Source organism: Lacerta agilis, chromosome 12 (genome assembly GCF_009819535.1).
Source record: "Lacerta agilis isolate rLacAgi1 chromosome 12, rLacAgi1.pri, whole genome shotgun sequence".
Classification (NCBI taxonomy): domain Eukaryota; kingdom Metazoa; phylum Chordata; class Lepidosauria; order Squamata; family Lacertidae; genus Lacerta; species Lacerta agilis.
The window spans coordinates 47,829,627-47,931,045 of NC_046323.1; the positions used below are offsets into that span (position 1 = coordinate 47,829,627).

The window sequence follows — 101,419 nt, forward strand, 5'->3', positions numbered from 1 at the left end:
TTTTGATACTGACAAAAGAAAGCGCATCCTTCCTTCAAGGCACCTCTGCAGAGTTTTGAGGAAATTTACTTAAGCTTTATTCAGTTAATTAAAACCCAGCAGATTAATCCCTAGACTCTCATCATGAGATTGCAGAGTACGGGGCCATACCGCTGGCAAGTGCGGCGGATCAGTGCCGCCATGTACTCAGTCTGTGCGTGTGTGTGTGTCGAGTTTTGGGACTGGCACAGAACCGTCATGCGCTCCGTTATTGCAGTCCTTGCAGGATGAAGTCCCAGAGGCAGCTGACCTGAACCAGGCCGCATTCATGCACTATGATACCACTTTAAACAGTCATGGCTTCGCACAGAGAATTCTAGGAGCTGTGCTTTGCTAAAGGTGCTGGGAGCTGTCAGAAGACCTCCTGTGCACCTTCTGGAGCTACAATTCTCAGAGTGGTTTAACCAGAGCTATTAAAAAAAAAAAAAAAAAAGAGGCGCTGGAACTCTTCGCTCTTATAGTTCTGTGAAGGGAATAGGGGTCACCTAACAACCCTCGGCACTCTTATCAAACCACAGCTCCCAGAATTCTTTGGAAAGAAAGAAAGAGCTGAACTTTTTGGATAACCTTCCAGATATATTTGCTGAACAGCAAACGACTAGAATATCATTGCGTAATCTTCACAGTTTAGGCAACACCCCCCTCTGCTGGTCGAAGGGGATATTGCAGCGAGTAGGTTGGTGGACAGTGACATTCCATTTGATTTAAAAAAAAATTCCTTCCAGTAGCACCTTAGAGACCAACTAAGTTTGTTCTTGGTATGAGCTTTCGTGTGCATGCACACGAAAGCTCATACCAAGAACAAACTTAGCTGGTCTCTAAGGTGCTACTGGAAGGAATTTTTTTATTTTTTTATTTTGTTTTGACTATGGCCGACCAACACGGCTACCTACCTGTAACATTTTATTTGATGTTTCATAGGCTAATTACTAGTAATTCCTGGGACCTATGCACCTGAGAGCACTTGTTCCAATTACATTACTCCTTCCCTTGTTTTTTTCTTTATAATGGATTCCTCACACACACACCCTTTATACCGTTTCAACTCAGAATTCATTGCAAGTTCTTTCAAGTGTTCTGTACACATATAAACCCTATGGCTCCATTGCAGCTTTCTGACATTTATCTCCCAGACTTCCTTTGAGTCCCCAGTCCTGCCTTATCCCCCACTGGAGAGGGTTGTGGCGAAGGCTGGATTCGACTGGCCTATGGAGACTTGGCTGCCTTGTGAGCTTGAACCTGGGTCTCCCCAGGACTCATCAGACACTTTAACCACTACACCCCACTGCCCGTTATAGCTTATTCCAGAGGACCTTCCTGAACTGCAGCTCCCATCTCTGGGACACTGTGCCAAAAAATGCATGAAATGCTCGTTGTGACCACATGCTTTCAGAATTTGAGCGGAAATACCTTGTCTTCAAGAAAATGTTTCTAATGCGAGCATTAGCCTTTGCTAATGATTGTACCGTAAACCCTACATCTTATGGGATCATAGAATTGTAGAGTTGAGAGGGACCCCGAGGGTCATCTAGTCCAACCCCCTGCAATGCAGGAATCTTAACTTAGGCATCCATGGCATGTGGCCATCCAACCTGATGGGACGACTGCAGCCTTCTTTCCCAAGGCCTGGGGCGGGGGGGGGATAAGGTAACTGGGGTCCAGACTGGACTCAATATGCGGGTTGAAGTTGTTCTTGGGGAAACAGTTGAGCAAACCCTGACACGGGATTCCTCAGGCTCCCAAGTCTTCAGCTGCAGCAGGGCTCTCCACAGCCCCCCCCCCAAGCCTCTTCCCTCCAGGGCTGGAGTCAGACAGAATCTTGACAACATTATTTGGGGGTGCAAGGGCACCCATAACTGCTAGAGTTAGTGAACATTAGAAAATCAGTAAAATGGTAGAATTTAGATCATATTTGGGATATTGAAGGGGAAATGCAGGCTGCAGCATGGGAATTCCTAGGTTTAGCCTATGCCAACTAGCCTGTCTGGTGGGCCAGTTGAGTACAAGCCATTATGAAACGATGGTGAGTTATCAACACATCAAGGAAAGATCCATGGATCTGTGCAAAATAGGGTTGCCAAGGTTACCAGGGGGTGGGCATGGTGTCCTGCAGGGAAAATGCATCCCCTAGCAAATGTTCTTGGGGAGGAAAAAGGAGGTGCCAGAATTGGAGGCAGAGGCCATGTGGCGCAGAACCATCTTGGCAGGCTGGGACAGAGGCACGGACATGGTGTGCGGGATCTTGGACTCCAGTGCTGCACTACTTTGGGGAACAAGCCCCCCTCAGGATGTAATGCTGTGAACTTTCTTCCTCCACCTAGATCCAGGTGTATATAGTTGTAAAATAAACCATATATCTTAAAACACTACACTCTCTGATGTGCCTGAATTCCCAACTGAAATGCCCCTGGAATCTCGCTACCGATCAGCAGAGGTTGGGGGGTGGTGTGCGACCTTTGTAAGAATATCTCCATATTTACAAGGCTAGTTCCACCCACGTTTTACAGGCAGGGAGGGGTCTTCTTCCCCACAGAGGGGAGATGAAAGCGAAAGAGGGTCCCGTGCTGCAGCCATTTATCCCTTCCTTTACCCCAGCGAAACCAAATATTGGAAGATTCGAGATTTATTTGCACGGTACATAGCTAAACTGTGGAACTCGCTGCAACAGGAGGTAATGCTAGCCACCAACAAAGAAAGCTTTAAAAGAAGATCCGACAAACTCAAAGAGGAGACAGCTATCTATGGCTAGCTACAGAGCTGGAGGCAGCGATGCTTCTGAGTGCTGGTTGCTAAAAAGCACCGGAAGGGAGTGCTCTTGTGTTCAAATCCTGCTTGGTGGTTTCCCACAGGCGCCATCTGGTTGGCCACTGAGAAAAGGATGCTGGACTGGATGGGTCATTGGCCTGATCCAGCAGGCTGTTCTTATGTTCTTAAGTGCTGATTCCACTCTAGCCCTCATCCTCCAGCTCCAATCTGGCTGCTAGACTTGGAGTGGGATGAAGGAGCCACCTCTACGTTGACCTCCTTCCTGCTTTCTGTAAGGAAATCATTGCAAGAAACAGCTAAGCACCAAAGGCCTCCAAGCCCTTGAAATAAATCTTTGTCGTCCCAGAGTGGTAGCTGCATCTCTGCTGCCATAGAGATTAAGCCATGCATGTCCATGTTATCAGGTTGGCCATTGCCCCTCTCAAGAGGCTTCTCGTGCATCTCCAGTAGGGGGTCATTACAGTGAGAGGTAGGGGTTTTCACTCCTCAGACAACACATTGCGGCACACCTAGATGGAGTCAGTTCAACGTTTGGGGGTGTGTCAGCAAGGCGTCCCCTCAGGTCTCTTTCACATGTAGAATGAGTGGGTGTGAGGTTGCAGCATTGCGTGCACAGGGTTCCCCCCGTGAAACAGCGCACAGAGAGACCAGCACACATACAACTGTGCACATTTGGAAACCATGTGCAAAGCAAGTGTACAGAAACCAAGTGCATGTGAATCAGGCCTTGGTAGGGCAATAGCTGAGTGGTATGGGAAGGGTTAGTCTTCTGAGCAACTGCAAAAAGATTACGGGTTTAAAAGGAATTAGATCTTCTCCAAGTCAGTTCACAATAAAAACACGGAAAGCTAAGCACGCAACAAGAACAGATTCAGCTACGGTGAAGCCATTTGCAACTGCTGACTCAAAGCAGTGATCAGCTCTTTAATGTATAAAAGCTCTGAGAATTGCAACAGCAAAGTCTACCTTGAGCAGGGGTCTCTAGGGTGAGAGTGGGCACAGCCACCTGCATTTATTCTGGAGGAGCCCTATTAAATTCCACACGACTTCTACAGTGTAATTGATTTGTGGAAAGCATCCTTGGCGTTCTCCTCCCCAGGGTCTGCTAAAGCAATACATCGTCTGTATATCAGCCCTTGATACATTTGGGGTGGGTACAATTAGGATTAAATTACTGTTACATCATCAGACTTCACAAAGAGTAATCTCTCCATCAGCTTCTAGGAAATCATGGCTAGAAAAATTGCCCAGGCAAATTAAACAGAAGAGAAATGCCACCTTAATTCCCTGGTTCAAAGCATCTTCCTTGTTCCTTAAAAAAAATTCTTGCAACTCTGACTAAGGGCCATTTCACACATTACAAGCAATCTAGGGTTGCCCTATTCCTTTAGGTATTCATTTTCACCTTTAGCACCCTAAACAATTTGAGAGCAGGTCATCTTAAGGACCTGCTGCATCCATATGAACCTGCCTAGGTTGTAAAATGGATTTTCAGCGACCCTGTTCTCTAGACCACCACTAAACTATCTTTGATGGGCAGCAACCAGAGACAGGGCTTTTTAGTGGTGACTCCACATCTTCGGAATTCCATCCCCAGGGAAATATGCATTAACCCATCAATGCTGTAAACATAATCCATGCTCTTTCCTCATTACATCCATATTTCTGGATTGGTTCTTGGTCTGTTTATTGTATTATAGCAATGGCAGCAACATGGCTACAATAATATATACACATCATGGTGATTCTTGATATGTTCATCATATTCCAGAAGATGCTGTATCAACAAAACATGCAGTGGCTATATTGGTCAGACAGGGAGGTCGAAAGTGTTAAGTTCCTGTCTGGGCAGCAACCAGTGGTTTTATGTGTTATTCTGCAATGTGCCATGTACATGAAATATGTTACATAAAGAATAACAATGGTGAATAGAACAGCTTTCTATCCAGTTGTTTCTGCTTTTTCATGAATTGTTTCCAGATGAGCAATTGAGTTATGACTTTGTATAAGCATTCTTTCTGCCTGTAGGTAAGCTATGAGCTAGGGTGGCCATGATTCAAAAGGTGGAAATCCGGACACAAAAGTTTTTGAGCTTTTTTAAGTTTTGCCCAAAGTTCTTGAGCTGCTTTTGCAAAATAAAAAAATTAAGGAATCAAGTTTTTGAGCTATTTTTAAGGAGGTTCGCCAAAATGTAGACTTCAGATTTCCCTAGACATTTTAGTGATTTCCACCCAGACACTGTTTCCGGCTGCCATATTCCAGCTATGTCTGGGAAATTCAGGGCATACAGCAACCTTAGATGAGCAAGTAGCTCCCTACCCTTCTACCTCAATTTAGAACAGGCCTACCTCAAATTGGGATAACTGGGATCCATTGGGACTGGGCTCGAATCAAACAATTTAAACTCAGACCCACTGAACACAGCTGCGGCCCAATCAGCAGCAGGGTGGGGCCTAAAGGCCTTCCAGGCCCCAATTCCACTCCCCCATAGACTCTCACTTTCCAGACTTAATTGGACGGGAAGGAAGTCTTCTGGCAGCAGAGGGCTCAGCCTTAAAGTCTGGATACTCTTCCATTGCAGACAGGAAGAATGCAGTTCTTAATTTTCACTGGCTCAATCCACTAACCCAGAATGCACTGGTAAGTGCAGTTCTCATGCTTCCTGCTGGCAATGAGCACTCCCTGCCCTCGCTTGCATCCCCAGGTTCCATGTGAGACGTATAGAAGACTCCCCACCAAATTAGAAATCTGAAATAAGAACCAATAAGAACCTGCATGAACCAACAACACAGGGGAAAGGTAAACGCTTGCCAAACTTCTTGGCCGGTGCATCAAAGGAGCCCTCTATTTCCAGACCAGAAAGAGCCATACTCTGGTCCCATAGGGGCCAGCAAGTTATATTCTCTGTGGGCTTAAGATCACGTCAATGCAGCAAGAGAGCCAGTGTGGTGTGGTGGTTAAGACTTGTAATCTGGTGAACCGGGTTCGTGTCTCCGCTCCTCCACCTGCAGCTGCTGGGTGACCTTGGGCTAGTCACACTTCTTTGAAGTCTCTCAGCCCCACTCACCTCACAGAGTGTTTGTTGTGGGGGAGGAAGGGAAAGGAGAATGTGAGCCGCTTTGAGACTCCTTCAGGTAGTGATAAAGCAGGATATCAAATCCAAACTCTTCTCTTCATCAAGAAAAAAAATCACAGTCATCACAGCAATGAGAGATGATTCTAACATAAAGATTATGATAACCTTTCACAGATCCTTTCCTTTTCATGCAGCTAGAAAAAAAATGAGCAGTGCTAAAGGTAGTATGGTAAAAAAATGGCAGGTGTTCATAATGTGAGGGGGGTGGGGTCTTCTTGGATTCCTCAATAAGAGAACCATTGCTTGGTGTCTGAGTGGCACTGTGTCTGCTTAAAGGTGTGCTTGACGAGCGTCTACACATTAGACCTCTTGCCTTTGTCTGTAAACAGCTGGCCATCTCTAGCTTTGTCACTTTTAGGAGACACTGCCGCTTCCCCCTCAAAGGCATCATCAAGTTCTCCAGTAACACTGCGGTAGGATGGAGGAATAGATTCCAAGGATGTTGTGTGGGACTTGTCTGTGTCTGTGATATAGTTTTCATTCATTAGCTGTGCAAGGAGACCTTCTTGTTCCGGAGCATCTTCGTCAAGGATATCTCCGTCGCTGGTTTTGTGTCGGTGTAAGAAAGAGGCCTGCTTCATGGAACGCTGCAGCAAATGACTCCGGAAGGCCTTCTGTATAACAGTGGCAGATGCCTCCTCATATTTCCACCTGAGCGTGGTGGTGATTGGTTCGTAAGAAGCCTTGGATGGGTTTGCTGCCATGAATTTCTCCTCCATTTGTTGCTTAAGGGTGTCCATCTCTCCAGAGTCTCCGAGAACCCTTTTGGTAAAAGCAAAGAGGATGTCCAAGCAGTGGATCCTATCCCCAGTTGCCATGGGAAGATCCATAGCCATCAGCTCACGCACATTTGGCTTCCGTATGCGCAAGGGCTCTGCCAGAGTATGAGCAAAGTTAGAAAGTTCAGAGAATGAAATAAACTGGGTAGCTTTAGGGTCAAACTTCTCCCACACTTCATAAAACATTTCGAAGTCATCGTCACCTAAAGGTTCAGTGCTCTCTTCTGTGGCAACATTGAAGTTCTCCAGAATAACTGCAATGTACATATTTACAACTATGAGAAAGGATATAATTATGTAAGTGACAAAGAACAGGATGCCTACAGCTGGGCTCCCACAGTCACCCTTGGAGAAAGTTGACGTCATGCCGAGGTTCGGGTCACAGAATGGAGGCCCAGTGTTCAATATGGGGCTGAGGAGTCCATCCCAGCCGGCAGACGTGGTGATTTGGAAGAGGCACAGCATACTGTTGGGAAAGGTCTCAAAGTTGAACATGTCATCAATCCCAGCCTCCCTTCTGACGTAGGCAAAGTTGGCCATGCCAAAAACGGCGTAAATGAACATGACTAGGAAAAGCAGGAGGCCAATGTTGAACAATGCAGGGAGGGACATCATCAGGGCAAAGAGAAGAGTCCTGATCCCTCTGGCGGATCGGATCAAGCGGAGTATGCGCCCTATTCGCACCAGACGTATCACCCGGAAAAGTGTAGGTGAAAATGAAACCACAATGCCGGAAAGCAGGCTGCCTGAAGGGGAGAAATAAGCAACGGAAATCTTGAATGAACTAGATGGCTGCTCAGCAGGCTAATCCTTAATTGTTTAAAGTTAAAAGAAGTCACTTCTGCATTTTCTATTGTATTCCTAATAAAATGTTGTTGCTGGTTCCTTCTGATTCCTTCCTGGGGGCTTTTAAAACATAGTTTTGGAAGTGGAAGTCATAGTTCTAAAATGCCATGTAATTAATTTTGGGCACAGTTCACCTAGAGTTGAGCACTTTAAAAATCCAATTTCTCAGGGTTCCCTCTCTGGTGGACTCCACATGGCAACCTCAGGGGACACAATCCCTCTTTGACCACAGCTCCCAGGTTTTCCTGGGACACCATACATTTACATCATATTTGACGTATGTGGCTGTCCCTAAAGAATGATCAGAACTGTTGTTTGCCCCCTGGCAAAGCTACAATTCCAGCACCCTTAACAAATTACCATTTATTGGATTCTTCGGAGGACGTCGCGTGCTTGAAATGCAATTCAAATGTGTGGTGTATGTGATGAGGTTTAAAATGCTTCAACTCTGGTTGAGTTGCTAAGAGCTAGGCAAGAGCGCATTGTTCTGTACCGACTTACCGACAATTGACATGATCACGACCACAAGGTCAAAAATGTTCCATCCGTTGGTGAAATAGTAGTATCTCAGAGCCACCAGCTTCATGACACACTCTATTGTGAAGATGACGATAAAGAGGGTGTTTATTTTGTTAAGAACGAATGTCTTTCCTTCAGACTGGTCATCTGTCTCCACCATCATCGTGACCATATTAAGGCAGATGAGGGCCATGATGGCAACATCGAAAGCTTGGCGAGTTACGATGTCGAAGAGGAATCCTTGGTATTTGTTCTAGAGGCAAGGGGAGAAAGATTCTCCAGGATTTGATGTAGAATCAATACTTAACTACATGTTATCCTTCAATAATTTAGTCAGACAACAACTTATATCAAAATTTGCTTAAACCTCCTCCCCCCCCAAGAAAAGGAAGGAAGGAAGGAAGGAAGGATCACATATCCCTTTCAGGTGGAAAGAGTTGTCTTTCATTTGTTATTGGGGGCTTTTCCACAGCAAGTGGAATTTCGAGTTAAATGTAAAAAAAGAGAGGACATTCTGGCATTTCGATGAGAATGATGCTGTGCTGACGCCATGAAAATCCTTGCATGCCTGAGCTGCATTGATTCCACAATAAACTCACATCCAGAAGCACCCTGAGTCCCGTCACTGCTTCCAATATACTGAAGGAAATGTGAGATTACTTACAATTTATCCAATGGAAGCATTCCCTCACTGCCTTTAACATTTCCATTTAATTCCCTATTGCAATAACATACCAGAGTGCTCTTAATTCTCAATCCCAAGATTAAACTTTGTATTCACCAATTAAGTTTGCTCTGCATCAATCAGTCTATTAATCGTACATTAGCAGCCTTATTCCTTTTTACACTTCTGTTTGCCTATTGGAAGTCTTTTATCTAGAACAGTTGGCGTGTACTCACCAGTGGCCGTGGGATGGGTTTTTGAGGTTTCTTGGACCCCAGTTTTTTCATGGCATTATAATATTTTTTTTGTTCCTCCGTCATGAAGATGTCTTCTCCACCAAACTGCAAGGAGATAACACAACTAACATTATTGGGTGCAGAGTATATATTGTTTGGCCACAAGAGGGGCCTGAGCGCCAGAGCACTCTCCCCTCCTGCAGTTTCCTGCACAACTGGTGTTCAGAAGCATGCACCTCCTGTTCTAATACTGCCTTTTGCCACCAAAGAGCAAGCACAAGGCTGATTTCCCATTTGGGATAACAGATGCTTTAGGGATGTTGGAGAATTCCAGCAAAAAAGGAAGAAGAAATGTAAACGGCTTCGTTTCATGCATTCACCTGGGATCAGAAACGGAAATTAGTCAACGAATTCAATTGGTATCTGTTTGCATTTTTGTCAATAATAAGAATAAGAATAGTAATTTATTTATACCCCAGCCACTCTGGGCAGCTCCTAACAGAATTAAAAGCACAAAATAACCTCAGACATTAAAAACTTCCCTAAACATTGTTTCATTTCCTCTACATTGAAATGACCGTGAGTGGGCAGCAAGAGGAATAACATAGAATTTGAAAGAAACTGAACTGCAGTTGAACAGAAATGGCACAGATTGTGATGGATGTAAATTGGAATGGAAATCACTGCCTTCTTACATCCCTAATCCTTCTGCTATCTTTTTTCCTCAAAGAGGTTTATATCTTATCTTAATGCTTCAGTGCATAGGTTAGAGATAAAGGATCTTTTTAGCTGTTATATGATGTCAGGTGACTGGCAGGTGGGCGTGGTTCTCCAGATACAGCCTGTGGGCCCAACAGAAAGGCCTGCTGAGTCTAATTGTCTGATGGGTGTGGAAAACCTGTGGACGACTGTTAACGACTGCAATTGGTCTTACAGGAAAAAGCAAGGAGTGAGATGGCCTATCTGCCAATCACCCATTCCCACCACCCTTCTGAGTAATACCCCTCCCCACTCTCTCACTATATATAGGGGTCTGGTGACTTCTGTTTCAGTGTATCTGAAGAAGTGTGCATGCACACGAAAGCTCATACCAAGAACAAACTTAGTTGGTCTCTAAGGTGCTACTGGAAGGAATTTTTTATTTATTTATTTTGTTTTGACTATGGCAGACCAACACGGCTACCTACCTGTAACTCTAATTAAGCCTAATTAAGGTCAGAGTTTCCCCATCAGAAGCATGAATTTTCTTTCACTAATGGAGGCTGGTCCAGTAGAGGGTACCCATCTAACCAGTCTGATTCTTCACGGGTTCATTAACAAGCGTTAAGGAAACAGAAACACTTTCTATATACTTGCCTTTTTCTTCTGTTGATTAAAATTATCAATAATGACACCAACGAAAAGGTTCAGAGTGAAGAAGGAGCCACAGATGATGAAAATCACAAAATAGATGTACATGTATTTGTTAGCTTCCCATTTGGGCTGGTATTCCACCTGCAAATACGAAAAGCACATTGAAACGTGACTGAGAAAAGGAAAGGGGGGGGGAGAAGGCGAGAAAGGCAATTAAAGTGGGTAGGTTTGTGGCGACCCCTTGTTAACATTTTCCTCATTGGTTGCTGTACCAAGAGGTGGTGGCTGCCTTTGGAGCTAAGCAGCTACAGCGCTGTCTCTGAGCAATTATTCGGAGAGGTTTGCAAGAGGGAAGTAGACATTTATCATGGGATCACTGAAGTTGCCCTCTGGCTCATTTATAAATCTCTTCCCATTGCCACAGTAAGTCACTTATGATGAATCTGCTTATAGCTCATTCTTTCACTAAGACAGTCAGAGCAGTTTATATATGGAGAGGCCCAGAGAGGCTGCCATCCAGACTGCTTACAGGAGCAAACCTCTTTTGCTGCAGCAGTAGAACTGTGCCATGTACCTTTCATGGGGGAAGGGAAGCTTAACATGTTATTGCGGATGGGGGGGAAAGGTTGGCTCAGTTTGCATTTAAAGGCAAACCTTTGTAATTTGCACTTTCCAAAACAATATGCAAACTGAAACACAGCCATCCTTCAAAATTCACACTTCTCCAAATTTGGCAATACAGATCTCCAACACGTGTTAAAAAAAATAATATGCACATGCTAGGTTAAACTGCGAATATAAAAATGCTTATATTCATTAAAATAACATACAAACGTGCATTATATTGAGGGAAATTGCTTTGCAAAAATGTATATCTTAGGCAAACTTGCACACAAACGTGTGTACATTAGGAGAAATTTGCTGGTGAATTTTCAGGAGGATTTTGCAAAAAAATGGAAACTTATGTGGAAATATGAAGAACAGGACTTAAGATTGGAAAACTGAGGAACTGAGAGAAACTGCAACTTACATTTTCAGCCCTGGCTACCCATTACCCTCCTAATATATATGTGTGTCATATTCCCCTTCCGGACCTATTTTTTTTTCCTGTGGAGGAAATGTTATATATATATATTTCCCAGTTTCCCCACTACAGATGGGAAATCTGTGGGGAGGAGCTTTAAGATGTTGCTGCCACTCTCAGTCACAACTTCCAAGAGAGACTGTTCACAGAGCTCCTGTGCAATGCCTAGTTTGGTTCCCTGCCTTCACACAACACATTTTTTGGAAAGCCCACCCCTGTATAAAACTGATCACTGTGGGAAAGCCTAACCATATTATACTGGAATTTAGGGAAACAGCAGTGCCTCACATAAATGTACAACCCCTGTGTGATAATTTTACAGCTCCATTGCGCTGGTTTTGAATTGGCCCTTCAGGATCTCATACTGTGTGATGCAAAATTGCTTTGTCTCCTGTTTGGGTTTTCCTTAACAATACTTGAAAGACTGTTTTGGGGGGGGGGTTTGCCTGTGCTGAAGGCAGGCTAAATCACCCAGGGTGACTTAGCGAGACCTTTTGCTGGTTATTGAAAAGGCAAGTGTTTGATAATTACAGTTAATTGGCACTGCAGGAGCAAGACTGCTATGTACAAAGCTGACCTCCCAGGCTGTCTGCCCAATTTAACCCCTTTATTTACAGCTTTAGTTCTATGAAAATGATCACACTTAGGCACTCTGAGGGCCACATTAGATCATGTTGTGCTAAATGTTACCCTGCCTTGCTCCAAATCACTGGCTGCCATGGTGGGTGGTTCTGGGAAATAAAGAACACTGGCAAAACAAGGATGAATTCTACTAGATGTTACTGAGAGAAATGGAGGACATTAGACTGGATAAGCCTGAGCTAGACACACAACTGTCATTTTCAGTGGCAGCAATAATAATAATAATAATAATAATAATAATAATAATATTTTTATTGTTTGTACCCCACTCATCTGACTGGGTTGCCCATCTGACTGGGTTGTATATGCTTCCAGCATATACAAAAACAAAACATGAAACATTAAAAAGCTTCCCTATACAGGGCTGCCTTCAGATGTCTTCTAAAAGTTGTATAGTTATTTATCTCCTTGACATCTGACGGGAGGGCGTTCCACAGGGTGGGCGCCACCACCAAGAAGGCCCTCTGCCTGGTTCCCTGTAACTTCGCTTCTCACTGTAAGGGAACCGCCAGAAGGCCTCTCAGAGCAACATGCCACACATTAACATTAATTTAGTTTGATTCTTCAGCGAGTTCCCTTACATTACTATTACACCACTGAGCAGGTGAAAAGAAGAGAAGAGTGAGCATGTGCATTTCTGTGACTTACATCAGTTGAATCTGCTGCTGCATACATTATGTCCATCCAACCTTTGAAAGTTGCCTAGAGGAAAAAAACAGACTAATATAAATATGATTAAGGTACGTCAATAGGTGTGCTGAAAGAGGGTGGGGGAAAACATAGTGAATCTTTTTGAATTCTTTGCATCAGTCTTCACTCAGAATATATTGTGCAGATATCTACACCTGCCTTTGAGTAAATTTAGGCCAGTGACCCAAAGGGTGCTGGTTTCTTGGATATGACGCCAGTCCCGCTCGGCTCAAGCTGTGAGGCACCAGCACTGATGAGCTAGCCAAACCTCAGTGGTAGAAAGCATGCTTTGCACACAAGACTCTTTGATTCAGTCCCTGACATCTTCGGTTGATAAACTTAAGTAGCAAAACTTAGAAAGACCCTCACCTGAGACCTTGGAGAGCCACTGCCAATCAGAGTAGGCAGTGCTGTTCCAAATGGGTTTGGCTAAATCAAGCAGAGTTGGCAAAAGGTGGTGTTTGAGAGGTAACAGGCAAAGTAACAAGCCACCAGGTCCAAAGGGCATTCATAGAATCATAGAATCATAGAGTTGGAAGAGACCACAAGGGCCATCCAGTCCAACCCCCTGCCAAGCAGGAAACACCATCAAAGCATTCCTGACAGATGGCTGTCAAGCCTCTGCTTAAAGACCTCCAAAGAAGGAGACTCCACCACACTCCTTGGTAGCAAATTCCACTGCCGAACAGCTCTCACTGTCAGGAAGTTCTTCCTAATGTCTAGGTGGAATCTTCTTTCTTGTACTTTGAATCCATTGCTCCGTGTCCGCTTCTCTGGAGCAGCAGAAAACAACCTTTCTCCCTCCTCTATATGACATCCTTTTATATATTTGAACATGGCTATCATATCACCCCTTAACCTTCTCTTCTCCAGGCTAAACATACCCAGCTCCCTAAGCCATTCCTCATAAGGCATCGTTTCCAGGCCTTTGGCCATTTTGGTTTCCCGGAGTCCTTAGAGGATATTACTAATGTTCTGAGCACAGTATGTTCAATATTTAACAAGTATTTTTAAACAACTTGACACAAAACAAAGGATTAGAAAGTAGCTGTTTGTTTGTTCGTAGCCATTATTATTATTATTATTATTATTATTATTATTATTATTATATATACCCCACCCATCTGGCTGGGTTTTCCCAGCCACTCTGGGCAGCTTCCAACAGAATATTAAAATGCAATAATATATTAAACATTAAAAGCTTCCCTAAACAGAGCCAGTGTGGTGTAGTGGTTAAGAGCAGTAGACTCGTAATCTGGGGAACCGGGTTTGCGTCTCCGCTCCTCCACATGCAGCTGCTGGGTGACCTTGGGCTAGTCACACTTCTCTGAAGTCTCTCAGCCCCACTCACCTCACAGAGTGTTTGTTGTGGGGGAGGAAGGGAAAGGAGAATGTTAGCCGCTTTGAGACTCCTTCGGGTAGTGAAAAGCGGGGTATCAAATCCAAACTCTTCTTCTTCTTCTAAAAGTCTGGTAGTTGTTTTTTTCTTTGACATCTGATGGGAGGGTGTGACGAACCTCCACCTCAAACTCTCCCCTTGTTACTAAGTTACGTTTTTACTCAGGTGTTCTGGGTTAAATTAACTCTCCCCCACCTGTCCCTTTGAGGTCCGTCTGTTACTGTCTTTCCCTTTATTTAATAAACTGGGAATCTCTTAGTAACAGGGGTTTTACTGTCCAGCGGACATGGCCGGTTATTTCCACTGCTCTGGGCTTTGGGGTTAAACCTCTCTTTTGCCTATAGTTCAGGGCCTCTCTTTATTAAATCCCCTCACTATACCAGTTGACTAAGCCCTCTTAGCAACTTTGTGGCAAACCCAGGTTTCTCGCCCACTAGCCCCTCCTGAGGGAACTCTAAGACACAAACTATCTTCTTTCAGATTAGTTTTACCCTTTACCTGAACTCCCCTCCTCAAGATCTTAGATAACCTGCTGGACCAAAAGAACGACTTGGCTCAAAAACAAGAGATCTTTATTTAGTACAAAGCATAGCGGTTTCAGTATAGGTTCATAAGCTTAGTTGGTTAACAGTGTATATTCTTTGTTTCATCAACATAAACATAAACACATCTTTAATGTTCCTAACCTAACCTAAACCTAACTTCTCCCCACACCCTCCTTCTTCAGTCACCGCTCTCCAACCCCCCAATCAACCACCCTAACGGCTGCTCCCTCCTTTTAAATAGTGGAATGTCCCGCCTCCCAAGGGTGTCTGTCACTCTAACTGGGGATTCCATTAACCCTTAAAACTCCCTGGGTCTCTAAACAGCCCCTAACTATAACCTGATTCATCACAGAGGGCGTTCTACAGGGTGGGTGCCACTACCGAGAAGGCCCTCTGCCTGGTTCCCTGTAACTTGGCTTCTCGTAACGAGGGAACCGCCAGAAGGCCCTCAGAGCTGGACCTCGGTGAACGATGGGGGTGGAGACGCTCCTTCCGGATTTATAGACCATTCAGTCACAAAATTCTCTATGTGATGCACATAATTAACTTATGGCTATAGGTCATTATACACACAGAAGAACAAGTGTTACTTAGAAAGAAAGAGAATGGCTTTTGAAAGAAGGAACTAAGGGAGTTATTCCAGCAACAGCAGCTATCGTAAAAGTCTTGCTTTTAGGTATCACTGAAGGCAACAGCACCAGCAGTGGAGGTAGAAAGGAAAGAGAGAATGGGTATCATAGAATGCGGAGACAGATGCATTGTGCTGTAAGACCTACCACTTGGAGAAGAGCCAGGTAGCCAGAGCCAACGTTGTCAAAATTCACTTTAACTGTAGTCCAATATAATATCCCATCGGTACTGTTGTGCTCCTTACAGTCACTCAAGTTAGTAATTATGGTCTCATTTATGCTGGCATTTTCTTCAGTCATGTTAACGCATTTTCCAAACTTTCCTGCAAACAAGTTGACTCCCACAATGCTGAAGATGAGCCAGAAAATGAGGCAGACCAGAAGAACATTCATAATAGATGGGATGGCGCCTACCAAAGCATTCACCACCACCTTTGGGGGAAGAGAAAGTGAATGAAACGATTTTTTTTAAAAAAAAATCATAATAAAAACATAACTTTATAAAAACAACTTACCTCAAATAAATTAATATTCAATAACCCACCAGAATATAATAGTACACAATGAAATTAAATATCAGCAAACAATATTTAAACAGAGATTCACTCTTAACAATTATAATAAATAACTACCAAATTACAATCCATAAAAATATCAGTCACAATGCATAAAATACCACAATACATACAAAAACAAAATACCACAATACATACAAAAACAAAATACCACAATACATACAAAACAAAGACACACAACTTATAATTTTTTAAAAAAAATAATAATAATAATCCATGAACTTCACCATAATATATCTAAATAACAAGAAGGAGAAAAGATTCCAGGGCAATAAACTGTCCCTTTCAACCTCTCTCCTCCCACACGTGCCCCCAAATATAAATTGTGGATTCAGACTGCATACTGAATGCCCCTACTCAAACCCATTCATAGGAAAGCTACGTCAGATCAGATCAGCAGAAGTATATTTAATCTCGACAAAGCATGTTCATGTTGAAACTGCACCTTAATAAGTTTACTAGTCCTTGCTACTAGTCCATCTAGACTCAGTCCAAGCATGACAGATTCAAGTCGGTGTTCTCATGCAGTGTTAGGGATCATGATGGGGCATAGAGAAGGGGGTCGTCTCTTAGGCATATTTGAACCAAGCGGTAAAGTGCTTTAGAGATGAGAAATAGCACCCTGTGTTGCACACAGAACACAGTAGGGAGCCATTGGAGGCAGTGGGACACCTCAGTAAAGAGGTGGCTTATTTCAAGAACGTGATGGCGCTACATTCCATGGAGATAACCTGGTGCCATTTTGAAATTTTGGATGTCTTCTGTATAACAGCAACAGGCTGCTCTTCCCCTTGGAGTAAATCTGATTTTCAAAGTAATTTGAAGAACATGATTTGATCTCTGCAGCCTTAAATCCACTCCCATGGTCCCCATACTCTAATGTTTCCATACTATTTACCGTCAAAGTTAACTACTGTGTTGTGGGTAACAAAGATGTCTCCTGGACGTCTATTGCCACTGCTATCTTTCTAGAGAAAGAGGCGCTGGAACGCACCATGAGCGCCTCCCTTGTTCTCTTAGAATGGCAATAGCACCCACCTGAGAAGGGCTGGAACTGAGTTTCGGTGAGTTCTGGCTGGAAAAAAAGGCCTGTCTATTGCCAACAATACAGAACAGGTTCATAAACATCTCATGACTCCCAGAAATCTTTGATGTGCCAAATGGGAATCCCTGTTCCAATTTCCTTTACCACCACCACCCCATCACAATAACCTTCAAAAGAAACAATTTACAAACCAAAAGCCTTTTCATAGGGCTAATGTTCAGTGGTGGCGCTCAATCAACTTACCCTCATCCCTTCAAATCGTGACAGGGCTCTTAATGGCCTCAAAGCTCTTAGGGTCCGGAGAGACTTTATGGGACCCATGTCAGATTCTCCGGCCAAAGTTGCTACGAGGGTTACTAAGGAGACCTGCAAAAAAAAAGTAGCGAGGGGAGATGTTAAGTAGCAAAAACACAAAGGAACAATTTCACTATGTATCTTAATCTGCCTCCTTGCCATGCACAAACATTTTTCATACATGCTAAAGAAACCGCTTCAAAACGAAAGCATAAAACCGTTTTACACAAATTGCAGGGCTTCCCTTTAGGCAAGGGGAGTGCAAGAAAGCCCAGTTGCTATACCTTGGAAGCTAACGGCACCCATTCCACAGAATGGTTCAAAGGCAACACTTACATCTACAATTATGAAATCAAGCCAGCACCAAACATTTGTGAAATATTTGTGGAATCCATAAGCCACCCACTTCAACAGCATCTCCAGGATAAAGATGTAAGTGAACAATTTGTCGGCATAATCCAGCATGATTTTAACATTTGGTCTCTCACTCAAGTGTATATCTTCAAATGCCTGTAATAAGAAAGTTAAGATGTATCTTGCTACTGGTCAAGCAGAATTTTTAATTTGCAGACTTCTTTACAATCTTTCTTTAATTGTGTGAATGCACTGCAATTTTCCAATCCTACTACATAACCATGATACTGTAGCTGTGCCAAACACACACACACACACACACACACACACACACACACACACACACATATATATATATATATATATATATATATATAATCTCCATGAGAACGGGGGGGCACAGGACATGGCAAATGAATGATCTCAGGCAATCATGTACTAAATGCAGTGATGTTACAATACTGGCAGCTCATAACATGAAATACTCAGGGTGGCTTACAATAAAGTAGGGATGCTTAAAATTCTCCACACCTGAATTTTTCCTGGATTTTGTTTGTTCCAAACTATCTTACCCAGGTTGTGGAACAATACCAATCTATTAGCAAAAACTTGCTATTCTTCCATGCTGATTTCCAGATTTCGCCTGGACCACTGCCAGTGTGACATTTTGTGGTGGTTTTCAGTTTGCCATGCTGGTAAAAGAATAATGGGTCCACCATAATCTCAGAGAAATTTGGCCTTCCAAACGGTGTTCGCAGACTAATAAGATTAAATAAATATCCAATGGTGGTGGTGATAGAGGTGCCTGAGTATTTCCCCAAACTGAAAACCTGATCCGAGCACCCAGTCAGGCTTCAGTCACACTGCAATCCTATGCACTCTTACCTGGAAGTGAGTTCCCATTGAACTCAATGGGATTTATATCAGAGCAGACATGCATAGGATTGCTTAATACCATCTGGCTACAGCTCCAATCGCCAAATCAGCAAAATGTGCCCCCTGTGTTTGCCAGCATTATTTCATCTTGGAATGGGGTGATGTTTTAGAAATATAATCTTTCTTTTCTCTGCTCTGTCCCAGTGTGGCACTTAAGCCACAGAGTTTCGCGTGTGAGAATCAGATTAACATACCAGAGCTCCACTGCTCAGCAGAATCATGAACACAATGAAGCTTTCAAACCAGTTGTGCTCTACAATTCGGTAACATGTCTTTCTTAGGTTCCACCATAATCTGCCTGGAAACTTTTCAGTGTTCACCATACACCAAGGATAACGCTGAGCAAATTCTGAAAGAGACACACAATAAATAATAATCCACATTATGGGGTTGGTACAACTCTTGTACAAGTTAACAGTACTGTACTGGCGAGGGGACTGACAGAGCTGGACCTTTTAGCATGCATCCTGCAATCAATGAAAGTTGGTGATTCCCCCCTCCCATCACTGCTCTCGCTTACACCATTGTCAGCAAGTGGAAGCATACAAGAAATGTCAAGAAGCACAGGCTGGCCATTTTGGGTTGCAGTCCTGTGATTCTGAAATTATGTAGCCCTGCCTAGAATAAATTGATGAAGTGCATCCTTACTTTCGGGAAAACAATTATCTGGCTCCGAGTCCTCAGCTAGTTCAGGGATCTGCTTCAGGAATTCTTCTGAGTTTGCTAGGTCCACGGTGCTGCCTTCTGAACAGCTGATGCCATCTCTCTGCAAAAGAAAAATATAGCCTTGAATTTTATTTTTTTACCAGGCATTGTCTGTGGGTTTTGCCTAACAGGAGTGCAGCTAGAATTTTATATTAATGTAGTTAGCAGCCACATGTGGATTTTAAGAAATTTAATGCTAGGCATATTGGGAGGAGTGATTTTCATATCAGGACCACAGTGCATGGGAATGGGAGATTTAACCTTTCAATTCCTAGCTGAAATCCTGACAAAATCCATCCTCTCTGCACCACAGTGCAACAATTAGCCACCAGAGTCAATAGGAGGATTTTTTTCCTATGGCTAATTTTTGCACTAGGAGGGATGTATTTTTGCCATAAGGGTTAAAGGGTTAAACCTCATCTCCCCACATGGTATGGTTTTGGTACCTGGTATTAAATTTAAAAAGAAACACTGACACGCTTGCTGTGTGATTAATGTAACACATATAAATTTCTGATCTACAATATCTATTTTAGCACCAAAAGAGGGGTTCAGAGGCTCTGAATCAGCATGCCTTACCCCTCAAAACAAGCAGGCAGGCAGGCAAGCAAGCAAACTAACTAACCAAACATGAGAGGCACACAGTCAAAGGAAGATACTCAAAACAACCTGCTTGGGTTTCAATTCAACACATTGAATGGTGACGTTTCAATTAGAATTTAGTGGGAGGGGAGAATTTAGTGGGAGAGCCAGTGTGGTGTAGTGGGAGGGGAGAATTTAGTGGGAGAGCCAGTGTGGTGTAGTGGTTAAGAGCGGTAGACTCGTTATCTGGGGAACCGGGTTCGCGTCTCTGCTCCTCCACATGCAGCTGCTGGGTGACCTTGGGCTAGTCACACTTCTCTGAAGTCTCTCAGCCCCACTCACCTCACAGAGTGTTTGTTGTGGGGGAGGAAGGGAAAGGAGAATGTTAGCCGCTTTGAGACTCCTTCGGGTAGTGAAAAGCGGGATATCAAATCCAAACTCTTCTTCTCTTCTTAGAGGTGCGACTTTGTTTGTTTGTTTTGTCCCGATTTCAATGCAACCTCTTTTTTTTTTTACCCAAATTCTGCAATCAGGGCATTTTATCATCTGGATTATCATTATCTGCTTTTGCCTTTCGTATTGGTGAATCAACTTTTACCTCTTTTTGTTTTGGTGATGAGGACCCAGCTTTCCAATGCATACTTATTTCCCCAGGAGAGGAGATTTCAGATGTTCGGCTCCAGGCATCGGAACTCTTGCTCCGCTCTCCTCTCAAACGCAGCTGGTTTTCCTGCTGAAGATAAGCCACATTCATCTGCACTCAAGACCACAACGCTTGTATTTTGGGGGGGGGGGAACCTTTCTCTCCCACTTTTAGTAAAAGCCATGGGAGCTAAAGAGAGATGTATTTCTGTGACTCAAACAAAATTAATGTCAGCCTGCGGCAGAATTCCTCCCTGCACCATTTCCCAGTGAAAATCTGTTGCCCAAGCTGGTATTTGCCTCGCAGAGGGAAACATACAGGTATCCATAATGTAGTTGTATGTTGTGCCTCGCAGGGCAAATAGCACTGGAAGAGGGCATTTTCATGCAAGCATTCAGGGAAAAGATAAGGCCTCTTCCCCTCCCACTAAATTCCTTATCAAAATCCCCACAGCCCCTGATCTCCCAACATCACATATAGTTTGGCCTTCCGGCAGGAAGCGAAACCAACAACTTTATCCTGAACCACGGTTCATTGTTGGTGAGCTGTGGTGGTGGGCCTGTTGGGTCACATTGTGTATGAGTGGCCTGTACCAGGTCTCTAGGTAGAGTAACTACAGCACACAAGGAAAACGCACTTTTGTTTCCCTGGTTATTGCTTCTTTTCGGTGCCATTTCCCATCTCCACCCTGATCCTCAGCCTCACTTGCCTCTTAATCTGATTGGCTGCAGCCGTCCATGTGGTTTTGTTTACAAAAGTTACCAGGTAAGATTAGCGTCATGATGTTTCATGATGTGATCAGTCAAATTTCATGGGAATGGGCGGGGGGTGGAGGGAAGCTGTGCTAGGAAATGAGGTGAACAATTAAGAGCAAAAAAGGGTGTGCTCCATATTGAGCTTATTGAAGGAAATATGGGGATGGTGGTGATGATGAGAGGAGGAGGAGGAGGAGGAGGAAAATGGCACACAGGACTGTCCTGAAACAGCCTACGAACAAAGGTGAGGGAATACAGCTGGTAACACTGTTAGGGCAGAAGCTAAACCAGCTTCTTGTTCCTCAGGAGGTGACCTTCTATCAGCACAATCACATCATTGGTTCTGCTTCTCATTAATTCTACAATGTGACAGAATGTTCAGAAAGTGGGGCAGAATATTGAGGACTGACATTAATATTGCTGTCTCCGCTGCAAGATTTGTCTGCCTTTCCTTGAACATGGAAATGTGGCCTTCAGCTGACTCCTTACCTTCTCAGTGTATTCTGTCTCCATGGCTGCCCCCTGCTTCTCACCAGCATCTTCAGAACCCTCGCTATCGGACTCAGGGGCAGCAATAGGAACACAGACAAACACATTGGGGTTGCTGATGAAATCATCCGGGATATTAACTGAGCACCTCTCCCCATTCTTCTCAATCTCTCTGTTACCACGACTCTCCTTGAAGTTCGGGAGATCTTTTCTAAGCTCCAGCCCGTTCTTCTCAGATTCACATTTTATTTTCTTCTGAGCTGCCTTCCGCTTGTACCCAAGTGCTTTGAAACAAAAAGCCAACATTGCCTGTTTTGCTGCATGCAGCCCTCGGTGGATCCGAGCGAAGGCAATTTTAAGGTTGTTCGTTTCTCGGTCGTCTTCCGGGAGTTGGAGGAGGTTGTCAGTGCTGAACGAGTTCAGCAGCAGGGCAATGAACAAGTTGAGCACCTCAAAGCAACGGGAAGAGCAAATGTTTAACAACATTTCTAGCATAAATTATTATTTATTATTACTATTACCAATAAATTATTATTCTATTCTATTATTATTCTATTCTATTCTAATTGTTTTGTTTTGTTTTTTCTGAAGAGAGATGGAAACACCCAATTCTGGCGTGGCCATGACAAGGAAACCAACAGCCAGGGGTGGGGGAAATTTGTCAATTTTGGTTTCTCCCAGTTTCTCATTTCGTCAACCTTAAGTTCAGTTCTCCACATTTCCACATCAATTGACGTGTGTGTGTGTGGGGGGGGGGTTATTTTAAAAAATCCCCATGAAAATTCACCAGCAATTTAATGCAAATTTATCGTGATATACAAACTTTGTATGCAATTTTGCCTAATATATACATTTCTGGAAATTGATTTTCTGTAATATAATGCATCTTTATGTTAGCTTAATTAATATATGCTTTTCAATGCACATTTTACCCTAGTTGTATACATTGTCTACTCTTAAAATGATACGTCTGTATTCATCCTTATTAATTCTTTGCAAACTAGTTTTAGAGCGTAGGTGGAATGAACCAATATCGACAAATTGGAGCAAAAAAATCTCCCTACAAAGCCAGGTTAAGAGTGAGAGGCAGGTAAGATGCTTTACTTCCTTCTCCTGTCTCCTTATTATGAAATTTCATTTCATTTCCCAATGGCTTGAGAAAAGACTGAAAGATGTGAGAGCATAAGAACAGTAGAAGGGCCCTCCTAGATCAGGTCAATGGCCCATCTAGTTTAGCCTCCTGTTCACACAGTAACCAACCAGATGCCCATGGGAAACCTGCAAGCAGGACCTGGGTACAACAGCACCCTTCCCACTTGTGATTCCAAGAACCTGGCAGAAGAAGCCAAGGACAGGTTTTCTAGAATACTACCATTCCACCTACTTGTCTTGTCTTATTTTAAAGATACAGCATGAGGATGGACTTTTCAAACACATTTCCCCCATTTCATTAATAGCAAAGCAAAATTTTGATAAAAGGGGGAGGGAAACGAAAAGGTATCTGTAAACTCACCACTAAATTTCCAATCACCATGACCAGCAAGAAGACAAGTAAGCACATTGATGGCTCATTGACCACCATGCAACCCCACATGGTTTCAATCCATTCTCCACACAAAATTCGGAATATAACAAGGAAGGAGTGGAAAAAATCTTGCATATGCCATCGTAGTTTGCAGTCATCGGCCAATTTCTTACAATGAATCTTATAGTTGCCCCCAAATAGCTGCATTCCAAATACAGCGAAGATAAAGACAATAATGGCCAAAACGAGGGTGAGGTTGCCCAGAGCATCCACTGAGTTTAAAATTATCTTAATAAGGGTGTTTAAGGTTGGCCAAGACTTCGCCAACTTGAAGACTCGCATCTGTTGGGGAGGAAAGTATTGTACTGTTAGATAACCAAAGAACAGAACTAACTCTGTTTATCCTTCTATTCAGCTTCATCTTGACTTTTTGTTCTCTTTTGAAAATATTGTTATTTACTATGTCCAACCCCTAAAAACAATTGTTTTTAAAAAGCCATCTCCAAAACCCATCATTTGAAGTAGGCTTGTTTCAAACAGACCATAGTTATGATTAACCACAGTTAAGGTTCAAACAGGATGACAAGCTGTGGTTGATCAAGAACAGAAGCAGAAGCTTCTAAGGTCCTTGCAGTTGACCATGAGACTTGCTGCAGCTTACTCATATTACAATAAACCATAGTTTACCATGACATCCAAATACAGCCACTGTGTTTCACTAATTCAAACCACAGGTCCATCTGATCCATTGTCCTCTATTCTACTTGTATGTAGCTCTGCTAAGTGTCAATTGAAAAAACCAACAACTAGAGATGCTGAGGATTGAATCTGGACCTTCTGAATGCAAAAAATAAATCTGCTTTTCTTGGGCACAATTTCAGTGTGTTCTGGCTCTTCAGAATCGCAGCAGAGAGTTTCCCTAACCCTAATACCCATTTCTTTCTGTGACTGAACACAAGACTTCCATGCACAAAACATGAACTCTACCACTGAGTTGTAGTTCTTACCTAAAACTTTGTTTATAAATTGCATCAACATGTGAAGCTGCCTTATACTGGATTAGACAGCTTAGCTGACAGTGACTCTGAAGTTTCTATCACAGCAGTTGTTCACTGCCCTCAGACTGGAGAATGATTTAACTGGAGATTTGAGCCCACGACTTTTAGTTGCAAAGGGTGAGTTTGAGTGCAAAGGTATGGGCACCCTAACCTAATAAGATTGCTGGGTTGCAGCCATAGCAATGGGGCCAGGAGGTACAGAACATTCTCTGGAATTTAGGTTTCCTCCAGCTAATTTTTTTTAAAACAACAATCAGGCTTTAGAGCTTGTTGCATGACAGCTTTAATTTTTTACAAAACCAAGAGCTTGCTCTTAAAAATTCTGGTAATAGAATCAGTGGTGGATGATTCCATCTCAACTCCTGAGGCCTCCCCTCACCTTCTCATTCCAAGTTGGGTGCCTAGTGAAGAAGAAAAAGTAGCAATTTGTGCCACTCAATGTGAGGTATTGGGGTGGTGGAGGAAGAGGATTATCACCTTCGCGGGCAGTTTGTACTTGCTGGAGGCACCTGGTTGGCCGTTGAAGAGAGAAGGATGTTGGATTAGATGAACTTTAAGTCTGATCCAGTAGGGCTCCTCTTATGTTCTGAAGCAGCAGCCATGCTGCATAAATAAAGGAACATAGGAAGAGTCTTGGTGGATCAAAGCAAAAGTCCTTTTAGTGCAGCATCCTGTTCCCACAGCAGCCAAACAGGTGCCAATGGGAAGCCCCAAAGCAGAACATGAATGCAGTAACACACTCCCACTCATTTTCCCCTAGCAACCGGTATTTAGAGGCATGTTGTCTGCAATGCTGGAAGTAATATTTGGCCATCGTGTCTAGTGGCCACTGATAGCTTGTCTCCTTCATGTCTCTCCCAAGCAGCACAGCATAGGAGCTGGCCTTGAACAAGTATTTTCAACTCCCTTCCTGGTCCTGAATGCACCGGGTGGCCTTGGGGAAGTTGCTGCTTCTTGCCCTCAGTTTCCTCTATCTGAAAATAACATCCCTCACAGGGCACATCTGGAGATTAGCAAGTTAATTCTTTCACAGTGCTCCACAGATGTATAATCAATAGTGATCTTCTGCAAGAGATGTAGCTCATGGGAAATCCTGTCCTATATGTCCACGAATAAAGGAAGGAGGGAAGAGAAAAAGAGAGAGAGCGAGGAATTACCAGCCTCAAGGTCCGTAAAACTGTAAAGTTTCCTTTCCTGCTGCCTTTTTTCCCCGATGCCTTATTCTCTTTGGGTTCACTGCTCAGCTCAATGATGCTTATGAAGACAATCACACTGTCAAAGATATTTGAGCGCTGCTGAAAATAATAATAGGGATCCAGTGCAATGATTTTCAGGATCACTTCTGCAGTGAAAATTCCGGTGAAAATCTGCAAAATAGAAGTGGAGACATCAAATCTGTATGTTCCAGAATCCTCCCTCCTCATGCTGGGGTTAGGGACAGTTCACATGACAAACAGGCATGTTGCGAAGTCCGCAAACCCTTCCTGGTGGGCGCCATTGCGGTCTGGCACTCCCTCTACCACCCTTCACAATCATACGAGGGAGGCCCCTTGGGCTGCGTCCCAGGCAGCAAAGGAGGTCCCTGGGCTGAGCTTGCTGCCCAGGTAACAGATACTGCCAGCTCGCTCAATCAGCCAATTGTGAGTGGGCAAGGGGGCGGGCCACTCCTGGGGGCGGGCTCAGCCCGCTCCCTGGACATATAAGAAGAGCATGTGGCTTGTCCTGGCAGCCATTCTTAGAGTCACAGTGAATGGCAGTATGCCTGCCACCTTTCCTTTGGCTTGCGCTATTAGACAACATTGTGAGATTTATAATACTGAATATAAATTAGTTTTATTTGCAGACGATATTCTTTTGTTTATTTTGTACTATTCGGGCTAATATTCCGATCTTGATGCAAACAACAGGTGCTTTTGGTAAAGTATCTGGTTGCTCTATTAATTGCTCCAAATCAGAACTGATGCCATTAAGTCAAAACCTGATTACACATTCATCCAAGGAATATAAATTCTGGATTTGTTCCGAATCTATTAAATACCTAGGTATGCTAATACCAAGAGATATAACACAGTTTGCCATAGTTAACAGAAATAAATTAATAAAAGAATTTTCTTCAGATAGTGATAGCAGTCATTGAACCTTATACCCTTTGGGGAAGGGTGAATGTTCTCAAAAATCAGTATGATAATAATAACAAGCGCACAAAAGCTTATTACATGCTGATGCAGAGCATCCTGCTTGCCAGAATTCGCTTACCTTGTTACCTATCCCAAGCATAGTCTCAAAATCAGGGGACATTTTATAGTGTTCTAGTGCCATAAATAGAGTATTCATCACAATGCAAACTGTGATTGTGAGGTCCGTAAATGGATCCATAACAAAAACACCCACATTCTTCTTTATCTTCAACCACAGTGGGCAAAAGTTCCACACAAGATACTTTGCAGCCAAGTTCTTCAAGTAGCGGGGGCATTTCTGATTGGATTCTTCAAGTTCTAAACATTAAACACAATAAAGTAAGGTAACCCCCCCATAAAAAAAAGATTTAAAAACGCACGCCTATGGTCAGGAAGTAGAGTCAATAAGTACTTGTGAGAACAACTCCTATTGAATCTGTTGATGCTCCAGCAGAATTCTTTTTTAAAATGTATGATCATGGACTATTGTGTAATTGATATCTCATGGGCCAATTCTTTGTAAGACCATAGGAAACTATTTTATAATGGTCAGAAGCTTTGTCCAACCGGCTCAGTGGCTTTCAGGAATCTTGCCTAGCTCTTCATGAAGACACCTGGGACAAACCTGGGGCTCTCCACATAGAGGGCATCTTTCTTTGACCACTGAGCTACAGCTCATGTGACTGTATTGCTATTCCAATTTCACTAGCTTCCTATCTGTTCCTGATCCCAAAGTGCTAGCTAGTTACCTTGAAAACCGCTAAATGGCACCTCCCGCCCTACCGGGAAAAGGGGTGAGAGAAGATCTACATTTATTTTATTATTTTTTATTTATTAAATTTGTATACTGCCCTTTATCTGAAAAACTCAGGGTGGTTTACAGAATAAACATACAAGGTAAAAACACAAAATTCATATGAAAAACCAGAACCAGAACAAAACAAACCCTTGGCAATAAAGGTCGACATTGGGATCGGCTACCCCTGTGATTCCTGCCACCTGAAGCAGTTGTCTCATCTTGGCTCAATGGTGGGCCAGCCCTGAATCCCTATTTAAAGGTGATATGCAACACAGAAACAATACATAGACCCAAGCGCAAGTGCTAAATCCACCCATTTATGGCATTTAAAGCATGACCTTAACCTTGGTGACCAACCACTATATTGGCACCCATGAATATGCAACAACATACCTTCCAGCGCACTGGTAATGATGCTGACTGCACTTGCTGCCCTTTGTCTTTGAAGTGGGTTATTATAATAATCTACTGAGAGACGCTGAGTTTGGAACCTCTTGTTGGCTTCATCACAAGAAGTAGTCTGTTTAAAGATGTAAACAACATGTCTAGTTATGGAACCTTTGTGTGCTTTGATCTCAGGCAGGAAGAGAAACAGATATGAACGTGAATATGCTTATTGCAAAATTCAGTGGACCACACAGTCTTAATACATTCGGAGAAAATGTCAAGTGACAATGAATATTATTGTTCAGTTGTACTAACTTTCATTTTCCTCTCACTTCACTATATATTAGTTCCTTTCTCAAGCATATTACAATTACATGCAACTCAGGACAATACTTCATTCATTCGATGAAGCAGACTGTAGTCCATGAAAGCTTCTGTCATAATGCATTTGTTAGTCTTCAATATGTGTGTGCCAATATCCCTTTGGAATCTTAGCTTTAGAGCTGCACAGCAGTCCTTAGCTAAAAGAGAATGCACGCACCATGGCACTGCAGAAAGAAAATATTTGCTATTTATTCATACCACAGGGCTCTCAGCTCTTACTACTCTTTCTTCTTTAGGTCTTCCCCTGCCCCCAAACTTTTTGATAACACTCCCCACTCTCCATGCCCACTATTCACAAATACATTTACAGTGAGATTCTATGAATGCCTACATGGAAGCAAATCCCATTGAGTTCAATGGGGTTTACTCCCAGAGAAGTGGTTAGAGGATAATAATCTTAATTGTTGTTGTTGTTGTTGTTGTTGTTGTTGTTGTGTGTGTGCGTGTTGCAAATTGCCCTGGGACTAATGATGAAGGCTGGGGAATAAATTTAAATCATCATCATCTGTAGGGAAGTAATTTGAGGATACTTTTTAGGGGTGGAATCATTTTTCCTCTACGTACAGAAAACATATACAGTGGTACCTCGACTTACGAATTTAATCCATTCCGAATGCACATTCGTAAGTCGAAAAAAGCGATTTCCCCATAGGAATGCATTGGAAACGAAAAATTCAGAAAAATTCGTAAGTCGAGTAAACCACATCTAAAATTCGTAAGTCGAGTAAACCCCATCTAAAAATGCCAACGCATGTCCTTCCGATGTCGAAAAATTCATAGGCGTGCGGGCACTTTTTTCGTTCGTAAGTTGAAAAATTCGTATGTCGAGTAATTCGTAAGTCGAGGTACCACTGTATAGCAAAAAGTGATTATTGCAGCCTAGACAACTGGAGGGAAGCCACCAATCAGAAAATTGCATCTGTCTGATCACATTCTCAACTTACCAGATCTCCTTTCCCAGGATTTTCCATAACCGGAGGAAGTAATGACCCTTCGCTGGAAATGGGATCCATGTTAAATGGCCTTGTTCCACTGCCCCCCATCAATGGAACCACCCCATTGCAATCGTCTCCAGTGGCCCATCTGCTGGGCTGCACGCAGTTTGGAGCTGTCAGCCGAGGACTGTAGCTGATTTGACTTTGGATGCTTGGACGCCTTCCCATTCGTGCAGCCAGCAGTGTGCTGTGCTGGATCTCCATCTCCCCAATGCTGCTAGATTCATCCTCCCCAAACTCAGCCCTTGAACCAGCATCTCGGCCAGATACATGGAAATTGAATACACTTCCATGACTTGGTCGGCGTTTAGATGGGTTTGAACTAGGACCGTAACTGTGGCTAATGAGAGACTGCAGGGATCAAAAGAAGGAAAAAAATAGCAAGAGTGACGCAGACTTTGACATACTCTGTACTAAATACATTTAATGTTGGGTGTAAGAGTCACTTACAGAAATCCTACCAATTGCAGTAGAAAACTTTATGATTGGCCTTGTGCCTTCCTGTTAATAAAGAGCACTCTGCGTTCAGAAGTGGCAGCTTGTTAGGAGTGATAGTCTGGTTCTCATTAACTCAGTCTTGCACATACACGCCCGTCTCCCAGTTAACTACTCCACAAAATTTTCCACTAGTACATAAGTCTGTTAATCACTTATGGCTTCCTTACCAGTCACAGGAACCAAGGAACTTGCTATTTATAAGCCTCTGTTAATTCTTATACCGCCATGTGAACCTACTAGGACCACCAGGGAGGATTACCATTTTGTAACACCTTTATTCAGACAGATGACAATGCAGCTGATTTATTCTATGGCTGTTAGTGGATTTATGAACAGGGTTTGCTATTTTTTTTATTGTTGTGACCTACTAGTGACCTATTACTGAGAACTGCTAAGAGTAGAAGAAAACAAATACATCACATATAAAGCTTTATGCATAGATTGGTTTCCTACTGTTGTAGAATATATATACTTTCTAAAATGTAAATTTTCAAAAACATTCATGTAGATTTGGGGTTAGCAAATGCAGATTTAAAATTAAGTGTCTTAGTTAAAACCTTTTTTCTTCCTTCATTTAAACTCCTCCATCTATGAGGACAAGTTAGAGTGCAATTAAAAGTGAAAAGAAATAATGGTTAGTTAAAGCTATGGTTTTCCCAGTAGTGATGTATGGAAGTGAGAGCTGGACCATTAAGAAGGCTGATCGGCGAAGAATTTATGCTTTTGAATTATGGTGCTGGAGGAGACTCTTGAGAGTCCCATGGACTGCAAAAAGACCAAACCTATCCATTCTGAAGGAAATCAGCCCTGAGTGCTCACTGGAAGGACAGATCCTGAAGCTGAGGCTCCAATACTTTGGCCACCTCATGAGAAGAGAAGACTCCCTGGAAAAGACCCTGATGTTGGGAAAGATTGGGGGCACAAGGAGAAGGGCCGACAGAGGACAAGATGATTGGGCAGTGTTCTCAAAGCTACCAACATGAGCTTGACCAAACTGCGGGAGGCAGTGGAAGACAGGAGTGCCTGGCGTGCTCTGGTTCATGGGGTCACGAAGAGTTGGACACGACTAAACGACAAAACAACATCAAAAGCCTTATGAAATAATTACCTGTTTCCGATAGCTGTCACTAGACTGTGACTTTGGGGTTTTGGGGTCTTCCCCATAATCTTCCATCCCCAAAGACAACTTTTTCATTCTGTTGCTTCTTTCTTTGACCTCTTTAGAACCTATAGGTGACACTTCAAATGAGCTATGAGACATGCTGTCGTTTTCTTTCGCAGTTAATTCCTAGAATGAAGAAAAAGAGAAGTGGGCATTGTACCATTATGTCTTCATATGAGATAATAATTATAATGAATACTTTTTTTGTATGACAACTTCCCATTCACAGATAACAGTTTGCATTGGATATCCAAATTACTCACAACCTTCATGATTTTAAGGTTAATCACGGTGTTTTTCTAAAAGGATTTTTGTCTTGATGGATTTTTCTTGCCCAGCAGGTGTTAACTATGTTTCAAATCTGAGTTCCTAGTTTTTGGACACATGAAACATGGAAGCTGGTGCTTAATCTCCTATGGAAGCATCATAATTAAGTGGCAAGTTCTTGCTTTGACCATGTTAGATCCCATCCCATGTTCAATTTATGTTTTCCCCATTGTAAAGACCTTTTTTGCCAGCAGACCTATGCAGCTGTTAAAAAAAAAAACATTTAAATAGTCGGTCATTTTAATTATCATTTTGTATTGTTTTAATTGTGTTTTATGTTTTATTGTATACATACTATATATAACTACTGCTATAAACTATGTTTCTGGGGAAATGGAGGTAGTTGTAGATTAGCAATGGGGCAATATATGAACCTCCTGTTCTCTCTTCAGCATCTCCATGGCTTCACGAAATTTCCTTTCTTTTGCTTCTGTTTCAGCAATAGTGGCTGTGCTCTGTTCTTCATAGGCCATCGTGACCACGGCCAAGATCAAGTTGACCAGGTAGAATGATCCCAGAAATATGACCAACATGAAAAACAGCATATAGATCTTCCCAGTAGCTCTGAGAGTCTGTAGTCAGAAAGAATATAGTAATCATTCTTTTGGTTGTGATGTTTACAAAATGTTAAGGTTTTCATCACCAGTTTTCCATATGTTAAAGGGCGAAACCATATAGAAAACATGAACCACACTAAAAAAAAATTACATTAATTCATTAACCAAAATAAAGATGACAAAAGAAACAACATTAAATCTAAAAATGACACATGAAATTCTATGCTACGCATGATCCAAGCTCTGCTTAAAACACCTCCAAGGAACGAGAGTCCAGAACCTCCCAAGGTGGTCTGTTCCACTGTTGAACAGCTCTTACTGTCGGAAAGTTCTTCCTGATGTTCATTCGGAATCTCCTTTCTTGTAAATTTAATCCCCTGGTTCGGGTCCTACCCTCCAGAGCAAGACAAAACAAACTTGCTCCATCTTCAGTGGCAGCCCTTGAGATATCTGAAGTTGGCTATCATATCTCCTCTCAGTCTCCTGCCTTTTGGACCAAAGAGAACCCTTAGATGGCTAACAATATTTTTACATGTTTTTACATGAAGGAACATTCATAACTGTGATCCCCCTTCTGTGCTCTGAGGTGGCACAGTTTATTCTACCAGCTCAGGACTCTATGACAACATTTCCATCTCATATTATCACCCCTGGATTCCACTTGGTAAACTCTAGCATATCATTCTGCTACTTATATAGCTAAGAAGGGAGCTGTAAAAGGTAGGCAGACCAAGTCACTTCAAACAACTATGGCAGTTTCCCCATGCAATTTGTTTCAAAATAATTGAAGCATATACCTGTTGATAGAGGCGTTCCCAGTAATCCTGCGTCATGAGGCGGAACAGGGAAAGGAAGGCCCAACCAAACGTATCAAAGCTTGTGTACCCAAAGTCAGGATTTTCACCAACCTTCAGACATACGTATTTTGGCGGGCAGGAACTGCAAATAACAACTTTGTCTCAGTGATAAAATTCTCCAGCATTTAAGTACAAAGAGAAAGTTCCACCAATATACGGAGAGACTTGAAAATATGTGAATATTTTTTTCTTTCAAAAACATGGCTCCTACATTCAACAGAGCTGTGGCTTCCAGTAGGTTGGCAGGAGTGGAATTTGTGGCCCTCGGGCTGGAAATCGTTCCCCAACCCTTGCAACACAACTGCAGCTTCAAACTGAAAATGGTAAGTCTCAGATCTCACCACACGGAGGCACATTCACAATGTCCCACATGCAAAAATGATGAGAAGGTCACATTTGACTTTGAACACACACAAAATTGAATTTGAGAATGTGGGCCACAGTTTTGGAAGGAGGGGCGATAAGTAAGCAGGAAGTAAATAAATATACAGAGTGAATAACAGATATTAAGCACACTCATAACAGATATTTTGTAAACTTACCCACCATCTGAAGCATTGCTGCACAATAAATACTCCTCAGTGCCACTCTTATTTATGTAATTCACTGCAACAAAAGAGTCCAGGATAAATATGAATCCAGATAAGAAGAGGTTCTAACACAGCCAGTTGTTTTATCAAAACCCATGATTATCGTCCTGGCTCATCAATGGTTTAAACTAATCACTATTCCTCCAGTTCTGATATAATGTGAAACGGTTTAGTTTAAAACCAGAAGTGGGTGCTTCTAATCACATCTGTGCTAAAGGGGGGGGGGAGAGTGCATGAGCCCAAGGTTTCCTGTTGCCATATTTCAAAAATGAAAATCTGAACACAAAAGTTGTTGAGCTTTTTTGGCCAAAGTTGAGCTTTGGCAAAATCACAAGGACGTTTTGGAGTTAATTTTAAGGAAAATTGGCAACAACACTGCCTCCATGCAATATTGTCAGAACTTGGAAGCTGCAGCCATGCAACCCTAGTAAGTGAGGCTTCAGTGGGGGCAACAAGGGGGACGGCATCATTTGTGCACAATATGGTTACCGGTGTGGTCACGCCATAGATTTGAATAATGGCATTATGATACTGGATTTTGCCTTTTACACAACTGCTGCACATTTGGATGACTAGCATCCTGTCCAGTGAAGCTGAACATTGGGAGATTCTAGGCAGGGCAAAACAAATACTTCTTCACACATATCTGAAGAAGTGTGCATGCACACGAAAGCTCATACCAAGAACAAACTCAGTTGGTCTCTAAGGTGCTACTGGAAAGAATTTTCTATTTTGTTTCTTCACACATAGTTAACTTACGGTATTCCCGCCCACTAGATACAGTGATGACCACCAACTTGGATGACTTTAACAGAGAATTAGATCAATTCATGGAGGTTAAGGCTTTAGATGGCTACTAGCCATGAGGTTATGTTCTATCTCCACTGTTGGAGGCACACTGTGCCTGTAAATACTTGTTGCTGGGTATCAGAGTTACACTTATTGAGCCACTTACAGTTACACAGTAAGTCACTGTGAGAACGGAGTGTTGGACTTGATGGCCCTTTTGCCTGATCCAGCATGGCAGCGGCAAATTTAAGGGGAGCATGGCAGGTTCACCCACACTGGCTACTGAGCCGAGAGGGTGCTGCAATAATGATTTAGAACAGAAGGCAAGAGGTGGGGCTGCTGAATTTCAGCATCGTACAGGGCGCCACTGAAATTTGAAAGCCCAACGTTCTCCAATGACCAGGGGCCTCCTTCTTATGTTCTTGTTTTTGTTAGACAATATCAATTTTCGTAGGAATTGTTAAAGAACTCTTCGGTGGATGCAACCAGGACTTGGTGATTTGTTCGTTTTTAATTTGTCAGTATGACTTAGTACTTGATCAGTTATCACCTCGATTCCTTGGACTCCCATCCTGTGCAAGTTCAGGCATGGGGTTCAGTTACAATCGCAACACTCATGGAGTGTTGCGATTGTAACTGAACCCCATGCCTGAACACTTGGGAGTTTGAAAGTAAGATTGCAATAATCCAAAAATGATTTATCCCAATGCCACCCACATGGCAAACCTACCAAAGCAGATACTGTACCTGATACTTATAAATCTTACTATTCTTAGGAGTAACAATCTGGAGACAGAAAATGGAATAAATCCATTATTTTGCAAAGATCTGAGGACAGTATTTACCTGGGCTATTGGTAAAATTCTCATACGGAGTCAAGTTCTGTTTAGATGAAAAGGATGTTTCATTGGATATACTCTGGCTGATATATTCCGTGTAGTTCTTGACACATTTGTGTCTCAAATGTCCTTTAAAGAGTTGAAGACCAATGAGGGCAAACACACTCAGGCAGAAAACAGTCAGGATCATAACATCTGCGAGTTTCTTAACAGACTGGATAAGGGCACCTACAATGACTTTCAGACCTGCAGAGGGGGAAAATGAATGACATATGAATTCCAAAATCAAAGTACCTACAAAACAATTTGGTCTGTCCAAATGGACCTAGAGTTAGTTTTGCCCCTCATTCATCTATGTGATGAACTATTTTTGGTAGCTTTAATAAAAATAAATAGAAAGAAAATGTATTATGGATACCGCTTGAGTGGGGGGAGGTAGGGTTGTCTGAGCAAATTTCAAGCAGCTCAGTTTCAAAACATGTATGTTTTGAGGAGACAGAGAGGTATCTTTTAAGGGAATAAAGTAACAGCAAGTATGCTTCTCAAAAACACCACATAAACCCTTGAATTGAAAAAGAAGCTGCTAGTAATAGTAAAATATAATACACTTCCATGGCCATCTTTATTGTCTGAAATATGCCTATATATGTTGACATGTACCCAATGTTGTTCATTCACTGTCTACTATATATTTTGGAAAGTTGCTTTGTCTGTTCACTATGCATTTGGAAACCTCTAAAAATATTGAAACCAGTTTTTGCATGGTAGTTTCTGAGATCAAGAAGCACATTTTCATCTATCTTTGGATATAGTTGGTGGCCATTTTGAATCAAGATGGCAGACTGAACTTTTCAAAATTGCACTGATTTTACCCAATGATTTCAAAACTACTCTTTTGTTTCTTAGAATTCCTAAGCAACAGCTGAGTACAAAACTGCTAGTTTTTAAAAAAATAAAAAATAAACACAGATTTGGTGTGTCATATCCACTCTGAAAGCAGAAATTGCTGTGCAGGGTAGTAAGAGATCTATAGGCATTAGCGGGCTGTTTTTAATAACTAAAATAATTAAGTAATGTAATTAGATGCCCAAGATTGCGCCATGACATTCATAGCAAAAAGTCCATTCATGTCCTTGTTTTCTCCCACTGATGGGACGAATGACTAGACCGCTTATAATTTGCCACATTATAGGTGTCATTATTTAATTTTCTCCAACCAAAATTCCTCACTGTGCATTAACAAATTGTCATCCTTTCATTTCTGAACTCTGGATATTGTTCAGATTGCTACAAATACACAATTTGCTACGATTTACAGTTTGCATCCATTAAGCCCTGCCCCTGTTGTACTCATAAGGGGTTTGGATTGCCCCCTAAATTGCAGCAATATATTTGATTCAGATTGTGCTGATATAATCAATATGCATATATGTTGCATTTAATCAATGCACATTCATTGCTAAGTGAAAACTGTGTCAAACAGCAATGCAGGATACAAGCATACACCAGTTCTGATATTAATTTTAGAACTTATCTGAGGTAAACTCAAAGTGAAATATAGTGGAATGCAGTGCAAATAAACCCATGCTTTCTAAATATTCTGTGTACAGTACTTAGTAAATTGTTTTATGTGCTCCATTTAATAAATAAAAACAACAGATGGATGGAACAGAGAAAAATCTGTTCATTGTTGGTAGCAAACCTATACAGCATCCAGATCTGTAATCAGTGGGTTTGAATTTTCAGCACAGTTTGTATGATTTATAAATGGGCAGCCAGCCATCATGTTTTGCTTTGTATAAGAATAATATCAAATGAACAATCACTAACCATAACTGTTTGCAACAGGACATGAAGCAATTGATTTTCTCTACAGGTGGTACAGCAAGCTAACATTAAAAAAAAACCACCTCCAAATGATGAAGGTATTTCATCTGCAAGAAGTTTTCAAAACAACATTTTAGGGGTGTTTTCAAAATCGGCTCCCTCACCCACTCACATTGAGGTGAACAGAAAAATACGATAGGTTTTTTTTTTGTCTTTTGTTTTGCCCTCATGGAAGTTGCAGATTCCTCCCCGTCCCCACCATGCTCCTCATGCACGCAGGGGTGTTTTTCCCCCCCAGTGTCTGCATAATGTCATTGGCTAACCCATGATTCTCCTATTTATTCCAGATTTTCCCTTTCCAGGAAAAATCCAGTAAGTAAAAACAACAACAACCCAACAACAAACAGTTGCCAATATCCCATTTGCAAATTAAGCCCCTGTTTGGAAGCATCTCAGTTTACCAGCAACTTGCAACACATTACAGGATACATGTATATTTATATATTCTAGTATTTCACAGATAAAAATAGGTACACTTGTGAGCATATTACATGTCTATTATACAAAGAATCATGTCAAGTCCAGTTTTGTCCCCCCACTATTACACAATGCTTCCTGTATTCAGATTGCCTCTCTTGCTACGCTAATTTAAAACTAAAGAGAGTGGTGTTTTTTCCTTTTCATTATTGATATTCTAGGGTCACAGGGTGCATTACAAGATTATTATCTTGGGCTGGGTGTTCATCAGTATGCGGATGATACCCAGCTCTACCTCTCTTTCAAATCAGAACCAGTGAAGGCGGTGAAGGTCCTGTGTGAGTGCCTGGAGGCAGTTGGAGGATGGATGGCAGCTAACAGATTGAGGTTGAATCCTGACAAGACAGAAGTACTGTTTTGGGGGAACAGGGGGCGGGTGGGTGTGGGGGACTCCCTGGTCCTGAATGGAGTAACTGTGCCCCTGAAGACCAGGTACGCAGCGCCGAGGGCCTTCTGTCGGTTCCCTCACTGCAAGAAGCAAAGCTACAGGGAACCAGGCAGAGGGCCTTCTTGGTAGTGGCGCCCGCCCTGTGGAACGCCCTCCCATCAGAAGTCAAGGGAATAAACAACTACCTGACATTCAGAAAATACCTGAAGGCAGCCCTGTTTAGGGAAGTTTTTAATCCATGATATTTTAAATGTATTTTAATATTTGATGGAAGCCGCCCAGATGGGCGGGGTACAAAAATTATTATTATTATTATTATTACAAAATTATTATTATATTATTATACTGTATAATATTTAGTCATCCTTCAACCTTAGGTCACCGGGCAGGTTACATCCATTTAAAACACAACATTAAAAACAGTTAAAAATGCATTACAATAACAAAAATGCATCTAGGTGCATTGATGCAAATGCATGAGACTCGAGATGCATCATCCCTCACCTAGAGATTCACTTCTAGAGAAATGAGCATGGGGTGAGGCTCAAGCCTGGAAAATGACACCTATATGGGTAAAAAAGCCAGCAAGCCTTCTTATATGTGCCCCCCAAAGGAACAGCTGCAACACGATTGTCTCTGATAAATGAATACCATTGAAATATATGCATCTGATGTGCCACTGACGCATAGATTTGAACTTTGCAAGGTCAAATGCAACCTGATTGCTGTCAGAAATAATTCAGAGATTTTTCATACCTGGGATAATGGAAACGGTTTTCAAAGCTCTCAGCACCCGGAACATCCGAAGAACGGAAACACCACCCATGTCAATAAACTCTCCCAAAAGTCTGTAAAATCAAAATGTGAAATAAGTATTTAAAAAATAATACAAACTTTTGGGAGGGGTTACAGCAGCAACACTGGTCCCCTAACCAGCCTGACCCAACTGTCGCTCTGCTCAACATACTCCTCGCTGTGCCCATGAAGGGCATTTTAGTGGCGGGCGGACAGCCATGCTGCTCTTGAATGGAAGCAGAGCCAGGCTTCCATTTTGCAGCGGCTGCTTGGCATCTTACATTTACCCCCAAATTCATGCCCTGGCCTATAGGTGTATAACTTGGGGAGGCCTTACGTTATGGGTAAATGAACATCACAGTCAATCACGCGGCCACCGCAGTTACAATTTGCTGCCATTCAGAAGTGGCGCTGCCACCTGCCAAGGGCTAAAATGCCCTCTAAAGATCTAGAGTCCGATGCAGCCATGGCATCAGCAAGCGGCGTGGGGGGGGTGGCATTAAGTTCTTTCTTGCTGGCCAGAAAACCAATGGCCTGGCAGAAGCAGAGGGACAGCCCTTAGAATCATGGAACTGTAGTGTTGGAAAGGGCTCTCAGGGTCATCTAGTCCAACCCCCTGCAACACAGGCTTAAAATTCAGGAGCTTGTCTACAGCCTTAGCGGCTCTACCATGCAAAGTATTGTATATGCAATTAATATGTAAATTAATATTAATTTAAAATTATTATCAATTTTAATTTAAAATCAATTAGCAACAATCAGTTTGGAGGTGCAAATATAGTGAGAAGGGTGGTAGGAAAGATTTGACTCGGCCTAGCGAGGGCTAGTTTCATTTCTGCTAAATGTTTGCAAATACAGTGGTACCTTGGTTTACAACCGTAATTATTAAGTAGTAGGTGGACATAGCAGATGACACAGTTATTCTCCAAGCAGCTCTCTTTATTCTCAGGCTGGAACAGAACTGAACTGAAGGGCTGAGCCAGCCTGCTTAGTAACATGCCACAGTAACAGCTCTCTCTCTAGCTATCCAATCCGTGAACGGCACTCTCAATCCTTCATTTCCATGTTGTGGACCTGAGTGAGAACTGCAGTCACGGTGGGCAGAGCGAAACTATATACACAACAACCCTAGTGGCCTGGGGTGAGAACTTCAATGCATAACAATAATCTGTTCCGGAGATACGTTTGTAAACCAAAACAGGTTGTAACCCAAGGTGCGCTTTCGCCAATGGGGCCTCCAATTTTTTTTTGTTCATAATAAAAAAGGGGGGGTTGTAATCCAAAAAAAGGTTGCAAACTGGGACACGCACTTCCGGGTTTGATGTTTTCATAATCCAAAACGTATGCAAACCAAGACGTATGCAAACCAAGGTACCACTGTAATCATTACATGAGTCTTTTTTTGAGGAGCTCTTACTTCAGGCTGAGGCCTATAGCAGGAGGTAGTCTTTGGGGCCTGATTTTGTTTTAGCTTTCGTTTCATATTTCTCTCTCTCCATGGCCACCTCTTCCTTCAAAAGGCAATCTTCCGTGTATGTATTAGTCAAGAGCAGAACTTTGGTTTTCCTTCAGGCCTACACAGATGCCTAACCATAGACACTGGCCTTTATCTCAGTGTATTCAAGTGACATGTGACTATTTTACTGGTGTATTTTTTACTTTTCTACCCCAGCGTTCCTATCAAGAGCTTGGGACATTTCCTAGGCAGTCTTCTATTTTAGGTATTAGGCTCAGATGGTGGCCTTTTACCTCAGATTTATAAAGGAATGGTGCTTTCTGGGCACTTCCTGGCCAATCATGGCTCCGTCTCGGTATTAGTCAGGCTCAGAACTTAAGTTCTACCTCAGGCTGAGGGACTATGAGCAGATTTTGCTGAGGCCTGTAAATTGCTCGTGCTCCCTTTTATTCCCCTCAGCAGAGCTTCTCGGCTTAACCTACAATATAGTTCTACAGTCAGAAGTCCAAATATGAAACCGTTTCTCAGCACAAAAGTATAGCTGTGGGGAAAGTTATCAATATCCTGGCATTTTGAGAGAAGCTAAAATGGACAGATTCGCCAGTCCCCTACTGCAGGGTAGCGTGGTCACCTGTACCACCTCAGCAAGGCAATGGTGAGGAGGATAATTTTACCACACATTTTGGGGCCAACGATTGCAAAATATGTGGTAGAACGACCAGTTCTAACACCTCAAGCAACATGGGAGTCAAAAACCCTCAGCAAGGAAGTATCTATCCTCAGAGGAGAGTGGACCAGGGGATTGGATCAGCTCTCTGCCTGCTAAGTCCCAAACAGGATGGAAGCGAGACACACGCTTCCTCCAGGGAGCTGCAATCCTCTATTAGGAACCATTTGCAATTAACGGTGTGTTAGTGCTGCCTAAAGGCAAGGCTCTCAAAGCACTGTCCTTTTAGTACCGGAGCTGCATGGAGAGACACCGGGCATAATATACAGAGAGTGCAGAATGTGGTACTGGGGAACAGAATTCAACTTCCTGAGAAAGCCAATCTCTGGTCCTAATGCCTGCAAAAATATTAGGCTGGAGAACCTGATGAACAAAGATTACAGTGGTTGGGGGAATCCCAAGTTTTACAGCAGCGCAACAAATCTTTGTGAGCGAAATCTAGAGGACTAGAAAGCATTTCGTGATGGTATGAATGGCAGCTGCATGGATAAGAGCTTTCTCTCCTTCCTCTAATCCAGTGTTTTTCAACCACTGTTCCGTGGCACACTAGTGTGCCGCGAGATGTTGCCTGGTGTGCCGTGGGAAAAAATGAAAAATTCAAGAGAATTACTTTATATATAGTCAATATAGGCACAGAGTTAAATTTTTTAACATTTTCTAATGGTGGTGTGCCTCGTGATTTTTTTCATGAAACAAGTGTGCCGTTGCCCAAAAAAGGTTGAAAAACACTGCTCTAATCGCTTTTATATGTGCTTTTTACCCATAAATTAATTCAAACTTCTTTTAGGCTCAGAGACCAGAGTCAAGACTAACATTACCGTATTTTTTCGTGTATAAGACGCCCCCATGTATATGACGACCCCTATTTTTTGAGCTCGAAATTAAGAAATAATTAATTGCAACATTCCATGTATAAGACAACCTCCCATTTTAAACTTAAAAAATTTGGGGGGAAATATAGTCTTATACATGGAAAAATACAGTAAGTACTCTAAACATGGAAGGGGAATAAATGCATGCTATGTTTTTGGGTTTTTTTAATGTTCCTTTTAGCCACCACTGTCCAATTTTTTTGAAAGGAAATGATTTAATTGCAGCAAAACACTGATTCTTACGCCATCACGATAACGCTGAAATCCAGCCAGTTCCATGGGTCTCGGAGGAAGGTGAATTCATTCAAGCAAAACCCTCTTGCCAATATCTTGATTAGACATTCGAAGGAATAAATGGCCGTGAAAGTATACCTAGGGAGTGAAAGTATACAGGGAAACAAGGTCAACACAGGAAGTAAGGTAACAATCATAAGGCATATTCCTCTGACTTACCGCAATGTTTTCAGTTTTAAATCTATGCCGATTTGCCAACTCCCCATAGAGTAATGGAAAGTGAGCATCCATGTGATATTTAGTCCTTTTCTGTCTAATAAACTGTAATAACTCTTTTTTAAAAAGTATTGAAAAAGACTGTGGGTTGACCTTAACAAAGGCATACTAAGAGTAAACCGATTTGCTACCAAAAAAGCGATAGCGGCTTGGTTAAAGGGAATTCTGAATATTACTTTGTTGGATACATGATCTTAGATTATGAATTTAAAATCAGTGTTGAAGTTGCTCTTCCATTACATATTGTTTGTGGACTGAAAACAGCAACAGTACTCAATACTGACCATATTCACTGCATTGAATAAGCGAACACTAGCCATTTCTGCTCCTGTTTCCATTTTCTTCAATTTTCTTCAGAATTCTCTGACATATCTAGCTGTGTGTAATAGTCCCTAGATAAAGGCATCCAAGCTCGAAATAAACTCAAACGAGGAGCATATGAATTAATCCTTGCATGAGACACATTTCCCCACAGTGTGTTCTGCATTTTTAGGTCCTGTATTAAGAGAATATAGTAGAAATAGAGGGAACGATATCACCAAAGTTACTTACTCAACATACTTCGTCGAGGAAGTCTCGCTGCTATTTGACTGCACGTCCGCAAGAGCCATGAAGACACAATTGGTGAAAATAGTGACCATAATAAACATAGTGAACAATGTAAGTAACAGGAGTTAAGGAAAATGACAATTGAAAAACTTTACACCAGCATTTGCTGCGGATTCTCAGCTTTAAATGTGGGGTGGGGCACTGGCGGAGGAACGGAAGTGCAGAGGGAGTGGACTACCCCAGCACAACTACTCCAGCAGGGTGTCATCGCAGTGGCCCCCTGGACACATGCCCTGCACCCCCGCACACTGGGCACCACGCCCCTGCCTGCTCTCTGCCCCCGGTAGCGGTACATGCAGCTTCGCCACGGGGGTGGGTTCCCCACCCTTCCCTTGATATAATGTTGAGCACCCATAGACTGCTAATATTATCCCCATAAAAATATTAGGTTTGTAGAAGTAGCACAACTTTTCACACACCCTATGGCAGCCTTCCACAACATGGTATCATCCAGATGTTTTCATCAGCCCCACCAGCGTAGCCAAGGCCCTGGGGATTAAGTTGTAGTCTAAAGCAGTGTTTCCCATCCTTGGGTCTCCAGCTGGTTTTGGACTACAATTCCCATCATCCCTGACCACTGGTCTTGCTAGCTAGGGATGGTGGGAGTTGTAGTCCAAAAACAGCTAGAGACCCAAGGTTGGGAAACACTGGTCTAAAGAATCTGGAGGGTACTATGCTAGGGAAGACTGCCTTACAATGAGTTGTATTCCAGGTGTGGATACACCTCGTATCTCTCTTCCTGAATTACAGCAGAATTTGACTGAATGGCAGCAGTGTGACATTGGGAGAAAATATATTTCTCCCAATACTGGAACTCAATGCCATCCAGTGAAATTGGTTAGATGCACATTTGTCCTGAACAACAACAACAAAGAGGGATTCTTTACACAAACACCAAAAACCACCATCAACTTAATGCAGGATTAGCCAATGTTATGCACTCCAGATGTTGTTGGATTACAGTACCCATCAATCTTGATCATTAGCCATGCTCTCTGAGACTGATGGGACCTGAAGTCCAAAACATCTGGAGGCCACCTTGTTGGTTAACCCTACCATAATGGAATCCATTGCCACATGATGTGCAGGTTGCCTTTGGATCAGAAGGCTATAAAAGAGATAAATGAATGGAGGATTGGTTCATGAACAGCCAGTAGCCATGAGAGATAAATGGATGTTTCCTGGTCAGAGGCTGCATACTCTGAATTGCACTTGCTGAGGGACAATGAACAGGAGAGGTCTGTTGCTCTTGCACTTCTTCTTCACGTAAAGGATATGAATGTACCAAAACCTTAATTACCATTCGTCTGATTGGATGAAAAGGGCTAAAGATGTACAAAGCACGAGTGGCTGTAAATCGGAAGATGGCTTTCCCTTTGTTCAACACCATAAATGTCTGTGGGTGGAAATACATTAACTGGAAACATTGTTCTATGACAATTAATGCTAATCTCACATGATGCTCTCTGTCCCTAAGTATATCAATTAAGGGTGATGAATTTGGGAGGTTTTTTTAAAAGTAGGCTACAAAAAAAATGTTCGGAGATTGGTCATGAAAGGCAGGAGAGAGACTGAAAGCTGCTGGAGGAACAGGTTCCCCTGTCTTCCTAACTTGTTCACCTTGAAGGGCTGGCAGGATTCTAGGGGCTGATATGTGACAATCGATCATATATTTGTATGCCTTCTTTCCAAAGTTCAAACCATGTGCAAGGCGGCTTACCTCATATAAAAAAATGACTGGGTGGAACTGTCAAAAAGCACAGGCAAGAGAATGAAAACCTAGTAGAATAACTGCAAATTGATCAGTGCTAACTGGAGAAGCTAAATTGTGATACTACAGTCCTGTCAACCAATAGGGGGTTCTTCTCAGTCTCTCTCCAGGATTGTAGTTATCAGCTAAGGCTAAAGTCTGCTCAACGCTGTGCTAGAAATCTAGGAGAATACACTGTCAGAAGGAAATCTGCAAGGTTAATGAAGCTCTATTACAGGCACGTCCAACAGGTAGATTGTGATCTACTAGTAGATCACTGAACGTCGTTCTGTGGTAGATCACTGGTAGATCACTGGCTCCCCCCAAAGAAGCTCAACAACTTTGCCCCCCCCCTAAAAAAGCTCAACATTTTAGCCCTGCTTCCCCCCCAAAAAAACAGGGCCTTTCTTCCTAAAAAAGAAAAGCTCAACAACTTTGACCTGAACCCCCAAAAAGTGGGTAGATCACTGCCAGTTTTTAACTCTGAGTAGATTGCAGTCTCTTGGGAGTTGGCCACCCCTGCTCTATTAGAATTATTTAAAAAGCACACAACTCTCCACCTTCCTACGATCACCTTGTTTCTTTCAAGTAAATCCAATCAATAATGCAGTCCCCCCCCTTCTCATTATATTACCAAAGCCTATGGACCACTAAACATTTCTTCACCTTATGATCATGATAGTAGGGGTCAAGATCCTCAAGAGGTTCTCCAATGAGCTCCAGAGGTGGGTTTCCATACAGGGCAGGCAGCTTCTGGAATACCTGTAGGTCAAGCTGAGGGCGTTGCTTCTCTGCAGGGGGTGGGTCTCCGCATGCTTTCTTGGCCGCGATGCGTTTCTCAATGGCAACCAAGGATTCAGGAGTGAAGCGGCGAAAGTTGTTAGCTCCCAGCAATGTTAAGTCAGCCATTTTTGCATTCTTCTCATAAGCAGAACTTACTCCTCGTTGCGAAATTCACTGTGGAGCTATGTCTGTGTTTGGCCACACGGTTGGGAAACACTTTCTGAACAGCAAAGCAAAGCAGGAGATGACTAGATAAGGACACCAACTGAAATCTTAAAAGTCATAAAAAGTGGTTCAGTGTTGCTAATGTGGCACAGGAAGGAATTGTTTATCGTTAAGTGCACATTTGCTTACAATTTAGTAAAACAAAGGAAACTTTTCATTGCAGAAAGAGGGAGCCTCGAATATTATCCAGGCTATAGACAATTCCCGTAAAGTGTAAAAAGATCAGAAAGAAAAAAATGGCCACACAAATTAACTTTCAAACCCCAGAGGTATTCTTGGAAGATTCCCATTGATCTCAATAAAAGACAATGACTCAGTTGCATATAATGCAGCCTCAACTGCACAGATTCAGAACAGATAAAGTGAGGTATTTCTCCACACAACGGATAATTAAGGGTGCAACCACTGTGCACACTTAGGTGCAAATAAGTCCCATTGAACACACTGCCAAAAGTGTTATCCAGTGACTTAGGTAGCTTTAAAAAGAGGTTAAACAAATTCATTGTAGTTCTATCAAGAGCTCTCAATGGGATTTCCCTCTTTAGAGGTGGTATACTGTACTTCTGAATCCCAGCATTATACTGATTGAAGAAGATTGCCCTCATTTTTGACTGACATGTCATGGATTAAAAGCTAACCATGACATCATGTTCACTATGGAATTTCTGATTGGCTAGGAATAAAGTTCCTAAGATATTGACCAATTAAAAATGGTATCAAAGCAACTACCAGTCAGGAAACAAAAAGGAAAAGAATTGTGGAAGTTTGGGAAATAATTGCACACTTTTAAGTCATCCACAACTACACTTTCCTAGAGATGATGTTCTCCGGATGCAGAATTTGGGTTTCCTAGGCATGTTGTTTTGATATTTCTTCAAGTGCATAGTACATCAGCCCTGAATATATCCTCTTCCAAATACAAGCACCAAGGAAATCTGTTGAGATTTACAGTACTGCTGCTCCCATTGTTCGCGACAAATGATATGGGGGCAAAGGAAAGCTAGTTTGAATTATGTATGGATTGATAGCACTCCTCCGCAGAGCACAGAGGGAATACTATAATTGCTGCTCTGCACCCTTTGCCAAATGTTGCAGGCACCTGCCCAATAGTAGCTTGTTAGCAGCTGTGGTGCTTCTGTAAAAGCATGCCCAGCATAAAAAAGGGTCACAATTTGGTTTCGAAAACCTAACCATATGCACAACTATGTCATTTTGCTCTGAGAGTCCTCACAGTTGCCACACGGATCTAGACATTTAATACTGGATGCAGAATTTAGCACCCTGAGAACCTTAGTGTGCATTTTTGTCTAATTCAAAGAGCCCTGTCAGGCAACATGTTATACACTATTTTAACATACACTAGCAGCCTTGTACCCAGCATTGCTCAGGATTTCTAAGAAACCAAATAACCAGGGCAGTTTTGAAAGGTTCCGTCCACCATCTTAATTCAAAATGGTATCCAGCTGTATCCAAACACAGGTGGAAAACCTGCTCCTTGATATCAGGAACCTTCATGTAAAATTAGGTTACAATATCTTGAGCAGTGTCCAAATATATAGCGAACAAACAACTTTCCAAAATATATAGCAAACTAACAGCCTCATGCCCAGTGCTGCGAAGTGATGTAGGGTTGTGTATAATGCCAGTCCTAGTCATTTTTATAGTCGGACTAGATCCACTGATCTGACCAGGTTTATAGCTTTAAAAGCTCTTAACCTTCCCCAACATACCTGGGTGTTACCTGGAATGGGAGCCTTTTGAAGTTCCCATGGAAGGAACCAATAGCTGTGCTGATCTCAAGAGTATGTGCGTAGCATAATCTCTTGCGGAGCATGAGTAGCCTCTGTACTGAGTGCTGGATCACTTAAAAGCTGCTAGAATTGCCTATGGGATGTGTGGAACAGCATCTCATTTCAGCCAAGTGACCATATGCACTCAAAGGCTATACAGGAAGAGCAGGGCTGCTATTTAAGTTATCTGGGGGATTTCTCCTTTTATGCCAAGCAGGACCACTGAAAGGTAGATACAGGGGGTACTAATGTGCCAGGCCCACTGCCAGCAGAGGCCCAGACTCTCAGTCTTCTTGTTTGTTTGTTTGTTTGTTTGTTTGTGTGTGTGTGTTTTAAGTATGCCTTTAGCTCTCCTACAAAGGAAGCTATGAAGCAAAATGTGCAGATCTCTGTGAGATGAGCCATCTTTTAAGTGTTTTAGCCAATGAGTGAAGCTGTGATTGACAGACGAGTTGTTTAGAGTTAGACACGCAGTGATAGGAACCTCTGTGACTCTAAAGAGCTTCTGTTTTCTAATCTCCTTTAGTGCACTTTTCCTGCATCTTTCTCATTTTCTAGTCATTGGAATCTCCATAGTTTGCCCTTCCTTTTTTCATAGTAACCAGGATGCATCTTTCCGGTGGTGGATTAGTCTGAGATCAGGTACTCCCTAGAAGTACCGGTACTTGATCTGCAAATACTGCTACACAATGAATGTGGGTGGATGTTATCCTCACCACCACCACCACAACTGCCACTGGCATGAAAGGTTGCTCAGATGGAAATGTGGCCCTTGGTCTGAAAAAGTAACGGAGACAATGATAGCTTCTAGTCAAGTGGGGGAAGAAGACAATGAATGCCTATTTAAAAAATAGGAAACATTTGGCCCTTGATCCTGCCGTTAGAGATGGGGGGTGGGAATAGGTTTCTACACACATAATATTCTCTGCTAAATATACAAGAGGGTCTAAGAGAGGGAATTCTCTCTGTATGCCACAGGAGAAGTGAGGAACCATCTTTTCCTTCTGGGCAGCTTTCCAGAGGAGGTGGAGGCACATGCCCTATCCCATAATACGAGAACTTAGGGTGGAAGGGATCATCCACTGAAACTGACTGGTAGGCAATTCTTGACAGATAAAAGGAAGTGCTTCTTAATCCATCACATAATCAGTTTACTGTCGCATGATGTGGTAATGGCCAGTCGCTTAAATTACTTGAAAGAGGAAGTTAGAATGTCATGGAGGAGGAGAGGTCTACTAAGCCTCATGGATCTATGGTAAGGTTACCAGATTTGTTTTCAATGAATCCGGGGACACCTTTCAACTTCAATGGATTTTGTACGGAGACTGATTTGTAAATCCGGGGACTGTCCCTAGGAAACGGGGACATCTGGTAACCTTATTCTACGGTACTTCCATGTTCATCAGCAATGTACCTTTAAAGAAAAATTTAGTTTTTGAGAAGCAACTCAACACCAAGTTAGGGCTGCCAGCTTCATGGCCTGGGGGTGGGCTTCCTTGAACTTTCTGGCCACTAAAGGGAAGACATTGCTGGGCTAAAGGTCTGTTCCAGCTTCCTGCATTTTCATGTTTCAGGATCTCTTCCCAACCCTCACCAATAATTTATTAATTTCCTTGCTTCATTTATGCAGCCACCCAATAACAGGTTCTCTGGGAGGCACACAAAAATAAAATACAGTATAATTTTTTTATAACTGAAAACATAATTTCAATGCAATTTAAAAATGAATTCAGTGATTTGTAGACAAGTGGAAGGAAGTGCTCTGAAGATACTCTTCTCCTTAAATCTGTAGACTGGGGCACCTGGGTTCAGTACAAAACACGATGATCATGTTTTTTGACATGATATAAATTCACTCCCTGACATTTCTCCTATGTTAAATGTTTTCTAGATATCCTCCGAGAGATTGAATATTTGCTGCATATGCTCCAAGTAGTTGATATCTACATTGGATCTTCTGTTGTATTTGAATTCCTTATTTCATGTCTGACAGTAATTGATAGTGGGTATGTAATCCTTTACATTATTTGACAGCAGTTAATAACTCACGTGCAGCAGTATTTAGTGTCTGCCAGCATTAGATAGTCCTTATACAGTGGGATTTATTATATGACAGTATTTGGCAGCTCAGAGACTTAATGTTTCATGCCTGCCAAAATAATCAAGAAAAAGTCCATAAGGCTAAAAGCACTCGTACTTGAAACATTGCAGTAAAACCTCACTTACAAGATACAAATTCTGCACAATTTTTGAGTAGCAAAATGAGGAAATTCACTAGATTTTTGATACTTGGACACTGTTGTTTTCGCTCTATCCCATGTGAAATCTGAATGGTTTAATCCATACAGTTAAGCACTTCTTGAAGTCTTCAATGTTAATACAATTGTTTAATTGTCTCGAGATAGCACTCAATCTTCTCTGTCCATTGGAGGGCTGTTTCACTTGTGAAGTTTCTTTCCAACTCCAGCCTGGGCACTCTCTTCCATATTTCCTATCTCCTACCATATCTCCCTCCCAACCCCTTCCAGTGCTGATCAGCACTTATCTGCTCAGAACCAAAAGTAGAGGAAGGGAGAGAAGGGTGTGCAGTTCCCTGAGGGCCCCCATGCATACAGAGTTCTGTGAAGTGTGCTGGGGTACTATTACAGTAACTAAAAAAACAATTTTATCTGTCTATATTTAGATAGCGGGAGAGGGTGCAACAGGGAAATGCAAAGGAAGTACGGTAGGTGAAATCATCATTAACAAAACAGCAGGAGGAGGAATGGAATGGAGGTGGCAAGGATTATGAGTGAGCAATACAGTTTTTTTAAAAAACTTTGTTTTGGTTGAAGTTGAGAACTAAAGGAATTAAAGGATAAAGTTTGAAAATAATGGGTGGGTTTTCAGTATGAAAGAGGTGGTTCCATGTAAGAGTGCTTGCGGTGGCGGGAGTATTTTAAATATGGAAGGCAATGGAGTTTACACTAAAAAAGCACACATCAGCAGTCATTCTTGCCATACCTAATTTATGCAGGGTGCAGAAACCAGGTTTTCTTGATAGGTATATTCTCAATCTGTACCTCCCAAACTAATGTGCAGCTCAGAACTCAATTACCCACCAGCTTTCATACTTCCTGAATGTCCTAAATTAGTTCTCAACTCAAAAGATACAATGTTCAAAAATGCATATTTTGGGAGAAAATCATTTTAAAATGTGTTTTTATAAATGAATTTTCATGAATATTTTTTTAAATCACAAATTAATGTAGAAAACTGCGGTGGAACATACTTATTCATGAACACATGCAAAAATAACATGGACCAGAAATAGACTGAGTTGCCTATCTCCATTTACACCCTTAAAACCACGTGCTCCCGACAAGCCAGAAAAATAGCAGTGAACATCAGCATTATAACATTCGAAAGCCAAACCCCAAGACGCAACCATAAAACCAAATAGCCTAATCTCAAATAGCCTCCAAAACATTTCATAAATGTTTTGACAAGTTAGAAGGGAAGTATGGTATGGAATGTCTTCTGGAACATCATCCCATAGCCTTATCAGAAAAAAAGAGAAGACCCTGCTTTCCCTATCCAGCTGCAATCACTTTAATTGAAATTGCTTTTGTTTGTTTTTTGTTTTTTTAAAGAATTTATTAGCATTTTCATAATATGACACAAACCCAAACCCACACCTACAAATACAAAACAAATACAAATACACATAATGTCAGGATTCTTCTTCTTGTTTGTATACCTTACAAAGAAAAAAAAAATTTCTATTTCTGAATCTTGACGTTTGACTTCCCCCGCCTTTTCACCTTCGGTTTTAAATCCATATTCTGTTTTCTTAACAACTTTTCTCTATATATAAAAAATTTAACTTCAATTAAAAATAACACAATTATCTTAGTCCTCCTATTATAACATAAATCTTAACCAAATATTCTTGTAAAAGCTAAACTTGTTTCTTCTGTCCTTTATCATGCTGCTTTTAACTTAAAATTCAATATCTCCCTGCTTATTTAAAATAAACTTATAATTAACAGACTTCACTCTCCGATTTCAGATACCATGACAGACCATTTGGGTTATACATTTAATATTTCAACCCACGCCCCGTTAATTGAAATTGCTTTTGAGCAAGGCCCAAAGAATTCCAGTAGGCCCTCCAGATGGTGTTGGACTCCAACTCCCATAAGCCACAGTCAGCCTGCCCCATGGTGAGGGATGACGGGAGAGTTCAGCAACATCTGAAGGGCCATAGGCTCCCCACCTGTGCTGTAGGGGAACCCACTCTGTAGTACTTCTTGGAGGAAGGATGGGTGAAATACAAATGCAATTGCTTATTCCATGCTGATTCACCATAACAAAATTAGATTGCCATCTCCAAGAGCCACCACCAGCACAGAAACCTTTCGGGAAACCTGATGCTAAATTATGAAGCAATCATCTCGGTCTGCCAGCCTCTTCTAAGAGCTTTTCCCTCTGAAAACCCATCGCAGGCTAAGCATTTGTCATCCTCTAAAGTGAACCATAGACACAGAAGATGAAATTGTGTGGCTGTTCGGGACTTTCGGATTCTAAAGTGGAATGTTTAGAATATTTACTAATGAATGATTTGGCAGCTCAGGAGAATAAACCAGAGATCAGAACAAAGTTGACTGTCTAAAAAAATATGTGATAACATGGCATAGAACAGCTGATCTACCATCATCTCTAGCTTCCTCAACTTTTAGCAGTTGAAATTTGAACAATTCTTGTTCTACCATTCATGTGGCGATTGCACATTGTTTCACAACTATCTTGCTGATAAATAACGTTATGAAGAAGGTGTTAGGGCTGATAAGCCAAGAGCCCCAAACTCAAATTCTCACAGTGAAATGTGCTGGCAATGCCCTTCCGCGAGTACATTTTACACCTATAATTCCTTTGCCCCTCTCTTGCTGCCTGATTCGTGCAAAAGGTCAAGGAGAAAAGGGAACATAAGTTAACAGTTGTTGGACTTGGTACTGTCTGCAGGCTAAATTTGAACCAGAAGGCATTAGACCAGGGGTAGTCAACCTTTTTGTACCTACCGCCCACTAATGCATCTTTCTTGATGGTAAAATTTCCTTACCACCCACCAGTGCTCGATGGAAGGAGGATTCACTTGTGCCGTAGAACCCCCGACCTCCCACCTAGAATCCTGAAACGCCCACTAGTGGGTGGTAGGGACCAGGTTGACAACCCCTGCATTAGATGCTGACTCCCTGAAATTTAAGAATGTCTTGTTGTCATTAGGTAAACAGATCATGAACTTTGATGCCTTATTCTTATTTCCTCTTTGCTGTTAAGATGAATGGCTTTTCTGGTATTATTATTTTTGACTACAGACACCTCTTTATCAAGTTTATATTTCTCACCAACATTCTCATTTACAAAAGCCCTGGTTAAGCCATTGTGCTCAAACAGTATATCCAAAGTTCACAGCCAATTGTGCATTATCTCAAACCAATAGGAAGCATTGTTAAGGCTGTAACGAGCAGTGGCTTTGGGAGGGGGTGGGTAGAGGCAGTGGCATCCTCCCAGCAGGGCTGGTAGTGGTGACCTGGGGGCCGTCACCCCAGAGCTCCTATGCCACCATCTCACCTGACACCATACCTTTCCAGATAAACTCAGAGCTGCCATTGCCAGGCTGTCTCATGTGCCACTGCTCATAACACATATCAAAAAATGTGTTAATTAAATCCTTGCCAAAAAGGATCAATGGGGCATCGGCAAACAGCTGCATTGCTGTTTCATTCTGCTGGTTATGTGTTCTGCTGGTATAGTCTCCTTCCAGTTTGTTTTTAAGTAAATGAAAAGGAAATCCTGCCTCATCAACCTCCTAGAATTCTATGTGTGCTCCAACAGACAGCATACACTTTGATTTTGGGGAGGGAAAAGTAAAAAAAAAAAAAAAAAAACCCTTGCAAAAATTCTTAAGAAGATTTAACAGTCATAGCATAAGAGGTCCTGTTCTCTTAGAGATCAATAACTGGTTACAAAACTTGAAGCAGAAAGTGTGGTTAAACAGACAGTGTTCACAGTGGAGAGAAGCAAAAGTTTTTATATGAGGTGTCGTGATATAAAACATATTCCTAAACAATATGGAGTTGAGAGTTCACCCGTGAGTTAGCCAGTTTTACAGATAATACCATTCAGTTTGGTGTAATCCCAAGAACACTATGAAGAGTCCCAAAACAATCTCTCCAAACAGTGTGATCGTACAACAGAACAGCAAAGAAAATTCAATGAAAGAGATTGCATAACTCTGGAAGAGAGTATCTAAGTTCACGCATACATCAGTTAGGTTGGAACTGATTGTAGCCATCTACGATCAATACATTGGGTTCATAGTAAAGGCTCACAGATAATGTCACCCAATAAATACTGGCAATAGAAAAACCATACTCTATGCTAGGAATTATTAGACAACTGAAGAAAATGTAAGTGCAATTGTCATAATAGCTTATGGTGCACCTACACAGGGAACACTATGAAGTTGTGGTTGTTTCATTTCTTTTTTAAAAGAAAAGATGCTTTGAAGAGCTGGAGAGCATGCAAAAATTCATTCTGACTCTTGTTAATACTAGAACCACATCCAATTAAATTCACAGTATACTTTATGAGTTACACATTTAAATAAGATTCTAACCTTTCACCCCGCCTTTCAATGTCATTGTCTCCTGAAATAAACCCATTTTAATAATAATAATAATGATAATCATCATCATCATCATCATCTACTGCTTGATAGGTATGTATAATGAACATTTTCTGGGTTGCTTAGATCAATCCATTTATTGACCCAGTGGTATCAGATTTCCAAATTCTAGCGATAAGTCAATTAATTTAGTTGATTAACTCTCACTCATAAAAGAAATTACATGTCATTTCAATCCTTAATTCAACCCCAAGGAACTGGAAATCAACAACACTATATTCAAAAGCAAATTATGATTGTCTTTCTTTTCCTCCATGAAAAAAAGAAGTTTTTACAGTTGGTGTTGTTGTTTTTTTAAGAAAATAAAGAATTCACCCCAGATGAATCTAAAAAGAGCTTTGGTTATCGAAAATGCGCCAAGATGCCAAAAGGTTCTTGGTGCTACACATCCCCTCTCCCTCTTGGGGAAAGGAGGGAAATTATAAACCACAAAAGAGACTTACATGTTTTTCCTGGCTTTCTAAATGAGGTCTCTAGGCTTTACTTAAGTCCAAATGGACACCAATTTCATCCCAGTGTCTCCCAACGATGAGAAAAATCCCATTCATTGTTGCTGCAACCCTTTTACCATTTTTTCTTTGAGCAATTTCTTCTCCACTGTGTCAGAGCTCAGTTTGAGAGAGAGAGAGTGAGAGTCATTTGTCTGTGGGGTGTGTGTTGAGAAAGGGAGGGAAGAGTGAGTGTTTGTTTAGATGCTGAAAGTGGCTAATGCAGTTTTGCATGTTCTCCTGGGGAAAACTGTAACCTGAGTAAGCAGAGTTGGGAAGGCTCCTCTTTGGCTCTTCCTTGGAGACATTACCATTTTAGACCTGCAGAGAGTGAGGCTCTTTTTTGATGGAGCTATACACCATCGCCTTGCACCAATGGATCTTTTTAAAACAGTTTATTTTAAAAGGATAGGCAAGCTCATTAGAAAGCATGCTTTTGGAATTTTTGAAATGTTTCAAAATTCTACACCCTGGATACAAGGGGATAAGCAATGAGCTTCAACACAGTTGGGCTCTTTGAGTCTCTCACCAGCTTCAGATTCCTGCACCATTCAACAAATCATTCCCAAAGCTCAGGGCAAATTAAACAGGTAACAAAAGAAAGTGAAGAAAGTCATGCAGGCATGCACAAGAGCCACACAAAAAAATCTCTTTATATCGCCCACCTACCATGTTAAATGAATTTAACAAAGCAAATTCACACTAGGTAATTCACAATATCTTGTACTGGACTCCCTTCCATTGGATGCAAGAAGAGGAAAGAAGACAGCGCGAGGTGTCAACGTTCAAGAAAAGGAGAACTGAAGATCAGAAAGATGATGTGCTTTAGAAAGTTTGTTCTTGCTAACTCCTTACATCTCCACTGTACTCTCTCCCCTAAAGAAAACTAAGCATGGCAGTGTGGACCATGGAACATCTAGCGGATAAGGGGAAAACACTCACCAGTTTTGCGAATTGGCCATTTGGCAAAGTTGAACAAAATTTCATAGCAAGTACACAGTAATCTGGGGATGTGAGGAATAGAAATCGGATAACAGAGACTTGGGATTCATTATTCAGGTCAGCAAACACTCAAGGAAGGATGGTTGGACTGGGATACTAAACTGCATCATCAACCACTTTAGATAAGACTCTAGCATCCCTGACTGGGCAAATGAATCTTCACCATCACTATGGATGGCACTTTATGGGATAATGTGGGTCTAAATTCTAATAATATGGGGTAAAGAGGAAAAATGAGAATGAAAATATTGAACTGGCTGCATTTGCTTAGGTTCATTGTGGTTGAAGATGAAGACCAGTCTCTTGGGGAGGGTCAATGGGGGCAGTTCCTCTGGGCACCATGCATGCATGGGGCCACCCCACTATCAATAATGATAAATGGTACTATGAAGAAATACTTCTGGATATATTTTTCACATTTGACTCCTGGCTTTCCAAAGAGGTGAGAGGTGCCCAAACTTGTCTCATCGTATTTTCATGACTGCCTTGTGAAGGAGGTGAAGCTGAGAGACAGTGGGTTATTCAAGGTTAGCCAGCTTCAAAGACTAGCAGAAATTTGAACTCAGTTTGCTCCCTTTCAAGGTGTAGTTCTAGCTACCCAAATTTTTAATCTGACTTCTGGGTGGCTACAGAAGAATGGTTCCAAGCAGTAACGTCCTACAGCAGAGGTCAGCAACCTTTTTTAGCCGTAGGCCTGTCCACTGTCCCTCAGACCATGTGGTGGGCCGGACTATGGGAAAAAATGAACGAATTCCTATGCCCCACAAATAACCCAGAAATGCATTTTAAATAAAAGCACATTCTATCCATGTAAAAACACGCTGATTCCTGGACCTTTCACGGGCCGGATTGAGAAGGTGATTGGGCCGGATCCAGCCCACAGGCCTTAGGTTGCCTACCCCTGTTCTACAGTGTGCCTGGACATAAGAAGCTTTCTTATCTGGGCCAGCCCTAATTAGGTGTAGGGGGAAGGTTTCTCGATACAGTTGTGTTTGTGGTGTAATGAAAAGGATAGTAAATTATTGGTTGCTTCACTTATGATTGTCATACATTTTGTGTCAGGAAGGGGAGAGGTACTTGTGGGATTTTCTGCCTTAGGTGTCAAAATAACTTGACTGGCCTTTGAATCTGTGCATCTATTCCATAATTTAGCTATGTCCTGTGTGTAAGATGTACTTCTTTTGTCTGTCCTGAATCCTTTATCATTCAGTTTCATCAGATGGCCCCAAGTTCTAGCATTATGAGAGAGGAAGATACACTTTTTCCTATCTAGTTTCTCTTCCACACCATTTTATACACCGTACCACTGTCACATCCCTTTACTAATCTTGTTTTCCTAAACTAGAAAGCTGCAAATGAACTCAAGCATTTTTCATTGCAGATTGTGTGTTAGATGACCAAGATCTCAGTTCTAGGCACATTGGTGGGGCTTGAGCCCACCAATCTAACTAATCTGAACATGTTTTTAGTAGGCAATTGCTGATTTGAACTGACCCCTGAAATTCTGGCAGTCTTAGGTTAAAGAATCCAGCCTGAAAGATTAACAACAGAATGAAGCATGTAGACTGATGCTGTTCTCATGAGTGCACAGCCAGCTTGCTATGGCTTATGTTGCTACCAGAAGAAGAGGTACTTCATGGGACTATTTTTGTCTGCATGTTTGGGAATTGAGACTTTGGAACTGAAGAAAACTGGCTGTTAATTGTTCCTGCATCCATACTTGGAAAGTGATTATAATCAGGTAATGACAAACTGGGCAATTGCCTGATGGTGCATTGATTGCATGATTGGCTGGATAATTATCTCTGCAAGTGTTTTTGACTTGAGGAAAAGGAACAATGAATATAGGACTTTGAATAAGGGACAGGTCTAAAGGCTTCTTCGGAGAAGTTCTCTGCGGATTTTTCACTCCTGCATAAAATTGGCTCCTCATTGGAATTATCCCACGAGTTTGCAGCTCAGTACAAAGATGGGAGAAAACTATGGTTCAGAGGGGTGTGTGGCTCAGCACTCTTTGGGTGACTCCTCCTCTAATTCAGTCCCTGCAGAAAAACACTACCCAGTGTTGCAAATGGGTAGCAACAATGCAGAGAACTTGATGACTGGATAGCCAATACAGTGGTACCTTGGGTTAAGAACTTAATTCGTTCTGAAGGTCCGTTCTTAACCTGAAACTGTTCTTAACCTGAAGCACCACTTTAGCTAATGGGGCCTCCCACTGCCGCTGTGCCACCAGAGCATGATTTCTGTTCTTATCCTGAAGCAAAGTTCTTAACCTAAAGAGTTATTTCTGGGTTAGCAGAGTCTGTAACCTGAAGCGTCTGTAACCTGAGGTACCACTGTATAGTGGTTAGATTTGGACTAGGGTAGCCCAGGTTGAAATCCCCAATCAAAAATGATGTAGTTACCTTCACAGGGCTGTTATTATAAGGTAAAATAGAACAATCCCTGTATGTTGTGCTGAGTTCTTTGGGAGGAAGAACAAGGTGCACGTGTAATAGTCAATGGAAGAAACATTAAGGGTCCCTCTATACATCCTTTTTATTATGCTTTCATGATTATTTGTGCTGTTGGTGCTATTAGGGTGCTAATATGTGATCCTACATTCAGGACTGTCTCGCCCATGAGGCAACGTGGGACGACCCCCTCAAACAGCAGAAGCCACAGAGGAAGCAGATCCCAATGTAGTTCTTTATTCTTCCCCTGTTCCCTGACGTAGATCTTCACTCACCCTTCCCTGGCAGAGAGGGGGGGGGGCACTTTGTGGTTTGCCTCAGGTGCCAAAACGTATTGGGCTGGCCCTGCCTGCATTCAATACTTGCAAAAGTTTCAGGGCAGTCATATTGCTTCATTAGCAATTGGTGCCAAGAGTTGGGTGGTGATGGGTTTTTTTTGGTCCTGCTTTTGTTGCACTCTAGTGCTGGGGTGCCCTGGCAATGTGCTCAATTAGATTTGCTTCTTTGTGATGTAACCATCCCCTCCATACTTCCAATTGATGCCAGATACTGGTATTCTTATGGGGGTTTTGTGTATGGAATTGAGTGAAGGTTTAGCACAGCAACCACAGTCTGAACAGAATAACTTTCAAAATGTAAAAATGAAGGTATGGTTGCATGGTGTCATATTGCAATGAGAGTATTGAAGAACCACAGTAATAAGGTGGCGAGCAGGAAAAACAACAACAACAACAACAACAACAACAACAACAGGCTGTATAGTTTTTCCAATTTACAATAATTTCCCAAAAGCCTTGCACATTTTCACAATTCACAAGTCAAACAGTGATAGAGCCAAGTGAGCCTCAGAGGCAGTGCATTCCACAATTGAGGTGCCACTGCCCAAAAAGTCCTGTCTTGCATGCTCTGTGCCAAATGTTAGATGGCAGAATTTACAGAGCAGGGAGTCCGCTGATGAAATGAGAGTACAAGTAGACACATATTGCAGGAGGCAATCTGGGTAAACCTGAGGAGCATATATCTGAGAACAGGGAAGTACAAATATTAATAATGCTGATCTTTGGAGAATGGAGATGAGCCAACTGTTGTCCTCCACCACTCCAACAAAAAGAGAGAGTAAGACATTTTGGGTTGAGTTTGCAGAATGCAGGAACAGAGAAATGACTCTAAAAGGCTAAGCAATCCCCTTTGGGGGTAGATATGGCACAGAGAGCAGCTTAAACGAAATGGACAAAGTAAATACTGAATGGATGGTAATGGACATTTGATAGAGGAATTAATTCTTAAACATGGGAAGCCTTTCAGTATTGTATATATGCTTACTGCTTGCAAAGAGCAATGCTCATTAAAACTAATGCACGGCTATTTACAGCAAAACCTGCACGAAGGAAGCTATGGAGTTCTATCAGAGATAAAGCCTTTCCAGATGTTTCTGAAAGTGCAGGGTTTCTCAAATGCAAACACAAGAAAAGTAAGAGCATAAGAAAAGGCCTTCTAGATCAGATCAAGGTGTTTATGGGGATCACACCAACAAGGCACAAAAGGCAACAGTCCTCTCCTGCTGCCAGATTGCAAAAATGACTTTGGGAAAAGATTGAAGACACATCTTCCTTAGCTTTGCTGCTGCCAGCTAATTAAGGGTTTGCTAAGCACTGGGGCATCCAAATTACATCTCTGCTATGTAATGTGTGGTGTGGACTATGTAGCAGTGCAGACAGAAGTTCCTGAGCTAAATTTCTTACATCCTTGGTTTAATTATAATGTCTGGGTTGTTCCTGAGATTATCTATGGCTCTCCTTTCAGCATGGTTTAGATTTTGTTGTAGGTGGTGTTTTCTGGTCACATCCGTTTGGATTCTGCGGCGGAAGCAATCAATGTACAGATCTAGTGTGGTATTGCGTCCATCAGGAGGGGTCCATATACAGTATAACAATTTATCAGGTTCTTCATCCAGTAAGGGAGTGGAGGATGGGGGTCCTATTTCCTCTCCAACGATGAGGAAGGTAAAGGAGAAACAATAACAGCAATAACCAATTGTACTGGTGTGGAATATTTTTTTTTTAAACAAAGCTAACTGGTTGGAAGTGACTTTCATCAGAAACTGACCAGCTACCTTCAGTAATAAACTCCCTAAAATAAGACACCTTATGAATTGTGGTACATATTTTGCTCTCCATTACCATCCGTTGAAAATAGTACCCTTCTTTATTCTGCTCAACTTGGTGATTTAATTGAATTGTGTTAAGAGCTCTGAGAATCAAAAATAAGAAAGCAATAATATCAAGCTGACTTGACAAAAAAGCAATCTGATTGCAAAAAAGGATAATAGATCTTAAATGGAAATTGTTCTTAGTATTACTAATGTACAGAAAGTGATTTGATCACATATTATTATTATTACCCCAATGAATTGATTTAGACACGCATTATGTTCATTCGCAGAAGTTTTTGTTGTTCAGTCATTCAGTCGTGTCCGACTCTTCGTGACCCCATGGACCAGAGCACACCAAGCACGCCTATCTTTCCCTGCCTCCCGCAGTTTGGCCACATCTGCATATAAACCATTTTAAGTGCAGGATAACAGGAACTCACTTTAAAGAGTAACAGGAAATGGCAAATACAAACACATGGTGAAATCATTTGGTTACAAAAGGAATGTTCAGCTCTTTAATGGCCTAATGCATGCTAAAATAGTGTGGGGTAATTTGCTCAACACCTACTTAAGCAGAAAGCAGCAATGAGGGATGAGTCTTTCCTTCTCTTAAAGAAGGAAAGCAATCTATTGCATGTCAGAAAAGCATCAGGGACCCTTTAGAGATACGGTAGGCAATGTGAGTGGCTGGGTGCAGATTAAAGAGAAGCATCAAGCAACCCTTTGAAGCATATTTCTAAAATCACATTTAAAATCATCAGGTGTCACTTAAAACATTTATATCCTGCCTCTCCTGCTCATTTGTGATGGTTTACGCCCCCCCCAAACCCGCAAAGAACAAAAGTACCACTGAAACAATGTGAGTTCAGAACAATCAAACATGCACCAATGAAATGCTCAGGTTACTGGAAAGGCTGTGGGAGAGGATCTTAGGATCTGGCTTGATTTTTTTGTGCAAATGGCTTCCAGGAGAGAAAGATGTGTTTCCTGTTCATACAGAAGCTAATTAATAATAATACAGTACTAGTAGTAGGGGAAGCAGGAGTTCAAAGAACAAGAGATCACATGAACATATGTGTGTAAAACAGGCCACAGCTATGATACATTGAAAGAGAGCTTCCAATTATTTTGTGTAAAACCGCCCATTGACACCTTCGCTGTACTTTTTTCAGTGCCTGCTAAAAACATTTTTGTTTAGGCAAGCCTATCCAGATATGTTGAATGCTGACATTTCAACCTGCTTTTTAGTGTATCATTGATTTGAATTTTGGGGGGAAAGTTTTAGATAGCTTTTTAAACTTTTTTTACTGGTAATTTCATTGCTTAGTTCTTTTTCTAAACTGCTTTGAGTTTGTTTGTTTTTTACAATTAAGTGCTACATAAATGCGATGAAATAAATTAAAAGGGCAGGGGGAAGGCAGATGTTCTATGCCTGTGCCAAAATGGGAGTCCCGTTTTCAATAAATGGTTTAGAAACACACACACCCCTTTCTCCCCTTTGAGTAATCTTTCAGGGAAGGGCAGAAACAAATGTTCAGCTCATTTCTGTGCAGCACAATCCTCTTGGCAAGAGATGGAGAGATGGGGAAAAGGACTACATTCTGCATATTGCTTCTGATTGCCTCCTTTAAAGTAGACATTGTATCCATAGTGTAATATTATGCATGATCTCCGCATCCACTCTAAAGTAGGCAAGCCACAGTAAAGTGCCCGGCCTGAACCCATCCCCCTCATTTGGCAAATGTTTTGCCAAGAAGAGAAGATGGGTTAGGGATTTTGTGGCAAAAGAGAGATTTTATTTTTCAAAAAGAGACCACTTTTCAAACAAAACTTTCCACTCTGAAAAAAGTGTTGGTTCACTAGGCTGGTGCAGGCTGGCATAAAATATTGTCAAGATGTATCTCCCAGCCTGACTCCTGGGTACGTTTAAAAGGCACAGGCAACATGGATTGATGCCATAGCATCAAGGGGGGGGGGGGCTTCTGGGATCTCACTCCACTTAAGCCCAAGGCATTGCACACAATGTTACAAACACAAGTTGCAACAAGTTAGTGAGTCAAACAGGGGTTACTCATAAGGAAATGGGGGGAATGGCAGACCTTGGGGTTTCAGATTTTAGTGGCACCCTGTGCAATGCCAAAATTCGGCACCACCACCCCTCTCCCCGCTTCTCGCGCTCCATTCTAAATGGAATTCTGGCACCGAGGGCCTTCTCAGTGGTGGCGCCCACCCTGTGGAACGCCTTCCCATCATATGTCAAGGGGGAAAAAGCAACTATCTGACATTTAGAAGACATCTGAAGGCAGTCCTGTTTAGGGAAGTTTTTAATGTTTTACTCTGTTTTTAGTCTGTTGGAAACCACCCAGAGTGGCTGGGGAAACCCAGCCGGATGGGCGGGATAGAAATAATAAATTATTATTATTATATTATGGGCACCCAGTGAGACCAAACTGGTCGCACAACCCTAAATCCACCTCTGTGGTGGGGAGCTTATCTTTAAGAAGGGCAGATAGTGCTTGGCTGATGGCATCTTAAGATAAACTAGAAAGTATACTTGGGGGGAAGAGGGAGAGCAATAAATAATAAAATTCCATCTCTAATTGCTGCATTTAGCTGTAGCTGAATAACAATCTTCACAATGAATAATCCCTGTCATAAACCATAGTATGAGTTATGGTAAAGTTCCCTGTATATTTTATTAATCACGTGCTGCAAATTTCATTAGCTCTTCAAGGGTCTGCGGCCCTTTGAGTTTTGATAAAGACAGGCACAAGTAACTAATATGGCATCTTTATATAAAATAATTGATGCCATTTCCTAGAGAGGCGTTATGAAGAATAAATGCCTTTCGAATGCACAATGCACGCTCTTCTACAAGATTCCTCCTTCTCGCTACACAACTTTGAAGAATTAACCATTTTACACTCTTGATCTAAACTCTAAAGAAAGGTATCTTAGAAACCAAGGAAGATAATGCAAGGTTGTTTCCCCAGGACTTGTATCCCTGATCTGCCTGCCCACATGGTTTCAGGTTTCCTAATATTATAGTGGGATATGAAGGCAGTCGTTTTTTCTTGACTACAGTTTTCCTGCTTCAAATCATCCAGAAGCACCTTCCTGCTCACCACACATGCCCCATGAAACGAATTGTCAGACTGCCATGACATACATTTACAGATAACATGCTGTTTGGGGTACAGATGACCATAACTAAAGAAAGGAATTTAGCAGGTTGCACTCGTGGATCAGGGCCTGCTTTTAGAAGGCTGTAACTAGCATTAAATTCCACCCTGTATAGTGCATTAGAAGGGTAGAATGTAAATTCTTAGATAGACAGACAGACTAGCTTTGGAAGGTGTGAATTATGGATTTCCTGTGTCACATGTAGATGCTATAGGCCAGGAAGTTCTCAGTTCATAACTTATCCATGAACTCTACTATGTTTACTAGTTATCCCCTCTTTCCACCGAAATTTTGGTACTATGGAACCAGCAAATAATTTTCAACCTTTTGTCAACTACATTTCCCAGGATTCATTGAGAGAAGCAATTAAAATGCAAGTGATAATAAAATTTGCATAATTTTGTAGTGAAGATATGTCTTATTTTTTAAATGATGGGTGTAGCTAGTGCAGGATGGAAGTAGGGACATTTGCCTCTTGGGGACTTTTCAAGTTTAATAAATAAATGCAGAGACCACTACCAAAATCAGCAGTGGAGCAAAAAGTTTCACAAATCATTTCAGCAATTGGGAAATTGTGGGGTGTGCTGCGCACTAAAAGTTTTTAATGTTTTAAAATATTAGAAGATACTGCCACCTAAAGGTGTTTTGACTGTTGTGCAGCTGTCACTTTTTACAACATATTTCACACCAAGTGCTCAACAACCACTTTTGCAAGGTGGAAAAAAGCATATGGCCACATATAGCAGGTCTGGAGCATCCCAAAGTCCATGGAAGGGTCGGTGGGGACTGTGCTTTGAAAACTGTTGCGATTCAGACACAGAAGTGATCCAGGCAGTGTCTACTTGCTGGTGGAGAAAGATCAGAGTTGGAGTATTTTGCTTCATTTTGCTTCCAAAACCAGTGCAGTTAGTTAATAAGGGACTTCGGAAGTAAATGAAGGACATGAACATGCTGTAAGAGGGAGCCACTCTATGGATGTCATTTTCCCCAGGCAATAGACTTTTCCCCACTGTCAGGACTTGCCAGCTGATACAACAGCAAAGCTCAGGCTGCAAAGTCTAACTACAAGAGCCTTCAGTTGTTGCCTCACTGGTGCAACATCTGTCTTATCCAGCTCCTTGTTTCTTGCCTTATTTTCTGTATGGAAAGCTTCTCCAATGGTTTCAGCAATTGTGTTCCAGAATTAGTGCTAGTCTTCCCTAAACAGCTCCCTCATATCCCTTGTAAGTCTGTGTCTCCAGACCAACTAGTTCATGTACACCCAGGGCTCTGTAGAAATCTGACTCTGTAACCTTGCTATTCTCCTGCCCCTTGCCCCAGACAATGTTGCGTGAATCCGTATATGAACAGAAGTTTCCAGCACCTACATTTCCCACCAAGAACAGCCAACAAATCTGAAAACCCAACTGTTTTTATTTAATTGCTATAGTTTGTGGAATATCATTTTATAATATAAACAGGCAGGTACATTTGTTTGCTTACTTGTGCAATATGCGTACATACGTATCACATTGATGTAAGTAATCCCACTTATTTTAAAACATTGTGTGAACACATGCAGCCAGACTCATACAAGTAGAAATATGTGATTGCTGTAGTGTTTTTCAGGAATTATAATTTCCCCCACACAGTTTAACAGTTGCTTAGTATAAAAATTACTTCCATGTGTGGGCATGTAATGGGAGGGGCAGCCATGATATATTCAATAAGAATTAATTTAGACTCAAAAGGATTGACTCACCATGCCTTCTCCTGATACTTCTTTAAAACAAATCTCAGTCTTAAACAACCACAACTTATCTTGAACTGGCTACCTGAAGGATGTCATTCAGGAATGGAATCTGTGCACTACCAGCAAGCTCTGGCCAAATAATGAACAGGAGAGACCAGTAACAAAATAGAGCAAGTCAGGTGATGCTCCTTGAGCTATACAAAAAAAAACCAGGTATGGTTTTCTAGCCAGTCTGTACAATTAAAAGACCAGCTTTTACTGGCTACAGGTCACCTTTGCTTTATCTTTCTCTGCAAAAGAGCTGAATCGGACAGTTTGTTGTAGCCATGTTGCACTACTAGGCCCATGTCTCATGCTGAACTATTCTGGGCAACTGGACTCTTTCCTGGTCCCAAAATGTATCTTTGAATGGGGGGGGGTTAACCACATAGCATTCATAAATAAAAAGGAGTCCATGGCTCATGTTTTTTGATGGTGCCCCTAACAGCTACCAAAATAACATGCTAACTAATCAGTTAATAAAGCTAAGCAGTAAACATACAAATCTTTTCTCCTTTAACTATTATTATTGAAGACTTTCCAGTTGCAATATTTATTCCGGCTAAGAGCATCAAGAGGATACACAAATGGGAAAACTTCATAGTTAAATGTGTTAAATAAAGTTGGCTATAGCGATGGAAATATTTTTGTAGTATTACACTTCCTGGAAAATTATATTGTGACAAGAAAAATAGCGAACTGTAAATCACTTGGGTTCACTAGTGTCTGTGATCTTCACTATAAGAATGTCATTAGTAGTGCCTGTGACATTACTGTAAGATGGAGGAATAGATACGGGAGATGGACTGTGGGAGTTACTTGACTGACTGTCTTCGTTTTCACTAAGTGTGAATGCAGAGGCACCTTCCTCCTCATGTATGCATTCCAAGGGGGTGCTGTTGCAGGTTTCCTGACAGACTTCTTTCACTGCACGGTGAAGGAGATACATCCTGAAAGCCCTCTGGATAATAGCAGCAGATTCCTCCTCTTTCCGCTTGGGAGTTGTTACAATGGGTTCATTGGCAATCTTCTCTGGATACTTTTCTTCTATCTGGGTCTCAAGTGGACCCATGTCCCCATATTCTCCCAATACTCTTTTGGTAAAAGCAAACAAAATATCCAAGCAGTGGATTTTATTTCCGTTTACCATAGGGAGGTCCATTAACATCAGCTGTTGCCTGTTTGGTTTGGGTATGCGTAAAGGTTCTGCTAGAGCATCAGCAAAGTCTGAAAGTGCGAAGTAAGAAATAAATTGGGTTGCGCGAGGATCAAATTTTGCCCAAATCTCATAAAAAATTTCAAAATCATCATCACCTAGAGGTTCTGTGCTTTCCTCCGTGGCAACATTCAAGTTCTCTATGATGACAGCAATGTACATGTTAACTACAATGAGGAATGATATAATGATGTAGCTTACAAAATAGGCAATTGCCACACTCCTGTTTACGCAGGGAGCATTTCCACCTAAATTGGGAGCACAAGTGATGTTGTCAGTGTTCAGCATTGGGTTGAGAAGGTCATGCCAGCCAGCAGATGTTGTTATTTGGAAGAGACAAAGCATACTGCTGCCAAAGGTTTGGAAGTTGAAAATGTTGTCAATCCCACCTTGCCAACTTGCACAGGCAAAGTTAGACATACCAAAAATAGCATAAATAAACATGATCAGAAAAAGGAGAAGCCCAATGTTGGTGAGAGAGGGAAGGGACATCAGTAATGCAAAAAGGAGGGTCCGAAGCCCTCTGGCTCCTCTGATAAGTCTCAGTAGTCGACTAACACGGGCTACTCGAATTATTCTCAGGATTGTAGGAGGGAAATCAAGTGCTTCTCGAAGTTGTCCAGCTGCAGAACCTATTAAAATAATTCAATTTTTTTAAAAAAAATCCAGCAACAATGCATTTTTATTTCCAGTTTAAGCTAAGCAAAACTTAAATATTTAGGTCTATATTAGGCTGTGCTAAAATAATTGTTATTTGAATGCCTGTTTAGAGGAAAACAATGGCTGGCTCCAGCGAGATGTGATGGAGCTCTTGCAAGATCTCACAGAGTCCACAAGACCTCCTGCCACTAACACTACAAGTGGCATCTGGGATGCTGTAGGGGCAACATCTCTTGGTGTTCCGCCACCTGCATTAGCCCATCTCATGAGGAGGCAGGCCCTGCATCTATGAGCAAGCATGAGGATTAGGCAAATGGAGCATGTCTATTTACTCAATCTGGACATCCATCTCTCAGACCATATTCTACACTGCATGACATTCTTGCAACAACACAGATTCCTTGATCTCCATAATTTAATACAATTGGCAACTTCTTAGGTATGCAGACATGGTCCAAGCTCACATTTTTGCATTTGCTTATTGTTGACAAGAAATAACCCTGTTGTACATGAACATTATTTTTTTTTTTACTTACTAAGTATTGAAAGAATCACAACCATAAAATCAAATATATTCCAACCGTCTTTGAAGAAATACAGTCTCAAAGCCAACATTTTGATGATGCACTCTCCAGTAAAGATGGCGACAAATATAAGATTTATATTTTCAAGAAGGTTCTTAACAGCATCCCCTTCATCTTCATGTTCTGCTGCCATGATCACCACATTCAATAAAATTAGACTTATAATGAAAATATCAAATGCTTTCTTGTTTACAATGTCAAAAAGAAGTCCTTGGTACATGTTCTGTGGCAAAAGGGGAAAAAAGCAAGAAGCATTGGCACCACTGACTCACTAATGATTTCCCCTTTTCTTTGAGGCAAATGACATAACTCTGTACTTTTTGGCTGTTTCTCACTGGGGTTTATTTTTAAATTTTGCTTTAACTTGTATTTGCTTGTATTATAAATTAATTGATAGGTATGAATGAAAGAAGAAGAGAGGAGGAATCTTTTGCAAGAGAACCAGGAAATTGTCTTTTAAGAGGCTATAGGGACAGATTTTTGCTTGAGCACAGTATTTAGGATAGGAAAGTAATTTTCTTGTAGTTAGATAAAGATATGTAGATACATGTTTTACATGTAGAATATAGTTCCCCAGTTTGCATTATTTCACTATTTATTGAATTGCACAAGCTAGAATTCTGGACTCAACACCTTGTTCGGTCCTTTTGTCTTTTTGTGACTCTCATATCTGGATCATGTGAGTTAATATTAAAAGGGGCTATTGCAGGAATCAACAACCTTTTCAGACGAGCAGGCACATTTTGGGCACCAGTCACAAAATGGTTGCCATAAGAATGTGGCATAACACAACAGAGAGCACTCCCCAGTAGCAGGAAAAATACAAGCTGACACCCACATCCCACAAGTACATTTCTCCCACTTTTTTCAGGGGGTGGGGGTGTGAGGAAGCAAAACACTGAAAAGGTGTATCAGTCAAATTGCTAATAAAAATTGAGGAGAATAGTGTCTGAACATTGTGGCTCATATCTCAGATTCTAAAAATCCTAGAAACTTCCTCAAAAAATAATAGAATCTGGGTATTGCTTGCCAAGCAGACAAACGTAATGATAAAATTGATGTGATTTTCCTGTTTATATTTTGATCATGGCGTTAATTATCTGGTTGCATAACACATTTTTAAACAAAACAGAACTGGTAGCAATCACTGATATAATGCTTGTTACAAGAGCAAGTGAAGTTATTTACTTTGTTTAAAAATGCATTTCCAAAACCAAACAAGGAAATGCACTTATAGTTAGTGGCTGTCTTACCTGCGGCCGTGGAACAGGCTTATGTGGTTTCTTGCTACCAAGTTTTTTTAATGCGTTATAATATTTCTTCTGTTCATCTGACATAAAAATGAGTTCTCCACCTAGGTATAAGGAAATAAATACAAAATGCATCTTTCTGCCTGAAGGTATCAAGCTTTTATGCAAATCCAACTAAGTACTTTCTAGCACTATGAGAAATTTAACTGGTAAAGCTATTTACTGCATTACCATCTGTAGTCACAGTTATGGAGGCTCATGGTGAAGGCTATGACTGGATATCCTTCAAAATCAGTGGTGGTTCATGGGGCTTCCACCACCACCACCAACTATGAGCACCACTGTCTAAAATATAAGGTCTAGATAAAATGAAAACAGTTCCACAAGTTTTCTATGCCATGAATTGTAGGGCCTCACAATTGTGGCAAAACAATGAGAGAACCAGAAGTTTCAATGTTCTAGAGGGATAACCTTTGCGTGGACAGACGGAGTCCCCCAAACCCCAGGCAACCCCTGAGTGGAATAATGACACGACAATGGGATTAAAATTGGCCACAACTTCATTAAGATTCAGATGTAGGGAGACCTTGGTTCAGGCATTGGGCATTTATCTTTCCCAGCCCCCAGCCAGGGATCTGGGAAACTTCAGGGTTATCCAGAATGTGTGGGGATTGGGCTGGCTCTGGAGAACACATGTTCAAGCAGAGAGCCCACCCCCCCCACCCCCGTTCGCAGTCACTGAAGGGAGGGCAGTGACAACCTCTCGGCATATGGTCAATGCCTCCCCCTAGACGCCTTTAACGGGGAACCCTGGTATCGCCGCTGCACTGAAGGTGTGGGGTCACCGCCCCACGCCCTCCCCTCCAATTTAGGAAGATGACTAAAGGATTCTGCCCAAGGCCTGAAACCGCCAAAGTTGTGACGTTTTGCTACAGGAAAGGTGAAACCTTCCAATGCAGGGAAATTCCTTTCCGGCCCTTCAACAGCAGCCTTGACATAGCAGCACCTGCGTACCTGTGGAGAAGAGGTTAACCTGCAAAATTAAGAGTTTATTGAGGGAGAAGCTCTGGAGCCCAACTGCCGTTTCCCCAGGTAAGCTACGCCTTGTATTGTGTGGGCTGAGTGGTCCCTCCCCTTACCTGGCCAATCACCCTGGCAACGCCTCCCCCAGGCGGGAATGGACGCTGGCTGAGGTAGGAGGGGACCACAGCTATCCAGAATGGGGAAGACGACTCCAACCCAAACTAGCAGGAGTTGCTCTGGGGTCCAAGGGGGCTGCGTGTAACCATGCAAAAGTCGCTCCCCATTTAATATGGGGAATGGTCATTACCCTCTTTTTCAGGATCTATGAATACTCCTTCCTAAAGCTACTTTTCTTGCTTTCTGCTAATCAGTCACAAGGAAATCCATTTTTTAGTGTCACTCCTTACTCAATCATGAAGCTCACTGGGTGACCTTGAGATATCCACCATCTTTCAGACTAACCTACCGCACAGGATAAAATAGGGAGGGGGAGAACTGTGTACACACTCTTGAGCATCTTGGAGGAAAGATAAGGTATAAATGTACTCATAAAGAATTTCTTTATGACCCAGCCAAGCAAGCTAATGTGGAGTAGCTTAGTCAGCAAAGCATGAGACTCTTAATCACTTAATCTTAGAGTCATGGGTTTGAGCCCCATGTTGGGCAAAAGATTCCTGCATTGCAGGGGGTTGGACTATATGACCCTTATGATCCCTTCCAACTCTACAATTCTATGATTCTGTTCTGGTTCCCATGTAATGTAATCTGATATCTCCTGAACAGGACAAGTGGTACTGAGGATTACTTTCTTTCTGATTTTGGCCTTGGACTAATAATGTCTTGGACATTATCAGCTGCAGTCTATTACAACACTGTACTGAACACAAAGCTTTCACCATTTCTATCCAACTATTATACAATCTTTATGGGAGTGAAATATTTTGTAACTCATGTGAGTACTTATCTTTTTCCTTTGTTGGTTGAAATTGTCAATAACAACTCCAATGAAGAGGTTTAGCATGAAGAATGATCCAAATATGATAAAAGCCACAAAATAGATATATGCCCATACATTATTTTCAAACTCTGGCTGTTCATTTTCCTGAAATAAAGTAGAAAGACAAGAAATGCCTTGCTTGTGACTTAATTATGTCAATTCTTAATTTACCATGAATGATTATTTCATTGCCCTGTTTGATTTGTTTAAAAGCATAAATGGATGCTATGTAATTAGATACACCTTGTGGGGCACAGTAGGCAATGTATAAAAGGACACATGCTGAACTACCCACTGTTCTACACCTGAACTAGTGCCCTGGTACTCTGGTTACTGAAATAAGGTAATCATGACTAGACATACAGCTAGCTATATCCAAAATGGTGGAGGACCAATTAGAACAGGTCACCTCCAGAGATTTACAGGGCCTGCTGGGTTCCCAGGTGCTCTGGGGATTCAGGAGGCAATGTGAGAGATGTTTCTGTGTTTCTTAAATTAGTTTTTATTGAAGATTTTTTTGTGATCGAAAACAAATAAGCAAGGAAATGTACATAAAGCATCTTCACTTTCAATTTATGGTTGGTTGCATTTAGTTGATTGCAGTGGGGCTTGTTGGTATGTGTGTGGGAGGGTAGGTTGTTGGGTCAGTGTTATGTACTGAGGGTAGGTTGTTGGGTCAGTGTTATGTATCCTAGAACAATAGGATCCAGAATGCAGCAGTCTGATTGGTCCTCAGGAGCCACCAATCCAGCTCCAGGTAGAAGTGAATCAGCGACCTGATTGGCCTACAAGAGCAGCCAATCAGGCTTCTGGAGGAAGTGAATCCGCAACCTGATTGGCCTACAGGAGTAGCCCGGAATTAGCCAATCACGTGGGGCCCATTGTGTAAATAATGTATATATAGCAGACATTTGGGGGAAAGATCCATTCATTGCTACTATGAGCTGAATAAAGAGTATGAAATTCACACTTGACTCCGAGTATATTTCAGTCAGGTTAACCATACTGATTCATATGCTGTTGGGGGGGGGCATAGGTCATTGTCTTGTTGTGCTGTGTATGTGATAAAGGGGTACCACAGTGGGGTGAAGGCGTCCTCTTTTGCTTTCCTTTGTGCTAGTTTAAGTTTGTTGGTTAACTTTTCTAATAGGGCGGTTTCCCATACATTTTGGTACTAATGGTCTATGTTCACTCCTGATAGGTATTTCCTGTGTTGATATGGGGTTGTCATTTTTGTAGAAGTCAGTTAAGCAATATAGGTCTTTAGCTTGACAGGTATTTATTTGGATGCTTCAGGATACATGGTGGAATAGTGGGTGATGAGCCTGGGGAATTAGAGAACCAGGGGAATTGAGGGGGCTGCCGCCCCAGTTGATGGGCACTGCCATTCCAATGGTGTCCATGTACCGCATCATGTGATTGTTTATGCAGGGCAGGGCTTACTTTGCACTCCCCAATATTTTATTCAAGTTGGCACCCCTGATTTCTACAATGGGTGACTGAATATGGCTATTGGCAGTTGCTCCCCAGTGTCCTCTCCCATAGGCATGTAGAACTTGGTTTACTGGGGAACTTGAGGAAATGAGACAGCTTGAAATAAAAAAAAAAGTCATAGAGAATTTGACTAATTATACCACAGAACCCATTTGCAGGCATAGGAATTGATGGTGACAGCAGCAAACTAATGTTTTCTTTCTGCTACAAGGGTATTGGCAAAATTTCAGATAAACTGTTCTAGATGGTACAAGGCTATAATCATCAGAGGATGAAGCACTTCCAGTTCATGGTTGTGATTTTGCAATTACTCACTATCAGAGAAAGCTGTCTACAACATCTCTCCAGGAGTTACTGTTCTGAGCCTGCTTCCTTCTACTCAGGAAGCTTGCTCAGAGATATGCAGGGAGATGTTTCTTTCAGGGCTGAATAATTTTAATTTCACAAACTAAAAGCAAACATTTTTGAGTGTAAAAATGAGGTGCTTTAATTCAGGCAGGAATAACACCCACTGGGAGAAAAACAGTTTAAAATGTGGTCTGCAAGGAGAAATGTCCTCCATCCCATCCCTATCTTGCAACTGTAAGCAACTTCACCAAACTCCAGTTCCCAAGGTCCTTTGGGGTGAAAGCTGTAACAATTCTAAAAGTACATAGAATAATACAACCCGTCGATAAAAATGCAGCAGAGCATCTAAAAAGAACAAATGCTGTAACTTTTCATGGCTTACTTTTGAAGGTGCATCTACTGCAGCATACATAATCTCCATCCAGCCCTTAAAGGTTGCCTGGCAAAATAGATATATAAACAAACCAAGTTACTGAAGTATTCTGTAAACTGTTTTTCCTAGTCTGTCTGACAGTCTAACACCCATTTGGTTTGCCGCCCTCTCCTAAGGAGTATGCTAAGGGATGCACTAGACTTGACAGGTGCAGCCATCTTTGTCTATCCACATGCCTACCACATACATGGATAAAGACACTGTACAAACACCAATAGACCATTGTGAGAGATAATAATAATACCTTTATTGTCATTGTACAACCTGTGTACAATGAAATTAAACGAGCCTCCCCCCCCCCCAACACTCAATCTCTTATCGAACAACACACCACCTCGCAAGTCAATTTTGCTATGTTATTTTCCGTTCAACTCTTAATTGCCTGCATAGGCAATTCCTGGAGGAATAAAGGTTTTCAGCAAGCATTTAAAAGTTGGCATAGATGGTGCCTGCCTATATAAAAATATGTTTTTATTTTGTTATTTTATGCTGTTCAGGGGCACAGAAAAACTTTCCATTGCCAATATAATATACAGTAAAAAAAGGTAAAGGTTGCTGCGCTCATCTCGCTTTACAGGCCGAGGGAGCCGGCATTTGTCTGCTTCCACAGACAATTTTACGGGTCATGTGGCCAACATGACTAAGCTGCTTCTGGCAAAACCAGAGCAGTGCACAGAAATGCCGTTTACCTTCCCGTCAGAGCGGTACCTATTTATCTACTTGCACTTTGATGTGCTTTTGAACTGCTAGGTTAGCAGGAGCTGGGACCGAAAAACGGGTGCTCACCCCGCTGCGGGGATTCGAACCGCCGACCTGATCGGCAAGCCCAAGAGGCTCAGTGGTTTTAGTTGTCCCGAAAAAACCAGACCAGAGGAAACATCCCCTTCAAAATGCACATTTTAGAACATTGAAAAATGAGGGTTCCAAAATACATTGAGAGCCTCCATATACAGGAGCCTTCCCTCTTTGCACAGTCACCCTTCACTAATCAAGGAACAACACTGGAGTAGTGGTGGAGCTAGCATGTTCACACTGCCATCCCTCCCCTCATGTTTGTACAGATCTTCTATTGGAGAGAGATATACTTCAGAAATATAATAGTACATCCTCTGTAGCATTTTAGAACACAGCCATTGTGAAGCCCTGGATCATGGTTTCAGCTTCAGGTCATGCATTAGCTTCAAACTGGCAATCTCAATGTGCAGTTTAACAGCAATCAGCAATATTTCTTAATATTTCAGGTTGCTCTCATAACTGAATTTCAAAAGCAAATTCTGAATTCTTTAGAAATTTTCTATCACCTCTAATTTCAATAATCTGTTACTCTTTGGCTGCACATATGTGGTTTGCCAAGGTTGTTCTCTTGCCAAAGAAACTATGTGTTGATTGAACATACCACCTGGAGGAGAGCCAGATACCCCATCCCAACATGATCAAAGTTGACATTCTTATTAATCCATTTGGAATTCTGACTTTCACAGACATTTTTATTTTTTAAAGATGGATCACTGCATTCCGAAAATTTTCCTCCAAATAGTTGTACTCCTAGGATGTTAAATGGGAGCCAGAGAACAACACAGACAAGCAGCACATTCCCAATGGAAGGGACAGCTCCTGCGAGTGCATTCACTACAACCTTAAATGAGAAAATGAAACACACAGTTATTCAATGAATAAAATCAGTCTACCAATGGCTCTAAACAATGATAGCACATAACCAAGCAATCTGATAATCATGTGGCAATTACACGATTAAGTATGGATCTTTCTCCTGATTTACAAATGAGCACCACCAATTGAGTGAATATGGTGCCAAAATTTGTTATGGGGAGGTGGGTCCAAATCCCAGGTCAATAGGTAGTGTTGAGCAAGCCTCTAACTCAGTTTTCCATTCATAAAATCAAAATTAAAAGACCGCCTTTAAAGTAGGGGTACCAGGCAAGATGCCTGTCAATTACTTTACCAATTGTGTGTGCTTGGAGAAGCTTCAAAATACTTTTTGAAATGATGCAGGAAATGACTTCATGTCCATGTCCAAGCAGCTTTATAGTGTTAAAACAGGAAAAATAGAGTCCTAAATACTACTTGCTTTGTTTTGTTATGTGTGCATTTTGTGACTCTTTTTATGTTTGGGTTGTTTAGGATTTCCCTGGAAGTATCTTAAAATTATCTAAATTCCCTTTTAAAAAATCAACACAGGAGCAGGGTATAACATACTTCAAGATACCCGCATATGGACTGGGATTGGATGGATTAGAATGGAACAGAATAGGATAGATTTTTCCATCCCTACTACCAGCTCAACACAACCTTAGCTTTGTGGGACATGTAGCAGAAAAACTGTCTTTAGTACCTTTATCCCTTTAAATCTGGACAATGCACGAAGAGGCCTCAGGGCTCTTAAAGTTCTGAGAGATTTTGTGGAGATACGGCTATCACACAGATCTCTTCCCTTTGTTCCAATTGTTTTTGCAGGAAAGGAAACCTGTGATAAAAAAGGAAAAAGAAAGATAAACATGTGCTGTTTACTTGTAAAACATGTCTTTGGAGTTACGGTTTTCTTTTGCCAATTATTTTTATTGATTTACCAAATGTTAACTCATTTATACAAATTATTTCCAAATTGATACAATTTTGTTTAAGTGGTTTCCCACGCGCCATTCTTGATGTGGTGTTAAGCAAGTCAAAATACATAGTGTTCCTAGGGCTAACCACATTATTTTGCTATCTGAGGCACAAAATCCCAAACTCAGCTGCCCGGGGTGGCTTGCTCATTCTACCTAATTGTGAGGCTGGCCCCATTTACTACATGGATCTCTGAGGTGGTAGCTACTTCACATAACTGTACATTACAGCAACATGCAGTACAGTAAGATTAAATCTGATACTTACACATACAATAAAGAAATCAAGCCAACACCAAGCATTGGTGAAATATTTTCTGAAGCCATAAGCCACCCATTTCAGAAGCATCTCCAGGAAAAAGATGTAGAAGAAAAATATATCTGCATATTCCAGTATGATTTTTATGGTCTTTCTCTCAGCAAGGTAGATGTCTTCAAAGATCTAGTGTTTCAGAAATCAGATGTGACTTAGAATTCAGTAGTGGGATATTTAAAATTTGTGCAATGTGATGAAGAAGGGTGGAGCTCACTCACTTGGCATTCATTGGGGGAGGGCTTCTTCCAGCTGATTAAAGTTTAAGAAGTACTACAACATTGATCTCTGAGGTTCACTATACAGCGGCGTAGGGAGGGCGGGGTGTAGGGGGCGGTCTGCCCTGGGTTCCAGGGAGGGGGGTGACACTCCCCGGCCCCTCCCGCCACTCCCCCACCGCCCAGCACCCCGTCCGTGCTTCTTTATGGACGGCTGGGGCAGCCCCACAAGCCACCGCTCACTCACCGGCTCGCCGCGGGAGCAGCAGCGCCGGCCCGGATGCACTACGCATGCCCGGAAATCTGAACAGAAGGCCAAAAACTAAATAATACTCTTATTTTGAGGATATCATAGTAAGCTTACCAGAACACCACTGCTCAGTAATATCATAAATATGATAAAAGATTCAAACCAACTATGTTTTACAATTCTGTAGCAGGTTTTTCTAAACCTCCACCAAGTGTTGCCTGGAAATTTAGCAGTATTCACTGTGCAACACGGGAAGAACTTGACCAACACTGAAATAAAGAGAAATCAAATACAGAAATTATCAGTGTTCTGAGAATCAGTAGGAAACCAGTCTTTTTAACATTCAGCATCTTTGCAGGAGAAAATAGCAAATTATTTCCTCTTTTTTCCTATCCCTGGAACGTTCTGCTGGTGGCCTTCCATGTTAACTAGTAGAGTGCAGAGGAAGAGTTTCTTGTGTGAACTAATACACTGGAATATTTGCTAATACACTGGAATATTTGCTCATGAGAAGATAAAGTTGCAAAAAAGTACCAAAAAAGTACCAAAAGTACCAGCTTCCCAGTTGTCAATGGCTGGTACCCATATAAAGGCCAGAATAATTAGATTGAGAGTAGATCAGCAATGTGAAGGATAGGCGTGCCTGGCGTGCTCTGGTCTATGGGGTCACGAAGAGTCGGACACGACTGAACGACAACAAAGATCAGCAATGAATTTCCTTAGATCCACCCCAATAAGTGTCACCCTCATATTGGTAACTTTGTGCCCCAAATCCCTGGATGACTCCTCCCAGTGGCTTCAGAGTGGTGTTAAGCACACCAAGGACGAGATAGAACCTAGTGGGTCTCCATAATATAGATATCATGGGGCCAAACAAAGTCCCTGAATTGTATTCTATAGTAGCACCACTATAATACCCCCAGAGCTGTGTCAGGATACTATGGTCAATGGTCAACGTGGCCAAGAGATGAATAGCACTCCTGCTCTTCCCTCATCAATCAGAGTAACCAAGATTGTTTCAGTACTGTGCAACAGGACTGAAGCCACAATGAAATGGGTCAAGATAATCTGCTTCATCTAGGTTCATCTGTAGTTGGACAGCTACTGCTCTGTTGATCACCTTGTCCAAAAAAACTGACTATCACAAATAAATTTTAAATTAAAAAATCTTATTATATGCCAATAAAGCTAGTCGGTCACCTTGTGGAAAACAGGCCACAGGCTCCTTCTTGATTACAGGCAAAATGCAGATGGGAGACCTCTCATCTACTGTGCTGGCCTCAGAACAGCTGCTCTCACGATCCACGCTCTGAACATGAAAACAAAACAAGAAAAAATAGTATCCTCTTAATGTAACTGACCAATGATGGGGAAGGGGGGTGCCTCAATGGAAAAGCACATGCTTTGCATGCAGAAGGGACCACTGGTCTCATCTGAAGGCGTTTCTCTATCATTCTAGTCCATCAACACTCAGCATTCTGAAGGGAAATGAATGCAAATATGAGGAAGTAGGACTACTCAGCTCTATATCTTCCCAGTACATATCATGACAAGACCAGAAGGATGTATTATACTCAAAACCAAGATAGAAAAATAAAGAGAAAACACAAGTACAAACACAAAATGCACAGAAAATTAATCCTGAATATAGAAAATACATTAGAATAACACATGCTGATGATATAGAGCAGGCATGTCCAACAGGTAGATCGTGATCTACTGGTAGATCACTGGACGTCTGTGGTAGATCACTGGTAGATCACTGGCTCCCCCAAAGAAGCTCAACAACTTTGGCTCCCCTTTAAAAAACTCATTTTTTCCCTGCATCCCCCCAAATGGGGCTTTCCTTCTCCCTAAAAAAAGCTCAACAACAACTTTGATCTGAATGCCTAAAAAATGGGCCTTCCTCCTCCCCCCAAAAAGCTCAACAACTTTGACCTGAACCCTACTGTAAGTAGATCACAGTCTCTTGGGAGTTGGCCACCCCTGATGTAGAGTATAAAAAATGCACTAAGTAAACAACTTCAACTAGTTTAATAATAAATTAAAAGCAATGCAGAAATAAATTGCAGACTGGCAGCTGCCCTTTTGCACATGTAGGACAAGGCCTTTATGGACTACTGTCCGGGAGAAACACCTTTCAGGTGAGACCAACAGTCCCTTCTCTCTGGATCAGGGGTCAGCAACCTAAGGCCTATGGGCCAGAAGCGGCCCGTGGAGGTCGTTTGACCGGCCCACAAGCCCCCCCCCCCCCGAAATGAGATGCCTGCTCGTGCGCTGTGCTAAACTGGCGTGGCACGACTCAGGGACGTGCTTCCGTGGTGCCGGAAATTGCGCCTGCGCAGACGCAGGTGCAAAAAATCATGGGCACATCAGCGATCCGACCCACAGAGGGATCTCCACGGAAACGATCCAGCCCAGGCAAGATAAACCTTGCTGACCCCTGCTCTGGATGATAGTCCATCAAGTAGGATGCATAAGAGCAGAAGCAATGTGGGTGGGAAAACTACTGTTTAGGTCTGCAGGACAACATGCTGTAAAACACAACTACCAAAAGATGCATCAACAGAGGCATGTGCCTATTTATTATTATTATTATTATTATTATTATTATTATTATTATTATTATTATTATTTATTGAGTTTATATACTGCCCTATACCAGGAGCAGGTTCACAGAAAAGATCACAACATACTGTATACCTGTAGAATCAGAATAAAAACAACAAGCCACTAAGGCAGCCCTGTTTAGGGAGGCTTTTAATGTTTAATAGATTATTGCATTTTAATGTTCTGTTGGAAGCTGTCCAGAGTGGCTGGGGAAACCCAGCCAGGTGGGCGGGGTATAAATTATTATTATTATTATTATTATTATTATTATTATTATTATTACTAACACCCCCCCATAAAAGAGCCACATTTTAAAAGGGTACAAGTAACGCTTGGTAAAAGTATCAGGTGTGGACCAAGCAGACACTTAGCATTTCTCAATGATACCCCATTTGTCAACAGAGCTGCTATAGTCGCTGCTGACTGAAAGATGGTCGGTAAGGCAAGATGCTGAGAGGTGGGGAACTGAAACCTGATCCAATAGGAAAAAATTACCTGAAATCACACACAATGAACAATAATGAGGGAGAAACTCAGAAAATGATTACTAGTTTGACAGAAACATACAATACTAGCTAAAGGATTGAAGGGAGAGCAGAGACTGGGAAAGAAAACCAGATGAATGAAAGGCAGGAAATGGACTGGGAAAATATAAAGTAGAACAGTCCTATTTCTTTGAATGTGCATGCATTTCCTGCCTTTGGGTGTCATGTGGTAATGATAACCCACTTAATGGACTGTCATCCAGTGAGAAGGTCCTGTGCTTGATCTCCAATACTGCCAAACTGGGCTGGGAAATACGCTTTCTAAAACTCTGAAGAGCTGCTGCCAATCTGTATTAGCCAGAAAACTTCCTGGTGAAGTAATAGGCCATTAAGAAAACGAAGGAAGTGGCTCTGCACCAGTGGCCTAATGGGTGGTGCCCCCTCCTTTAACTGGCTGGTCCTTAGGAAGACAAAGGCGAGAGTTGAGAGTAGAGTTATGTGAGCTAGAAGATAGAGGCTGGAAGCAGCAGGCTAGGAAACCAGAGAGAGAGTCATGCCTGATTTCTGCTTGAATCCATGAATATGGCTAAGGGAGAAGCAAGACTCTTTTGGGGTGTTGCTGCTATGAACATTGTAGGCTGAGGTGGTATATATGTGTAATTAAGCCATATACAGTGTTACATCGGATTAAGAACTTAATTCGTTCCGGAGGTCCGTTCTTAACCTGAAACTGTTCTTAACCTGAAGCACCACTTTAGCTAATGGGGCCTCCTGCTGCCGCCCCACCGCCAGAGCACGATTTCTGTTCTTATCCTGAAGCAAAGTTCTTAAGCAATTGTCAGGGGGAGAAGCAAAAATACTTCTGCAATATAAAAGTGGAATACACTAAAAAATAATAATAATAGTAGAATATACCACTTTCCTGGAAATGCAGGACGCCACTCTCAGCAAGCAATAGAGCTATAATGACAATTGTCCTTTACTTTACCTTAGGAACATTCAAAGACCAAACACTGGAACTTTCGGAAATATGAGAAGACAGCCTTTGTCTTGATCTTTTGAATTTCTCTCTTCTCTTTTGCAAGTTGTTCTCCTAGGGAAAAGTATGAAAGTAAAATATTTTGTTCCTTACACCTCACATAAGAAGCTAGACTACTAATTTTCAGAGCCTTCGTATACAAACAGAAATAGAATCCAGTTCATCAGTTAACAAATACATTTACAAACTTAATAATGTATAATATTCCAATATATGTAACATGGATCAGCCACAATGGAAGCATATAGTAATGGTGTATACTTGGAATGATTTATTCACCATAGCCAACCCTCTTGGCTAGGCTTATCTATGCCAGCAGTCTACCAGAAAGGTCCATTTGTGGGGCCTGTTTCTTACCTGTTTGCTGCAATCAATTTCTTCCTCACCAAAAGACTCCATTTCAGCAAGGGGAGCACATACAAATGTATTAAAGTCTGTCATAAAATGATCCACTGGCAGCTTCTCCAAACGTTTACCACTAGCATAGTTTTCCTGGACCCCTTTCCTTGGCTCAGTGGCACCGTCCTTTTGGATGGTCACCTCCTTGGTCTTGGTTCTTGCTTGCTTCAGCTTTTGCACAAGTGCACTGCAACAGCGGTTCCACAGCAGATGTTTGACAAATTGCAACCCCCTGTGAGCAAGGATCACATGAGGCTTAGCTTGGTCTTCATCTACCTCAGTTTCTGACTCACTGCTACTAAAGGAACTCAGCAGCAAAGCGATAAAGAGGTTGAGGACCTGAATAAAAAGTGACCAGATGAAGCAAACAATGAGAGTGGAAAGGGTATTTTGGAAACTAACACATTTTGACAGCTTCCTGTTTTTCCCAGAGAAAAAGGACTTCCCATTCATTTAGTATTGTACAGGCCACTCCAATCTCTGCTGAGCAGTAGGAGGATCCCAGGGGTCTTGGCACTTAACCAGGGTTTGTGTTCCTTGGGAATGAGGCACAGGGAGATTGTCATGTTTTTTATGAAATATGGCTTATTTTACACACATTTGCAACCTGAGTTTTGGTGGAGGGTGTTTGGATCAATCCATCAAATAGTGAATATCCAACAGAGGGGGTACCTCTCGTTGCTTCTCCCATAGCTTCAGCAAGCTTGGGTTCAAAGCAACAGTCAATCATACTCCCAGGTCTCTGCATGCAGCTTCAACCAATGCTGCATGGAGTTCTGGCCCCTCCCTTCTCCTTCCCAAAATCTCAGCTCCCAAACCTCTATTTTAAAATGACATATTTTTCCCTGTGGTGACATCACATCCCCTGTTACCCATGCCAACCCCCCCTCAAGTCTTCTGTTTCTGTCAACAACATCTGTATGGTGAATTGTTTTTAATGGCCCAGTACTTGACTCTCTTTGTGTCATAGCTGTCAACTTTCCCTTTTTTTGCGGGAAATTCCCTTATTCCAGCGCCGTTTCCCATTGCAAAAAAAAGGAAGGTTGACAGCTCTGCTTTGTGTTTTTAATGGCACTGCTATCAGCTGATCTCCTGAACAGGAAAATGGGTGTCTAGGGAGCCACCCTCTAACAGTGCCTCAGTCTCATCTGCATTGAGCTTCAGTTTGTTGGCTCTCATCTAATCCATTGCTGAGGCAGGACGACGGTCCAGCACATCCAGTGCCTTGTCTGCAGATGTAAAAGAAAAGTAGAGCTGTGTGTCATCAGAATATTGCTGACAACACACTCCAAACCTCTGGATAACTCCACTCAGTGATTTCATGTAGATACTAAATAGCATAGGGGTTAAAACTGAATGCTGAAGAACCCCACATTGAAGGCTCCACAAGGCTGAAGAACATTCCCAAACAACACTATTTGGAAATGTCTACCCAAGTCGGACTAGAACCACAGCAAAGCGGTGCCACCCACCGCTAGTTTGGACAGTTGCTCCAGAAGGATATCATGGTCAATTGTATTGAAAGTCACTGAGAGGTCAAGAAGAATTAACAGGGACATGGTATGCCTTATCTCTCTCTTGACAGAGGTTATCATACAGGGTGACCAAAGCAGTTTCTGTGCCAAAACCAGTCCTAAAACCCAATTGAAATGGATCCAGAAAATTAGTTTCTGCCAAAAGCACCAGGATCTGGTCTGCGACCACTCGCTCCAGAACCTTGTTCAGGAAAGGGAGATTACCAACTGGCCAGTAGTTAATTAGGTTTTCTGAATCCAGGGAAGGTTTATTAAGGAGTAGTTTTACCGCTGCCTCCTTCAAACAGGCAGGAACCTGATGTAGCTAAATTGTGTAGAACGTTCTTGAAAACAGTCCTACTGAAGAAATAATTTTAAATATGTCCCATAGAATAAGGAAATTCTTTGAAAACTTACCACTAGGTTTCCTAAAAGCAGGACCAGCATGAACAGAAGAATGCACCATCCTTCCCCAGCAGCTTTCATACAGCCCCACATCGTTTCAATCCATTCTCCACAAAGAATTCGGAATATAACAAGGAATGAATGTAAGAAGTCTTCCATATGCCATCGTAATTTACATTTATGGGTGGCATCAATACTGCCACTGTTACAGATTTCAGTTTTGTTCTCACAACTTTCTCGAAATGTTTTGTAACTTTGGCTAAAGCCCTGCTTGCCAACCACAGCAAAAATGAATACGGTAAAAATCAGAACAAGTGTGAGGTTGCTTAGTGGGCCCACTGATTTCCACATTATTTTCATGAGTTTATTCAGTGCTGGCCAAAACTTTGACAATTTGAAAATTCTCAGCTGTAGGGTAGTGGCAGGGGATAGGGAGAGAACAGCAGCAAAAAAAGAGGAGAAAGTTAAGTCTTGGTTTTCCAGTATTATTAAAAATAGAGAAACTGTTCTACCAGCATGATTTGTATTTAATTAAGCCTATTTGCATCAAAATGAAGCTATAAATACACTTTTTGATGTGCAACCATTCAAAAATAATGTAGTACAGATAGATGAAACCTGAATTTGAATTTGAATATGTATCTAATATGCATCAAATTTGCAGAGAAGGAGGATGGAAGTTTGTTTCAACATGCAAATTTCTTCCTCTAAAGTAAGATGCATTCAAGCATGCACTCTGTTTCACAGAACACATCTCTAATGAAATGGACATATTTCATGACAATCCTGTATTCAAAAGAAAAGCCTTAAAAGGGTGTGTCTATGATTGTGCTCCTTTTCTATTTTTATTTCATTAAAATAAAATGCTGTCTTAGGATTCAATGTCACACATTATCATAAACGAAGCAGAAAATGTGATTTAAATTACAATGGTCATATCTATACAATGCATTTAAAGCATATGATTTCTCCCAATGTATCATGGTAACTGTAGTTTGGTGAAGTGCTGGGAATTATAAACTACAATTCCCATGATTCTTTGGGAGAAATCGTGTGATGTAAATGTCTAGTGTGGGTGTGACCAATATAATTTACTATTTTATTTTCTCTTGAACAGATAAAAATGTATTTTAAAGAATCTCAGAGATTTCATGACAACCCTATATTCTAAGTTTTTCCTCAATTTGATTGTCATCTGCTCATAATTTATTGAAATTACTGATTTTGCCACATGTACTCACAATAAATAAATAAATAAATAGATAAATGTATATGTGTCAAGGAAAGTAAGCCCTAGATTCCATAGATTAAATGTGGAAGATTTAAAGTGACTATAACAGGAGATTGATCATTACCATTCTGAAAATTGATAGGGGAAGCCTCTTGACCAAGCTTATTATGCCTAAAATAGCCAAAAGGGAGTCAAAAATATTCCAAGCCTCTTGAAAATAGTAGTAGGGATCAAGTGCAATTATTTTGAGGATCATTTCAGTTGTAAAAATGGCAGTGAAAACCTGCAAGAGAAATTATGTCAGAACACAATAAATGTGCCATATGTTAAATTCATAATCCTTCAAGCTATGCCTTTAGGGAAGGGATGGCTAATCTGTGGCCCTCCAAATGATACTGGACTCCAACTTCCATTAGCCCCAACCAGCACCAGAAAACCATTAACGTGGGAAAGAGTGGCTGGTCACAAATGTAATTAATTAAGGGTGAAAAGGTATGAAGGAAAAAGGACACACACATCGAAGTACATAATGGCCTGCGGGGCAGGGGCAGGATTAAACTCTCTCAATCACTCAAACGTACTATGAGATTCACACAGAAACTCTAACCTACAAGCACAGACAAGGGAAATATAAAACTGCTTCAAGTGAGGCAGGAAAATGAACTGATATTTCAGCTGACATTCCAAGGGAGAGGGTAAGAGAGAGCTTCCTGTGGACTGATAAATAATTGCTTTTCTTGCCTCAAGCAATAGGTGAAACGCAATCCCATTTGATGGTGTCCTAGTACCCACTGGAGAAAAAGGGGTTTGTATGAACACATTTTTTTAGGTATATAGGAAACATAATTTCTAGGCACAAATTTTAGTTCAAAGGCACTCCAAAATTCTCCAACAGTAAAACAATAAAAAAGTAATTCTTGCCATGTAGCTTAATAAGGATTTGGATTCACTTACTTTGTTTCCTGTGGAAACCATGTTGCCTGTTTCTGGAACTCTTTCGAATGACATTAAAACAGTATTCACTATAATACACAGAGTAATAAATAGTTCAGTAAAAGGATTTATCATTACTTTCTTCACCATTTTCTTTATTTGCAACCAGAGCGGGCAACATTGCCAGATGAGATACTTATGGGCGGCAGTTTTCAAGCATGGAGGGAATTCCAGTTTTGATTCTTCCCATTCTAAACAACAAAAGGAACATAATTACAGGCACACTGAGTTATGAAATGAGAACAATTTCAGGTAAAACATAGGTAATTCTTTACACACTCACACACCTGACTTAAAAAAAACCACATATTTTATTAAGAAAATGTCAGTTGTACAAAATAGAGAAAAGAGGAAAATTGCAAATAAAAAATAAATTAAAAGTGCCATAAGAAAAAGATACAGCACACTAAATGTACACTTACATACATTATTACACAGATATGTAAGTAATATTATTGTCGTACTACATATATGAATATTCATATTTATCCAAACAAAGTCTGTATCTATAAGCAATCCATTCAAGTGCTGTCAATCCATTGATTAAAGGGGACCATATCTTTCTTCTTGGCTTGACTTGAAAAGCATCTGCACAAGTTCCCTCAAATCCCTTGTCCTATACATGCCTCTCTTTCAATCTTTTTCTCTTCTCTTCTTTCTTTTTACTCTGAAACAATCCAAACCCTGCATACCTAAGACAGTCACTGAATTCAATAGAACTTGTGACTGAGTTGACATAGTGCTCTTCTGTTGGACTTCTAATACCAGTTTGGGACACACTACATCATCCCACAAATCCTAACATGCAGCAGCAGACTGTATGAACACACAATTGTGTGCAAGAAACTTTACACACTGTAGAAGAGTGACCCTGAACAAAGGAACCCCAGAAAGCATTGGAAAAACTCCAGACTACATTGCACAATAAATGTGGGCAAAAGTCATGCCTCTGAGATAAAGGTAGTCATTTCTTGTAGATGTTGAGGTGCTGAATACAAATCAAAGATTCAGAATTGTAGAGTTGGAAGGGACCCCAGGAGTCATCTTGTCCAACCTCCTGCAATGCAGGAATCTCAGCTAAAACATCCATGACAGATGGCCATCCAACCTCTTTTTAAAAACCTCCAAGGAAGGAGAGTCCATCACCTCTCATGGGAGTCTGTTCCACTCCTGAACAGCTCTTACTCAGAAAGTTCTTCCTCGTGTTTAGTTAGAATCTCCTTTCTTGTAACTTGAAGCCATTGGTTTAAGTCCTACCCTCCAAAGCACGAGAAAACAAGCTTGTTCCCTCCTCCTTGTGACAGCCCTGGAGATATTTGCAGATGGCTATCATATTTCCTCTCTGTCTCTTCTTTTCCAGGCTAAACATACCCAGCTCCTTCAACCGTTCCTCATGTTTGGTTTCCATACCCTTGATCATCTTGGTTGCCCTCCTATGCTTGTCCAGCTTGTCAACATCCTTCTTAAACTGTGGTGCCTAGAATTGTACACAGTATTCCAGGTGTGGTCTGAGCAAGGCAGAATAGAGTGGTACTATGACTTCCCTTGATCTGGACACTATACTTCTGTTGATGCAGCCTCAAATAGCATTCGAAATTTTTTTTGCTGCTGCATAACACTGTCAACATATGTTACGCTTGTGGTCCACCAAGACCCCTAGATCCTTTTCACATGTACTGCTAGTAAGCCAGGTATCCCCCATCTTATATTTGTGAATCTGGTTCTTTCTGCCTAAGTACAGTACCTCAACAGACAATACACAGGGTGGTAATATAATAGCACAATACAAAGTCACAGAAAAATATACAGGTATCACCAAGGACAAGTGCTCCACAATAAGGAGTATAGACAAGCAAACAAATAGGGTTTAAATTCATCCTTAGAGTTTTTAGGATTTATTTGACTTCAGCTGAGCCTGTGGGTGGTTCCCCACTTTACCTTTAAATATGAGCCCTGCCAACATCCCCCAAGGAAGATTAACAAATAGAAGGCTGGAGAGCCTCTTTCTTTTCTTCCATTGGGAGATATGAATACAGGGACAGGTATGTTCTACAGATTTTCCATACAAGGTGTTTGGTATCAGTTCCACACACCTTTTGCAATTAGGTTAATAATTTTGTCATTTTGTTCTATTTTTATAGATTTGCCCAGTTTTCTAAGCTATTGATTGTTTACTACTTAGACCTCATTGTACAGGTAATATATACTATATGTATTCTCATTTAAATGTAACAATTCCATACAGAAATAGATGTTGACTATAATCTTGTTTTATCTTATCAGCTTGATGATTAAGCCCCTTGTGGGAAGAAACAATGAGTTTACCGGAACAGCGTCCAGGTGTTTACTCATGAGTTGATGTTACTTCTATCAAATACATGAGTGATTGTAAAGAAAAAGACTACTTCCATATTTGTTTGCTTGTCTATACTCCTTATTGTGGAACACTTGTCCTTGGTGATATATTTTTCTCTAAGTGCAGCACCTGACATTTGTCCCTATTTAAATTTAAATTATTAGGCCCAGTTCTCCAATCTGTTAAGGTCGTTTTGAATTTTGATTCTGTCTTCTGCGGCTTTAGCTACCCCTCTCAGTTTGGTGTCATCTGCAACTTTGATGAGCATCCCCTCAATTCCTTCATACAAGTCTTTTATAAAGACATTGAACAGCGGTCCCAGGACAGAACCCTGTGGGGCCACACTTGCTACTTTCCCCCAGGATGACGAGGAACCATTTATGAGTACTCTTTGGGTTCGGTCAGTCAACCAGCTACAAATCCACCTAATAGTTACCTCATTCAACCCACATTTTATCAGCTTCCTTGCAAGAGTGTCATGGGGGACTTTGTCAAGAGCCTTACTGAAACCAAGATACACATGTCCACAGCATTCCCCTGATCCACCAAACTTCTTACTTCATCAGATAATGAGATTCATCTAGCATGACTTTATTTTTAAGAAACCCATGTTGGGTCTTAGTAATCACAGCATCCTTTTCTAAGTGCTCACAGACCAACTGTTGAATTATCTGTTCTAGGACCTTTCCTGGTGTCAATATCAAGCTCACTGATCAATAGTTACCTGGGTCTTATTCCCCTCCCACCTTTTTTTTAAGATGGGGACTACATTTGTCCACTTCCAGTCTGCAAGGACCTCACCTGTTTACCCAGTGTTCTCAAAGGTCTGAGATGACAAAGGCTCTGAGATTACACCCGCAAGCTCTTTTAGTGCCCTTGGATGCAGCTCATCCAGCCTTGGAGATTTGAATTCATTTAAAGTAGCTAGGTGTTTCCTTACTACCTCTTTCCCTATCTTGGGCTGCAGTTCCCTCCTTACATCATTTATTCTGTTACGTCATTTATTCTGGGAGCAGATAATTTGAATTTGCAGGCCAGTTTTTCAGATGGAATAGTAAAGATCAACATCAGAACCAAGTTCACTGTTGACATTCCAGGCTGCAAAACATACCCATACTGGAGTTATAATCTCAGTGTCATCATAAACCAAGTAAACAACAAAAACCATGAACACAAACTAAGCCAAGAAAAGCATTGAGTTCCATATTTGGTCCAAACTATGATGAGTGAAGTGCTAATATATATTCTTCTGACTGTTGAAATTAATATGAAAACATGATGACCATAAATGCTAAAGGCTCAGCAAAACAAAAACAAACCCCAATTTGTAAACATTTATTTAAATGTGAAGAATTTGAGGGGCAGTGTGAGTCAGGGCTTTCCAGTGAGTGGCCCTCACTCCTGAGACAATTACTCTCCTAGTTTTTCAGCATAATTTTCAATATACCGGTATACTGTTCTCAAGTTTTAAGGAATACTGATTTGGATATGGTTATCTTTTACAAAATACTTAAAAACACTGAAGAAGTTCCCCCAACCTCTTTAAAACTTTATTTTATTTATTTTTAACTCACCCATGGTTTTGCTGATGACATTAGCAGCACTTGTTAACTTTTGTCTTTGAAATGGATCATCAGGAGTGTCAACAGGTAGGTGATAGGACATTAACAGCTCCTTCTTTGGGTGCAGAAAACAAATCCAAAGTGAATATTTGAAGTGACACAATTATCTCTCCATTTACTTACACAATTCCCAATGAATTAATGTAGCAGCAGATAGAATAATGTACCCTTAAAGAAATCTAAAAACGAAAGCTGGTTAACAGCATAAGTCCTTCTCAAAATAGCTAGCGCCAGAGTTAGCTAATTTGTAAATTACTGTTATGATTGGAGCGGTGTGTAACATTATATTTCTGATGTCATGGAAATGCTAGAAGAGAAAGACTTGCAAAAATGAGTAGAAATTTTTACCATCAGTTTGGAGGGGATCCCAAATTTTGGGGTTAGTATTTAATAAAGCTTGATTTGGCACTTCCAAATTTACATACAAAAAGATGCCACTGAAGCTGTTGCAGCCAGGGCTGTCTTAAGCGTATCTGGCGCCCTGGTGCAAAGATTCCTCCGGCGCCCCCCCCCCCTTTCCAGAGTTGTCGACCCAGCCAGGGTCGTTGTTAGCATATGAGGTGTCGGGGTGTAAAGATCCGCCCAGCGCCCTCCCCACCATATACTCCTGCTACCCAGATGGCTCCAAAGGAGAAGCAGTAAGGAGCCCACGGGCTGAGGGATCGGCTAGAACTTTTTGCCAGACTCCCCAGGATGAGTCTGGAAGGTCAGACGATGCAGGAGCGGGGTTTAAGGGGAGGGAGGAAAGGAAGGCAAAAGATCCCCCCCCCCACCAGTTCTCTCTCTCTCTGTCTCTAGGAGCACGGTGGCTAACGATGCAGGAGCGGGGTTTAAGGGGAGGGAGGAAAGGAAAGCAAAAGTTCTCCCCCCCCCAAGCCAACGCGCTCTCTCTCTCTCTCTCTCTCTCTCTCTCTCTCTCGGAGCACATTCCTAGCCGCGATCTGAGCAAACACAGCAACTGAAAACACAAGACAAGTGGGTGGGCAGTAAGACCCTGAGGCAGAGGCAGGAAAGGAATTCACTGCAGCTGTGTGCAGGGCTGTCTTAGAGGGATCGGTGGTCTTAGAGGGATCAGCCTCTCTGCCCGCCTCCCTCCTGCACTGGCAGCCCCTCGGGAGGGGGGGTGGGCGAGCGGGGGATGAGGGGCGTGGCGCTGGAGCGGCGTGGGGCTTTACGCACCCTTCCAGCGCTCCAGCTGGGGCTCCGGGAGGCGAGGGCAGCCGGCTTGCAACCTGCCCGCCGGCGGGGGCGGGTTGGGGAGGGGGCGCCCGGTATGCCGGCAGGCTCGCGGGGGCGCCCCTGGGGGGCCCGGTGCCCTGGCGCGCCGCGCCACCAGCCCCTATGGACGAGACGGCCCTGGTTGCAGCTAAAACTTACAAGCTCCTTTTGACTTTTATCAGGTGGTGTATAAAACAGGGTTTCATCTTCTCCGTAAGTTTTTGGCTCTTTGTCTTTCGGTTTCTTCTTCCTCTTGCTTTTCCCCATTTTTTTCTTTTTGAATTCCACACTTGACATTTCAGTGTTTTCATCCAAGGATGCAATTTGTCTTTGGGAAGCCATCTCCTGGAATAGACCATGTTCAGGTAAGCACAATTAGTCCATAACTGGTAATCAAAATGAGGAAATACTGATCTTGATCTTGTAAAAGCCTGTTCTTCTTGAAAATAGGAAGGCAATTAGCATGGAGAGAGGCCTCCTCTGAGACCAAATAGACAAAATCTCCTTCCCCAAACCAACATTGAGAAGAAAACACTCTTTTAGAGGAAGTCACTGATAGTTTTGCCTCTGTGATCAGGCATATATTTTTCAATCTTTGCAACACAGGCTCTGTGCATGTTTGTAAGAACTGTTAGTTTCATTAAGCAACTTGTGAGCATTTAGGACTGTTGGAAACATTATCTCAGCAACAATTCTAGTTCTGCCCCAAAACAGTGCATTTATACTATCTAAGAACATAACCCAAGAGCAGTATACAGACTTTTTGAACTACTGTTTGCAAAAGAGGCCCTATCACAATCCACATATAATATGACAGGTGGTGCCTTGATTACCTGACTAGGATAGTGTTATTTATTCTGTTGCTGCTCTGGAGGTGAGCGCATTCAGGGACAGATTATTCTTTGCCCCACCACTGAGACCAAGATAGTCAGAACCACCACTGATTTCAGCAATGGAGGAGAGCAACTTAATTAAGTCCCCTGCTCTGAAGAAACCAAAACCACGAGGTAGGAGCAGTTTGGACCTTCTAACTTGGATATTATCACTCCCAGGTGTGGTTAAGGTTTCTGTGCATGCACACTTCCTACAGAAGCTCAAACTAAAGCAGGGAACAAACAGCAAAGAGGCTATCAGACACCATCATGCTCCTGCTTGAAAAGCTACTGTGATGGATGCTCAAACAGGAGAGTGGGGGAATGCCTCAAAACCCCTTTTGCAAAGAACAAACATGCTTTCAAACAGTGCTGCTCTGTGCTTTGTAGTCCCAAGAACTGAGACTCCAAAGCACAGCATCACCTGATATTGTAGTGCCCTGGTGTTGAACTGATTGACAGATTAGTTGCCTTGTCCACCTGTCAGATTTCGTCTGCCACAGGGAAGGGAGATACGAATTTGGTGCAAAAGCCAGAAAAGGTTCCCACCTCTGATTTACAGGCATCTGAAGAATATTTCTTTGAAACTGATATTGAACTAGCTACTTTCAAACTTTATACCCTGGATTTAAAGTTTTCATTTTGAATTATTGGATATCTCCTCCAAACAACTTTCATTTTTGAATTCCTGAAGATACTTTTAAACTTTAGAAGTCATATCGTTCCTTGAAGATATTTCTTCAAGGCATATTTTTGTATTCTTAAGGTTTTTCGCTTAATTAAGCAAGAAATACAAACCCAAGATTTACAGGTATGAGCAGAGTTTGGAATAGGCAAAGCTATGCCAGCTGAAATCCCTCACCCCTGCTCAGCCAAAGATATAGCTCAGCCGAGGTTCGGCTGAGGCAAGTCCAGAAAAGGGAATATTTTTTGGCATTCCAAAATCCATTCAGCTCTATCACACTACCTAGCAACCCTGTAGAAGTTATACTGGCATAATTTAAAAGCTTGTTTTCCCTCTGCTAGGCTTGGGCCAGCTCATAGCCCCACTCCTGAATGCTGTTTGGAATAAGGGTAAATCACACCAGCATAATTTACCGTGGCTTAGATTACATGGGCTCAGACAATTCTTTGGGCTTCCTGTAGTTTTATTTACAGGTAGGTAGCTGTGTTGGTCTGCCATAGTCAAAACAAAATAAAAAATAAGAAATTCCTTCAAGTAGCACCTTAGAGACCAACTAAGTTTGTTCTTGGTATGAGCTTTCGTGTGAAAGAAGTGTATCTGAAGAAGTGTGCATGCACACGAAAGCTCATACCAAGAACAAACTTACCGTATTTTTTGCTCCATAAGACGCACTTTTTTCCTCCTGAAAAGTAAGGGGAAATGTCTGTGCGTCTTATGGAGCGAATGCATGGTCCTTTGAGCCAAATTGCCCAGGGAGGAAAGGCAGATCCTGCTTTTTCTGTTTTAGAAAGAGCTAAAGGCTAACAAGAGGGAAAGAGAGTGTTGAAAAGAACCCGCTCAACAGCTGATTGCAGGAGATCGGGGAGGGAGATAAGGGAGCTAGCTCCCTTCCTGCCCCGCCCAGGCCCCTTGCAGAGTAGGATCCTGGGAAATTGAGGATCCTGGGAAATTGAGTTTTTCAGCCATTTGGGGCTGTTACTTTTCCTCTTGCTTTCTATTACTTGCTGATGCTTACTGGTTTGCTTTCTTCTTGCTTCCTATTACCTACTGGTGCTTACTGGTTTGTACTGGTTTGCTTTCCTCTTGCTTTGTATTACTTGCTGGTGCTTACTGGTCTGTACTGGTTTGTACTGGTGCTTACTGGTTTGTACTAGTTTACTTTCCTCTTGCTTCCTATTACCTGCTGGTGCTTACTGGTCTGTACTGGTTTGTACTGGTGCTTACTGGTCTGTACTGGTTTGTACTGGTGCTTACTGGTCTGTACTGGTTTGTACTGGTGCTTACTGGTTTGTACTGGTTTGTGTTCCTCTTGCTTCCTATTGCTTGCTGGTGCGTACTGGTTTGTACTGGTGCTTACTGGTCTGTACTGGTTTGTACTGGTGCTTACTGGTTTATACTGGTTCGTGTTCCTCTTGCTTCCTATTGCTTGCTGGTGCGTACTGGTTTGTACTGGTGCTTACTGTTCTGTACTGGTTTGTACTGGTGCTTACTGGTTTCTACTGGTTTGCGTTCCTCTTGCTTCCTACTGCTTGCTGGTGCGTACTGGTTTGTACTGGTGCTTACTGGTCTGTACTGGTTTGTACTGGTGCTTACTGGTTTGTACTGGTTCGTGTTCCTCTTGCTTCCTATTGTTTGCTGGTGCGTACTGGTTTGTACTGGTGCTTACTGGTTTGTACTGGTTTGTACTGGTGCTTACTGGTTTGTACTGGTTTGCTTTCCTCTTGCTTCCTATTACTTGCTGGTGCGTACTGGCTTCTACTGGTGCTTACTGGTCTGTACTGGTGCTTACTGTTTTGTAAGCAATGCTTTTCCCCCTTTGCAAAAGCTGCACAAATCTGAACTGATCCTTTGCAAAAAAAAGCTGTAAAACTTTGAGCTGATTCTCAAAAAAAACACCATGGGTTTTAGAGGAGAAAAACCAGAAAAATATTTTTTCCCTTGTTTCCTCCTCTAAAAACGAGGTGCGCCCTATGGTCCGAAGCGTCCTATGGAGCGAAAAATACGGTAGTTGGTCTCTAAGGTGCTACTTGAAGGAATTTCTTATTTTTTATGTAGTTTTATTGTTATTTATTGAATTTATATACTGCCCTATTGTTAACAACAGCAACAACAATAAAAACAATTAGGCTAAGTATATAATAATTTTTTTTAAGTTTTACAAACCTTTTCCTTTTTTAGTAATTCTTTTGCTTCACGAAGTAACATCTCCCTTGCTTTTGTGTGTGCAAATGTTGCTTTGTTTTGCTCTTCATATGCCATTGTTACAACAGCCAGGATTAAATTAAATAGATAAAATGAGCACAGAAAGATGATTATCACAAAAAAAATGCAGTAAGATTTTCCAGATGTTCTGATAACCTGCAAGCATAAAATACATAACTCATCATGTATTGTCTTTCAGCAGAACAATGATTAGAGAATAAAAACAAATGTTAAAATAATCCAATTAATAGAATAGTAATAGAGCAACAGCATCAGGCCAAGTAACCACTGCTGTCTCCTAGTTAACTCCAAAAGTCTGAGATAATAAAATTGTTATTACCTGCCAGTGGATACCCATCAAAGTCTGTGCAATCAAGGCTTCCGTGAAAAGGGGAATCCTGAGTTGGGGGACGCACAACAGAAGAATCCCCCTCACACATCATCCTATAGCTGGCCAAGCCCACCAAAGAGATGAGAAGGATTCTTCCTAACATCAACCACAAAACTCGGGATGGATGATATGGGAGAAGGAAAGACACAATGACATCATAGGAGGTCATTTCAACTGTCAGTCATGATGTCCACCGAGCATTTGCATCCAACAAGCAAGGTGGAAGGTTGTTCGTGCTTGGTGCATCAAGAACAAGGTATCTGTTAAGAGGACATCTGTGGCTGACCTACTATCATTCCTGCAAAATGGCCTTTGGAAGGGCCTTCACACAAATACCTCGAAGAGGCAGGCTGTAGCCATTTCCTCTATTCTTTCTAAACCTAGTTCTCCTTCCTTCTATAAAGGTAAAGGGGCCCCTGGCCATTAGGTCTAGTCGTGTCCGACTCTGGGGTTGAGGCGCTCATCTTGCTCTATAGGCCAAGGGAGCCAGCGTTTGTCCACAGACAGCTTCCGGGTCATGTGGCCAGCATGACTAAGCCGCTTCTGGCGAACCAGAGCAGCGCACGGAAACGCCGTTTACCTTCCTGCCGTAGCGGTCCCTATTTATCTACTTGCACTTTGATGTGCTTTCGAACTGCTAGGTGGGCAGGAGCTGGGACCAAGCAACGGGAGCTCACCCCATCACAGGGATTTGAACCACCGACCTTCTGATCGGCAAGCCCTAGACTCTGTGGTTTAACCCACAGCGCCACCTGGGTCCCCCTTCCTTCTATACTTCTAGTTAAATGTTTTCTTAGAGGTGCTATGCTGAAGTGTCCTCCCATGGCACACAGGTTCTCTTCAGAAGATTCTGACAGCTTTACAGAAGCCACCCTTTGATTGACCGCTCATTCCACTAGGGCTGCAGTTGCTTCTGCGGCTTTCGCTACTAATGGTGCTTTTCATAAGGCTTGTACAGAAGCTGCATGGGCTTCTCCAAACATTCATCGCTACACAATTGATAATTATGCTTAGGCAGAGGCTGCATTTGGAAGGAGGGCCCTACAGCAGGTTTCTACATGATAAATTATGCACGGGTGCAGTCAAGGGACCCACCCTATTGGGATTAGCTTTGCTATGTCCCAACACACCATCCCTGCTAGCCAAAGTGAAATAGTACGGTTGGTACCAACATGAAGTGTAGATTTCCTTCAGTGTACCTTCAGTGTAAATTGTCTGCTTAAAAAAAAGGCTATAGGTCTTTCCCCCTATTAAACTGTTCAGTGTTAGTATTGGAAGTAGGCTTTCTGTTCCTGGTGGGGGTTTTTCTGTTGCTGATCACTGTTGCTTGCTTCTAAGTTTCTCCTTAAGTTCCTGGGCTTATGTTTCATATCCTCCAAGTGTCCCAATTTTCCTGGGATGACACTATTTCCTCGGAGGCTGAGCTCGGAGAGGAGAATGAGCCAGTGTTTGTCCCAAGCGGTGGTGGCGGCAGCAGTGGCAGCTATGAAGGAGCATCCTTTTGCCTCTCCCTAGCTCTCCACGGCTGCCACCGACAGCCTCCTCCTTTGAGTAGTTCATAGGAGCTGCTGGAGAATGGGAGAAGAGGAGGAAAGGCTGCCACCACCAAGGCTCAGCCCAGCATGGTGTGCCAGCTTTGAGATACAGATGTTCCTATTTTCATCTGAGAAATGTTGAAGGGTATTTTTCCTGTATCCCGCTTGGCAAGTCCATGAAAGCATCATGGTACATCCAGTCTACTGTTCATTTCTGACTTGACCAGAAGGTGGAGCCATAACCAAACTATCCCTGCTATGTTAAAGGAAATCTACCCTTCAAGTAGATACCAACAGTACTTTAAAAGGGGGGGGGGGTTACCTGCCGATAGAGGATTTCCCAACTATCCTGTGTCATCAGTCGGAACAATGATAGAAAGGCCCATCCAAAATGATCAAAACTAGTGTATCCATCATCAGGATTTTCTCCATGCTTCACACAATAATAGGTTCCGTTTTTACATTCAGTTTCACTTATAAAAGAGAATACATTATGTTATTGATAACTTTCAAGTAAAAGATCTCTCTGGCTGCTTACCTCACAAGTGGAATCTGGACATTCATATCATTCTCAAACATACTTAATCTTCTAGGTTTCGTTACAGCCTCAACATCAGTATTGAACAGGGTTTATTAAAATCAAAACCAATGTTATCAACATTTATACTGGCCCCTGTGATAAGTTATAATTTTATTCCCCTGCTACAGAAAACTTTTATATGTTCAGAGAAAGCTATTAAAGGCATAAACGGACAGAGACTAGCCCATCCTATCTCAAAGTCCATGTGGGAGCAGTAATTATAAAGGGTGGAGGCAGAAGGGTCTGGGTGAAGGATTTGCTTCTCAATAGACAGTACCCCTATTTCTAATAATCACCTGGCAGATGTAATTGTGATAAGGAGTGACCTTGAGAGACTTATTTCAGTGGCTCAATGAGGTGTTGTTGTTTTACTTAAAGCCCAGAATACCTTGTGGAGATCCCATGAGGGGAATTTTGTGAGTTAAGTTGTGTTGCACCTCTGAGGAAAAGATGAAGGTAGGTAATAACTGAGTGGTCTGTGATCTTATTCTGAGAGGACCAAGAAAAGGTCAGAGGCTTTTCTGTGAGTGGTTGGGGATAGTCTCTGGTGAATGCTTGCTTGTACAAAGATAACATGTTTCTTGAAACCTGCTTTGGCGTGTAAGACTTTCTCCCACTTTTACCATATTAGGAAGACTGCCCAGATGACTTCATAGGTGTGACATGTAAATGTTCTTCTAGATCAGGCTTCCTCAACCTCGGCCCTCCTCAGTTACACTTACTTGGGGTGTGAGGAGTATCCACACAGCAGCAATACATCAGAAGAATTCATTTTCTGGTATACTTCTGGAAGCAAACATTTTGGAAGCAAAAGTAATAGTAGTCATTTAAAGTCTCTTCCTACCTCACAATACAATGGATGCGGTTAACTGCTGAATAATAAACTTCTAATCAGGTGGCTAACCTGCATCTGGCCCACCAAGCCACATGAAATTGGCCCATCAGACCCTGCTATCCCCTGATCTGATTGAGAGAGTAGAATGCTGGACTTTCTGTGATAAGTTCATTTTCTGCAGTGGATGGAGGGGACCCACATATGGGTTGTGTCTCCCACTCACTTCACTAGGCAAGATATGCAGATTGATGACACCCTAAGAGTGGGAGGGTAACCCACCTCAGTTTCCACAACAGTATGCAATCATGGCAAGGCAACTGGCAAACAGAATAGAACAGGAACAGAAAAACCAACAGGGAACATACCCCTGGACACACCCTCCCTGCCTCATTTTACTACGTACTACTTACATTTTAACCCAATACATCAGCCTACTGCAATCACACTAAGCACTGAGAGCATTAGATCTCCTCCATCCCCTGCAGAAAATGAATGCAAGTCCAACATTCTATTCTTCTGGAGCGGAGGAGGAGATTCATGGATGGCATATTCTCAGGGGTGCCCAGCTGAGTAGGCTCTCCTGTGGCCTGCCCCCACCCTGTTGTTGAACCACCTGCTGCAGTACCTGCTTGCTGAAGGACATATTGGCTGATGCATACACTCTACGCTTGCATTGTTTCACATACCGGTAAGTCAACACTGAAGCCCAAAAGAGCACCAGTCCCAAAGACAGCAGAAGAAAATTCATTCTCCGTGGAGTGGAAGGAAGAGATCTGCCTTCAATCACCAGTTGGGGAGGGAGTCAGAAGAAGGCCCCACCTCACCAGAATGTCATCCATCTCAGTAGCGTTCTGACTGCTCTTCTTTCATTCTGCCTGAAGGCGATTGCTCCAAAAGAGGCAGAATCACTACCATGGGATGCACTGGGGTCCTTGACTCCTCAGAGGAGTTCATCAATAAGGCTAGGTTACTCATGCCAAGGCTGGATAGACTAAGTTCAATAAGTGAATTCCAATCTCCTTCCCCCTTATATCCCACATGGAAGAAAGAGAAGAGAAATCAAGCTGGAAGTTGCTATGTCATGGGTTGGCTGAGTTACAAAGATGCAGATGGAGGATTGGTTGAGGAACCAATGAATGTCAAGCCCCAGATAATCTGGGGAGGTACTAGGAATAGGGCTTTCTAAGTGGTGGCTCCAAAACTTTGGAACTCTCTCTCCAGAACCTTTAAAAAAATAATAATCCAGGACTGTGTTTGGCTGAATTGTGCTCTTGGTCTGTGTGTGTCGTACAGAATTCAGCTCAAGTCATATGAGAGCATTATTATTGTTACTATTAGTTCTTACACAAATAAAGATGCTAGCAAAATATAAAGTCTAAATCTGACTCAACATGGTTCAATGAAACTTCAAACCCACATAATAAAATGGTGCTTGGGATGCTATTGTATCAATTTATAAATGCCAGTTTAGGAATGATCCAAAAGTAAAACACTGTTTTGGCAGTACAAAAAGTACCAGAGTTATGTAAGCAACATGCTACAGATTTAAAGGGGGGGTGTTGTTACCTGAATCCTTTAATGTGCATGACTGCTCCTTGCGGATGCTCTTATTCAAGTAAGAAGCATGGACACATTTATGTTTTAAGTTGCCCATGAAGAGTTGGAGGCCAACCAGGGCAAAGACAGCCAAGCAGAAAACTGTCAACAGCATCACATTGGCAAGCTTCTTGACAGACTGAAGAAGTGAAGCTATAATGACTTTCAGTCCTATGAACAGAAAAGTAAATATTATACAGACTGATAACAGAGGACAAAAACTACAGCCCATTTGAATTACGTTTCTCAGCTATTATCTTTAGGGTCTACGCTTTGGAAAGCAGCCCTGAAGTCCAACTATTGCAATGTGCTTTATGGGTGGGGAGATGGGAGTGCATAATAGTGTCTCACCTTCTGATAGTGTCTGTCTCCTGATTTGTTTTTGGAAGTGCACCAGAGTTTGAACAAGCTCCCTATAGGTTATAGTCTTCTGGTCCCATTTAAAGTTTAGCTTTGATCTATAATAAGGTTACCAGACATCGCTGTTTCCCAGGGACAGTCCCCGGATTTACAAATCAGTCCCCTGACAAAATCCTATCATTCCTACTGAAGCAGAAAAATGTCCCTGGATTCATTGAAAAATCTGGTAACCTTAATCTATATATTGTGTTGTCAGAACTTTTCTCTTTTGTGACTTACTGATTCATTGAATTTTCATAATAGATTGTTTTTAACTGTTTCTTATTTGGGTTAGTTTGAATTCCTTGAGTGAAAGGTGGTATACAAATTTAGCAACTGAACAAACAGACAAAGCAAGAAAAAGAGCCTCTCACCTGGGATTACAGAAACAGCTTTTAAAGTTCTCAGGACCCTGAAAATTCGGATAGCTGAAATGCTACTAAAAGGAAAAGCCAAAGCTGCGTACCTGAAAATTACAAAATATGGAAAAAGATATTGACAGACTAATCATTTTGTAAGACAATGCTACTGGTAACTATCGTTTGTATTCTGCACACATATTCTTGCCTGCCCCCACCAATCCCTGCTTCCCCTATACAATGGGCTATTAGTGTGGTATGTGGGCTACAACTGAGGGGTAGTACACAGCATTAGTATTACAAAGGCTCTGGGTTCAATCTCCCACACTTCAGGGGGGGGCGAATCTCAAGGAGCAGGAAACTCAAACAGAGCTACTGCTTGCCAAGAGCATGCAGCAGTGGGTTAGAAAGACCTATCCTCTGATTTAGGATAAAGAAACTTCATGTGTGTATATTGTTTTTGGGAAAGGGCCATACTCACTCAGTAGTAAAGCAGATACTTTGCATGCAGAAAGTCCCAATTTGTTTTTATGTAAACTCAGGGAGGGCATGGCCACAGACCATTCTATGCCACCACACCCTGTACTAGCATTCAGCCTACACCGAAACAAAATAAAACATAAAAAAATTCCTTCCAGTAGCACCTTAGAGACCAACTACCAGTAAGTTTGTTATTGGTATGAGCTTTCGTGTGCATGCAACACTTCTTCAGATACCCGAAAGCTCATACCAATAACAAACGTAGTTGGTCTCTAAGGTGCTACTGGAAGGAATTTTTTTATTTTTTATTTTGTTTCAACTACGGCAGACCAACACGGCTACCTACCTGTAACTAGCCTATACTGAAACAAACCTCCACACATAGTTTAAGTGATTGGCCGATTCATAAGCTGTTCAAAATTGTGCAGATATTTCTACAACATAAAGTTAAAACACTCCTCAACCAAAGGGCACAACATGAAGTCTAATAGTAGCTAGAATTAGTAGATTAACAAGTCAAACTACATCCACAATGGGTGGAATTCAGCACCATCCTTCGGTGAACATCCTGTCAATGCAAGTAGTGCAGGTTGTCAGATGTAACTATCCTCCTCTCCTTCCCCTCCCCCACTGTTCTGGGGGTTCTCCCCAGATTGCCTGAGCCAATTTTGGGGTGCGTCAGAGTTGTGAGGGGGAGGAAAGGAAGGGAAAGCCCTGTTACGCAAGGCAGAAGCCCTCACACGGGGCTTACAATGACAGAACTTGTTAGGCGAATCCCACCTTATATGTTTAAATGCTCCCGAGGTCAGCAGCATCTTCACATGCAAAGCTAGCAGAATTCTAGCTCTAGTTTTTCACCTGTATGAAAAAATTATAAACTGCAAAGAAGGAACACTGAAACTTACGTCATAATTAAAACAAATAAATCCAGAGCGTTCCAGGGATCTCGAAGATAGGTGAATTCGTTCAAAACAAATCCCCTTGCAACTATTTTTACTGCAAATTCAACTGTATAAATAGTTGTGAAAAAATATCTGAAAATCAAAGCCAGAGAAGCAAAATCATTAGCAGTGTGGAGGGAAATCAAGGCTATTCATGTGCTACTTCCCACATGAAGCCCAAGGAAAAATGGAAGTGCTATGATGGCATTATAGGCAAAGGTGTGGTTAGATTTCATTATACGATTATAATATTTATTTATTTCCATCTCTGAGCCAACTGCTAGATAAGGCTTGCACATTGTATGATCCAGAAACCAAAATACATCCCACCAGTCACATATGACCTGCTGTTTGACTCACCCTCCCTTTACTTTGGCAGTTCCAATCAAGACAGCATAACAGGAGCCTTATGGCTTGTGCACAATTGAGCATCATTTTGCTGCTAATTCACTTCCTCACCCCCACTCAATTTAGACCTGAGTAGACCTCAGTGCACATACTGTATTTGAAATACCAGTCTGGTATTTCCCACTTACAAGCAGTGTGTTTATTCCTGCCTTCT

General features: G+C 41.8%; 2 protein-coding genes across 2 annotated transcripts; both read right to left on the minus strand.

Moving 5' to 3' along the window:
• Positions 1-6,022: 6,022 nt before the first annotated feature.
• On the minus strand, positions 6,023-54,282 carry LOC117056001 (sodium channel protein type 5 subunit alpha-like). Its single transcript, XM_033165985.1, has 25 exons — positions 54,092-54,282; positions 44,787-45,175; positions 43,648-43,766; positions 42,314-42,421; positions 41,495-41,623; positions 38,158-38,249; positions 34,656-34,895; positions 32,974-33,037; positions 32,372-32,513; positions 31,392-31,589; positions 30,637-30,816; positions 28,980-29,381; positions 25,446-25,655; positions 23,219-23,572; positions 21,706-22,155; positions 19,180-19,297; positions 18,726-18,880; positions 17,578-17,751; positions 17,191-17,313; positions 15,475-15,759; positions 12,713-12,766; positions 10,342-10,479; positions 8,986-9,090; positions 8,068-8,338; positions 6,023-7,466 (listed from the first exon to the last, which is right to left on the minus strand). The coding sequence occupies exons 2-25, from the start codon at positions 45,027-45,029 to the stop codon at positions 6,235-6,237; spliced, it is 5,586 nt and encodes a 1,861-aa protein (XP_033021876.1). The 5' UTR covers positions 45,030-45,175; positions 54,092-54,282; the 3' UTR covers positions 6,023-6,234.
• An 11,046-nt stretch (positions 54,283-65,328) lies between these two features.
• Positions 65,329-90,323, minus strand: LOC117056003 (sodium channel protein type 5 subunit alpha-like). Its single transcript, XM_033165988.1, has 17 exons — positions 90,142-90,323; positions 88,717-88,819; positions 84,748-84,977; positions 83,918-84,076; positions 82,575-82,970; positions 80,569-80,982; positions 80,194-80,298; positions 77,311-77,419; positions 76,225-76,379; positions 75,598-75,771; positions 75,059-75,190; positions 74,102-74,341; positions 72,655-72,711; positions 70,398-70,535; positions 68,414-68,518; positions 67,113-67,383; positions 65,329-66,548 (listed from the first exon to the last, which is right to left on the minus strand). The coding sequence occupies exons 1-17, from the start codon at positions 90,277-90,279 to the stop codon at positions 65,407-65,409; spliced, it is 4,068 nt and encodes a 1,355-aa protein (XP_033021879.1). The 5' UTR covers positions 90,280-90,323; the 3' UTR covers positions 65,329-65,406.
• Between the last annotated feature and the right edge of the window lie 11,096 nt (positions 90,324-101,419).

Coding starts and splice junctions, on each gene's coding strand:
- LOC117056001 (XM_033165985.1), bottom strand. CDS start 45,029: ATGGCTGACTTAACATTGCTGGGAGCTAACAACTTTCGCCGCTTCACT. Junction 15,760..17,190: donor CACGATTTGAAGGGATGAGG/GTAAGTTGATTG, acceptor CTTCCCCCAAAG/GTGGTGGTGAATGCTTTGGT. Junction 7,467..8,067: donor CGTGATCATGTCAATTGTCG/GTAAGTCGGTAC, acceptor TCTCCCCTTCAG/GCAGCCTGCTTTCCGGCATT.
- LOC117056003 (XM_033165988.1), bottom strand. CDS start 90,279: ATGTCAAGTGTGGAATTCAAAAAGAAAAAAATGGGGAAAAGCAAGAGG. Junction 80,299..80,568: donor CCCACAAATGGACCTTTCTG/GTAGACTGCTGG, acceptor ACTTTTCCCTAG/GAGAACAACTTGCAAAAGAG. Junction 68,519..70,397: donor TCAACCAACAAAGGAAAAAG/ATAAGTACTCAC, acceptor ATTTCCTTATAC/CTAGGTGGAGAACTCATTTT.